A 138956-nucleotide genomic window follows, 5' to 3' on the forward strand; every position below is an offset into this window, starting at 1 on the left:
GAAGAGAAGCTTTAGATTAAAGTGAGAAGTAGGACACGAGTGCTGGCCGAGTGAGGTGGTAACAGGATAGTTGGGGGAGGACATGAGCTTAGGTATGAATCTTTGCCTTGCTACTTCTTCAGCCCAGTCCTCGGAGGATTTCACTCCCTCTGGAAGCAGCAATGGCTCGGGAAGAATGTTTTTGATTTTCTTCTCTCTAGGTTGGAGAAAAAGGAAATCCTTTTGATTCTTAACTTCTCCCAAGGCCAGAGCTGAGAACAAGCGAGGGGTGTGATGCTGGTTGTAGCTGCTCTGTCCCTAGACTGCAGGTTACTGGCTTCTGGGGCCTGGCACATCCTTCATGTGCTGTAGGAGCATCAGGCTGAGTGACAATCCCGGCAAGGCTTTCATCCTGGTGCATTGGGAGGAGAAAGAAAACACAGTGTCTCCCCCTCAAATATCCCTTACAATAGATGATCTGGTCGCAGCCCGGGCAGGAAAAGAAGATCCTGCTGCTTAAACAGGCTATTTTGTGACAACTGCTGTGCATCAACAATGGCTGGAGGGCAGAGGCAGTCACAAATGGATCCATCAGCGTTTTGGGGTCCCAAAATAACATGGCCCTGAAGGAGCTGGCTGCAGCTCTTGGCAAGGCAGTGAGCCCAGGAAGCCATGACTCTCCCTGTAGGTCAGGCCATTTCATTTTCACCCACGGCAGGACAGCAGTGTCCTCAGTGTCCACTTCACCCTCCAGCCTGGCATCACGAGCCATCTCACCTTTCTGCCCCCAAGAAACAGCAAAGCAGGTTAATAAGGCTGCAGATTTCCCTTAGTTGTCTGCTGGTGCTGGAAGGGCAGATGAATGAAGGAGCTGTGGAGAGTGAGGAACACCATAAAATCCTGGAGCAAACAGCACACTTTGGCATTGCTCAGCCACACACCCCAGGGAAAGAGAGTGATGCTCCCTAACCTGCAATGCCCCATAACTCCAACGCCACCTCTGCACAGGGGCAGATTCGGATGGTGGGACACTGTGGGGCAATTTCTCCCTGGGATGAGGGGGTAAGCTGTGCTGAAAGGCTCCTGCGGCAATAGGCGGCTGCAGCTGCAGGCTTCCTGCCAGCAGCTGTGCCCGGAGTGAGATCTGGAGGCCGATCTTGCAGCCAAGACAGCGCCATTCATCAACACTCAATAAACAAAAGTGCCTTGCTGTTTTATCTGGGAGGTAAGCGTGCAGGGCATGAGATTGCTTTCCCTTGTGCCCTCTGTGCTGAGCGTGGGAGCCTGCATTGGCCACCAAAGGAGCCAGGGCACTGCTGCTGTGGGACACGGTGCGCACAGGTGGGCAGGAACGGGGGGGCTGCTGGGTGTCAGGCAGCCCTGAGGCCGGACCCCCCACAGGTGCTAGGCATGGCGAGATGCTGGTGCTTACTAGAGGTTGCCAGCCCTGTGAGGTGTGTTGCAGGAGCTGGGCCATTTTGCGAGCCAGCTTATGACACATTACCCATTAGTGGTCCAAGGTCAACCCTGCGGCTCTAAAAGTCACTTACAAAGGGAAAAAAAATCTACTTTTATGCCTTCTTGGCTTCTTGATGATCAATGATGGAAGCCTGAAAGCTTTTTGCTTGTTTTTTTTCAGAGACTAACATTGCTGAGCCTTGATTTCCCTGCTTTTGTTGGAGAAAAGTGGCTGGAGAGTTTGCTGGTGGGAACTGAGGAACACTTGTGTGCCTTGAGCATCAGGGACTTTCCTCCTGCTATTTGTTAGGCAGTTGAATCAAATAGCTACTAAGAACGTCTGCAGCCTCCTTCCACGGAGCAATGGCCAGAGGGGACAGACAGTCCATGTATACTGGTTCACCTGCATGGTCTTGCAGCCTTGAGCTTTTGGGGACAACAGAGCCAGGCTTGGGGTAGAGCTGTCCCCTTCCTGCACCCCCTTCACTCTCCAGCTGCATCCATGTCCCCTCTCACTTCTGTAATGCCAAGTGTCCGCACAGAAAACGAAACCAGACCTGCTGGGTCAGTGGTTTCTGGGTGATTCCTGGCGTTCCAGCCGATGGCCAGCTGTGAATCTGTTCACATTCGTTCATTCATACCATTTGGCTGTACTCAGCAGTCAGATGCTGGTTGTCTCCCCTATTACCTCTGTGCCATTACCTTTGGCAACCCATCCTGTGGTTCCAATGGAGAACAAGATCAGGCTCAGTTAATACTGATTTTTCCAGAAAACTATGTTGACTGGTGCTAATTATATGTTACTGCCTCTTCAATCTTTATCAGTTAAATTGTCTACCAGCGCTCTGATAGTCACGTCCAGGATGGCCACGGGGCCAAGGGAGCAGTGACCAAGCCACCCGATTTGACTTTTTTTAAGCATTGGTTTAATACCCACACTAATCAGGTGGGGATTTCACTGGCACTCCATGATTTATTAAACAGAAAGCAATGCAAATGGGGAAGGAAGCTGAAAAACATGATCTTGAAAAAGCCTCTTTCTTTGCCAGCAGACCGAACTTGACCCATGTCCTTGGCAGGGCTAAACCAGCCCACAGCCTCTCTGGCAGCCGGGCTGAAAGCAGCGCAGGATTTTTGAGACTCATTCAGGAGAAGCTTTGTGACAAGCTGAGCACAAACCTGGTACAATGCTCCCATGCGTGCCCTGATGACAACAATATTGCCTCGTACAGGAGGTCCTGAGCTCTGCTCTTCACCTTGTTATCAGATGCAGACATTGCTGCTTTTGAAGCTCCACTTTGTACCAAGTGGTTTTAAATCTCTCTTGTGTCTGTCAGAAGAAAAATTTTATGTCCGAGAACAGAAAAAACCTTGACAACCTGGCACTCGCTGAACGCGAACTTTCTTCCTCTGCTTTTTTTTTATCGCCTCTCTTAAAGGCTGCCAGAAGAAATTGTTCCTTTGCACCATGCAGGTTACAAAGAGCGGTTGTTTTTATGCAGCAGAACCAAAAATAAACGGATGATTGCAGTCCTCTTAAAACTCAGTGCAAAGCCGGAGAGCGTTAACCTCTTTTTTGCCAGGGGATGGTACTGTCCTACCAGCACATCTATGGGATGGCACGTTACGATAAATGATAAAATCTATCCCCCTCAAACGCTGAGTTCAGTTCAGCTTTTGTCTGAGTTGGTACAGTGCAGTGAAACCCACCAAAGCCTTTGCAAAACAGGGCAGAGTGGGGACTCGCCACCACAAAGGAAGGGGGCGGGAAGAAGTTTTGCAGCTGGGGAGTGGGAAGGGGTGACTGCAGCTCCCCCGTGCTGGTTCTCTGTTCCCCAAACTGGAGGAGCCCCGTGTCAGTGCCCACCAGCACTTTTCCAAGGACGTGCTGGAGACAAGGCTGTGGGGTTGGACAGACTATGCCAGCGGCTCCCTGCCCACAGCACTTACATTTTGCTCCTGTGATGGATGCCCATCCAATACACACCAGAAAAATGGCCATGGTGCACAAGTCTCCTTCCTTGGTCAGACACCACCTTTCTGGAGTGAGCTTTGTCACCTCCTGTGCTGCATCTTCTCATGCTTTGCCCAGCCCAGGTTGAAAACTGCATAAGCTGCTCTCTTTTTCACCTACATCCAACTCATCAGTGTTGGCTTCTGATGCTTCACCAACCTCTGGTTTACATCTTCTCACCTTGGGTTACAGGTCCCTGACTCTGACAAAAAGCTCCTCTTGTTTTCAGGTGTGTGCACAACTCTGATGCTTCTGGGCTGTTCATCATGACTCTGTGTAATTGTCGCTTCTCCCGTGTACACAATGTCCTCGTTAGCCTGACATGCTCCCCCATCTTTGTAGCTGCTCTTCTCTGATCATCTCCGGTTCATTGTACAGGTTGCGTATTCGTGCTCTGCTGGCTCCCATGACCCTTTGGTGCAGAGCTGGTAGCCCCACGCTCACTGCGTCTGTTATAGTGTAGGGCCTGGTGCACGTGAGTGGTGAGGGACGCGCTTGTAGGTGCATCCCCCTGGAGATCTTTCCCTTTTTCCTTGGCGGTGTCACACCTGTGGGCGTCATCCCAGGAGGCAGAGATCCGCCTGGCTATTGCTGTCCTCCTCGCCTTCTTCCTTCATTTCCAAAGCCCCCTGAAACGGTCTCCGTCGATGTTTTTGTGCAAGGACTCAGGCCCCGTTACACTCCTGAAACCACGAGGGAGCCTATTAAACCCGAAAGGGATGCCTGTCTGTGGCTGGAGGCTTTCCAGCGGGGCAGCAGGCGGCACAGCACGGTGACCCAACCGACCACAACCGGCTTGGTCTTTATACTGAAGGGTCTTTATTTAGAAGGGAATGGCAGATTTATTATTTTTCCCCCCATTTTCCCTTGTCCCGTCGTTCCGCCCCTGTGCCGCCTCGCTAGGTGGCTCAAGATGGCTGACGGTGGGGTGAGGCAGAGCGCACCTCGCCCGCGGCGGGGCGGGGGGTGGATGCTGACGGCGGGGAGGGCAGGGCTCCGGGCACGGCAGGACACCCCCTGCCCCCCGTGGCTCTCGTCGCCGGGGGACGCTGCGCCCCGCGGAGGGCCCAGCCCGGGGGAGGCCGCGGCGAGGCGCGCCCGCCCCGGCCCGCATTGCCATGGCGACGCGGCGGCCGCCCCGGCGGGGAGGGCCCGGCGGCGGCGGCGGCTTTTCCTGCGCCGAGCGCGGCCAGAGGGGGCAGAGCTGAGCCGGGCCGGGCCGCGCCGAGGAGCTCTGCACCCCGTGCCGCACCGGCCTCCGGCCCCGGCGGGAGCCCGCCGCCGCCCCGGACCGGTAAGTGCAGGCGCGACCCCTCCCCGGCCCTCGGGAGGCGCCGCCGGGGGACCCGGCACCCCTCCTGCCTCCGGGCTGCGGCTCGCCTCCCCCGGCCTGGCCTCTGCTCCGCCGGCCCCTACGTCTCTCGCCCCGGCCCATCACCTCAGGGGTGTGCCGGGCCCCCTTCCTGCACTCCGGGTCTCTGGGGGGCCGGCCCCTCACCCCGGGGGCTGCGGGCTCCCCTGGCCCCCCCGTGCTTCCCTCACCCCGCCGGCTGCGGGCTCTTCTGCTCCCCCATGTACCCCCCTCGCCCCGGGGGGTGCAGGCTCCCCTGGTCCCCCACTTTCCCCTCCTCACCCCAGGGGCTGTAGGCCCTCCCGGTCCCCCACCTGCTCCCCTCACCCTGGGAAGTGCCGGTCCCCCCAACCACTCCTCTCCTCCCAGCGGGTGGGGATTCCTCTGTCCGGATTTGGGGCCGGAGGCGCAGGTGTCCATGTGTCACAGCCGAGCCGGGGGGAGATCGCCCCGTGCTCCCCGTGGTGCTGGGGTTGCCCTTGCTGGGCGTTGGGGGCTGTAGCAGCGTTGCCCTTCCTCTCCCCGCCTGTGACGGGGAAATTGCGGGTGACACGTGTGTGGTCTCAGCCGTGCCCTTTAGTGCTCCGGAGCTGCTGCGTTTTATATTGAAAGTGATTTGCACGTTTCTTTGGGGCCTCTGATTTCTGGGGTGATTTGTAGGATTGTAGCCTCTGGCCGCCCCGGTCGCAGGGCAGGGTCCTGCATCTAAGCCCCTCCGAGCTCCTTCCAGGCTCTCCTAAGCCAGATCTGCGCCTCTTCGAGACAGGTCAAGGTTATTGTGCTCTTCCTCCCGTGGATGTGGAATGTGGAAATGTGGATAGGCTGTGGGGTTTCCTCAAGGTCACCCTGGGAATTGGACCCCAAGCATCCTCTCACTGCTCCCTCTTGAGCTGCCGGACTCCTGCTGGGTGAGGGCACAGTTGTGGAAATCGGATTTTCCAGTGCCCCGGGCCTCTCTCCTGCAGAGCTTCTGAGCTTTTAGTTTCTACACCTTGCCAGGCTGTCAGAGTAAGAAACATCAGAGCAGGATCCCAGCTATATTTATTTGGCCTAGTATCTTTTCAATATTAGCTGTTTACAGTTAAAGACTTGGGTGTTTTTACCATAGCATGTTCATCTCCAGGAGTGTCACTGCCGTTAGCATCTGACCTCTCGTGGTGTGGCTGCTGCTGTTGGGATTGTCTCTGCAGTGATTTTGATCACTGCAAGTCACTGTGGCTTTGCCTCTCAAGAACTCGCTTCTTGGCAATGGCAAGCAAAAGGCAATCAGACTAGAGTGGTACTCGGCTGATAACGATGTATCGTGTGGGACTCAAATGGTGGTTGTCTTCTTGTCCTCAGCTTGTGTTTTGCTTTCCAGGCCATTATAAATAAAGGTATAGATGAGGTCTAATAGGAGGAGTTTCTCTAACCTCTTCACTAGAAAATAAACACCAGTATTTAATGAGGATTTACCCCTTTGAATGTCTTGCCTGTAGGATTTTTAACTGTGCGCTACTGCTTCTTCTTGTCATTCACACAGGTACAATTTTTCTCCTGGTGCTGTGCCCTGGGGCTCATTTGCTCACTGAGTGCCCATCATAGTAAGGAGCGCTATGTTTTGAGGGCGATGGTGATCGGTGGCAGAGATGGATGGCCGAGTTGGAACAGGGAGAGAATCTGTGTCGTAAATTGGAGCCTGGCACCGCTCTAAGGAAAGTCTGCAGTCTTGTTTGATGCCCAGCAATCTTGTTAATGCCTTGCTAAGATGCCAGAGCCCTAGAAGATCCTCCTGCTGCCCTTTTAAGAAGGGGTAGTGTGCTGTATTAAGTTACTAGGAGGTAGAAATCACTGACAACCTGTCAGGGCCATTTGCTCCCCTTTTCCTGCCAAGATTTAAATGAGTGGGCAAGACAGGGGGAAATATCTACCTGGCTGGCCAAGGTGACAGCAACATCTACACGTGGAAGCAGCCCCCCTGCTCGCTTGTGCGTCACATTTTGTGTTGTAGGTCTCTAGCAGGGCAAAGGTGCGATGGAGAGAAGGGGCCGAGACACAGTGGCTGGGGTTTGGTGTGCCTCGAAGCCTGGGAGCTGTGAGGATTTGGAGCTGTGCTCTGATGATGAGGGGGTTATAATGGGGAAAGTCTCGCTTAGGAGCTGTAAGCATTTCATGTGCCTGTACAGTTGTTCTTGTGTAACTGTTGTCATGTTGAGAATTGTGAAATAGTAGGAGGGGGAGATTTTCTGGAGTAGGGCAGCAGCGTTTTTAGGTGGGAAAATGTTCTGCTGTATTTAGCTAGAGTAAAACACATCTAGATCCAGCATCCCTGACTGGCGGCCCAGTTTTGCACATTCCCCTAAGAACAACTTTTCCATGAGGGATGAAGCCCGATCTAGGGAACACCCTTATTGCAGCATATGTGATGACCGGCTGTGAAAATAGTTCATTATCTCTGGCACTCTGAGTTTTATGTGAATAATCTGCAGCCAGGAGGCTGTAAGAGGAGTGATTGATGAGTTGCTCCTTCTCCCTTGGCAAGGAGCACCTAGGTGTGGTGTAGGGCTGCGTGGTCTCCATCTCCTGCCCTCCAAAGGGGTGGGCTTTGGGTTTGCTGCTGGGCTGGGGGGTTCTTGTTTTACAGATGTTGGCAAACCTCTGGATTCTCTTTCACCACACTGTGGCCATAAAACACTCTTGGAGAGCAATTGCCAAATTCACAGTAGTTGCTGGAAGGTAGTATGTCCTTGTGAAATTTGGGAGGTGAAAGGCTTGTGTGGCGAGAAGAAGAGTTTAGCCTTGTTGAATGTAGCCGCAGAGGGACTCGTGTCCCACGATACTGTCTCACAACACATCTGCCTTGTTCTAGCACGACGCTTTCTTTTGTCACTTAATCCTTGGGCTCACTTGGGGGCAGGAAACTGCAAATGTTTTGCACTGCCAACTTTCCAGTGCCAGCAAGATGCCCTGTGCAGGGTGTATCTCCTAATGGGCTGTTTCTGTCTGCCTAAAATCATGTTGTGCTGCGAGAATGACATAGAAGAACTTTGAACTAGGCCCTAAGGGGGAAGAAAAAGGAGTGGAAAAATGCAAAATATTTTTGTTTGGTTGTTAGGAGATCCTGTGCTGAGGAGATGATGTGTAACTAAACCAGGTTTGGAATGTCTGGGACAAATGAGTTTCCTTGTGATCCTGAATGCAGCAGTTCATGTGTATTATGGTAGGATGCTAATGTCCTATGAAGGGAGTTTCTGCAGTTTCCCCTTTTCTAGGCTGCTTCAGAACAGAAAGCCACTTCTAAGTCTGCATCATTCCTGGCTGTCCTTTTTCAGAGTGTTTTTCCCTGTTCTTTTTTTGTTTGTTTTGTTTTGTTTTTTCCCCAGAATGAAGGTGTTGGCAGGTCAGCAGTGTCTCAGAGCTGTGCGCCTTGGCATTTGACTGGAGGCAGAATTTGCTTTTCACCAGCTGAGGCTGGGCCATCATGTGGGAGCCCTCGAGCTACAGGAAGAGCCTGGGCACACAGCCTCTTTAGCCTGTCACTTACCAGTTTGTTAATGTCCCGTTAGGCTTCCTGTTGGACAAGTGCCTGCACTGCTCCTTCAACAGCAGCAGTGCAGGATGAGGAAGGATCTGGCCGGTCGCAGCATCCTGCCTTGTGCTACTGCAGGTACATAAGGACTGATTATTATTCCTTTTACAGCTGTATGTGCGTTCACCTAAATCCTTAACCATGTTTTCAGGAAATGCAAAAGCTTGCTTTGATGTCCGTGTTTGTACGTTCAGGCTTTCTTAGTAGTACCCAAACATCTGCCCTACCAGAAAGTTAGGAGAGTTGGAATTATCAATTAGTTATCATGGCAAACCAGCTCTGGATGCTGCCTGTGTGAACTAGTGCATTGTTTTTATTTTTTACTCTTGAACATACCATACACACTGAGTATGTTTCGTTGTGCATTTCTCATAAATGGCTGCATGGACTCTAGCCTTGCTGGAGCTGGTTGCCTTTTCTGTCTGCAGTGAGACAGCAGGACGTGACTGCAAGCACAGTCACATCTGCTGAAGAGGTGCCTGAGGTCTAACAGGACAGTGTGTTTCAGCTTCCCTGGTGCCGTGGTTTGATTAAGCCTTCCTTCTTCTGCAAGGCTGAATCTTCTGGCCTGTGCCTGATTGGACTGGGGACTGTCATTTGGCCGTATCCAGCTAACAGCAACATAGGGTTGCTGGACCTAATGTCGTGTTGCTCCAGCTAATCCTAACAGCAGATAAATAATTTTTTCCTGTCCTCTTCTGTTTGCTTTCCAGCACAAAGATAGCGGGAAGGAGGAGGTGGATTGAGCTGTCCAATGCAAAACTGGGTGTTGCTTTAACCTTGCAATATTGATGGCTGGGTAGTTCCAGTTGTTATGAAGATAAAGTAACAGGGGGTACAAAAGCTTTAGAAAACAAGGCAAAACCCCAGACAAACCCAATGAAAAGACTTGTCACTTTGGGTGGTTTGGATTTCTGTCTGGCAGTTTCCTCTTGAACATCTGCAAATATAATAGTTTTGAGTACTTGCTGTCTGAGGAGGGCTGCCCACATGGAGATTGTTTGCCTGGGGAAGGGAAGGGCACTAGGGCAGCAATGCTTATTCTGTGTCAGGAGAAATGTGATGGGATACCGTTTATTTAATTTGTGGGGTCTCTGTTGATCTTGATTTAGTGCAGCTTGTGGTGAGCTGCTCACAGGAATGCAGTCATGTTTATTTTGTTAAACCTTTTCATAACCGGTTCTTGTTCTCGTTTTGTGGGTGGGTGGCTACGCTTTGTCAAACCTGCCTGTGCCCTGCTCCTTTCTTTGGTGCTGATGCTGGTGTGTGGCTTATCAGGAGAGCTGTCTGGACTTTTTTTCTTTCCTGGGTCTGCAGCATTATCCAGAGGCCAGAAGGAGAGAGCTTGATTTTCATCCTGAGTTTCCCAGAATGGCATGAATTTGAGCAGCTGGAGATGACAGAAGTCCCATCAAAGACTGTGCCTGCCCCACCTGGTCTTTGGCTCCATGGCTGGGGCTCATGCTCTTGATTTAAAGACTGTCTCAGCTATGAGGAGCTTCATGGACAAAGTGGGGAGAGGGAAGGAGAAGGAAAACTTCCCCTCTTATACATGACTGTGGTGCTGCTGCACTGAGTGACTAACTGTCTTGGAGGAGGTGTTTGGGAAGAGAGAAGATGTGTGCTTTTCTTTTTTAATAAGAGCACAAAGTTATGGGACTTTCAGCAAGTCATTTTAGTAGGAAAGAGATGCTGTGCAGATGAGCTCTTAGTTTGGATCAAGCCAAAAGCCAGTCCAGTAGCCGTGATCCTTCATTTCTGAATTCAGCTGCAGCTTCCAGTGAATCCTTTTTGCTTCAACAAGGGGCTGTGCTGTGTGACGTGAAAGCTCCTAGCCAGGGCGAGCACTGGCTTTGCTCGGATAAACGCATGGAAGGAGGCGGTAGCATGTGGTGTGCTTAGGCTGGACCAGCGCATCTGTCATTTCTGATGCTGCTGAGTACTGTGTCCTTGTCACTGCGGTGTCTGACCCCTTACTGCCTTTACTGGGTGTGCTGCCTACGCGCCTCGGCAGAGGAGACAAGGGCAGTTCCCTGTTGCCTGCCGGGTAGGGTGGGATGGAAACACCTTCTCCAAGGCCACGTGCAGACTGGGAGCTTGTTTGGTGCCCTGTTCAGTGCTGTGCTCTTTGCTCTGTGGCAGGGATTTATAAAGAAAGAAAAAAGAAGGAAGCGTGTTTTAGGGACAGGATGTGTCAGGGGCTAACTGTGAATTCGGGTACTGCTTTCTCCTTTGCCACAGATTCAGAGCATGACCTTGGATAAGCAGTAAAATGTCTGTCTCTGACCCTGTCCCCTACCATCAAATAGGGACAGCAGCACTTGCAGGGTTTTGCCACTTGTACGCAATAGCTGCTGCAGAAGGTATGATCCGATGTAGTAAATGGTCTCTCCTTCTGGGTGTTTCATTTTCCTCTTTCATTTTGTGTTGGCCTTCTTGAGGATGGGGGGTAGCTTCCTTTTCCATGCCCTGGGTAAGCTGAGCTGAGCTCTTCTCTGTAGGGCAACAAGAGCACTTGTTGGTTCATCTCATCCTTTGGGAGCAGCTGTTGTTTATGGAGGCTATTTTCTAAGGGTATTAGTTCTTTTAAAGAACATGAAACACGTTGTGTTGGCTGACCCCCTGAACTGTCCTGCTCACTTTGTTAGCATGTGTGCTGACCTGAACAGCTATTGTCTTTTTGAAGCCCCCCTTTTTTTTTTTTTCCCTGAAACTTTACAATGAATACTCATTGCTGCTCTGCTCTGGTTCTTCAAAACTAATGGAGAGCTTGAAGGAAATAGCTTGGATACTGGAGCGATAAGCGCTACAGAAATGCCGGACGCTACATAAACGACTAAACTCAGCCCCCGGTCCTTCCTGAAAGAGGGATGATTTGCAGAAGTACTTCAACAGATGGTCTGAATTTGGCTTTGGAAAGGGGAGAAGAAATGCCAGGCCGGTGCTGAGCTGTGTGTGGGCGCGTGCCCGAGAGCACCGCGCCGTGTGCTGCCTGCCAGCGCGCTCCTGGGGAGGCTGAGCAGGCTGCTCCCGCGGCCTCTACGTGCTCGGCAGGCATCTGCACACGCTGACTCAGCCTCTGCGGCTTTGCCAGGTCCCTGAGGTGGAGTGAGCTCCCGCTACCCCTGCGGTGAGGTTCGGCTATGCCCCCTTGCTGTGCTGTTCTGGTGGAGGTGGGCCGTGGCCAGTGTGCAGGGGCGCAGGGTCAGCTCGTGGGAGAGGGGCCGCGGAGCTGCCGTGCAGCATTGCTTGGCACGCGGATGAGATAGTGGGAAGGCTGCAGTGTGATCTGACACCAGGTTGTCTCTTGCACTAGTGCGGTTACCTGGACCTGTGGCAGTGCAAACTGAGGTGGTCTAGAGCTGGAAGCAAACAGATCAGCCGTGGCAAAGGGCATGTGCTGTTTGGACACACCTGTGCATATATGTGAGCTGACAAATTTGCTGGTAGCCTGAAAGGACATGGGATGGGAGAGGGTTTACATGTCACGGTCAGGGACCCTGATGAACTCTGGCAGAGCTGGCTGCTGTGGCCAACCTCCCCTTTTCCTCTCCCCTGATGAGGTGTTACTGCTCTTGCAGGGAAAGAAGAACATGGTTCCCCCAGGTGGTACCAGACCTGGGGACCTGACACCAACCGTGGCAGCAGCAGAGAGCTGTGCCACCTCGTGTGGGCTCTGCCGTGGGGCAGGCAGGTTCCCTTGTCAGTAGCCACAGCTGGTTCTGATGGGGATCGTGGATAGGAGCCCAGAAGTCCTTGTCCGAGGACCTCTGGAGCAGAGCAGTGTGTCTGGTTCTTGCATTGCCAAACCGTTGTTAGTCTCCCAACTCAACGTGCCTGTCGCGCTGCTTGCTGGCGTGACAATTCGTTGTGTCTAATGCTATTTGCCATTCCTGCCATGCACTCTTTGGCAAGACAGTGTTGGCTGGTAGTTAGGGCAGGTGTGCTTCAGGGGTGGACTTTTTTTTTTGGAAACTTTCTGAAAACAGGTCTAATTCTTAAGCAATGCAAGATGAATTGCTTTACTGAGGATGCTTAATGTGTCAGGTAAATTCTTGTGGATATATCTGGCAGGTAGCAGCATTGCACTGCGCATGTGGAGTAGCCAGGTAAGACATTTAATATCCAGAGAATGACTTTATCTGTTTGACTTATTTCACTTTTTTCATCTCACTCTTTTTCCTTTCTTGTGTTACCCATCTCCTTCTGCTCTGTTTAGGTGGGCAGGACTGCTCGTGTTTTCATTTGTCTGTAGCCTCCTAAATATATTGACTTCCTGCTGGGAATGCCTTGCAGCCTGCTGATTCACAGCACTCTGGGTGAGGGAGCTGGTGGATGGATTATGCCACGGACTCCCAAGCTGTCAGGCGGTGGTTGCAGTCCCCTTGACAATTCCTCACCTTGTCACAGAGTGCGTATGAGTTTCCCTGAAGGAGCTGCTAACCTCTTTAGGAGCAACATGACCCATGTGGGGCTGCTGACGTGCTGTGATCTGAACAGCTTTGGTGTAAGCAAACAGCTGAGGTGGGAGGAGAGAATGTGACGCAGGAGCGGAGCAGGTATGTTCATGTACCCCCACAGCAAAGGGACTGGCAGCAGCAGTGTCCTGTATTCCTGTGGCTGAGAGGCAAGGAATATTGATTAACATGACATTTAACTGGCATTTCTACTAGTGTACTGGGAGCATTAGTCAAATTCTGCCTTCAGGGGTGGGAAGTAATGAGATAAGCTTCCTTCCTTGGAAAGGTCTCTACCTGCTGTTGCAAAGTGTTTGGGAGGCTGGGACATGTCCTTTTGTTATCCTGTCTACTCTCCATGTCTGGTCTCTTGTACAAAAGGCACCTGAAATACAGTCTTGGCTCTAGTGAGCAGCTGAGCATGCAGCCTGTACACCAGTGTTTGCATGCTTACATGGTGGCTCCTGCTCGATGCTTCTCTGTCACCTTGCCTTAGGTGGAGCCCAGCTCCTAACTCCAGAGAGTGACACAGGAGGGTTTACGTCCTTTCAGACCCTGGAGTCCTGTTTCGTTAACTTACGATATTTTGGTGTTGGCACCCATGTTGTTAGCTGGCTCTCTCGGGACACTGTGGCTTTGCTACAGGTGCAGGGTGTGGGGCTTGCTGGACGCATTGCTGTTCTAGCCAGGCTCATGCAGTCCCCCTTCGGGACTCTGAGTGACAGCTGTCAGTTGATGTATATCCCCATAGGGCTCTGGATTTCTAGTTCTTTTAAATCATTGTGTTCAGGGCCCAGAAGCCCTTATCTCCCAGGCTTCCCTGGAGGGATTCTTGTACTATTTTATTCTTGTTTATTGCTTTTTTTCCAATGCCCACAGCAGTCAGCCTGGCTGACTGCTGAGGGGGGCAGCTCTGCTTCTCACTCCTGCCTCTCTTTGTGCTGGCACAAGCATTTGTGTGTTCATAGCTATGCATTGACCTGTGAATAGGCCTAATCTGAAATGAGTTCCTCTGGTTGCTGGGGGAAGGAAGAGCTCCCTCCTTTTTGGCAGTAGCCTGAAGTTACGCTGGACTAGTTGTTGAGTAACCACAGCCTCTGCTGGGAAAGAGAATCACGTGGCTTGAGAGATGCATATTCCAGGGACTAAACATCCCTCATATGGTTTCCTTCATGAAAACATTTTCATCTTCTCTGCCAACCCACTCAAGTCAAGACTGCACCGAGGCTGTACTGGTGCCTCTTTGTGCAGGACAAACTGCCATTGTACTACCCTTCCGCAGCCCTGGGTCTCGCCTGGTGCCTGATGGTAGATTGTCTCTTTGAGGGGGAGAGTCAGCATCATGTCTTTAAAACACCCTGCAATTCACATGGCATAGTCCTTGCTGCCAGAGAAAGGTGGTCGCTTTTCAGGCCTCCTGGGGATGGCCCTGTGTACAGCTATATGCATGCGGTGTAGGAAGAAGTGGGAACAGAGGGGGAAAAACCCCACGCCTTTGCCTTGCTCTGCTCTGGCACAGTCCCCTAGTGTTCACAGGAACAAGCACACGCTTCAGAAAGCGCTCAGTGAGCACGTGTCCTTGGAGATGTAAAGAAATACAACCGACTTCCTCTCTTCTTCCTCTTCCTCTCCCTCCCTTGCATGCCAGGAGGTGGTGGCAGTGCCTAGCAGACACCCTTAGTGTGAGCACAGCTGACGCCAAGGAAGGCTCCTCTCCAGAGGTGGCAGAGGTGAGGGACCTGGTTACCCTTGGGCTGGAGAGATGGGAGGCTCCTCTCTGAGCGTATCTGAACCTTGCTGGGATCGTGTGTCTCTCCTTCCTGCTGTCCTTTTGCTTCTCCCTGCCACAGTCTGTCCCTTCCTCTTCCCATCTCTGAAGGCTCTGTTCCTGTTGTGACACATGGTCCCGCCCGCCTGCTCCCATTGCCAGGTAGGTTTAGGGAGCCGGCTGGGATTGCCTAACTTGGTCAAGCTCACACTGCAGCTTCCGCGTGCTGCCTGTCCAGCCGAGCTGACCCCGTCTGACTTGGGGACGTGGAGGAGACAGGGCCGCGGGAGGAGCGGCGCGTGGCAGGACGCTGCGTGACTTGCAGCCTCTGGTGCAGCTCCGTGGCTGGAGGCTGCTGGTGGCACGTGGTCCCTGTGGGAAAGGGGCTGCCTGCAGGGTCCCAGGCTCACAGTCCCAAAGCAACAGGGTGTCACCCCAAGGCTTGCGATGTGCTCTGGGCCACGGAGGTGGGAAGGGACAAGCCAGGTGGCCCTTTGGAGAGGGGATCCCGTGTCTATTGTTGCACCAAGGGCTGGGTGAAGGAGCAAGGCTTTCTGCACGTTAACCGGGCAGCTGAGCTGAGCGAGCCGTAGGGTGCAAGCTGCAAAGCTCCTGTGCTGCTCCAAAAGCCATGTCAAAGCAAGTACTTTCCGCTCTCACACAGCTATTATGAAAGAGCCTGGGTTTGCTGCGCCCTTCTCTCCCTTTGCCCTCAGGGCATGCTGGGCTTGTTTGAATTAATGTAATTAGCACATGCCTTATTAGCTCACTAAGGCACAAAGAACTCATGTATATTTGTAGCCAGGTTAAGGAGCCCCTATTAATTTAATAACCGTGTCCTCCTCAGTGCATGGCAACAGTTAATGGCTGGTGGTGACTCAAGATTAGCCAGTATGGAGGGAATTTGGGCAAGGTGTATATGCGTGCGGTTCTCTTTTATTGTGTTGTGTTTTTATTAACGAGCAGAGCTGTGAAGGGAATTAGCAGCAGGCGCAGTAGACGCAAGGAAGCTTTCAGTGCAGATTTGCTAAACAGCCAGCCCTGGATATTTCCTACGTTCTGCCCTGTCTGTAGAAAAGGATCTATAGAATGAATCAGCATGATAAGACAGAGTGGGAGGCAGAAATACACAGAAATAAACTTCAGCAACCTGCGCTTGAACTCTGCTCCAGTCAGGTTATGAACTAGGTACTGAGAGTAATTTTGTTTTGTTGTCTGCCCTACTTCCCCTCAGTGAATCCTGGGGCAGAGGAAGTGGCTGGTGTATTCTGGCGCTGCTCATAACTGAGTCTGCGAAAGGATGAGGTTCTTGTGAAAGGACAAAAAATAGTCGCAAGCCATTTCATTCTCTGCAGTGCTATGGTCCTCAGTCCCTTTCGCTGGTCTGGGTCTTGCCACACACAGAGCTTAGCTAGGTCCTGTGGGATGCTGCCGGGATGCTTGCCACCAGGTTTGGGTTTTTTTGTTTTTTTCAGAAGATGCAGGTTATGGGGGTGAATGCCAGTTTGTGCTCCACCACCCTGGAATGATGCAGCCTGTGAGTCCAGGACAGTGGTGTGTGTCTCTGTGCCTGTAGTCCTGCATGTGGGATAGTAAGGTCCTGGACTGCTTCTAAAACTAGTGAGTTAAGCATTTTTGGGGCTCTTTTCAGCTAAGATCACTACGCATGCAAAGGAGGCTTCCTGCATTTCTTCTCTTCCTCCCCTTCCTGCAATAATCACAGGTCATGCTCTTTGCGGTGAGCATGAGCTCAAAGGAGGAACAGGAAGAGTGGAGCTGGAAAGCAGCTGATGTGCTTTCACAGTTTTGGTCAGGTTTTCTGCAAGGAGCTGTTGGGGTGAGATGCAGGTATCCTGCCTGGTCCCTCTCCCTCTTTTTACTTTTCTCATTTGCTGTTTCTCCCCCGTGCCAAGTAAGTTTGGGCTGTCAAGGCCTAAACTGTTCCTGGTCATCATGAGCTTGTGCAGGAGCATCATTGAGAAGATGAGGTTGTTAGAGGCAGATGGGCAAGGAAACCCCATGAAATTGGACAGAAGTGTGTATGTCCTTGAAATAATGTGCCCTCTTACTGAAGCTGTCAGGGGACCAAGGCTCCAGCAGAGACGATGAGCTCTTCTGGCTTGCATCTGCTGAGGACCTGGCCCTCTTGGGAGGCATGGTAGGAAAATAAAAGTCTCTGTGAGATCTTTGTGGAGTGTCAGGGGATGCACACAAGTCTGTCTGCAGCAGGTTGGAGCAGATAGATTTATTTCTCCTTCCTTAGAACCTGTTCCTGGGAGATCCCAATGCTTGGATGAAAGTACTGCAAATGGTTAGTGGAGTGAGGAGCTTTGATAGTATATGTTGTACTGGTGGTATGGAGGTACCCATGTGCAGCTCCTGATCAGTGCACCACAGGGAAAAAAATAATAAAAGATGAAGAAGTCTGCAGGAAGATAAATGGTTGCTGGAGTACCTCAGATGCTGGCCGGAGGTGGTGGGGTTTTTTTTAATTTTATTTTTGCTGTTTCAGGGGCAGGAAGGGATGCTGCTTGGCTTGGTGGGTAGGAGGCTTTCTGTGCAGGATCAGAGCTGCCCGCTGGCTCAGAGCTGTGGGCTGCTTGGCACACACTGAGACAGGGGGCATTTTCCAGGCCAGCTTTTTTAGCCAGTGAGGATTATTTTTCCTCTCTCTCTCTTTTCTCTCTGTCTGTTCACTGGCTTGGATGAGTTTGGAGAAGGAAGGAGCAGCCTTGACATGGTAGAGTTTAACCCAACGGCTTCACTGATCTTCCCTCGCGCTGCGCTCTGGGAGAAGCCATGTGTCAGAGCCGGCTCAGCAGGCCCCTTGCTGGCTGCTGGGCTGGAAGGGATGGAGCTTGATTTATAGCCCTGGAGTAGCTGAAGTTGAGGCTATTTCTGCCATGCGGCTTGTTCAACATCTGCCTGAAGGAACACAATGTAGGGGAAACAAACTTGGATTTGTGGATTGTTTTTCTTTCTTCTCAAAAGGAGAAGAGTTTGGATTCCCCCCTGCCCCTTTCAAGGAGAAAAAGCCTTTTCTAGGACAGCATGCAGTGTTCTGAGGAAAACCATACTCATCTTGTGACATGAAGGTGGTGGTCATCCATAACAGTCAGTCCTTGGTACAGCTGCCACCAAGCTCTCTGACTTGTGGGCCATCATCAGGGTCCTGGAGGCCTTGAATTGCATCGCATTCATCCTGCGTGCCCCATGCTAGCTCCGAGGCAGGAGGGCCAGCTCTCATCAGGGGGTCCGCAGTGGGCACAGCACTGACCTGTGCCGTCAGTCCTTCCCCTCTGCATCCTCGGGTTTGACCGCAGCGAGTCAGCACCATCCCAGGAGGATGCACTTCAAGGCATCTAACAGGAACAGCTCTGGGGGTGTTTATGTGTTGCTCTGATGAGGTACTGATGCAATTTGGCCTGAAAAGATGCTTATTCCTCCCAGCAGGGCCACTGGTGACCCTTTCTTTCAGAGGAGATCAGTCTGCTGAGAGCCAGGAGCTCTGGTTTTGTTGCTGGTGGGGAATGAATGGTCCCTTTCACACCCCAGAACCTCAGCTCAGCACTCTGCCTCATTCCTACTGAGTGAGCTAGAATCCAGCCTTCACTTTCCCTTGGGCTTCTTGGTTGGTTGTTTTTAATTACTGCTTTGTACATGGTGATTATTTTAAACTGGGAGAGGGGAACCTTTTTTCTACTCTGCCAGTCTCTTGGCAGAGCACCCAAGTGAGGGATTTGCACCATTTCGTTTCTCAGTGGTAGGTCTTTCCAGATCAAAGGGTTGGTCTGTCTTCAGCATCAGCTGGCTCTGCATTTTCTTGACCACCACAGATTATTGAAGAGGAAATGCTGTATATAAGTTCTTATTTGTTTTCCCAGCTCTGTCACCCATCTGCCAGACTCTCACTTCGCAGCAAAGCTGTCCTCTTTCTCCAGACATGTCCTCTTTCTGCATGTCTCTGAAGCTGTAATTTCATAAAAACTGGTATGGAGAAATGATCCGGAGGAAGGTGGGTTTAAAAATAGAATCACCCCAGTCTAATGTGTGACTACGTGATTTTTCAAGTGGGACTTGGAAAGGGGCATCACTGGCAATAAGCACCCACTTACGTCATCCAAAGATGTCCAGGCTGCAAGGTTGCTTGTACACGAGCGTGATCATGTGCGGGCAATTTTACTCTCTGTCCGTTAGCTTGTACTTCCACTGTTGACTCTTCAGCTGCAAAATAACGTAGGCCATTGTAAACTTAATTTAAATAATAATTTTCTCTAGAAGTTGCCACACATATATATATAGTTCAGTGTGTTTGCATATGGATTAGTTGTTCTGTAGCTCCTTTTTACAGATCCCTTTGAATTGGGCGACATCGGGCTTAACCGGGCAGTTTTCGTACTCTGGGCCCCCCCTGAACCCCCCCCCTGAGCATCAGCCCCGAGCTGCTTCCCCCCCACCCCGGACCTGGAGGTTCCCGGCAACGAATCAGGAGAGGAGGGGGCGTAGCCGGAGGCACCGCGGGCGATTTAAACACACCACCCCCTGTTGATTGGGTGATAAAAAGCCTCCTGGAGGGCAGGGACTAGTCCCTGGCCAGAGGGGAGAGGGAGACTCAGCTGTGACTGGGTGTGTCCCAGGGCGGGAGAGGCCGCAGCAGTTTGCAGCTCGTTGGGGAGGGCGCTGACTCCCTCCCAGTGCACAAGGCGAGGAAGGTGCCAAGGAGCTGTGAACCAGGGGTGTCACCAACAGGTATTTCCCAGCTCAGTGGAAGAACAATGGTATCTACCCGGCGGAAGAAGACCAAAATGGATGTGGGAACCCAGACAGAGCTCCCACGGAAGGAGGTGATGGTGCAGGTCGCGGGCTGCAGGGAATGCTACAGCGTCTCTGTGGTGTCAGGGGGCTGTGTGTGCTGTGAGCAAGTAGATGATCTGCTCGGCCGAGCGGCACAGCTGCAAAGCCAGGTTGAAAGGCTTCAAGCCGAAGTAGAAAGGCTTAGGAGCATTGGGGAGGCTGAAATGGAGATAGACTGGTGGAGCCAGGCTCTGCCTTCCCTGCAACAAAAATGGGAGCACCTGCCGGAGAGCTCCCAGGATCGAGGGACCCCTGTACTCTGCCCCTCTCAGGTGGAAAACAATAACCTAGAGGAGAGGAGTGAGTGGAGGCAAGTCTATGGCCGTGGCAAAAGGTGAGTGCCCTCCTTGCCTACCTTGCCTCCACAGGTGCCTCTGAGCAATAGATATGAAGCCCTAGTGGAATACAGCCGGTCCAATGGGGATGTGGTGGAGAGGCAACCTATATCAGAGGTCCCACCACAGTCAGAAAAACCTGACAGGCGTATAGCTACCTCCTCCACAAGGAAGAAGAGAAGAGTTTTAGTGGTTGGAGACTCCTTCCTAAAGGGATCTGAGGGCCCAATATGCAGAGCTGACCCCCATCACAGGGAGGTCTGCAGCCTGCCTGGAGCCCGAATCAGGGATATCACCAGGAAACTCCCCAACCTGGTGAAGGCCATAGACTACTACCCCCTGCTGATCTTCCAGACAGGTGGGGAAGAAGCTGCATCCCGTAGTCTGAGGGGGATGAAGAAGGACTACAAGACCCTAGGACGGTTGGTGAAAGAGTCTGGGGCACAAGTTGTTTTCTCCTCCCTCCTTCCATTTTCAGGTGATGACGTGGGATGGAATAGTAGGATTCTCTCTATTAATGCCTGGCTACGAGACTGGTGCTACAGGCAGGGCTTTGGGTTCTTTGATAATGGCTGGTTTTATAAGACACCAGGCGTGACGGTAATACATGGGAAAGGTTTATGTCGTAGGGGCAAAAGGGTTCTGGGACAGGAATTAGCAGGGCTCATTCGGAGAGCTTTAAACTAGATACGAAGGGGGATGGGGTAGTAGCTGGGCTTGCACCACTGGGGCAATGCTCTAGTGTTGAGGTAGACCAGGAGGCCTCCCATCCCCCTGGGGTGAAATCGGTGTGCTCAGCTCGCTCCCTGAAATGCCTGTACACCAATGCACGCAGCATGGGGAATAAACAGGAGGAGTTAGAAATCCGTGTTCGGTCGGGGGGCTATGATCTAGTGGCAATTACAGAGACTTGGTGGGACACCTCGCATGACTGGAATGTGGTCATGGATGGCTATGTCTTGTTCAGGAAAGACAGGCCACTAAGGAGAGGTGGTGGAGTTGCTCTTTATGTGAGTGAGCAGCTAGAATGTATTGAGTTCTGTCCAGGGGCGGATCAGGAGCGAGTTGAGAGTTTGTGGGTGCGAATTAAGGGGCAGGCTGGCAGGGGTGATACTGTTGTGGGTGTCTATTACAGGCCACCAGATCAGGATGAGGAGGGTGATGAGGCCTTCTACAGGCAGCTGAGAGGAGTCTCACAATTAGAGAGCCTGGTTGTCATGGGGGATTTCAACTACCCTGATATTTGCTGGGAGGCCTACTCAGCCAGCCATCCTCAGTCCAGGAGGTTCCTCCAGTGCATTGATGATAACTTTCTGATGCAAATGGTGGATGAACCAACTAGGAGAGGAGCGCTGCTGGATCTTATCCTTACTAACAAGGAGGGTCTGGTTGAAGAGGTGAAGGTTGAGGGCAGCCTTGGTTGTAGTGACCATGAGATGGTAGAGTTCAGGATTTCATGTGGCAGGAACAGACTATCTAGCAAAATCACAACCGTGGACTTCAGGAGGGCCAACTTTGGTCTTTTCAAGCAATTGCTAGGGGAAATCCCATGGGACAGGGTACTAGAAGGTAAGGGGGCCCAAGATAGCTGGTTAGCATTCAAGGACTGCTTCTTCCGAGCTCAAGATCAGAGCATCCCAACAGGTAGGAAGTCAAGGAAGGGTACCAGGAGACCTGCATGGTTAAACAGGGAACTGCTGGGCAAACTCAAGTGGAAGAAGAGGGTGTACAGATCATGGAAGGAGGGGCTGGCCACTTGGGAGGAATATAAGTCTGTTGTCAGAGGATGTCGGGAGGCAACTAGGAAAGCTAAGGCCTCTTTGGAATTAAACCTTGCAAGAGAGGTCAAGGACAACAGAAAGGGCTTCTTCAAATACATTGCAGGTAAAGCCAACACTAGAGGCAATGTAGGCCCACTGATGAATGAGGTGGGGGCCCTGGAGACAGAGGATAAAAAGAAGGCGGAGTTACTGAATGCCGCCTTTGCCTCTGTCTATACTGCTGGAGGCTGTCCTGAGGAGCCCCGGACCCCTGAGGCCCCAGAAGAAGTCAGGATAGAGGAGGAATCTGTCTTGGTAGATGAGGGCTGGGTCAGGGACCAATTAAGCACTCTGGACGTCCATAAATCCATGGGCCCTGATGGGATGCACCCGCGGGTGCTGAGGAAGCTGGCAGAAGTCATTGCTAGGCCACTCTCCATCATCTTTGCTAAGTCGTGGGCAACGGGAGAGGTGCCTGAGGGCTGGAGGAAAGCGAATGTCACTCCAGTCTTCAAAAAGGGCAAGAAGGAGGACCCGGGTAACTATAGACCGGTCAGCCTCACCTCCATCCCCGGAAAGGTGATGGAACAACTTGTTCTTGGTGCTGTCTCTAGGCACATCAAGGATAGGGGGATCATTAGGGGCACTCAGCATGGCTTCACCAAGGGGAAGTCATGCTTAACCAACTTGATAGCCTTTTATGAGGACGTAACCCGGTGGATAGATCATGATAAAGCTGTGGATGTGGTCTATCTCGATTTCAGTAAAGCATTTGACACGGTCTCCCACAGCATCCTCGCAGCTAAACTGAGGAAGTGTGGTCTGGATGATCAGGTAGTGAGGTGGATTGTGAACTGGCTGAAGGAAAGAAGCCAGAGAGTGGTGGTCAATGGGACAGAGTCCAGTTGGAGGCCTGTGTCTAGTGTAGTCCCTCAAGGGTCGGTACTGGGACCAGTTCTATTCAATATATTCATTAATGACTTGGATGAGGGATTAGAGTGCACTGTCAGCAAGTTCGCTGATGACACAAAACTGGGAGGAGTGGCTGACGCGCCGGAAGGCTGCGCAGCCATTCAGAGAGACCTGGACAGGCTGGAGAGTTGGGCGGGGAGAAATTTAATGAAATATAACAAGGGCAAGTGTAGAGTCCTGCATCTGGGCAAGAACAACCCCATGTACCAGTACAAGTTGGGGACAGACCTGTTGGAGAGCAGCGTAGGGGAAAGGGACCTGGGGGTCCTAGTGGACAGCAGGATGACCATGAGCCAGCAGTGTGCCCTTGTGGCCAAGAAGGCCAATGGCATCCTGGGGTGTATTAGAAGGGGTGTGGTTAGCAGGTCGAGAGAGGTTCTCCTCCCCCTCTACTCTGCCCTGGTGAGGCCACATCTGGAATATTGTGTCCAGTTCTGGACCCCTCAGTTCAAGAAGGACAGGGAACTGCTAGAGAGAGTCCAGCGCAGAGCCATGAAGATGATTAAGGGAGTGGAACATCTCCCTTATGAGGAGAGGCTGAGGGAGCTGGGTCTCTTTAGCTTGGAGAAGAGGAGACTGAGGGGTGACCTCATTAATGTTTATAAATATGTAAAGGGCAAGTGTCATGAGGATGGAGCCAGGCTCTTCTCAGTGACATCCATTGACAGGACAAGGGGCAGTGGGTGCAAGCTGGAACACAGGAGGTTCCACATAAATATGAGGAAAAACTTCTTTACGGTGAGGGTGACCGAACACTGGACCAGGCTGCCCAGAGAGGTTGTGGAGTCTCCTTCTCTGGAGACATTCAAAACCCGCCTGGACACGTTCGTGTGTGATATGGTCTAGATAATCCTGCTCCGGCAGGGGGATTGGACTAGATGATCTTTCGAGGTCCCTTCCAATCCCTAACATTCTGTGATTCTGTGGTGCAGGGACTTGCAGGTCTCTACAGACCAGAGGCTGGAGCCCACCAGTATTTTCAAGCAAAATGCTGGGCCTGAATTTCTGTTGTGGCCATGTTCTGGCCTTGTATCACCACATTAGTGAAGATTTTATGATAAGAGACACATGGAGAGGGTTTTTGGCCCTCTGGCTCCTACGCCTCTTGATCTGTGTTTCTGTGGAAGCCATGGAGAGCCAGGTCTGAGTTTGCCTTTGAGCATAAGTAGTTGTCCATAGTTCAGAGGCTTGTTACTTGTGTTGCAAGTGTTCAGAGGAATGAGAGGGGAGAAGGGTTGTAGCATGCTTGATGTGGCATTTGTGCAGAGCAGAGTGGCCAGGTCTCTTGAGACTCATCCACTAGACCCAATTGCCTTTTAGAGAACTCAGAGAAGGAGGCAGGTTGAGATGGGAAGAGCACCAACAGCTCCCATGGGTTTCCTTGCCTCCCCTCAGTCTTGTCAGGGGTGCTGTGAGCAGTTTTAGACCTGTTGTCTCTCTCTCCTGTGAGGGAAGGCACTGCAGTTACTGCCTTATGAGAGTGTTTTAATGTGTTGCCCTCCTATGGAGCAGGACTCTGCTATATGTTCTCAGTGAGATGACTGCACGCTCATTGGTCCTGCTCAAACCTTCACTCTTGTTCCTTCAGCTTGGCAGCCCTGATGTCTTGGACAGCAAGACTTGCCGTGTGGGCCCTGGGTGAGTCAATTCTCCTTCTAACAGCTGTCCTCACTCATCCTGTCTTGCAGTTCAACTGCAAAACCTCCAGGACAGGGACTGTGCTTGACTGAAGGTCTGTGCAGCCCCTAAAACAACAGATCCCAGATCTGCGTTGGGGCCTCTTGGTGTGCTGCAGTGCTGATACCCAAACCCAGCTTCAAGATGAGTGTCAGCTTTCTGGCTCTCGATCGGGGGCAGTTTCCCAAGACATGCAAAGTCAAAGGGTGTATCTAGCATTTGTTCCAGATAGGCGCAGGCTTGTTCCTCAAGTCTTTCTGTCTGACTTGAATGCAGATGGCTTGGCATTAAGCAGTTGCCCTTAGCAAACCTTTCTGCCCGGCCAAAGTGGGATGTGCTCTGGTAACTGGAGTGTGATCTGGTGTTAGGACCTATGAACTGGACTCTGTTTCCTGAGCTGTCCTGGAGTAGAGCTGAGGGACAGGAGACTCGTCTCTCAAGCCTGGAAGAGAGATTATGTTGATGCAAGGAAAGGCCTCCATGGGACTCCCCCTGTTAAGCAATAACGCAAACAGCTTCTGCACTAATCTAAGCAAGTCACTGATTGTGTGGCCTGGAGGAGCTCTCCAAGTCAGGAAGGCACTTCTCTTGCTGCTCACAGTGCCTTTTGGAGGCCTTTCTCCAAGCCTTAGCTCTCACAGAGGTAACGGAAGATGCTTGTTGTCGTGACTTACTGCTTAAGATTTCTCATCAAAGCAGGCAAAGTTTCATGATGCTGTACTGGGAGTTGGGGGTCAGCGCGTCACTTCCAGCAGGATGGAGAGCCCAGAGGGGAGAGCATGGGAAAACTGGGTATATTCCTCCTGCTCCTACTGCCCGGAGGCAGGAGGATCCCCACCTCCTTCCTTGTTCTTTTGTCTCCTTCCTTTCCAGTAATAACTTCTGTTCCACTCACTCGGATCCTTGCTTTGGAGTCAGCAGCTAGGTTGGCTTTTCCCAATGTGACTGAAGTCACGCAGACAGAGGGACTGTTGCTAGATGCAGTAAAGTGTCTGTCTGATGTCTTTGGTAACTCTTTTGCTTTGCATCAAGGTGGCCCCAATGACTGACGCCAGCAGGCACATCTGGGGGGAGGGAGAGAGAGAGCTGCCTCCAGCACACAGTGGGACTTTTGTCCCTGAGATGGGAGGGCTGGTTGGACCATCTCAAAAGACGCTCTTGAGTGCTGAGCCCTCTCCCGCCTTGGAGAGTGGTGGAGGTGGCTGTGTTTCCAAAGCCAGTCTCTGCTGTCTCTGTTTTGTCTTCTTGACTGCTGCTGTGTGAAGGTAAATGAGGTCTCTGAATTTCCTGTAATCTCAAATAAATCCTGGGCAAGAGGATAGTTGCAACACTGTGCATGCAGTATCAGAATGTAGGACATTGCTGTAGTCCCTGGGGCTTGCAGGATTGTCCCCTGTGACACTTCCACCATGGCCCTGTTGTGGCTCCTCTCCTATCGCAATGTTATGGGTAACTACACTAGTCCGAATGGGTAAAGGATGTGGTGGGCAAGTGCCTCTGCTAAGATGTTGGACTGCTTTTGCTCATGGCTTGTTTTTTCCTAAGCTGGAATGTTGTCATGGGAGCACAGTGTTCCTCAGATGGCCAGTTGTTATTGGAAATCCTGTCTGAAGGTAAAGGGCAAGTCAGCGACTGAGCCGGAATGAGAGCTCAGGAGCCTTTGCTGCTAATCTGGAGTTTTGGTCCTCTTTTTCTTCTCTGTGGGCATCCAGGTAAATCTATACTGCTACCACCTGTGTTTGCAAAGCCAAACGCCTCTATAACATGCCCTCAGCCTGGGGACGATCCTGCACTGCAGGGAATTGCCTATTTCTTTGTGGCATGAGGAAGATGTTTTGAGGTGTTCTTCTATCATTACAAGGTCTTGCAGCATGGAGAAGTTAAAACTCCCCAGACTGAGCCCAGTTTGCAAGGAGCGTGGAGGCCAGCTATGTGGGCAAAGTGTGCCTGCTGTTTTACAGGAGTGCCAGCCTGAGTGTTTTCACTGTGAACATGCTCTGGCAGTTTTGGCTGTAGATTGGAGGGCACCGGGGGACACCCATCCTGAGCAGCCAGTGGGAGTGAAGCTGCACAAGGCAGAGGAAGGGGCTGCAGGAGCTGAGGGCTCTTGTGGGGGGCTGTTGGGAAGGCGGAGTGAGCACCCTGTGTGCTGGGGCTCAGCATCCCCACTGTCCTGCAAGCTGAGTGGGTGCTGTGCCGCTGAGCCTGTCCCCACAGGGGTGCGAGCAGCCAATGGTGCAGGCAGGTGGTGTGGCACCTCCCCGCTGGGACTTTGGCCTTTTTTCACCTGATGCAAGGGGGGCACCTGCCCTGGGCTTGGCACTTTCAAAGCCCAGCGTCGTACGGGGACAGTCGGCTGCTGACCGCGAGGCAGGTGAGTTTGCGTCTGTGGCCCCGAGGCTTCTGCCTGGTGGCAGAACAGTATGAAGGGGCTGCGCTGTCCCGCTGTGCAGCCGGAGAGGTGACAGCCTGTGATGGTGGGGGAGTGCCCACCAGCGTGTTCGAGAGCAGCTTTGTTCTATTGAGGACTAATGCCCTGCCTGGTGCTGCAAGGAAATTCATGGCAGCTCCTGCTTTTGAGAGCCTAAGGGCAAGCAAGCAGCAGAGGTGAAACTGCCACCAATTCCCTCCATCCCCTCTATCCCAAAATGTCCTGAGTGGGCGAGAGCCAAGTCGACAGCTTCTCCCCAGGTGAGATTTCCTGGTGCCGACTCCGTTGTGTGCTTTGTGCCCAGCACACACCTAGAAAGCAGCTTCTCTAAGGAAATATTGGCAGTTCAGTTTGCACTCCTTAAACCTTATCCGTTGCGATGGCAGCTTTGCTTCAGCCGTTAGCAAAACTTGGCAGGGTGTTCTCACCTTCCAATGCGTTTGTGCTGTGAAGGAAAGCAGGATGCTGATCCCAGAGGGTTTCTCCTCTCCCAGCAGGTACTAGTTGCTGATCGCTACCCCCTGGCCCCCGCTTCTCTGACTGTGAGCAGTCGCATGGCCGTGTCCTCTAGACGCTGTGGATGCTGGCATGGCTTTGCTCCCTCCTCTCACTCTCTGAGCCCTCCTTCTTATGTCAGCTTCTCTGGCTGGGGCAGAGTTTGTCTGCTCTCAAGACAAATGGAAATATGTGGAAGGGAGTCTTGTCTTCCCCTTCTGCTGTTTATTTTCAAGTCAAGGTTGTAGTTTGAATGTTTGCTTTCAGTGACAGCTCCAGCATGTGCTGGCCTCCAGCTCTGTCTCATCCCTGCCTGACCGCTCTGCACAAATGTTTGTGCTGGCACAAAGCGGGGATGGGAACACATGTTCGGGTGTAGGCAGAGGACGGGATTGCTTCCTTCGGCCGCAGTGCCAGCTGACGTTGGCTAAAGGTCTTCTGTCAAAACGGCAGCCTGCGTGCGCTCAGATAAATCGGCACGTCCGTCAGTCTGCACCCAAGGCTGTGCTCGGCTGCAGAGCGGGGCTGCTGAGGAGGGGAGAGCCTGGAAATGGGGGGGCTGGCGGAAGGCAGAAGCAAAGAGCTGGCCTCTGGGGGGGCTGCTGCTGGCAGCAGTGGGAGAGTTGGTGGGCTGGGAGCCCACGGCTGGCTTAGAGGATGCCAGCGGTGGCTCTGGCAGCCTGGCAGACAGAGATAGGGACAAGAAGGAGGATGCAGAACTGTGGAGACCCCCCAGGGTCAGACTGTGGGCAGATCAGTGGCATCTGGGGGTAGAGGCGGCAAGCCACAGCCGTAGGGCAGGGTGGTGGCAATAAATGCAATGAGTGTGGTCAAAGAGTTGTGGGTAAGCTTAAGCTGTTCCTTCTGCCGTGATGTCTCAGCTTGTGGAGATGTTGGGTGCCTGTATCTCCATCCAAGCTTGCTGGCAGCACACCTGGCTTGGGATGAGACTGTGTGCTCCCCTCCATGCCCCAGGCTGGGCTGTGATTCTCTGGTAAGCACTTCTCCTTCAGGTGATAAGGCGAGAACCAAAGGTTTAAGAGTTCAGCCCCGTACCCCAGGCTGATCAGGAGTGCAGTAGGTCTGCAGTATGCAAAGGCTGGCTGTCCTGAAGAAAACCTTACCGTCTGGGTAGTGTAGGTGGATGAGTGTGTGTGGTGTGTGGCAAGGCAGGGGAGCAAATTAGCACCATTTTGCCAATGGCTGAGGCTGTGAGGACCAGTTACATCCAAAGCTGGCTAGGTTTGAATTGTGGTACCCCCAGTCCGGCTACTCTGTTGCTCTCTGGAGGTGGATTTTGGGAGCTGGGAAAAGGGAGAGGCTGGGTTGAGGAGGCTCCTGGGCTATCTACGTGCGGCAGTGTGAGCTTCAGGCCGTTTGCACTGCTTCTCTGCCTAGCACGGAGGCAATTCCCCATGCTGCGGTGTGCGTGTGGCTTTGAAACTAATTTGCTTGATCATTTTAATAAATGTAGAAGGGACATCCCGGTGTGCGAGTAATGGGGCATTAATCCATGCCTAGCTGTGTTAACAGCACTCTAGGAAGGAATTAATGCCACATAATTCATCGCCCATGCAGCTCTTGCACTCTTTATTACGGGATGTTTGTTTTCAGAACCCCCTTCCGTGAGGGCTGCTCAGCCTCTTAGGCTTTGAGGTGGGTCTCTGGCGACTCTCATTTCCCCTGCCCACTCACTACCAGTTTCCTCCCAGTTCCTCTGCTCCTCTTGCCATGCAGGTTCTCAGTTCCAGCAATGCTGTTGTCCGCCTGGCCATGACGTTTAACCATACAAAGATTCTCTGAGGCATCAGCACCTTTTTGGTGCTGCTGGCTTGTCTGCTGCCCCAATGCAGGTGCTGATCGGAGGTTTCCTGGGAAGATGCAAGCCCTGCTCCCTGACTCTGCTCCCATAGGAAGCCTTGGAGCTACACCCTTGCTTGGCTGCAGAAGCTTTACTTGCCTGCTTTTGTTTGCATTTTTTGGCTCCTGAGAGTAACATGTTCCTGGGAAGATATACTTAGGTCTTTACTTAATATCTTTCCTTCCTAGGTTAAATGTATAATGTTGTTCTGGATTTGTTTTTTTAAGTATTCTATAAAATTACTGTCATTCTCCTCCCAGCCTGTGTTTTTCCTCCTCTCAGACTGCAGCAGCTATTTTCCTACCCTGGGAGGGACTGGATTCTGGCTCTGCCTAGGAACAACCTGGCCAGGGTGGTGGAGGCTTCGTTATTCACCGTCTTTTAAGGGACTCGGCGAGTTCTGTAGGTTACAGCAAAGTGCTCAGATAGAGTTTGCAATGACTTTGGGTTTGTTTTGCAAATGGTCATTCGCTGAAGCTCTGTTTAAACAAACAGAGCTCAAATAAGCTTTCCACTTCAGTGCATTAAAATCCCTTAATGCATTAAAATCCCCTGGCCATGGACATTCAGGCCTCCACTGTGCCAGGTGCTGTATAAACAGTTATCAAGTGCTGGTGTCTGCTGTAAAATGATCACATCGTTCGCTTCCCCTCGCTCGTCAGCGAGTTGAGTAGCTTTTGTTAGGGGAGATGATACTGGTCCTGGCATTTGCTGGCTGTACAGCCAGCATCAAGGAAACCTGTAACTTTGCCTGGTTTTAAACCCAGGAAGATTGTTTTTACCCCTTCCTGCTGTGCAGCTGCAGCAGGAGCATCTGTTCCCTGGTGGGAAGCAGCAGCAATTTTCCATCTGGGTCAGACAGCTGGGGAGGGCTCTGCAGTTACCGGGCAGGTGGAGAGCTGAAGCCAAAAGTCAAAAGAAAAAAAGGGAGGAGAGAGCTAAACCCAGCTGTCCCAAGTCCCTCTTGATGCGGTAGCATCTTCTCCCGCCCCCATCACGCTACTTGTGTCAGCAGGTAAGAAACAGCCCTGTGATACCTTTGTGTGTCCATCTCGGTCTCTCACTCTTTTGGCTACATGTCAGTGGTGGATATTAGCAGCCTTGCTGTCTTCTCTTGCATTGTCCTTTGTGATGGGTGCCTGGCCTCCTGGATGGCCCTCTGCAGGGAAGGGTGCAGCGGAGGCAACAAGGGGGGAGTTTGCCAGGGTTTGGAGTGAGGTGTCAAGACCACTCGGTGCATGTGTTTTGTCAGGGCTGCTGCCACAATAAACACAAATATGCTATTGAGGGTGTAGAGGTTATCAAGTGAGTTTTCATGGTTCAGGGCTTTTTTATACCAGGGTTACAGGCTTTCAGCAACTGGTCTCCCTATATTTTTATATTTTGGTCTTATTCTGGTTAAATTGATAGAGAATTAGATTGACTTGAAACAAACTGCTTTTGTGGACATGCATATGAAAGCACACGCAGCGAAAGGTGTAAGCGATTTTCACTTGGAAAGTGCAGACTTAGCTGTTCTGGAAATTTTTAAGGTCTGCTTCCATGGATTAGTCAAGATCAGGTAAACTGTCTGAAGAGGGGTCACGGAAGGGATGGAAGGTGTAATAGTGTAATGTAGTGTGTGAGGTTCGTGTACAGTGTTTTGGAGAGGAGCCCCTTTCCTTAGCGAGCTCCATGTGCTGATCTCTCATGGCTTTGGCTGAATGTGGGACTCCAGAAAAGGCAGTTTTAGTCTCATGTCGTCCAAGTGTGGAACCGTGGAAATGCTTTCATGCTGACCTGTCCTTGGCACTTGATGTAACAGGGAGGGGAGCAGGTCAATGCTGAACTGTGTGTAGCCTCACACCCTCTCCTTCCTGTACCTGTTTGCACCATCACCATCTCTTTACACTTTCAGGGACCTTTTATTCTCAGGAATGCCTCTGGCCCTCAGGCAGTGTCTCCAGAGCAGAAGTGTCAGCCTGAAAGCCACCTTGTTGGATGTGAGATTCTTGTTTGGCTTAGGAAATCTGCAATTAAGGGGCAAATTTCATTCCAGAGGCAAAGGGCAAAGATACCTCCTCCGCTTCTGGTTCGCCACCCAGGTGGCAGCTGGAAGAGGAGAGGGAGGAGAGTGGCTGAGTGCTGCTGAGATGCCTGATGCACCTGAGGGCACCTGATTCTCAGGTTGGAGGTGAGGAGGAGACAAGGACACCTCCAGAAAGCTGAAGGTTGTGGCTGCTTCTAAAATTCTCTCCGGTGTCCAGATTTCTTTGTGTGATAACTTCTACCAGCTCTCGTTAAACAGTAGCAATTAGCAGTCTTAGAACCGTTTCCTGCAGACTTGGAGCTTCAGTGCTGTGCCAGTAGGCACTGAGCTGAAAGGAGTGGTCCAAAGGGCAAAGTCACATCAATAGCTTGGGGAGGGAGAGGCACTACTTAAAAGATAATGTTGGCACAAGACTGAGCACGGGCTGTCCATTTGGGCTGGGAAATAGAGGAAGGACTGTAACCACTGGAGGAGCAGGTTTTTGAAGACTGTCCTTTAGAAACAGCACGTATGTGTTGGAGGGAAGTGCTGATGGAGGGTCTTGCGATGGCATGTGATTGTCTTGGGGTGGCTGGGTGGACCTGCAGAGGGTTGGAGGTCCACGTAGTGTGGTGTGAAACGTTCCCTGGAGTTTGAGAGAGCTGTGATGGATACCACTGTCCTGGATGCTGGGCAGAGCTTGTGCACTGCCTGGCTGCTGCCCATCCTCGCGTGCTGCTGGAGCCTGATGACTCTGGCAGCTCTTCCCTCCATATATGCTTGTATATTTATATACACACACATTTATAAGGCTCCCTCTGGAGCTGTCTCGTCTCTGGGGAGACCAGGTACTCCCTTAAGTCACTTGTTCCTCAGCTGGCCTCACCCTGCAGCCTGCCCAGTAGGACCTGAGCTTCAGGAAGAGCGTAAGTGTCTCAACTTTGTCTCCTTGGTGTCTTTCTCTCCTTTCCCAGGAAGAAATTGAAGTGAAAAAGGAGTGGCTGAAAAAGAAATTAAGGAACGGTTTGAAGGAACAGATTCAGTTCTTAACAAGATCAAGTTTGAATTAAATGGCTGATAAACAGATCAGGTAACTTTTTAAAAAGTTTTCGAGTTGTTGCTTGTGCTTTAGATTTTTATTTTAAAGTCTTTCAAACTTAATCCCTTTTGTGATACAGGAGGTTGGAGGAAATCACCTGATCATCTCTTCTGGCCTTAAACAGTTCCAATTCCTTCTCTGCTTCTCTCTTACCTGCTTTTTTTCAGCCTTCTTTTATTTTCTGCCTTTACCATGTTGTTACATCTCTGCTTTCTTCATTTTTTTTTTCTCACTGCCTTTTTCTTTCTGTCCTCTGCCTTTTATGCTTCATGAGTCTGTTCCTTTTTGCTTCCTCTTTCAAAGGTCAGCTTGACCTGCTGACTTCAGCTTGCTGACACTGAGGGAGGAAAGCCAGCTCCCATCCAGCCAAGGATGCAGTGCTTGTAATTACAAAGTCCACGTGGATGCAGCCTTGTGCCCTTCTTCTAAAGCCAGTCAATGCTTGAGTGATTGCAGGAACATGAAGTATGAACAATAATTAGTGACACTTAAGTGCAGAGCAGGAACTTAAGAGCATTAGTCCTGGCATGTGCAAAGGCTGGGTTTGAGTCCTTCCTGGAGATGAATTGGGATGCTTTTTCTGGAAAGACACAGTTGTACCCTTAGCTTCCTAAGAGCTGTGTCAGATGGATCTGCAGAGTCCTGCACGTGGGTTTAACTTTCTGCTGCTTGTGAAGTTGCCTCGGATAAATGACTCCTACATGCTGTGGGATTCCTGTGGGGTTTTTTGTGGTCCTCTTCTAACATCTACTTTTCCAGCTTACCGGCTCTGGACAGGAGGGGTCAGTGGATGAATGAAACCTGGTGACAAAGGGCCAGGACTTGGCAATGCCTGAATATTACAGGCAAGAGGGCTGCCCCTTCTTCGCATTTGCCATGATTAGGATATCTTCCTGCATGCCTGCCTTCTGCGAATGAAAACAGTCCTGAGCTGCGCTGATAACAAGACAGCATTGTGGAGTGTTTATGTGCCTAGATTTGCCTGTCATTAGTTACCCAATTTGGAGAGCACTTGGCAGTCTTATACCCATGAAGGGCATGCTGAGATTCACCTCCATGGAGCCTGACGGGTGTACATCCCTGATAGCCTCAGCAGAGCAAAAGGACCAGACATCCGTGGCCATTTAAAGCTCGGTGTTTTGAAGGAAGAGGAGACATGTCCTGCAAGATCTCCCCAGCCCCAGCGATGTGCTCTTGGCAGTGTGAACAGGAGCTTGCTGGCTACAGGGACTAGTTAAAAGGGCTGAGGAGGAGCACTAGGAGAACTGGGATGCCTTTCTATCCCTTCTCGTGTTAAACTGAGCAAATGGCTTTATTTGTATGCTAGCCTGTGTTGTCCTCATTTCACTAAGCCCTGTGTACCTATGTAGTGAGAGGCAGTAGCTGTGCAGAATCGAAATAGGACGCAGAGACCAAGCACAGTGGATTATCATCCCATGGGAGAGCAGAGAGCACTGAGGTGAAAAGTGGGATGACTTAGTCACAAGGGAAAAAGCTTTTGATTCAGGTGCAGTGCCCTCTGTCTCAGATTCTTCTCTGTGCCACAAATCCCTCACCTCTCCTGCTTAGGTCATCTCTCCCATCTGTGTGACACAAGTCTGCAGCGGTCACAGGCGGCCAAGCCAAAGAGAGCTGTTTAAGCTTGGAGGATCTACCGAACCCCTCTTCCCTTGCAGCGTGCATCTGTCATCCCTTAGCAAGAAGAGATTGATACCAAAAGACTGAAATCCACAGCGGCGGTTTGCTGTAAGGTGAAATCAAAGGCATTGCATTTCTGCAGCAGTGCGTGTGGAACTTGATCTCAGCATCTTGCCAGATACTGCCACATAGTCTGTCTGTACTATTCTCCCTCCGCAGTGCATATGGGGGAACCTGGATGGTTGGATTCAGGTGCAAGGGGGGTGTTGAGCAAGGATTTCTCACCCACAAATAGAGTGAGAGGCTCTCTGCAGTCCATGTTGCCGCAATTTTTGGCTTGCCCAGGCACGTCAAACTATTCCCCTTTATTGCTGGGGTCTGTGCTGAAATTGGGGAATCTTTTGCACTTACAATGCCAGCAGGCAAGATGTCTGTATCTCACTCCCACCTGATATAAACCCTGTGATGATTTCACTGTTTGAACAGGTTGAGAGGCAAGTGTCTGCCTGCCCCAGGTATTTCAGGGACACTTAGAGAAGTGATGACAGTGTTGAGGCTGGAAAGGGGCACTGGTTGTGCCTTGCAGTCTGTGACCTGCCAGCAGTGACTTTGGAGCTGAATTTGGGGAGGCTGATGTGATCCTGTCTTGAAACACCTTCCTTCCCAATGGTGCCTGCATCTTGACACGCTTTTGTCTGGTCTCTAACCTTCTCTTTCAGTGTGACTATGGGTTAAATAAAGAGAGAGCCATGATGTGAAGCTTACTGTTTGATGTTTTCCCATGTCCTGAGAACAAGTTGAGCATAGGAGTCTGCAGGCAAATCTACTCCCTTCTTAGACATTGGTGCAAAGACCCCCGAGGCAACAGAGTCTTGAGCTGGTGAGATCTTGCAGTCTGGCCCTGTGCTGAGCTCATGCACTGATTTGGGCCTGCCTTCCTAACGTGCTGTGCTTGATTTAATCTTGGTCAGCACGGTATCATTTGGGGGTGTGGGCTGAGCTCAGGTCTGTCTGCCTGTCCTTGGCACCTCTTTTTCCAGCTGTGCCAGTCCTGGGGCTGCATGTGTGTGTTGTGTCAGTGCGGGTGTTGAGGAAGGAGCTCTGGCTGCAGGAGAGTGGAGGCTGAAAGGACTCTCCTGCAGTGTCAAGGTCATGGTTAGCACTTGTGGGCAAAGACTTTTATTTTTTTTCCACCCCTGTTTTCTCTGCTTCCCCCAGGGAGACCTCAAATTGAAACCCTGAGTCTCCATATCCTGCCTTTCCCTCGAGCCTGGAGCTGAGAGGCAGCTCCTTCGGCATGGCTGCTTATTGATCCTCTCTGCAATTGCCCCACGATGCATAGAGCACTCTGCAGTGCCGCTGGAGGGGGATGTGTTTGCAGAGCTTCACCCCACCATGCCATGGCCAGCCTCACTGCTGCTGCTTCCAGTGGGTAATGCAGTCTGTGCCCCCATCCAGAGCATCATGTCGGTGTCATGAAAGGCAGCGTGCCCGTTCCCCCCGTGGGAGGACTCAACCTCGCCGGCTCACCCAGCTGCAGTCGAGGACTGCTGTCAGCCGTCAGTTTAATATCCGACACATCCTGTGTTCAGGGAGCCATATCCTGTGCTGTATTGGAGGGAGCTGACTCAAACAGGCTTCCTTTGTCTCCGTGTGTAGTGGTTTATTGAGCATATAAGTGCTGGACATTTTTCGTAATTGAGTTTGCTGTGAACCCATGTTTAGCTGATCTGGCTTTCACTCAGTGCCACTTGCAAGAATTCTCTGTGGGAACACAAAGGTGAGCGGAAAAAGCCCTGCGTTTTGGAAGCACATGCAGCCATCCAGCTTTTGATTTCCTCAAGAGGTATGAGCTCACGTCTCTGCATCTGAGGCCATGCAGGCTGCCAGTCTGGTGGTTTCGCTGGGCTATTGGTTTGTGTGTGTTCCCCTCGCCCCAGGCGGTGGGTCTGGAAATGATTTCCTGGAGCTGTAGACGTCTGCTCCTTTGCTGCCAGCTGGGTGCTTCTGCTGAGCTTGTTCCCACATGATGGTAACAGCTGACGTGTCACGAACCTCTCATTAGATGCGTATCTGATTGCGGTGCTGAAAAGCATTTGCTGGTAAACCTGCTGGCTTGGATGCCATCAGGCCCTAACTGAAGTGTGTCCACGTGGTAGACGGTCCAGTACTCTGTCTTTTCTCCTCTAGGGATAACAGAAACCTTTTGGACCTGGGGAACAGGGTTTTTCCTTGCTCTTAGCGATGTGTGGCTTAGCTGTTTGGCTCCATTCCACTCATCAGTAGTTTGTCCTGATGCTAGGTGCTGCCTTCCCCTCCTCCCCTGTATGTACAGCAAGGGCCAAGCTTTGCCTTGAGGCAGAGCTCCCTTCGTGCTGGTGGGGGACAGGCTTGTCTCACAGCAATATGTTAACTCTGGTCATGCAAAATGCTCCATTTGTTCCTCTTTCCCTCTCCTGACGTTATCCCAGTGCTAAGACATCTGTTTCTCTGCATCTCGTCCCCTTACAGTTTACCTGCCAAGCTGATCAATGGAGGGATAGCTGGGCTGATCGGGGTCACCTGTGTATTTCCCATTGACCTGGCAAAAACTCGCCTGCAGAACCAGCAGAATGGCCAGCGGATGTACACCAGCATGTGAGTACCACCCACATGGGCAGCATCCTGGGGCTTTTGGCAGGGAGTCCTTGCGCTTTATTACCTCTTTAGGTGGATTCAGCATTTCTAGGAACTCTGCTGTCCCCAGGAAAGCCAGGAGACCATCTTGAACCAAGCTGTGCTAGAGCAGATAAAGCAAACAAAGCAGCTATTCAGGCTGCTGAGCCCAGCAGGCAAGATCTCTGCAGAGGGCGCATCTGTTTGCATCCATTGCTTGGGAGCAGTGTGTTCGCTGCTGTCAGTGCTCAGGACCAAAACACAAGGAGCCCTTTTCGATTCTCTGCTGGGCCACCATCAGGTGCATGAGGGAATTTCTACCTCTCTTCTGTTTCCGTGGCTCTCATATTGCAGGTTACTATCCCTTCATTTGCTCTGTCAGTTTTAAAAAGAGGAAGCAGTCACCCATTCCCAATCTAGAGCACTGCATGCAGACCTTTTAAGGGATCACAGGTTGACACATGCTGTGGTTACCCCAGCAGTCCTCTGTCCAAAAAAATCAAGTGTTGCAAGCTGTAGGAGAAGAAGGTATGAGTATATCCAGCCCACCAAATTCACCTAGGGCTGTGTATCAGCTGTGGGAATGTGCACCACACTCATCACAAGTTGCTTTATCCTAGGAACCAGAGTCAGGCCTTAGTTTTCCAAAAGTACTGGTGTCGTTGAGGGGGGGAGATAGGAGAAAGGTGCCCCAAGATTTCTGGGGCTTGCAAATGTGTTGGGGGGCTGCTCCCAAGAATGAGATGGGTACGTGCAAGTATGTGAAAGATGGGGTCCCAAAAGATGTGGGGAGTCCCAGCAGAGAAGGGAAACTCATTGCCACAACTGGCAGCAATGCAGGATGGGCTTTTCACAAGTAACATGGGGTACCCTAGAACGGTCTTGACCCAAGAAGGACCATAAAGCCCTCAAGGGAACTCTGTATTTCCTTCTCTCCCACCTCAGCACTACTACAGAGCAGAGATGAAGTTTACTCCTTGTGTTGCCAAATCTTAGAAATGTATTCTTATTTTCATCAGCGACACTTTCCTTATTACTACTTAAAAGAGCCTTTTGTTCCTTAATTATGTATGCATGCATGCCTGTGCACCTCTCCCTTCCCCTATGGGTATGGCAAGTACCTGTCCCTTCCCAAAGACCCCAACGCAACCTTCAGCCATCACCCAGGCTTCGTGCAGTCGTGGTCCAGAGAGGGAAAAACTGCCAGGGGATCTGCGCTGCCTTCCTGAACTGCACCTCTGGATTTGTTAGGTGTGTGTCTGTGCCTTCAAAAGGCTTTGAGCATTCCGGTGCTCTGCACAGTTTTCCCATTTGCAGTAAATGTAGTTGAAACAAAGAAGGCGACAGTTTTCCCTTTGGAGTGAACCTCCACAGCACCCTGCCATGCTCTCCCCAGGGCAAGAGCCTGAGTGCTCGCTGCCTGCAGTGGGACCCGATGTGTTAAAAGTAAGCGCTTTAATCTGTGTGGGAGGTCACAGATGACTGAGCGTTCAGGTCATCTAGTGTTTGTATGCCTTGTGTTGAATTTCACGGAGTAAGTCAAGCAAGTCAGCATTAGGGATTTTGGCCCCCTTTATTTCCCTTCCAGAGCTGAATTTAAAAACATGCGCATGAGGATCTGCTTGTTAGAGCATCTCACGTGCATTTGCCACAGGGGATCCTGGATAAACAGCCCTTGCAGTGACACTTTTCCCTTTTGTGTTTCTAGAAAGCAGACAGTGCGTGCGGGCTGAGCTGAGGGTTTCAAAGCCCCTGTGAATTAGGGGCTGAACTTGGACTCAGGCCTGAACAATGGTGCATTCAGTGGCTGATGCTCTTCCCTTCTCGGCTCAGGGTTTTGCTGACAGATTGTAAATGAAAACCACTCCAAGAGATCTGTTTTGTTTTTCTCTGCTCTCACCCACCTTTGAGCTCCTGTGGTTTCTCTCTCTCCATTTTGTTCGCAGGTCTGACTGCCTCATTAAAACAATCCGGTCAGAAGGCTACTTTGGCATGTACAGAGGTAAGTAAAGCTCAGTCAGGCACGGGGCAGCTTTTGCGTTGAAAGCACTGGTGCATAAGTGGGAGGAAAAGCCCATAATCTCTGGCTTATAAAGCAAGAACCGAGCAATACCTTAAGATGTTGAAAGGTGCAGCTGTTTTCTGAAAACTCCTCCACGCCAGGTCTCTGCTCAGCTCTCCACCGTTGAGGGCTTGAGTCCTTCCCGTGGCTGTTTTGGTGTTAAACCTTACTGTTTGCTGAAGTTCATCTTTACTAGCAGTTTAAGTGAAGCTGCTGGACTTTGTTTCAGGACTGTATGTGTGTGTTTCCCAGCTTGGGCACGGCAACTTCTGTCAGAGGGGCAGCAGCAAACTGCCTGAAGTGTCTCGCTCTGTGGTTGATGATTGAATTTATGTCCAAGCCCACCACCAATATGGTTAGACCTGCTGTCCCATATACTTGGTAGCTTGTCTCCAAAACTAGCTGTCTCTCAAGCATCCCCGAGTGCTTTGTTCAAGTGTTAAGACAAGCTGGAATTAAAAAAAAATTAAAAATAACCTGCCTCCAGAAAAAACTCCCTTGGGGTGGAAAGAAAATCAGAGGCTGGCTCATGGTGGAGGTTCAGCTGTTTGGTCGTCATGTGCTAACCTGCTAGAAATCTCCTGGCTCCTTGGCTTAGGCTGTCTGTTGCAGCAGTGAGTTCCTCAGTTGACATTATACCTTTTCTAGTTTAAACATAAAATCCTTGAAAGTTCTTAAAGATTTTGAGGAGAGAGGAACAGCAGGGCAAATTCTGACTTTACTCATAGCAGAGGAAAATGTGGAATACTTTCTTGGCTTTCAGCACAGTCCAGCTGGCTTGGTTGACACTGAACTCTGGCTCATTTTATGTACTGGTATTCAGTTGCCTGAATCTGCAATTTTTGTCTCTGAGGCATTCAGATAGCATTCTTTGTGGCTCTCATTCACTGATAAAGACTGATTAAAGTACTGCTTTGATTAAGTGAGTCCTTGCTCTTTGTTTTTTCAAGCAGGAGTCCGGAGGTGCTGACACCTTGCTTTTGGCAGCAGTAGCGTCTCTTGCCACTTCTTCCGTAGCTCCTAAGGAAACACAGACGCTGTGGCCAGTTGTCCTGTGAGCAGGCACTGGCTGTTGAGGCAGCGTCTCTTGCCCAATGTGCTGGTGGGCGTTTCGGGGGAGTGGGGTGGATGCCGGGGATGGATTGGCTGCTTCATGCCAGCTTTCCTGGGAGCAGGTAACAAGACAAATAACACCGAGGAACCCTGGCAAGCTCCATCTTCAATGCTAGTAGTGACGCGTTCCCCCTTGATTTTTCCCAGAAGCTGGCTGCTTCTGTGTTCCTGGCCAGGAACGGAGCCTGCATTAACTTTGGCGGTAAATATGCAGTGGCAGGCTGCTTGCTGGGGAGCAGAAGGAAGAAGCTGTTCCTGGAAACTTACAGGGGAGACTGTAGGACCCATCAGGGCTTTTGGAAGAGACATCTCAGCCCTGTAAGGTGTAGGGTGGTGGAGGGGATGTGCATCTCCAGGCCACTTTTCACTCCCAAGCAGAAATCTCAAAGGGTGCAGAGGGTTTTGCATAGCTCTTGCTTTTCCCAGCCATAATGAGTCTAGTCAGCTTGGTCCATGTCCCACTAACTTTGTACCCCTCTGTTCAGGGAGCTGATAGTGGCTTCAATTTACTTGTCACCTCTGACTATTAAATGGGGAGCTGGGTATGGAGCTATTTTATGAATAGCTCCAGCTCCCTCCAGAAATTCATAGATATTTCGGCATGGCCAGGGTACAAAGGTGAGTCCTCCAAGTACTCATGGTCTCTGTGCCTCAGTTCTGGGAGCTGACGTTAGCAACCCTTCCCTCCCTCTCGGGGAGAGGATGGGCGGGTAAAATATATCCAAGATTCGTGAAGAATGTGAGTATTTTTCTGGGAAGAAGGTAAAGAGATGGCTCAGCCTTGCAGACAAGGGAAGGTGGAAATCAGATAGTGGGATTGGTTCCTGCTCCCTCCATCTGTCTCAGTTTCCCAGCAGAAGTTGCTATATGACTCACAAGTTCTTATTTTCAGCCTTTAAGCTGAAATTGGGAGGAATATCTGTTAATGTGCTAAAGTGGCAGCTGCTGTGCCCCATGGAGGAGTCACAAGTGCATCAGTCATCCCTGCAGGGGACTTGGCCTCTGTCAGAGGACAGCAAGGGTCTGCTTGGGCGCAGCCATTCCCACTGTGTGACTTCAGGTGTCCTTCATGTGTGAATCAAAGCTCCTCAGTGCAGACAGGAGAGAGGCTTGAGCTTGTAGGATGCTTTTCTGTAAATCATCTCTTAAGAGTGCGTGTGGGCAGACAGTCCTTGCTCTATATGAGTTGCCCATAGTGAATTGGGTGATGTATAAGGCAATCCCAACATTTCTCTCAAGTTCTTATCCAGAAGTTACAAAGATTCTTGGGTTTATTTGGGGGAGGAAGAAGAGGAGGATTTTTATTCATGTTTTTTCCATAACATCTAGGTAGCAGCAGTGCCTCAAAGCTGGATGGTACTGTCTAGCCCTGTCTGTGCTCAAGGGATGACGGTGTGCTGCCTTCAGACATGATGACAAGCAAATGAATCCATGGTGCCTGTGGGCTCCTGGGCCATTTGGGCACCAGTGGAATGGGACCTTGGAGAGGTCTTTCAGCTCCCTGCTACAGTCCATCCAGAAGCCTCCTATAGATCCCAGGATGCATCCTGGAAAGTCCCACTGCTGTTTACAGACCAGCCATTTACCCTAGCTGGTGGGAGCCAAAGACCTAGATCAGGCTGGTGAAATGCCCTTCGTTGTTGATGGTGTTTGGAGGGTAGCTGCAGTTTAGCTGCAGTGGTGTGGCAGCCTTCCCTGGCCTCTGCTAATAGCACCTGCCACATGCACCAGTGCCGCACTGGGGATGACTCAATCCCCCTGTTATGTAGGTTGCTGGTGGTATATAAGGGCTTCTATGAGAAATGGGTTTTAATAACAAAACCCAAGGCGTAGTGAGAAGAGGGCACTTACAAGTTCAGTTGGCAAACAACTGGTTTTGCCTCTCTTTGATTTCACTCTTTGCAGTGCTCCCGTACTTCTTTTCAAAATACTTTCTATTTTTAATGTTTGCAATTTATTTTTGCATTCTGTTTGTCTGTCCTTGCTTCTGGTGCATGTAGCGTTGCCTATAAGCCAAGGTTAGCTTTAATTAGAGAAATAGTCATGGGCATTGCTAGAATTGAAGAGCTATGAGATTTTGTAAAAAGGTAGAAAATGCCGTGGGAGGCATACAGGCAGCAGCTGAAGTATTTCATTTCTCCTCCTCCAGTGAATTGAAGCTGTTACAGATTATTGAGGACAGGGATTATCTATTCTCTGCTAAGCAGCTTTACTGAAAATACCAAAGATGTAGGAGAAAACCCAGGTTCATTAACTTTTCTCCATATATTTTGTGTTTTTACCCTCTACTTTATTTGCAATGGAAGGAGAAATTGCTGTGAAAGCCTCTTGGCTCTTGGAGGAGGTCAGCACGTGAAAGCATACCTCTCACCTTTCTTGCTTGATGATTTGGAGTTTTTCTTTCAATGAACGCTTTGCACTGGTGTTAGAGTAGGAGGTTTATTCTTTTTTCTTTCCTTGTTTTTCCAAGGAAATGGTTATTCATGCTGCATGTCAGTAATGTACAGGTGTTTTACTTTGTAGCCTTTAGGAGTGGGGTTGAAGTTGTCTTCAACTTGGGCATTTGAGGAAATACTTCACGGGTAGCCACTTCCACTTAAAAATCAGGCTGTGTGGATTTGCTTTGCAGATCCTGATATGATTGACATTAAAAGGTGGAGGTAGAGCATGAGGGGATGTCTGTGTGGCTCCTCATCACATGAAAGAGCCGTGGCAGGGGAACATGATGTGTAGGAAGCACATCAAACTGAAGCAGCGCAATCACTGGTACATTTAAAAGTTTGCAAAAACCCAGGAGAGTGAGAGGGCTGCCCTGCTCCCTGGCTAGTTAATTTGGCTCCCGTAGAAGATGATGGCATTTGTTGGATGTCATGGCCATTGTGGAATGAATGCATTGGCTTAGCTTGCTGCGAGGCAGTGTTATTCTGTATTTTCTGCAAATCTGAACATGGCAGTCGGAAGCGGGGAAAGTGTGTTGGGCTGCCCAGCCCTGCCCAGGAAAGGCTGTCTGTTTTCTTGCTGCAATTTCCTGCATGGTGGAGATGCATCCTTTGAGCAGAGGATGTGGAGCCAAGGATTCCCGTGTCCTGGTCCCAGTTGTACTGGCCCCAGAAGTCCGAGTTGCGACTTTGTTTCTTAATCTGAGGAAAGTCCCTGTAAACCTATGTCTTTCCATGTCCAATTTAGGAGTTCTTTAATAATCTTTGGAAGGAGGGGAGTCCATCCGGAGGAACAGAGGATTCAGCTGCCTTTCTTTAGTTGTGTTGAGCCCTTATATCTCCTGTCAATTTGTGTTCAAACCTCCTGAAAATGAACCCCGCCAGGTCTTCAGAGCCTAGTGGGAGTGCAGGCTTCTCTGTCTGCTTCTCTTTGGAGAACAGAGCTTTGGGACAAGTTGTTTAAATCTCTACAGCAAGCATAAATGCAAAAGGTATACCCTAGTATTTGTGTTTGTCCTTGCAAAGGTGTTCGTAGGCCATTAGCAAGTCTCAAAGCTCCTTCAGAGGGCTTGGAGCTCAGTATGCTTCAGTGCAGGCAGGGAGAGCTTGCGGTCATCCACTGGAGCACTTTTTGTGCCATAAGATTTAAAGGGAGGAGAATATTCTGGAGCATTAATCTAATGGTGCAAACCCCAGTATGTTCAGAAGGGACTGGCCCTCCCCACACCCCATTTTCCCCAGGGCAGCTTGAAAGCTGCCTCCCAGCCACTGTTTGCACTAATGCTGGTGTCCATGGCCATGCAGACCTTTCATTGTGGCAGACACAATACAGGGATTTGCTGTTTATTACTCCTGACAAAAGGGCACTCCAGTGGGTGGGGGAGAGCCAAAGCTTGTTTACACCCCAGGTCCCCCAGCAAGCCTTGCTGTGGTGCTTGGAGGGGAATTTCTGCACACTGCAGCTTGTGGTAGACAAAAAGCCACTTCAATGGTGGCTGTTCTGAGGGTGACACCCAGTGGTGATGTACAAGGGAAGCCACTTAACTCCAGGAGTTGGTCTAGAGCTGGCTGACTTCTGTGCAGATGAGCCAGTTGACTTCAACCAGCCTCCAGGTCTTTCAATGGCTCTGCTTTTTCTGGGCTGCCTGGTAAGCAAGCTGCTCTGCTTTTGGTGATGGTGGGGCAGGGACACTAGCAAGAAGGTGGGGTGGGGGGCTTTTGCTTCTCAGCATGACAAAATATTTGCAAAGGAGTTGGGACTAGTTATTAATCCAACTTGTACTCCTTTCTTGAAGGTCTGATCTACATGCTTCTGGATTCATAGGAATGCATCCTTGGATGAGAGAAGAGGATGCATGTATGCATGGTGGGAGGTAGTAGTGAAGCTAAAGAAATTACAAAAAAACATACTGCAAATGGAATCGAAACACAGGGGATGTTTTCAAAAACCCAAGGTGTTGGGAGGCAGAAATCCTATTAATCTCCAGTGGTGTTTTGTGTTTCTAAACCCCTTTGGTCCATTGGGAACTGTCCTTCATCAGTCCTTGGTTTTGAGCAGTAGTTACAATGCATAAAGATCCAGTTAACGGTTCCTTTATTCTCATTCTTCAATGGCCTTTTCCTCTTTTCCTTCCCCAGGGGCTGCAGTCAACCTGACTCTAGTGACACCAGAAAAGGCTATCAAACTGGCAGCCAATGACTTCTTCCGGCATCACCTCTCCAAAGATGGGTGAGCAGAGGGTGCAGACCTTTCGCGTTCAACTTAAAAGACACCAGCTCTTGGGACAAGTCCGATGAGATGTCAGGGCAAAGGTGGAATAGGGTGACGTGATGACTGGAATAAGAGTTGACCTTGAACAGCTCAGCTGGTGATTACATTTGGGCTAAGGACGTAATGTCTAAAATGGGAAGTGAAAAGCACTCCACTGGATGACTGCTTTTTATTCAAGCTTCTAAAGATAGTCCCAGATCTAAGCCAAGGTTAGCAGATCCAGAATTTGTAGGCAAAATATTTGAGAGGAACCCAATGGCGCTGATCAGTGCTCAAACAGCTGCTGGGAGGACCCTTGTCCGCAGCATCCTATTGGATGCTGTTATGCTCCTTCTGGCTTGAACAGATGGTGAGTCAAGTTCTGTAGACCCCAAACTTAGCATCTGTCCTGTCCTTTTGTAGCTTGAAAATAGCTTTAGAGGGGTGGTGAATCTGAATTGACAAAGGGAACTTGCATCATTGCCTAGCAGCTGACCTTTAAATAAATGCTGAAGGAATAGAATTATCTGTTCAGCTTACAAGTGGAGGTTGGTTCATGTGAATTAAATGTAAGTAAAAGATGCTAGCTGAGCAGTTGAGAGAGGCTGGACCCTGAATACTTAGTGCTGTTTTCACCAAGATATTTCCCTTGCATTTTGGAGAACACTTGTGTCTCCCTTCAGACCGAGACCTTTCTCCAGAGACAGGCAGTGAAGGGCACTGTCTCCAGTCCTCAGTGACAGTAGTTAGAAAGCAGCCTGCTTGGGATATGATCCTGACTCTTCCCATCAGTAGTGATGGAGTGGAGCCTCACTGAAAATGCAATGCTCTGCCACGATTACTTGGTTTAACAACTTCCCATAACGTACCACGTCAGTCTCGGCTGCTGCAGATCACTCAACAAATTCAGTGGAGATTGTGGACTGACTCAGGTTGAGGATCTAGTTTTTTCATGTACCTATTTTTTTTGTTCTGGAGGCTTTTAAAGTAGCAGCTAACATAACGTCTGCGTGACTCATCGGCTCGCAGCTGTTTGTGATTTTCTGTCTCTTCAAATAGTGTCTCTTCTGTGCTCTGCTCAGACAGTGGGAGGTAATGATGTCCTCATTGCTCCTCGCTTCTACCAAGTGCTGGGTGTGATTCCTGCAGCAGACAACACGGCAGGCCCTGGCATACTGTGGTAGACAGGAGCACGGCTAGCTCTTTGCTACTAAGCCTACGAAGTGAAGGCTTAGTAGGTTGCAGAGGGAAGAGGAAAGGGTGCCAAGCTGTCACGCCTTGTACCACCACTGAGAGTGTGGCCAACGGAAGAAATCAGACCAGCATTGCAACATATTTGGTGTTCTGTGAGAGCAATCACGGCTGTGATGTTTTAGCCATTAAAACATTACATGCCTGTCAGTAAATGTCCTGCAGCCTGAGAGGTAAAGACTTCCTCATGGGACAAATCTGTGTGTCTGCCTCTCAGTGCTGAGGCAGGCTTTGAGCAGGTGTTTGGATAAGTGGGATGCAGCTGTTCCCACAAGCAGCTGAGGTCTTCCCCAGACCTCTTCCAGTTTGACTTCTGGGTTCCTGGCTGATCCACACATGACGTGGATGATGTGCTGTGCTTGATTCACAGTAAAGGAGCTAGAGAGTTTTGCCAAGAGTAAGACACCCTGTTCTTCTAAAACATATGCACTGGTGGGGCTGGCACCACAGTGACCTGGAGCAGGAGCATGATATCACTCAGATAGTGGGGAGCCTTTGTGTCTGGACACAAAGCATTTTTAACTCCTTCAGAGAAAAGAAAGGTTGGGCCACCGTTAGGTGACAAGAGCTAGGCAGCATGTGGAGCTGGGGTCAGTCATCTCATTCAGCCACCATGGGGGGCTTGGATGAATGAAATCTGGTCAGCTCTGCTCGTGAGGATAGCCAGCATGAGCTGGACAGAGAGGCAGAGCCTTGATACTGCTGTGATAGATGGTTTCAAGTGTTTCTAACTAGAAATGTCTCTCCACAATGTGATGGGAAAGAAAATGCCTTGCAGGTTGGCTGTGACTGGTATAGGCTATGAACCTGGGATCTAGCTGGAAGGTCTGGTGCATGCTGTGACCTTGCTTAGTGCATGGGGAGCAGGGGATGATGGAAAAGTCATGACATTACCAGTGAGGATAAGGACCCTTAGAAACTGCAGGGCAGCTGCTTATCGTGGGGTCCTTTTCCTTCAGAAATCCTGGGCCTGGGGATGGAGTATGTAACCTGCTGGAGCGGTTGTGCCTGGCCATGCTGCAGTCATTGCGTGCCGCCTTGCCTTTGGCAGTTCACAGGATCTGTTCCCATGTGTAGCACGTGGCAAATAGGAGTGATGGCGAGGGGCCATTTCATTGAATCACGAAGCTGTGTGTCCCCCAAGGGTTTGCCTTAACTCTTCATCCCTCTTTCCAAGCTGTTTGCAGTCTGCAGGTTTCTCCTTTGAGATGCTTCTGTCCCCTCCTTCCCAGTTGTCTTTGTAAGACAGAGCAGGATTAGCAGTGCTGGAATCCAGACGCCTCCGCTACCCAGGGCAAAACAGGGTACATACCTGCTAGCACATTGCAAGGCTGGGCCACCTATTTCACAACTCCAGTCCAAGCCTAGGTATGAACAACAAAATAGCCCAAGGTTAGAAAGGTGAAGGTTCAAGCTGCCTGGCATGTCAATGTGTTTTCATTTCTGGATATGTAATTGCAACAGTCAAGGTGTTATATGGTGTAAAGCACAGCTGAGGGAGTGGGCTCAGTGTAAGGCTGGGGGCTGTTTTTTCATGGTGAGCCACCAAGATCTTGGTTCAGCTCCACCAAAGTCCTTTTTGCACAAGCCAGACTATCTGCTATACATTCATAGTATTGCTGTGCTCTTAGGCCAGCATCCCAAAGGATACTCTGGTGCTTTTCTGACTCAGAGCTGCAAAAGTCTTCTAGACCTGTTTGACATTGAATGCCTTTGTTGCTAAGCTTCTAGCACTTGCCTTGCTTGAAATGTGTTGCATGAATTGGAGATCCTTGTCTGATAAAATGTGCATGTTCTATCAGTATTTGCTGATTAAAATATGCTGAGTGTGTCCTCCACATGCAAGTGGAAGAAGCATGTGCGGACCAGAAGAGAGTGTGGCAAATCCAGCATGACCCAAAATAGCTTCAAGTTACACAACAGCTTTTAGTGTGCATTGATTTTTTTTTTTTTTTTTATCTTTTGAAAAACTTAGTGTTGAAATGAACTTGCTTTTAAACTGCTAGGAAAAAACGTGGCATAAAGCCTGTTTTCAGAAGGCCAGACTGAAAACAACACCTGTGACGTAGGAAGTTCCTGGCTGCAAATTGCTGGAAGAATATTTTGGGAATGTATCACTGCAGGTTTGTGCTAGACTCCTTTTCCCTGGCCATGCTTTTGGATACTGCTGGAGGTAGAGTATTGGGGCAGCAGGACCTCGTGCCCTTGTTGGTGCACCCATCTCCCTGAGTCTGGAGATGTCTGTTCCTGCAGCCCTCTCCACCCTGGAACTAGCTTGGGGGGACACTCCTGCCCATACAATGCTCTTCTCCTTTTGGTGCAGGAAGGATGGGTGCTCACAGGCTAGGGGACTTGATTTCTGCTTCTTTGCCTGTTTCTATTTTGATGTCGAGACCATTACGACAGCCTACTGCTACAGCTTCTTGTTTCATGAGGAAACAAAACTATATTAGTCCTCCCAAGCTGTCCTGGTCATTTAGGAACAAGGGAGGCCTGAGTGAGTTGTGTGAGTGCTGGAAACCCCCTTGTTATGCCATGGAGGAAAGGAGGAAAACCAAGATACTGAAAAACCTGAAAGGCACCCCATGACCCTGATAGAGAAAGTCAATAAAGGTAAACATTGTCCTGTGATAGTTTTGGCTTGAGGGCCTCTGCAGTTCCCAGGAGAAGAAGTAGAAGAGGTGACCTACAGAAGAGTCTTCAGGCAGGTCCTTGTTCCTGTGGCACTCTGTGCTGGCTAGACCACATGGCTGGGGAAGGCAGGATGCAAGAGAGAGGGGAAACTTCCAACTTTCAGGCTGCTGGAAACAGATGGGATTTTTTTTTTCCTCTGGATTTCTGAAGCTGAATATGTTGAGAGACCCATAGTCTCACAGCTGCTTTTAAAATAGCAGCAGCTTCATTGTCCAGAGCAGAGGATGTGAGAAGAGGAGTCAGTAGGGCTAAGTGAAGCACTTGAGTGTGAAGCACTTGGGTATAAAGCTAAGAAAGCGATTTAAATCGGTAGTACACCAGCATGCACTTAAAGTACATTGTTGATTTTTGGGTGCTCAGTGTGTGAGACCTCTTTGATAGATGTAAGTGTTGCCTACTTTTTGTGTCCTCTTTGAATTGGAGTGTTAAACACTTCATAAAAACAGCCCCTTTAAAGTGTTCTCCAAGGTTTCATGTTTATCTCCAAAGTGTTGAATGCCAGATAGCTGTTGTGTTTGGCATGTGTTTGCCAGGTTTTGTTGTTCGTTTTTCAGGTTCTTGGTTAAACCCTCTGCCTTGGCTGTGGTAAAAAGTGCCTCATGGCTTCTTATAAAAGTGATTCCGTGCTCATAAAAACTCTCCAGTGCGGCTGAGTTTCCTGCTGCCCTTCTCCAAGGTGTGTTATTCCCTTACATCTCCTGTCCTCTTTAATCTTGACCTTCATTTTGTTTGCTGTTCTGGAGCAAAGGTTGGCAATCTGCTGACTTAGCAGCTCGGATTCCTTGGGAAGACTAGTGATGATTGCATTAATTGTGTCTTTGCTGATGCCAGCAAATTTTCTTCCTTTCTGCTTCCTCCTGCCTTGTAGCTTTGCTCAGGGAAGAGAAGTAGCCAACAGTAATCCTGAGACTAGCAAGGCGCTTTTCCATCTCTCCCATGCAGATGGGGAGACTGAAGCTTGTTCTCCGTTGCCTTCCCAGCTGATAAGTCTCCTCAGGGCTCCTTCCTTCATCTGCTCCTCTTTCAGGCTCTCCTAAAATACTCTGACCATCTCTTCTGTGGCATCTGTTTAAGTAGCCATTGCATGGCCTGGTTGATCCTTGAGCTGCAAAATGCTCATAGACAGGGTGTAAAGTGAGGCTCTTGATTTAGGAAGCAGGGATGCTAGTCCCAGTGCTGAGCTTCTGTGTCACATTGCACATGCTGTGCTTTGGTCTTTCTCTAGGCAGGTACCCTTGTGGGCCAAGGCAGCCTCTCCTGTGGTTATCCACTGGATGTCCAGACACTTCTTTAATGCAGATAACCCTCATCCAACCCACTGGGACTTGTAGGTGGGGGAATCCACCTCTTTCCCTAGAGAAAGAGCCAGTTAAGAGGTGATAATCTCACTGTGCCTATTCAGGGATAGCTATCTGGGGGAGGGTCTTTTATTTAGCACACAGAGGCTCAGGGAATTACAGTGGGTTGAAGTTGTAGTCATCAAAGGTCAGCCAGAAAGTAAATGCACTTTCAACTGTTAATCTAGAGGGAGCTAGAGATGGGCTGTTTAATCGCAGAATACGCCCATGAGAGGAGCATTGCCCTTGTCTCCATTCCAGGTGCATGTTCTTGGGACAAAACACGGGTTGTGTCCATGTTCAGCATGCCCAGACGTGTTGCCCTGTCCATTGTTCACTCCCACAGACCTTCGTATTAGAACAAAACACTCAGAATCTCCCACCAGGACAAACCTGATGTAATGGGTGCAGGCATAGTCGCCTTCCTCTTGAGTTAGCCAAACACACAACACAGAGCTTCTGCAGCCAAAGGTAGGTTGTACCATCTCGGGAGTAACATCTGCCAGAGCAACGTTTAATCTGGTGGTGAAAATTTGAGGTGGATCTGTCCCACATCAGTGCTTTGTTTTGCTTGTCTGAGGCATTTTTGAGCTGGCGTTAGAAGTGAGAGGGAGCTTGTAATGGGAACTTTCTTGCATTTACATTTTCCAGCATCATAGCTCCAGCTTTTCTGAAGTGCGGTTGCAATAGCATGTTATTCCCTCTTGGAAGATCAGGAGTTGGTTTAAAGGGACTGACTGGCAGTTTGTGTGCACATCCCTGTGTGGCTGTGGCAGACAGGTTGCCCTCCCTTTGAAGGACAACTGCTGTGTGTTCTCCTGGAGAAGAGGAGGCTCTGAGGTGACCTTATTGCAGTCTACAACTACCTGAAGGGAGGTTGTAGTGAAGTGGGAGTTGGCCTCTTCTCCTGGGCAACTAGTGATAGGACAAGAGGACACAGCCTCAAGCTTCGCCAGGGGAGGTTCAGGTTGGACATCAGGAAGAATTTCTTTTCAGAAAGGGTCATTAGACATTGGAATGGGCTGCCCAGGGAGGTGGTGGAGTCACCATCTCTGGATGTGTTTAAGAAAAGACTGGACATGGCACTTAGTGCCATGTTCTAGTTGACAGGGTGGTGTCAGGGCAACGGTTGGACTCGATGATCCCTGAGGTCTCTTCCAACCTGATTGATTCTGTGTGTTGGTCCCTTAATTCATATCAAAGACCCACTATTTAAATTATTTGAAAGCAGCTGACTCTATCTGGTTTGAAACTCCTTGGGAGCTTTCTACAATCTGTTGAGTTGACAGACCAGAGGCAGAGGCTATTTTATGAGTGAGGAAGATGATGTCCAAGCTGGGGACAGGAACCTCTTGGGTAGTGAATAGAAACATATGGCTTTGTATGGATGTTTCCTTAGGTCAAAGATTTCTTGTGTTTGGAAATCTTGTTGTCCTTACTCCAGAATGGCTGGTTTTGGTCCCTGCCTAAGCACAGTCAACTCCTACATGGTCAAGATTTTTCAGAAATTTGAAAGAAGTCCTGCTCTGCTCCCATGTGGGATCAATATACCAATGCTTTCAGGGATCCTAACTTTGGACTGATGTGTTGCTCTTGAAAAGCCCTCAATAAACCTCTAGTTCCTGCTTTTTGACTTTATTATTTTTCAGCTCTGGTTTGAAACTCTAATTTAGATTGAGCATTAATCTTCTCCCCTTCCCATTTGACACTGTTGATTTGTCCCTAATAATTGCGTGTCAGTTAAAAAAGTAGAATGACTGATTTCTACCAGTGCAGAATTTGGGGCTATTGTGTATGTGTTATATTTAACACCCTCTTGGTGTGATAAAAGATGGTTTCTACGTTTGTAGGACCAGATCCTTGCTGCTATTGCAGCTTTTGAAGTTAGTTGAGATGTGCCAGTTTTTAAACCACGGAGGATAAGGCCTGTGGTGCCTTAAATATTTAAACCCCTTTGTCATCTAGAGATGAATCGTTTTCAAACGCCTTTTGTGTGCAGACTGATGAGGTTTTGCAAAGGGATTTTGACCCCTGTATGGCCAATTCTAAACCTCCTGACAAAAGATTTGCTTATCTTAGGCTATTTTTTTTCTTGGACTCCCCCCAGTTCCCAGGATATGCAAACCAAAAGCTGAAAGCCCTTGTTCTAGATGCTTTTGATGTACCGGTTTGACATCTCTAAAATACACCCACGCACATAAATCCTTCGCTGGGTCATGCTGGCGTAGTTCCATGGAGTTCAATCAGGCTAACTTTTGTTGGCTGGGATAATGGTCCACAGATGAACACGTAGGGCAAATCTTCCTGATCTTTTGAACTGGGTATCAAAGCAGTTGCCCTGGATGAAAACCAGGAGACATATACTCCGGGGACGCTCCAGGGCTCTTAGTAAAGTGGGAGATGCTCTGCTGTGCTGTAGAGGAGGACTGGCAGCCAGCTCCTTTGGATGGTTTGCTTCCTCCCACAGTTGGGCTAGGGGTTGTGCAGCCTTGCTGCTGACTGTATTGAGCCTTGTAGAGACTGGTGCTATGCTTCAGGCCACCCAAGAGGCACAAGTTGGCCACCTCCAGGTGTCAGTGCCAGGGGGGACCTCTGGATTTGCACACCCTGATACCTGCATACCTTCAGGAAAGCTTGCTGTGCACACTTCAGCGCCCGTGTGGGTAACTCCATGGCAGGAATTGTTCTTTGCAGCTTCTCATCTATGGAGGAATTTGGAAAGGGGAGACTGTGAAATGTTCCTCCCTTCAGCCTCACAGGAGAGCTCTATATTTAGTTGCTGGTAATCTCCATTGTGGCTCTGTGCCTCTAATCCTCTGCTCCGATATCCTCCCTGGAGAAGATGAGAGGTGGAGAAATCGGCCAGGCTGACGTAGTGGGCCAGCAGGATTACTGCGCATCTCCCCTCCCTTTCCCATAGGGTTGGCATTGAAATTCCTTTGCTGACCGGCAGTGCCACAGCTGTGCTATGTGTGTGTGCATACGGAACCCCCAGTCAGGGAGCGTGGCTTGGTTTTGCAAGCGAATGGGGCATATCATTGTGGGACTGTTTTTGCCATAGTTTGGGGACTCGCCTTGAGTAGGTTAGATGAGATATTGCTGCAGGAGCAGAGCTGGGAGAAGTAAAAATAGTACTTGCGTTTAATACAGAAAAAAAGAGGAGGCTGTTTCCCTCTGGCTGTGTGATTTATATCTGCTTTTTTTTTCCCCTTCTAGAAAAGAGCAGATAGGAGGCACTTTTTTTTTTAAATTGAGTCAGTGTTTTCTGGTGCCAAGGGGTGAGATTTTTTACAGGGCAAAAACTTATCAGTTTCTGAAAATTGAGGCTTTCTGAGCATTTGCATCCTGAGTTCCTCTTTTTAGTCTCAGCTGGGCTGTTTCCTGGCTTTGGGATGGAGGGAGCTATGAAACGCTGCATTTTGTTAGGCAAGAACATGTCGCTCATAATCCCTGCTCTCTAGTGCAGGGGATGCACAAAGCTTCAGTGCTGGGGGTCCGTCCCATCCCTTGTCCCTCAGGCAGGACCAGTCTAGTGCAAAGGCTACTTTTTCAGGTTTGGAAAGGCTAGTGAGGTGAAGAAGCTCCTGACCACAAGGGAACGGCCTCCTTGACTCTCATGTTCACTGTTTATTTATTTTGCATTTGTGGGAGAACTCCAAAGCAGCAACTCGAATGTTTCCCCCCTTTGCTTCTTGCCCTGTGGTCTCTGTCTGTGGGGATGTTGACAGTGTTTAAAGGACTAGGCTGGCAGAAGGAAAGCTCCTAATCCTCCTTAATGCTCAGGTCCTCTGCTGCCCTCTGAAACAATACTCTTTCTGAAGGCTGTGCATTGACTGGGGGCAACGCTGGGCTGGCAGAGAGCTGCAGCTCTCTGTCTGGGGATGGAGACGGTTGTGGGCTCCCATCTGGGCTGTTCTGGCCTGGCTTGTGGCTTTTTCTGAATGTTCTGTTTCTGGGGCCAAAATGGGTCTTTTCCTCTAGATCAGGTGATGCTGGCAGAGATGCCAAGCCTGAACTGTCAAGCCTAGCGGGTTCCCCTGTCCCCCGGGCTGCCTCTTCTGTAATCCTCAGGGTCAGAGGTGTGCCTCGAGGCCCTGCACCCAGCTGCCCCAGTGTTACTCCAGGCCACCTCCTCCAACTGACTCTTTCTCTTTTTTTTCGGGCAGGAAAAAGCTGACACTGCTGAGGGAGATGCTGGCGGGCTGTGGCGCGGGTACCTGCCAGGTGATTGTCACCACCCCCATGGAGATGCTCAAAATCCAGCTGCAGGATGCGGGGCGAATTGGTACGTGGGCTTCTCTTCCCTGTGCTCTGAGCAGGCAGGGGGGAAAGGGCTGGGACTGGGCTGTCAAGGCAGAGGGGGAGGGAATGAGCGGAGAAAACCCTTTTCGTTCCCCCTGCTCTCCCAAGTCAGAGGTATCTCAGGCTGTAGCAGAAGTTTCTCCTCCTCTTCCCAGCTCATTTCCCGCACCCTTTGCTCACCTGGCTTCGCAGAGGCCCTTGCAGTTACAAAAGGTGATGGGTTTTTTTGCTCAAAGCAATAGGCTTGGCAAGTGAAACAGCAAATGCTGCTGGTGGATGGAGAGAGACAGGAGAGATGACTGGGTGGTCAGCTTGTGAGTGATTAAAACTTGTTAGTTATTGTGCACCCAAAAAGGATTAGCAAAGGATTAGCAGTGCTTTTCCTGTGGTGCTTCCTCCATCTCTGTGTTTTCTGATGTCTGTTCTCTCTCTTCTACACCCCTGTAGCACCTCCCTAACAGCTTCCCAGGGGGATGTGTCCTTTCCAAATGACTTGTCTCCCATCTTACTCTCTCTTTTTCTCCTCGTGACAAAAGCAGCAGTTGTCTTGGCTGAAACAGTAAATAAAATTCTCCCGGCATACTGGATTTGGAAGAGGTTTGGGGTCAGGCTCTCAGGGCTGTGGGCAGGAGCTGGCAGGAGAGAGCACAAGCCTTTTGGTTGAAACACTGGGAGGCGTTTCTGGTGAGAACAGAGCCCAGAGTCTGGCATGGAGACTCCAGGGGAAAGAGCTATTTGCTGTCGCCTTAATTTCTTCCAGAGGTCAGCCCAGGGTACAGCCTCATTCCCCAGGAGCCCTGCATGACACTGTTAGCTGCCGCGTTTGAGGCCTTCCTGGAAAATGGGCCAGTTTGTCCTTAAATCTCTCCTTTGATGTGGCATTCCTGAATAATCATGGATTTACTTTTTCTTTCCTCTCTTCGCTGTTTTTAATGCAGACCTTGTCCTCTTTGTGCATGTTATTTTAAAACATTTGAAGGAATTAAGCCATGGTTTGAGGGTTCAGAAGAGGTTTTTGCTGCTGTGAACAACCTGTTCTCTGTGTGTCAAGAGGCCTGTTGGTGTGCCGCTGGCAGCCAGAGGATTACCTACAGGTTGATGTGCTCTCCATCTTCTGGCCAAAGAGCAGAAATGCATCAGTTTGAAAAGGCTGGGAGAAACCAGGTTGCATTTATGAATGTGGCTGAGGAACTCCCTAGGTTAATGATTGCTTTCAAGGGAAGGAAGCAAAGAACAGAACTGTCGAACATCTCTTGTTTATGAATATCTTTAGTTTGTCCTACCGGGGGCTTAGGGATGTAGCTGGAAGCAGGTACTGTCATTTGCCTACTCACAGCAGCTCCTTTTCTCTGCACCGTGGAGGTCGTGTGTGACAGGCTGCTCCTGCCTAGGTAAAACCAGTCGGTAGGAGAGTGCAGTGGGCAGCGTTGTGGTGTGGCAGCAGCCAGCTCTGAGGCTGGGACAAGCTAAGTTGTGTCAGGCTCGGGGAGATGGGCAGATTGGGAGCAAAAGTTTGCAGGGCACCTGGCTGGCCTTAGTCTGCATGTTTTGCTGTACCTGGAGATCTGCTTCTTCCTCCTTGTCCTGTGGCACCAGGCAGCAAGAGACTGCTGTTGAGCATCTTGCAGACCTGTGCTCTCTCTCTGCTCCTTCCCAGCGGCACAGAAGAAGCTGATGGCGACGCAGGCCCAGCTCTCCTCTTCTGTGGCGGGGGCGGCAGAGCCGACAGTGGAAACACGCACCACAGCAACACAGATAACAAGGGAGCTGCTGCGGAGCAAAGGCATTGCGGGACTCTACAAGGGCCTGGGAGCCACGCTGCTAAGGTAGGATGGCATGAGCTCGAGCACAGGGCACCGGTGTTCCCAGTCTTGAACCTAAAGCACCAGCCATCCAGGGGATGAGCCTGCAAAGGGGGTGTTGGCTTCAGGGGGTGTGGGTTTGGTTTGGTTTGGTTTCCATGCACAGGTTTTGCACATTAAAGAAGGGAAGGTCAGGGAAGCGAGGGAGGCTGCCTTTTTCTTCCTGGAAGATTTAATTCTGCTGTTTTCTGTGGAAGGTTTTGTCTCCCCCATGGTCCATATTTTACCACTGTAGAGAAGTCCTCGTGAGCTAGCAAAGCAAAACTGTCAGCCTGAGTCTCCAGAGTGTGAACCGGGTTCTGGCCCATGGAGCATGTTGGGTGCCAGGACCCATGCCCGCTCTGACACTCTTTACCTATGCTTTCACAGTGACTCTCCTCTAGCTTTAACAAAGGCAGAGCTAAAGCAATGCCCAGTGGGATGGGGGACAGGATGCGAACCTCTTGTAATTAACAAAAGCGAACAAAATGATTGACCTCTGAATGTGCTGGGGTCTTCAGTTTGAGTGTTGAAAAATCAGGGGGAGGCCATTGACTCTGCAGGGCCGCATGCCTCTCATGGGCCTGTTGTCCTTTGTGCAGTCAGTTTTGCCCCTGCTGAGTTCAGTCAGAATTGCCCTTGCAATGGCAGAGCTGGGATGACTCTGTTGCACTCGTGGCTGTGCTGCCAACACGTGATGCTTGCAGCCCTTCCTTGGATGCTCAGTTTATTGGTGTCCTGCTCTGACTCCGCTCATTCTTGTTCTTCTTTCTTCCCTTTCCTCCCTCCCCACCACAGGGATGTCCCGTTCTCCATTGTTTACTTCCCACTGTTTGCAAACCTGAACAAGCTGGGCCAGAAAGACCCCAATGTCAAGGCTCCATTCTATGTGTCCTTCCTCTCTGGATGCGTGGCTGGCAGTACGGCAGCGGTGGCTGTCAATCCTTGCGATGGTGAGTCCCAAGTAGCCTGTGCTGGTGGCCTGACACCAAGGGACAGGAGTCAGAGGCCCACGAGTGGGCTAGGTGAGGAGGAGGATGACCGTGCCAGCCTCTTCGCAGCATGAGTGCACAGGGAGGTACAGGAGGGGAGCCCTGCTGTCTGAGCTGCCTCCAGCTCAGATGATGTTTCCTTCAGCTGAGCCACAGCTTACGCAAAGGTTTGCGGTACTCACTAGGTAAGTCAGGAACAGGGTGTCATTCATTTCAGTCATTCTTAACAGGAATGGCTGCAAACATGCCCTGAAAAGGCACGTTTCCATGTGGAGTGGTAGTATGCAGACCATTTACATGCATACGGTCATGGACAACCAGGGGGAGCCTCAGATCTGTGGCCTTTTCTCCTGCTCCACAGCATCTGCCTTAAATAGCACCTCAGTTTCTCTGCTGTGAAAAACACCAGAAAGTAACTCCTCTCTCCCCAACATTGCACATGCTCCAAGGTGTGAAGAAATGTAAGAGCAGCATCGTATATTTTAGATACTTCTTCCAGAAGGAGCTGAGTATTTGAAAATCAGTTCCCACTTTGCAGAAATATAAGTGAATTTAGAAGTGTCAGCCTTGGAAACCTTGGTTGCAGTGAGGAGAGGGGCTTGTTTTTTGGGTGGCTGTGGGGTTTTTTTTTTTATCCATTTGTAAAGGAATGGGTTTGTTTTCCCCTGTTTTGCTGATAAATATATGAAAATGGTCTGTGTTCTTGGTGATCTCGTTGTGACTGTGTTTCAAAGACATTACTCTCAGGGTGGCTTTTGCCTGCTTGAAGAGTATGCTACGTTCCCAGTGCTCACCAGTGTTACTTCTCTCTTTCTCCTCAGTGATCAAAACACGGCTGCAGTCCTTGCAGAGAGGAGTGAACGAGGACACCTACTCAGGAATCCTGGACTGCACCAGGTAAGACTCCTTGTGAAGCAGGCCACCACATCAGATGTACGGCATCTGCTGCTGCCCGTGGGCAGGCAGTCAGTGCAGCTTCTAGACCCAACCAGCAGGTTCTGTGTTTCAGGTTCCCTCTGAACCTGTGCTTTTATCTGTCTATATGGATAGATATATAGATATATGACCAGATATATACTGTTCATGTATATAGGTATATGAAAGAGAACTTCTTCCTATTTTGAGCAAGGTAAATGTAGCATTTATATTTAAATGCTTCTGTCCAAACCCCAACAGTCATAACACAGATTTTATTTCTGCAAAGGGAGGCAATGCTGTGGTTGTCTCTCCCAAGGCCTCGTTGTCTGAAAATCCTACAGCATTAAGTCTCGTATCCCTCCTGAGACCGCTCTGACCAGCAGCTGCAGGAGCGCTGTCTGAGGGGGCTGTCCCCAGCTGCACTCTCCTCTGACCCTTTGCTAAACCGTGGTCTGGCTGCTTCAAAACATGAAGGGAACTTCAAAACAGAAGCACTGTGCTTCTTGTATTGCTGTTGTAGCCAGTGTCTCTTACGTTGTGGCTGCGTCCCATGCTGAGGGTGGAGTAAACCCCAAATTTTGAACAGGAGGACATCTTGATGCAAGCACATCCAGACCCAAGCAGACACTCCTGCAGAGGCAGGGATGGGGCATGTTCCTGCATGGCCGTTCACAGAGCGCACGTGGATGAACTGCTGTGGAGGCAGTGCCAGGCAGCAGCACTTGCCTGGGTTTAGTCTCGAGGAAGGCAGAAAGGCAGGGCATGGCCAGAGGCTCTCCTGGAGCGGTGGAGGGGTGGGATAGACATTTACCTGTCTGTGCCATTTCTCCCCAGGAAGATCTGGCAGAAGGAAGGGCCCATGGCCTTCCTGAAAGGGGCATACTGCCGAGCCCTGGTCATTGCTCCTCTCTTCGGCATCGCACAAGTCGTCTACTTCATCGGCATCGCAGAGTTCCTGCTGGACATGCTCCCCAAGCACCGAGCCTAGCCCTGGTTACCTGCGTGTGCCCTCCTGCCCTCTGCAGCGCTGAGTTCACCCCTGTGTCCTTCATCCGTGTTGACTGATGTCAGAGCAACAGCACAAAGGGTTCGCACAGGGACGCCGAGGGGATGTGGTCTCCAGACAAGCAAACGCGGGGAGGGAGAGTCCCTTTTCTGTCTCAGTCTGGAACCTGCCCCCTCCCGCTCCTTCCACGGACAATACCTAATTATGCATTTTTTTTTCCCTTTCCTTTTTTTTTTTTTGTTTTTAAATTGTTATTCTTAAGGACAGTGGTAAGCACAGACTGGGCTTGCAGACCCAGAAGTCTCCTCCCAGCCTTGGGGAGGAACAGGGATGGGAAAGAAATAACCTGAACCCTCATCCACCCCAGTCCCCCTCTTTCTTCCTGCAGTTGCCAGCTATCTGAGGAGGAGCTGGAGGGGCAGCTGTGTCCCCTCAGCCCCTCCTTGGCTCTGCTGGCCTTGGGTCGAAAGAGGGCACTGTGCAAAGGGGGCTCATCTCATCGTCGATGGAGGCACAGCGGGGGAATGCTGAATCTGGCAAGTTCCTTGCCCTGGAAACCTTCACCCCTCCCTTCTCCCTTTAGATGTACGTCTTGGAGATTGGAGGAAGGGAAAGGGGATCGTTACTGTTGATTTCGTAATTATTTTTGTTTTAAAGCAAAGGGATGTCCCTCCTTACTAGGTGTCACAGGCACATCCAGGTGAGGTGCAGAGATGAGATGTCTGCTCTGTAGGGAACATGTCTGTGGGATCACACAAATGTCTGAAGGTGCTTCACTGCTTGGCTACAGGCAGGGGAGGGAGAGGAACTTGGGATCAAGTTATTTTTGTTTGGGGTTTTTTTGTTTGTTTGTTTTTTTAATGCAGGGGTTGTGGGGAGGGAAAACCAAACAAGAAACCACTTACATTCCTTCAGCGTGCCCACCTCTGGGGTGATGAAGTGGTGGCCACAGGTAGATTTAGCTGATTTATTAGATTAGCTTTTTTTTTCCAGCCTGGCCCCAGGTGTGTGAAAGGAGGCACCTGCTCTGCTTCTGCAGTGCCCAACCTCGGGGAGCCGTGCTAGAAACGCCGTGCCTGTGTGCTCACCTTGCAAGGTGAAACCACAAGGTCTGGTTGTGCTTTGATGTTTGACTTGGACGTGTTTGGAGCCAGCCGGTGTCGAAGAGGCAGAGGGTTCCCACACCCTGAGTGAGGAGCTGTTTGCGTGTACATGGTCATGGGGTCCAGTCCTCTGGATCACAAAATCTTGTCATCCTGCTCGCTTCTGGGGTGGTGATCGTTGTTGGGTGGCAGGGAGCAAATCCACACCTACAACCCTCTCTGTCAAAGGGATGCTGCCCCAGCTAACATCACGTGTCAGAGGACTTCCTAATTTAGTACTTTCTTGGGCTGTGTAATTAATTCTAGTTTAAATGATCTTAAGCGTGAGATCTACCACCCCAGCGTGATCTTCTCCATTATTTATTCCATTTGGTGCAATCCACCCGACTTTGGTGTTTAAATTAAACTGGCCAAATTCACTTTTCATTCCTACTTCTTTTCACTTTGCTCTCCAGGTGCTTGCTTGGTGTTTGTGTTTCAAATGTATATTTAAATTAATTTTAAAAAAGAAATCTCTGTTTTTAATGTTTGAAAGAAAACCACCTCTGTTTCAATGTTCTTGGCTTAGGTTTTTGCAAAACCCATATGGTGAGGGCCTTCTTCCTTGATGCATCCTTTTTCTCTTTGAAAAAGTTGTTCTGTGGCTGATTTGTTACTTGTCACTTTGCATATGTGAATAATTTTCTTTTTTTTTCTTTTATTCTTAATGACTTCTCCATGTATCTGGGAAGGAATCTGTGCAAAGATGATGATAGATATATCTGTGCTGTGTGTAGTGCTGTGATGCTGCTCTTGCTCTGGATTTCCCTTGGGTGGATTAAAAGAGAAAGATTCTTTTTTTTTTTTTTTTTTTTTTCTTTTAAGATGCCCCGTTCCTTGCTGCTTTGTGATTTACCAGGGAGGGTCCCCAAAAGAAACCTTGCCCATAGAAACCCCGCTACTTTTGCTTGCCCTTCGGCCTCCAAGGATTGCCCCCTGAAGCTGGGTGACTTACAGCTGCGGGGGGGGGTGTGTGGGGTGCAGGTTGGGATTGTGGGGTTACGTTTGGAGGAAAATTTGGTGCAAGGAAGGGCTGAGGTTCCAGGAAAGCTCTCCTTGTCCTTTTGGAGGCTCTGAAAAACCTCTTTGTAAAACTGACTCTTCCTCCTGAAATCTCCAGCTCTTCTTCCACCACGTTGGAGCTGATGACCTGAATGGGGCTTGTTTTTAGCTGCCTGGACATGTCCCTGAGTCAGGAGAACAGGAGGAGGTGGCAGGGGGTAGTGATTGTGTCCCCACAAGAGCCCCCCAGGCAGGCAGGCTGCTGCTGGCCAAAAAAATGAGTTTGAAATGGGAAAATTCCCATAAACTTCATTAATCACCGATTAACAGAAACCTTTAAGCACTGATTGCAGTATTGAGGCATAAAAGTAAATAAATACACTTAGTGCTCCCCTCCCTGCAAGTGCCACTTGTCCCCAAGGTAGGGGATGACATCTAGGATGGGGTCAACTCCTTGTGCGTCTACCTGATCCCTCTGGCATAGGGTTCTCCACTGACCCCAGGCCCTTTTCAGTCGTACCTTGTCCCCTGTTCGCCTGTCCCTTGCTCCTGCCCTGACCATGGCACTTGTGGCTCCAGTTTGTTTGGGGTTTGTGGTGTTCACTGCCCTTAAGTGCATTTTGGTGGAGGTGTGTACACCCCTGTCATGGGTTCAGGTGGGTGGGTCGGTTTTGGCTGGTGGAATTTCCTGGAATGCAATGAGGAAATTTCCCAAAGCCCTGGGGGGAAATTCCTACAAAGCAAAAGGGAAATTTCCTGGAAACTAATAGGGGATCGTGGCAAGCAAAGGGAAGCCATCCTAGAAAGCTACAGTAAAATATCCTGGAAAACAAAGGGGAAATTTACTGCAAGACAATGTAGGAATTTCCTTGAGAGCACTAGGGGGAATTCCTCGAAAGCAAAGGGGGAAGTATTCTGGAAATTTGTAGAAAGCAATGGGGGAACTTCCTAGAAGGCCATAGGGGAGATAGCCTAGAAATCAAAGGAGGAAAATTCCTAGAAAGCAAGGAGGAAATTTCCTCAAATACCAGGGAAATTCCTGAAAAGCAAAAACTACCTTTCTTAAGAAAGTAACAGTGATATTTCCTAGAGGGGAGGTTTCCAAGAAAGCAAAGGAGGAATTAGTGGAAATCAAAATTTCCTGGACAGGAAGAATGAGATTTCTTGGGAAATAATTTCTTGCTTCCCAGGGACCAACAGGCATGGGGAAATTTCCCAGGAAGCAAGGGAGGAATGTCCTGGAAAGCAATGGGAGGGAAATATCCTGCAAAGTAACAGGGAAATTGCCTGGAAAGTGATAGGGGGATTTGTTAAGAAGGAAGGGGGAAATTTCCTGGAAAACAAAGGGCAATGTCCTGCAAAACTATGCAGGAATTCCTAGTAAGCAGTAGGGAGAAGTTCCTGGAACGAAGGGGAAATATCCTCGAAAGCAAGAAGTGTAGGGGGAAAGAGGCCAAAATCCTGTGCTTCAGCCCCGCTGACCACCGCTCTCGTCCTTGGGGGTTTTTTGGTTGGTTTTACTGCTCCCCGCAGAGCTCAGATGGGCTCAAGGAAGAGCGACAAGGATGAGCGCTTGGGCCACACCTCACCTGTCTGATACCGTGGTTATTTGCTAGTTTTCTTCTAATTTAATGCAAAAATCTACATGACATGCACTGTGATGGTCTGAGGCACAGGGTGACCATTTTCTATCACGGGTGGCTGTGCCTGGGACTGGTGTTACTGGAAACCAGCTGCAGCCCTGGCCAGGCGCCGCTTCCCCTTTCTGGGATGGGGGAACGTGTGCACTGGCCACCAGGACCCCGCTCCCACCTCTGCCTTGCTTTTGGGGCCTGGCGTGGCCGGCGGGGACCACCGCGGGGTTCATCCCTTTGCCAGGGCGGTGCCAGCCCTGAAACATGTATGGGGGGCTGATGCATGACCCTGGGGTTGATTTTCTTGCTTTTTTTCCCTTCTCTTTTTGCATAAAACTGTGGTGCTGCCTCGCCGGACAGCAGTGATGCCCGTTCACCATCCCGAGCCGTCCCCAGAGCCCACGGAGGCAGCTACGAGGCACAGAAACAGTGTGCCAGCAGCTCCAGGGCCCTCTCTGGCTGCGGCCGAGGGCAGTTGGGTGCTCCAACACCCACCTCTGCGGGTGTTCAACCTGAGAAGCCGGGAGCAGGCGGGGTGCCGGGAGCAGGCAGGGTGCCGGCAGGCCCACGGGAGCGCCCGCCCCGGCTTTACGGGAAAAGGGAGCACCAGGAAAAGCGGCTCCTGGGTGCGGGGAGCACGGGCAGCACCCGCTGCCCTCCTGGGTTTTGCTTTTGTTTTTTAATTTTCTTTATAGCATGCTCATAGCATGGAAACCAAGGCAGCCTGAAAGAAGGAGGATTGAAATAAGTATAATAACTCACTACCTAAACAAGGCCCGGGATTTTCCGGCCCCGGGGCCGAGCCCTGCGTGCCTGGGCTGCGCCGCCCGTGCGCCCCGGAAAGCCCCGCGGCGGCGGGTGCAGCTGCTCTCGGGCCCAGCCCGCGCCTTTCGGGGCGGCCCCGCCGCCCTTGGCCCTTCGCAAACCCGCGCGGTTTGGGTTCGGGGTGCAGCCCGCTCGCACCAGCGCCTTCGGGGCCGCCACCGCCCGTGGGGAGCCGTCCCGGCGCGGGGTCACGGGCGTTCGGCCCCCCAGCGCGGGGCCTGATCCTGCCCCGCACCCGCCGAGCTGCGCCCCGCGCCGGGGCCGGGCACGGTTCAAATCCGGATTTTTAGGGTTTTTTGAAAAATTATTATTAATTTGGGGAGGGGGTCGCGCAGGGCTCTGCAGCCAGCATCCCCCGGGGGGCGGCCCAGGCTGGGGCCAGAGCATCCCCCGGGGGCATCACTGGGACCCTTCAGTGCCTGTGACCCCCCTCCCCCCTCCCCGCGGCGGCGCCGGCGGCACTTTCACTTTCGGAGGGGTCACGTGGTTTCCAGGAAACCCGGCGCGGGTGGAAGGGGCGGATAAAAGGGCCGGGCGGGAGGTGGCCGCGCCCCGAGCCCAGGTCGCCCCGGGACCTGCAGCACCGGGGACCCCGCGGCACCATGGCAGCGCTGCAGAGCGAGGGGTAAGCAGCACCCCCCGGCCCTCCCCGCGCCGCCGTCCCCCGGCGGCCCCGGTGTCCCCCCCCGCGGCGGCCCCGGTGTCCCCCCCCGCGGCGGCCCCGGTGTCCCCCGGTGACGGCCCCACGCCCGCAGGGAGGCCCAGAAGCTGCGGTTCGGGCCGTGGCTGGTGAGCGCCATCAGCAGCGGGAGCTACCAGGGGCTGTGCTGGACCGACCAAGACCGCGGGGCCTTCCGCGTCCCCTGGAAGCACAATGCCAGGAAGGACATCACCAGCAGCGACCTGGAGATCTTCAAGGTGGGTGGGATAGGAGCTGACCGGGGCGAGCTCGAGGTCTTCAGGGTTGGTAGGGTGGGGTTGACCAGCAATGAACTCAAGTTCTTCAAGGTGGGTGGGTTGGAGGTGACCAGCAGCGATCTCGAGGTCTTTCAAAGTGGGTGGGATGAGGGAATCACCAGCAGCAACCTTGAGGTCTTCAAGGTGGGTAGGATGGGGTTGACTAGCAGTGACCTCAAGGTCTTCAAGGTGGGTGGGATGGGGGAACTGGGGAGGGAGACCAGGCATCCCTGAAACCTCCATGCTCATGGAGCCAGGGTCCCCATGTTCACCTCCCCACACACACCCCCCTCCAGGCCTGGGCAAAGGCGAGTGGGCGGTATCAGGGGAGTCCTGAGAACCCGGCCAAGTGGAAGACCAACTTCCGCTGTGCCCTGACGAGCACCCGCATGTTCAGGCTGCTGGAGGACCACTCCAAGTGTGGTGACGACCCGCACAAAGTCTTTGCCATCGCCCCAGGTGAGCCTGTCCCCATGGGGGGCTGTGTTGGGGATGGGGGTAGGGCAGGCGATCTCAGGGCGCCCCTCTCATGCCGCTTTCCTTCCAGCCACCCTCTGGAATGGCAAAGAGGGAGATTTCGGCAGCTCTGACCCTGCAGTAGACCAGCAGCCACTGCACCAGCAGCCGCAGGTGGGCACGGTGGGGGGGGAGGGGGGTGTGGTCCCCACTCTTGCTGCTCAGGCATTGCACACCCATGTCATTGGGGTGCTTCTGAGCTCCTGCTCAGCCTAAATGCAGGGCAGGGGGAGGCTGGTTTCCCCCCATCCACAGTGATAAGACCCCATCCCACTTCCCTTCGCAGCTGGAGCTCGACCCCCAAGACGTGGCCTCAGTAATGGCACCCCCAGGTAGGTGCTGGTCCCCCAGTTTTTTGGGGGGGCACCCCAGTAGGCTCAGCTGGGGCTGGTTTTGAGGTTGTGAGACCTTCCATGTGCTGTGCCCCCTCTCAGGCAGCACCGACCCCGCACAGCCCCCAGTGCTGGACGACCTGGAGGTGCTGCAGTGGGTGCTGCAGCAGTGCGACATCTCCCCCCGCAACCTTGGCTCCCCGACCCCATCCTGGGTGCCTGCAGGTGAGACCAGCCCCACTCGCAGGGTGGGTGACACCATGGGTGGGTGACCTCAGCCCCTTCCCACTGGTGATTCCTCTGCAGGGGATGCCCCACATCAGGACATCCTGCTCCAGCCTCACCCAGACCCCAGCCAAAACAACTGCATCCCCCCGCTGGCATTTCAGCAATGGGTGCCCGTGGCGGAGCAGCCCCCCTTGTGCACCTACAGCCCCCCGGATCCCATGCTGCTGGGGGAGCAAGGTGGGTGCTGTGGGGCAGGGTCCAGCCCTGGGTGTGGGAATGCTGTAGTGGGGTGGGAAGAGGCCGGGGTGCTGCCAAGTGCACCCCATGCCAAAGCAACCCCCCACCACACTGCACGATGCCAACGCGATGCCAATGCTGCCCGTCACCCGCCGCAGGGGCCGTGCCACTGCCGTGCCACCCACCGGAGGTCCCGGTCCCCGTGCCGTCCCCAGGGGAGGCGAAGCTCTTTGCTCCTGCTCCCAGACCTGTGCCACCGCCAGCGCCGCCGGAGGATAACACAGGTGAGGGCTATTAATTATTAATAGATATAAATAATTATTGTAATTATTAGTAAGAAATAGTATATACAATTATTAATAGTTATTAGTGCTCACGGTGCGTTTTGGGGAGGGGAGCCTTTGGGTTTGGGGACTGCAGCTGCTGACTACTGCCCGGTGCAGATGGCATCATCCCCATCCTGGACGTCAGCATCTACTACCGGGGGAAGCTCTTCCACCAGGAGGAGGTGGGGGGCAGCCAGTGCCTGCTGGCGTACCAGCCCTCGGACCCGGCGGTGGCCCTGCGCCCCGGGCGCCTGGTGCGCTTCCCCAGCCCCGCCGAGCTGCCCGACAGCAAGCAGCGGCGTTTCACGGAGGAGCTGCTGGGCGGCGCGGGCCTGCAGCTGGAGCAACGCGCCCGCAAGCTCTTCGCCACCCGCCTGAAGAAGTGCAAGGTCTTCTGGGCCCTCTCCCAGCAGCTCGAGGGCGTCAGGGACCCCCCACCCAACCTGCTCTGCCGGGACCAGGAAACTCCCATCTTTGACTTCAATGAGTTTTGCACAGGTGGGCAGGGGTGTCGTCTGGTCCCCATCCCCCCTCCCCTAAAGCCTGGTGTTGGGGCTTGTGGGAGCCAGCTCCAGGATGTCACAAGCATCTGAACCCTCCCAGCCCCTCCATGTTCCCTGGGCTCACCCCAAAATTGAGTCCTGTCTCCCCTTGCAGAGCTGAGGGACTTCCGCAATGGCCAAAGGCAGCGGTCCCCTGACTTCACCATCTACCTCTGCTTTGGGCAGTCCTTCTCCCAGGCCAAGCCCAAGGAGTCCAAGCTCATCCTGGTCAAGGTGCAGGGGCCAACACCCACCACCCCACTGCTGCCTAGGGAGGGGGAGACTTTTGGGGGTGATGGGGGTCTGTGTGCCTGAGGAGGGGGAGCCTCAGGGTCCAGGGGAGATGGGGGGGTCTGAGTACCTGGGGAAGGGGGACCTCAGGGTGGGGGAGAGATGGGCGTCTGGGTGACCAAGGAGGGGAACCACCAGGGTCCAGGGGAGATGGGGGTCTGGGTGCCTGAGAAGGGGGACCCTCAGGGGCTGGGGGTAATGTGGTCTTGAGTGCTTGAGGAGGGAGACCCTTGGGGGCTGAGGGAAATGGATGTCTGAGCTCCCAGGGAGGGGGACCCTTGGGGTCCAGGGGAGATGGGGGTTCCTCAGGGGCTGGGGTGGGGCACCCTCAGGGGCCAGGGGAGATGAGTGGGTGCCCAAGGAGGGAGACTCTGAGTGTCTGGGAACATGGGGATCTGGGTACCCAAGAAGGGGATACCTTGGGGGCTGGGAGACATGGGGGAACTGAGTGTTGGGGTGGGGACCCTTGGAGACCAGGGGAGATGGGGGATCTGGGTGCCCAAGGAGTGGGACCCTCAGAGGCTTGGGAACAGGGTGGGGCTGGGTGCCCAGGGAGGAGAACCCTTTGGGAGCCAGGGAAATATGGGGGGGGGGTGGTGGCACGGGAAGATGCATGGGGAGGAGATCCTTGGAGGCCAGGAGTCCAGGGAGGGCCACCCTAAACAGGGGGCAGCTGCCTGGGTCAGGGGACTCTCAGGGGCTGGGCAGGAATGGGTGGGAGGCAGCTGCCCAGGGATGGGGACCCACAGGGGCTGGGGAGATATGGGGTGCCCTGCACACCTCCTTCCTCCACTCCAGGAGGACAAGGCCGTGCAGGGCGTTGCAGCCACATCAGGCAGCTGCCCCTAACCCTGCTCCTAACCCTGACGGTTTTGCTGCCGCAGCTGGTGCCCAAGTTCTGCGAATACTGGTACGAGCAGGTGCTGCGGGAGGGAGCCTCCTCCCTTGACAGCCACACCGTCAGCCTGCAGCTCTCCGACTCCTTCAGCCTCTTCGAGCTCATCGAACAGTACAACATGCAGATGGACTGAACCCCCTACCCCCCCCACTCCCTGTGGCCCCCCGGGATGGGAACCAGCCGGCAGGCGACCACCAGGCATCAGGGGCCATGCAAACCGGCATCCCCCAGGAACACTGTGGTGGGATGCCTATGGTGGGGACCTTTCCTCCTCCACTCCCCCCACCCCAAGGACAGCTTCACCAGCTGGTCCCGGAGCCGACACGTTGCTTTTCCCCTCTGTCAGCTGCTAATGTGTGGTTTTGTGGAGTGTGGTCATTTACAGATTTATTTTCTTAAGTTTTCTAAGTTTAAATATACACGTATAGAAAGGTGCTTCCTGCTTGCTGATGTTGCCCGGACGTCGGCCCCCGCTACCAGTCCGAGACGGTCACCCCCTGCCCCTATTCCCCAAAACCATGGGGGTCCGTGGCCAGCCTTGTCCCAGCAAAGCCTTTGCTGGCAGCAGGCTCATACTGGAGCGCTTGTCAGCGCCTTCTCCCCCTTCCATTTGCGTAGATGAGGTGACTTCCCATGCATGAAGGGATGCATTTATTGATGCATTTATTTCCATGCATTAAGGCGGCAAACATGACTTGCAAGCAAGGAGTGCTGAGGACAGCTTGGCTTTGGCTAAACAAAAATAAGTCTTCTTTCTTTGGCGAGCACCTCCCGCTGTTCCAGAGTTACTCACTTGAGATGTTCTGGAAAAAATCAGGCAGTAAACTAACATGAAGCACCCAGAGCTCCGCCCTAAGGTGCAGAGGTGGTGGGCTCTCGGGGAGGAGCGTGGTAACCAGAGCACTGCCCAAAGATGGGGGTGTCCCCTCCCTGGGCTGGAAGCAGCTGCACCCCCTCATTTCAGGAGTGAGGGGAGAGGACAAGCCTGGCCATCAGTGTTGGACCCTGGGCAAGGGCAGGTGGCAGCCTCCTTACCTGTCGATTGACGTGGATGCTGCTGGGCCCAAAGGTGGTGGTCCCGTAGCTTGTCACATAGTAGTAAGCAGAGGGTTGTGCCAGGGGCTCCTCCAGCTGCCTGGGCACTGTAGTGGTGGAGGGACACCATCAGCACCTCAGCTCCATGAAAACCTCAGCCCTCCTACCCCCCCTGAGCCCCGTTGTGGCACAAACCCAGGACCATTGGGCTCACCTTTCGGCAGGAGCAGCTCTGCCCCAAAGCGGTGCCCGCATGTCCCACAGGTTTTAACGTCTTCATTCGTCCTGTGGAGGAAAAAGCCCCAAGAAGAAGAAGGAGCAGGAGCTGCCCTCAGCACTTCCCATGGAAGACAACATCCAGGCAATGGGAGGCTCCCTCTTACCATTCCAACCTGAGGTCCCACCATCGGTGGGACAGCTGCTGTCTTCCCAGGTGCCTGAGCACCTTCAGCTCTTCATGAAACGAGGGACATTTGGGCACGTGGCTAGAGTGGACATTATGTGCCTGAGCCCCAGAGTCTCAATTTTTTCACCTTTCTTTCCATGCTCGTCTTTCCCACACAAGTAAACGCTAACAACACGTGGGATGTGGGCTGCTATGGTCAGGAGAAGAGCTACATAGTGACTGGCGAGTTTCGCAACTAATTTCACATGGCTTTTAGAAGCTGACCAGTGCCACCAGCATTGCAGTAGCAACCACCCAGCTCCAGCCCTCAGCTTGGAGGGGTGCAGCGTGTACGTACATGGCATTTGTGCCATCCGTGTCCGGCCAGATGAGCTCCGCAGGACAGCCGGGCGTTCGGCAGGGTGTTTTCACACACACGTGCAGCCCCGGCCACTCCTCGGCGAGCTTCTGGACGATCAACACAACTGCCATGAGGAAGTCCCAGGCAAACTGGAAACCTTCCAGGCAAAAAGAGAACATCATCTTGCTTACTCACAGGCACCCAACCACAGCAGCCCAGGAGCTGCTGTGGTCATGCACGCATCGCTTCCAGCCTGCCAGACCACAGCTAGAACAGTTGGACCAGCTCTGTTCTCAAGTTAACCAAGGCCCATCAGTCTTCAAAGGAAATTTAAAGATAAGTTAAAAGAGCTCCCCAACTCGGATGGCCCTTTTGCTTATCACTTGGAGACCCATCCTGAGACTGTCCTCTGCTGGGACCTTATGGGGAAGGATGACCCATTTGCTCCATAAGACTGAAAACTTGACTTTCCACTTTCATGTGATTCCTTGAGTGGAATCCTGACCAGGTTGCATGGAGAAAGGGGAAATCTTTAATTGAACTGCTGGTGGACCCTGGCCAGACTAGGACATGTGGCGGGGGGGGCTTCTGGGACACTCTACCCAGAGGGGTGGAGGTGGCAGGGGGGAGCTATGGAGAGACATGTGGTTGGGAGTCATGAAATACAGATCAGGGATCCTTACCTGTCCTTCCTGCTGGCTTTCTGCACCGGAGCTCCAGGTAGCTGTAGGCCCTCTGGTTATTCTCTTTAATCAGCAGAGGTTTGCCATTGCATATGAGCAGGCAGGTCGCCTTGGCCACCCAGTGCGTGGAGTAGAAGGAGCAAGCTTTCACCAGGAACCTGCAAGGAGGTTGCCCATGGCTTTCACCATCCTCCTCCCTGCTTATCTCTAACATGGGGAGAAAGTGTGGCACCAGGTGGACTTGAAAAATATGAACCCAGTTTCAGTAGAAACAGAGGCAGACACCAAATGAGGACCGTGCCCTACTGAAAGCTCAAGCAGCAGGAGCAGTCTCTTAAGCCAAGAGCTGCTTCCAGAGTTGGCCATCAGATAAAACTCTGGACACAAGTCAAGAACCCCACAAGGACAGGAGACCTTGCAGAAACTGGAACAGTCTCAGCGCCCATAGAAACTGGACCATCCTCAGGTTGGACTAGGAGACCTCTGACTACCTGGATGGGCACAGACTAGCCAAAAACCAACCCAGATGGAAGGTGAACCAGAAGAAGTATGGTCCTTGCTGACATCCAGGCAACTAACATCGAAATGGTTCACCCAGGGCTCCACACGTCTGTGGCAGAGACAAGAAGCCGTCCCGGTCTCCTGAGTCCTGCCCTTATGCCTCAGCTGATACAGTCTCAACAGCCAAGGCCTTGCTGACAGTCATACTGGCGCTGCACCGAGCAAACCCCAAACTCTGCAACCTCATGGAGGGCTGGAAACCACTGCTTACCTCTGGAAGAAACCCTCAGGTATTTCGGGTGAGAAGTAGGCACGGATGTGGAGGTCCTCGGGATGATCTCCTCCCCACACCTCAGAGACCTCTTCGGTCTGGTTCAGATAGGTTGGGAACAAGTACCAGGACTCGCCTTGGCCCTGCGTTGTCTCCCACGGCTTCCCAGGCACAAACTCACTGGCCTGTGGGTTGAGAGCTTTGGCATGCCTCACCTCCAAGCAGAGCTCAAAGTGCTGCAGGAGGCTGAAGAGCTTCCCTCTCCCTCTGTGGGGCCTGTGTCCCATGATTTCCTCAAAGACGTCCCGCATCCCTTCCGAACAGAGCTGGTGCTTCACCAAGGCACGCACAGCCCGGTGGCACAGCATTGCCTTTGACTTGAAGGTCCACACCCAGTTGGACCTGTCTCTGATGGTGGCATGTTCCCCGATCAGTGTGTCCACAGAGATGCTCTCGAGCTGCTGGACTAGGCGGTACCTCACAAGGAGCTGGATGGGAAGAGAACGAGAGAAGAGGTGGCAATGAGAGGAGCCCTGCAAAGCTGCAGAGAAGACAGTCCTGATCCCCATGCTCACCTTGAACATAGTTATTAGGAAAGTAGGCTGGAGAAAAACGGTGCTTTCCATGTGCTCGATTTCCTCGTACCACACAACAAGCCCGATGCGATGGAGGTACCGCAAGATGTCCTGGAGAAGCTCTCTGCCCAGGCTGGCCAGGTGCTCGCACTGGGAGAGTTTGCTGAGCAGGTACTGGAGGTCCATCATGCCTAGAGGAAGACATGGGAGCTCAGCATGCATCTCAGGCACCAGCATTCCAATGCAGATGCTTTAGAGAGCCAACAAACACCAGCAGCACCCAACGTCACCCATGCCACCCCTGGGGAAGCTGGGACCAGCGTGATGCTCAGTGGCTGTGGCCCAAAATGCTTTGCCCATCCTCAGCTGTCCCACTGCCATGTTGCAGCTCCCACAGTCTTGCCTTGCCTCAATGGTGCCAACAGCCTGCCAGGACCTCAATGAAGCATCTAAAAATGAGGCTAATACTGGTTTTTTTCATTGTTTGAGAGAGCAGGTTTGTTTCCAGTCAGAAAACCTCAGACTGCCAGTTAAACCCCAGATTGCCATTTAGTCATGCAGCACGACAGGCAAAAAAACCTGGCTTATCTCCACAAAAGAAAAGCATTTGCTCCTCATCCTCGAATCCTACAGTGGCCAGGGGAGCCATAGATGACACCAGGCACTGGTGGTGTTCATACCTGCTTTACATACATAAGTGAGGAGCTGTGGCTGCCTGCTAGTCCTGCTAAGTCACAGGAGACATGGAGAAGGGGCTAGGGAGGGTAGGTGCCATTAAATAGTTGGTGGGGCATAGGTTTGGAAACCACACAGAAACATTAAAGCTGTGGAGCTCCTTCCTGCAATATTTTTTAATTGCTTATACAGGGCAAAGGGGAGAAAGAACATTACTGGAAAGAAACAAACCAGACAACATGGCCAGCTCAGGGTACCTCCAGCCACAGGTTGGTAGATGTTGGCAGAGCCTCCTGGTGAAGACACACTTGGCCTTTTCTTGTGCTTTTCCCTAGGCACCTGCCTTGGGGGCACATGCTCGTAATGACAGAGCTAGGTAGTAGCAATTAATGCTCCAGCAATAACACTGCAAGGTCTTCAGCAGTGACCCCACCACCATGGGAGTGGGGCCAGAAGGTGCAGCAAGCACTGGAAAGCCTGTCCCAGCTGCAGGACAGAAGGTCCTCCCAGGAAGGTGCGGTGGGCTTGATGGACCACTCACCATGGTCTGCCATCTCCTCGCTCTGTGCAATATCTACGATGGCAGCTTCCACCTGCCTGTAGACGGGCGGCAGCACCCGGATGACCTCGGGGAAGAGCTCCTCATTCTTCACGTGCTCCAGAATAGCGGCCTCAAGCTTTTTGATATCATGGTGATCCATGCAGTTGACAGCAACTAAGTTCAAGATCTGAAGAGAGAAAGCACACAGTTGCCAAAAGCACATCCAGAGGAGTCTTTTAGCCTGTGAGGTAAAGGAGGGACCTAATGCCAAGGAGGTCACCAAGGATGGGACACACCACTGGCTCAGCTTCAGAGGGCACTTCATTCACACCTTTGCTCTGTAGCAGTTCCTGGAAGATCACCTGGGGATAGTAAATGCCCCCTCACACTCCTCCCCAGCACCTGCTACAAGCCACAGGAGGAGATGCCCATCACTGAGCGGTGACAAGGACCCAGCAGGTCACAGCCAGGGGTTACGACATCCACCCCAGCCCTGGGGAGCGGCTGCAGTACCAGCCCGATACATTAGCACCAGGTCACCATCACCAGTAGCACACCGGGCTGCCAGAGACAATAGGGTGACCACAGACAGCAAGGAACCATAATAATCTCAGCCCTACGGTTAACGTGCAGCTCTCCATCTCCTTCAGCCTTTCCCACTGGTCCACATAAAACTCAGGCTCCTCGCTGCCCTCCAGGTTGCTGATGAAGTGAGCGAGGTTGCTTCTTCTCTCCACGAGCATGGCCATGATCTTGGCCATGATGTCACGCCTCTTCTCCTCCACCTCCTCCTCCCGGCAGCAGTCCACATGGGTTCCCACGGGAAGCACCACTGAGTTTGGGACTCGCATGGACAGGTTGTTGATCCAGAAACCGACGAGCTCCTTGAATGTCTTGTCATTAGTTTGGTACCTGGGAAGGGAGAGAAAGAAAATCCCAAATTCATGTCTAACCCTCTGGATGTCCAGCCAGTTTCCACCAGCACAGGCCTGACCATATATCCTGTGCTGTCCCAGGGGCTTACTGGAGAAGAGCTCAGATCTCCTAAGCTGTCATGGGCTGTATCCAAGCTCATCCTTAAGCTAAGTCAGTTAAAGCTATGGGGTGTAGCAGAGTCCCGCCCTGCTGTGGATGGGAGCATCCCTCTGTACCACAAAGTCCAAGCCTGATGCTCCATCCACATTCAGGGAGCACCACAAGATACAGGAGGGCTTGTAGAGGTATTTCCAAGGCAGAAAGCAAAGCTATTTAGACATGGATCAATTGGCACATAAGGAGTTAGTGCTCATCTAACCCCTCAAAACAGGACTTTGGTAAGGTGATGAAAGATCTAGTGGCTTAATGAAAAGAGTGATCTGCTGCAAAAAGGGGGAGAGGGAGAGCTAGCTACTCCAGTGGTGAGAAGACCAGGCATCAAGGTCCAATGGAAATGGTGTGAACCTGGGCAGGGGAAAGCTTCCCCAGCTCATTTTTTCTTCTCCCAATCCACTTTGAATCCAAATCAGCTCAGCACTTACATGTGGAGATTGATGACAAGGATGACAAGTGCCTGTGGGGTGATGAACACGTGGTGAGTCATGTAGTACTCCAGCTGGCCAGCGAAGTCCCAGAACAGAAACATGAAGTCCTCAATCTGGAACTCGCTGATCTCTATCCCAACCGTTCGCTCTTCCTTGGGCACCAGTTTGGTTTGCCCTTGCTTTAGGCTTCTGCAGATGGTGGACTTCCCTGCCAGCGAGGCCCCCAGGAACATGGTCTTGACCCTCTTGTCCTCCTGCCCTGAACAGTGTTGAAGCTGGTTGAAGTAATTCCGGATCTGCTGGATGCCACCAGCACACACTTCACTGGGTGGCTCTCGGAGGGGGTTCCCATTGGCCTTGAACATTTTCAGGGATTGCCCCTTGAAGAGCTCCTTGGGGAGCTGGCGAAGGGCATTATTCTGCACATGGAGCTCCTGTAAGTGTACCAGCTGCAGGACAGGCTGGGGGAAGGTCCGGAACAGGTTGTTGGAGATGTTGAGGTACTGGAGGCTGCCTCGACAAGCTGCCAGGTCCCTGGGGAGGGCACTGAGACGGTTGTTGTTCAGCCGTAAGTGTTTAAGCCTGGGGAGATGGCAGAAAACCCCCTCTGGTATGACCCGGATTTGGTTCTGATTCAGCTCAAGTTTTTCTAAACAGACCAGGCTCTGGATTTCATTGGGAAAGTCCACAATCTCATTCTTAGACAGTATCAGCTTCTTCAGGTTGCAAAGCTTAGAAATGCCAGTGATGCTCCTGAGCTTGTTCCTGTCGAGGTCAAGGCTCTCCAGCACGGGGTTGCTCAGGACTGCTGGAGGCAGCACGCGCAGCCTCTGGGTAGAGAGAGTCACTTCACGCAAACCATCCTCCTGCTCCCGACCTGGATGCATGGGACATGGAAGGTGGTTAAGAGAGACTTTCACCCTTTGGGCTGCAGACCATTTTTTCCCTTGAGCTCTGCATGTCTTTGGGATCATTTCAGCCAGCAAGGAAAAGCAGAGGTAAAACACAGGAGCTGGTTGAATAGTGCAACCACAGATGCTGCTTGAGCAGCTCCTGTGTCCTCTCAAGAGAGGAACGAAAGCCAAGGCACAAGGATCTTGGCTGGGCCTGAAGACACAGGAAGAAACGATGCCCACCAGACCTGTAGCCCAAGCATCACATTAACAGCTTTGCTCTCATTAAAGCACTGTGAGAGCTCCAGCAGCAGATGCAGCTACACGAAACCAGCAGGTTTCTAATCCCAGCAGTGGGCTGACAGGGCAGAGACGATGTCAGGAGGAGAACTGCTCTCCAAAGAACTTGCCCAGCCCACCCTCAGCTCTTGACCACAGCTAAGGAGATGCGTTGAGGCCAGGGCCAGCGAGCTCAGACACTTCCTCTCTCACATCCTCCCCCCGCTCCAGATGCACGCTGCATCAGAGATGTTCCCAGCCCCAGGAGACCGGGGGAATAACACAGGGACAGTGAGATCCCCCACAGGACAGGGCACACGAGAAGGGACTCGGTGATGGCCAGGAACATCCCCAAAAGGAAGGTGTTTAGAGCAGAGAGGTTTGCAGGCGAGAAGAGTGCCGGGGGGGGGGGTGTGGGATGGGGATCACACAATACTAGAACAAAACATGGTCAGATTTGTTTTCCTCTCCCTCCTTTCACTTCCTCACGAGATGACGCCGAGTGCATCATCAGTTCTCAGCATCACCACCTAAACCTAGGATGTGCAATGAGCCCAGCAGGAAAGCAAGCTTCCACCCTCTCCCAAACACCCGGTCTCTCCTCTGGTGCCATCAGACAAGCCAAAGGGCTCCCACCACCGCTCTGAACCAGAGCGGCAAAGAGCCGGGGCAGCTACTCACAGGCTCTGGGCTGGGTCATGGCCCTGCAGCGTGGCACCAGCTGGATCCTCCTCGTTGTTCGTCCTCCCCCTTTCGTTTCCTCCTCTTGTTTTGCTCCCCGCCTCCCCAAGCTCTGCCCAGGAACCCCACCCTCTCTTTCTCCATCCATCCTCAGAGCAGCTCCCAACAACCCAAGCACCTCTGGCCAGATACCAGGGCCATGGCTATGTCCCAAAATCAGCTCTGGAGGTCACCTACAGACAAAGATGAGTAGCTCCCGAGTCAACTTCTTACATCAGCATCCCTGCCTTTGCTGAAGGAGCTTTTGGCATTACCACTGTTGCAGAGGAGGGAAAAGACACTAACAAGAGATAGTGCTACCACCAAGCTACTGCACCTGTCGAATAAATAAGATCTCTTCCCTTAAGTAAGTGGCAGCATCTGATCCAAGAGGGTCAACCAGGAAAAAAAAAAAAAGACTGCAAGTAGTATACACAGTATACTAGAAAAACTGTTTTCTAGAACACGCTGTTAAAGGCATTTTTAGGTATGTTTCTCATTGCCTCTCCCAAGGGGCAGCTTACAGTTTGACGGATTTCTTTTTAACAGCAGACGGAATGAAAGAAACAGTGTTCTTGTTCACATAACTTCAGGGCAAAGCACGTGCAGGAGGTGCAGTTTTCAGCTTCATTGCTCCTCCAGGCAACGGCAGGCACCGAGGTAATTGAAATTTAACAGTCCTTACAGTACGTGCACTCCCACTATATCTTGCAAGAGGCTGTTATCTTTACTGCTAATTCAAAGCAAACACCAACCGAGAATTTAAAGCAGTGAATCAGTCTGAGGAACAAAACACATTGATGTTGTCTTCCTAGTCAACAGTGGAGTTGCTTCTCGTCTTTCTTTTTCACACCACCCACCCTTTCTCACTCATGCAGGCAGATTATTCTAGCATTGTTCCTCTGATACATCCAAAGGTGTCCAATTTCCAGCCTAAGTGTATTCACAACTAGATCACGTTCTCTCGTTCTTGTGCCAACAGGGCCATAAAAGTTTCTGAACTGTTGTCAAGAAATCTATCAGCAGTGTTTGCATTTACAACCCCACACCCATCTGCTAGGTATATATTCTAGCTACAAGTTTAGCTTTAAAACTTAAAGTTTCTCTTCCAGCTATTCTTTTGCAGTCTTAGTGAGCCTCTGTTCCAAAATCTTCAAAGCAGCCCAAAGTTATCCATCCCTTATACTGCACCCTCCAGGCTACGCTCTCATACAGGAAGCAAACAGAGCCAAGGAAGATCAACTCCAAAACGCTCAGGGCTCATCCATAAACGCTTGTGTAGGATGGTGAATGATGGCAGTGAAGTGTTTTGCCAGTCCAGAGAGTACTGATATATGGGCTTGTTTTGTTTAAATAAAATAAAGTCCCCAAACCACCAACTTGGAACCACAGCCAAAATAACAGTAAGCACACAAAAATTTTACGATCAAAACAAGAGTTCACTGAAAAGTCAGTAATGGCAGCAAGGGATCAAAGGTTTGTGAGTTTTCCTACGCTCACCAGGAAAAAAAAAATAAAAGCCGCAGCAGGTATTTGCTTTATAAAAAGCATCCCAGAGAGCCCAACTGTTTTCTCTTTGAAGACAAGCAGCAAGACTATCCTCGAAGAGGGCAGTTTCCAAGTTGCACTCTAAGAGGTTAGGAAAGCTCTCACATAAGATGTGTTGCTGCCATCTGGTCCAACAGGCCACGTACATTCAGTTCCCGTTGAAGGGAAAGCCAGTTTCTAAGTTGTAAGTTACTGGTTTTCTCTTCAGCCTCCCCGTTAAATGTCTTCTCCTAACATGGTTACATGGGGAATGCTGCTTTTTGTCAGGTTCAAGGGTGCTGAATATATTTGTAAGTGACTGTATTTCAGATGACCGCTTAAAAGATTGGTTGCTCTGCAGTACATGAGGACAAGGAGTGCTTTTAAAGAAAGCAAGATGAAGTCAGGATGTGTGCTGGACTCCTTTGCTTCTTGACAGGAAAACCCGTCCTCCTCCAGAAAAGGAGGAACGATTACTTAGCCAACTCCAATCCTCTCTGGAAACACAATATTCCTTCCTTACGCAAGAGCCAAGTGTGCAGGTTTATACAGAGTAGCCAGGACAAGAGGCAGCGATAAGACAAAGAAATGACACCTGCTATAGGACTAAAACCCTTCAAAATAACTTTATAAATTCTGTCACATTTCTGCTTTGTACATTAGTTCAACCGTATTCCTTGAGCTTGTTACTGAAAATTCACAATGCTTGCTTTCTGTTTCGTTTTTTCCCGAAAGGCAGACACAAAACCAGCCATCAGTGCATTATTTACAGAAGTGCAACAGTCTCCCACCCCGAAATTAAACTTTTTGCTAACAAGATACTTCCAACAGAACGTAGATAAACACCACTGCTTGAGCAGTGTTTCTGAAGTCAGTTTATAAAGATTAGCTCATTTCTGCAATCCCCAAATGACAGAGCGAGTAAAGCTTCGCCCACCATCGAACGGGCTAAAAATACAACATTTCAAGTATTAAATTAGGAGTTTCTAAAGACAATCCATATTCCGATAAATAAACACAAGGGAAACAGTATACAGCTCTCAATATACTGTATATGAAAAGTGGTGTCCAATTTCAAACTTTTAGCAAGACAGGTGCACAGCCCAAAAATGTGATCAAAGTTACCCTGAAAACTGCAGCAATCCGGGAGTCCCAAACATTAATCTCTTCTGTGTTTCCCCTCGAATTACTCTGCTGGTCTGAGGCGTTTGATTGTTATTTAGTTCTACATCTGTAGGTAATAAAAAAAAAACAACCCCCAAGTTCATTCCCATATGGAAACAATTCAAAAGAAGGTTCCGCAGGTAAGTCCTATTATCATCTGCACTTTATTTTCAATGAGATGCAGCTGCGGATCTGTTATTCCCTCTGGCATAGCGTTCGCAGCCAGAGAAGTTCAGTCCAAGTCATGCTGGCTGTGGCTTGCTCTCAGTTTTCCACTTCACGTGGATCTTCACCATCAGATTTCTTATGTTTCCTCATGTGTTTGTATTTTTCCACGTATGCCTTCACCAGATTAGCTACCTTCATAGGGTTGATCTCTCCACTTTTGCTGTGGCAGATCTACAAGAGATTAGAAAAGGCATTTGGTCAATTAACAGTATTACAGCAGTTCAGGCTGACAAGAGAAATGATAGAGAAGCCCTAAGCTTCCCAGGGGAACTGATTCCTGCATAGGCCCTCAAGTCTCATAGCAGGATACATAAAGCAGAAAACTCCACAAGGATAAGAGTAATATTTTACTTCAAGCATTCCAAAAATGGCTCAGGGCTTACCTACCGAGCACCAACTGAATGCAGAAGCATCTCTGAAAGTAGAATTATTCATTAGGCTTTTCCATCCAGCCAGTTTTACACAATACATGGTAACCAAGGAAGTGCTGATCTCCCATTTTTCTGATGATTTTGAGGAAGCAATGCTCAGATTAAAAGAACCTGGCAGTTTTGAGGGCCCATTTTGAGGTATGGGACAAAGAGAATGCACCCTACAAAGAACTTTATCAGTGTTCAGAGAGGAGTTCACAGTGAATTCAGTAGCGATTGGTGTTGCTCAGCTCTCCTACAAACTACACGAGATTCGTATGGGTCACGCAGAAGACGTGAAATTGCAGCCGTTATCTCAGGAATTTTGATTTATGATGGAATTTCTCCATGATAGCAAGAATGCAGAGCAGGGACAGAATACCATTCTCTGGGGTATCATTTAACTGCCCTGACCACAAGAGCATTACTTGCTCTCACAAGACAACATTTACCTGCTGATCAGGTCTTTTTTAGCCATGATCTGGTCAGTACTAAGACTTGAGACAAGTCAACATCAGCCAAATTACAAGGCCCTCTTCCAAAGTTCAGGGACACCACAGATGCTCAAGGAATTAATGCACAAAGTATTTTCTCACTTTACCAGAAACAGCTTGACGATTCTGGCCGAAGTTTTTAATGAGAGAGACTTGACCATTATCACCCAAGGCACGTACCACGTAACATTTCAGCTCAGGCAGCTTAAGCTTAGCAATGTTCTGGACCACTGAAAACACCGTTTTCTGAAAGGAAAAGTCTGACAGCTCTTGTCAATGGCACCACTCAGTCCTGCTGAAAGCAACTACTGCTTCACCACAAGACTGCAGAGTATGAGCCAGAGTCCAAAGATATGCTATTCAGTTAGGGCATGTAGTTGCTGAAGCTGGCAAGTGCAATCCAAAGTACTGCAACTTACTCAACGATCTGCACAGCTCCTCTTCACTTCATTTCACTATCACCTTACCTTTTGCACTGCTTTTCGAAGAATGTTCTTGTACTCCTCCTTTGTAATCTCCCTCTTCTGGTAAAAAGGTTTAATAGCAAGTTTCACTTCTTCCACAGCCCTTTCCTGCATGTGAAGCTTCTTCATGTACTGCACAGCAAAGAGAAGTTCATTACCTTGTGCTATCTTGGGAATGGTTTCTGAATCTATTTTTCTTAGAAATGCTCTTAACAGTGAAAATACTCATTTCACAATTTCAACGACCCACACAAGACCTAGCCTCAAAGTGACTTCCTTTACTGTAAATCGCAGTCTTGAAACAAATACCAGTTCATGTTATGAGGAACCCTTGCTTTGTGTAACATTTATTCTATGTGTTTTAAGCAAGCGACTACAACGTCCACTTATTAATTTTGGTCTCCTCCTTCCCTTCCAACAGCTCTGAAGTAAACATACATCCATCAAAAGGCATCAGATTCTAAAAGCAGCAAGTCACTGCTGTGAATATAAAGCTTCAGGCAGCTCTAAAGGCATTCTGAAAATTGCAGAGTTGCCTATAAATTATGGGTTACAGATGACATCAGAACATATTCTATCAAAACAAGTTCATAAAAACTGCTGCTCGTAAATGGAGGTTCGGTGGGAAAAGTATCTTACTGTTTCGTGGTAGAAAGTAAAATAATTGACTAAGAATTTTTTGTGTTAACATCCACTGCGCTTACAGCAGATGGTCTGTACAGCAAACCCAAAACTCAGCAGCAAGGGACTAGCACTACAAAATCTCCAAAGTATTTTACTGTCGTGCATTTTCAGTGCTGATAAGCAGCAAGATACAGTCCTACCTCTCCATAGGACTGTTATGAGAATTGACATTAACTTCATAGCTGGAGGGGAAAGGAAAAAACCAGGTGTTCAGAGAAATCTGGACATTCTGGCTTCTGGAAAATCCCTTCCAAACATTCATGCAAGAAAGTTTCAGAACTTTAAGAATGTATTTTAGACGCTTTAAACTCTGTGTCTTATTGCGATGAAGCAGTAGAACGTGGAACCATCAAATGGAGTAAATCCCAAAAGAATTCAAAGAAGGGATTGCCTGCTGCTCCTGGGTTAGCATGGTCAGTCACCAAAAACAACTTTTCCCAACTTATTTGGGAAAATAAGTTAAAAAAACCCAAACTTTAATGAGCTGTTTATTTGAACTTCTAAAGCTACGCATTTGCTATTTGATAGCATTCACTCACTTCCTCGTTTTTCATTTTATCCACTGGAGGTTTGGGCGCTTTGATCTTTTCTTCTGCGTTCCCAACAGATGCAGCTTGGATTCCTGGTTCAGATGCAGTAGCCAGGCTGCCCGGCTCCGGAGTCAGGCTCTGTCCTGCCATGCAGCCAAGCGCTGGAAGACTACCCTGCATGATAAACTGAACAGTGGGCTGGCTGACGGGGGCATAGGGGGGAAGGCTTGAGGGCAGAGGTGGCGTCAAAGGTATATTTTGACAGTACACCTGTGAAACAGATATCATTTTGTAAGTGCTTGTACTTACAAGAGAGAGCATCAGATAAGCATTTTCAGAGCACCTTTTATCCACTCAAACAGGCCAGTAATTACTAGTTTAAATCAGGAAGGCTAACATCCCAGCCCTCAACTAGGTCTCTGTGCACCAGGAGCTAGCACCAGCCCCACTCACCTTTTAACTGGTGGACAGCACAGACTGATGGCACAGACCAATGCCAGCAGGCCAGTTTTTACAGCCTGATTACAGTCAGCTCACAGCTTCTCAAACAGCACCATCTTTACACAAGTTACTGCTGAAAACAGAAGCTGCATGTAGAGAGCAGAATTAAAAGAAAGTGTGCTGCTTCAACTATAAGGACCACCTGAGAGATTAAATGATTAGAGGATTGCTGAGGTGTATGGGCTTTATGAAATGTACCACACGCAGAGGAAGGCAAACTCTGCCATGAGAGGACAGTGTTGCACAACGAGGGCACAGATGAGGTGGGATGCCTTCCATGACACTTGGGTGCTGGAATAGGAACCAACCTGAGAGGAATCTAGATCAGGAAACATAGGCTCAGGAATCATATAATTGGTTGGAGGAGGCTCATTTAACTGCACCTGATTTAACGTCTGGTTCAAGTCCTCTGCTTTCCAGGCCCCTTCTTTTACTCGCTGAAGTTTGTAAAACGGCATCCCTAGGTTCCCCAAGAGAATGAAAAGAAAATATTTAACAACAAAATAAACCTAATGGGTCAAAGATTCAAAGCCAATTATATTTTTAAAAAATTAAAATAAAAAGGATCTAACAACAAAGCTAGGTATAAAAGGATTTTGTTTCACAGTCATCAACATGTTAAAGCTTCTGATAATACCACCCCCTTGAGCAATTGCTCCTTACTAGGTTTCCATGAGAGTAACCAACAAGAACGACACAAGCAACTCTGTCACACACACAGCACAGGGTCCCAAGCCAAACTGTTTCTAGCAGCTTTGGCTTAGCAGAGCTCACAGCAGCGAGCTACAGAGGTTTGTCACGCTCCTCTGTTCCGAGAAATATTTATAAGTTCTGAAGGCAAAACAACCATTCTAGTTAACTGCAGAAAGAGTGGAACACAGGCTGCCAGTTCAGAGATCTGGTTGCAATACGCACTTCACGGCCAAACAAGCTGCCGCTGGTTAGCTGAGCTGTGCTGACAGCGTGCCCTCTCTCATTCATTAATACAACTCACCTCATGATTTCAACAAGTGCAAAATGCCAGCTCTCAGGGTTGGAAACCACAGGATCACCCCAGCTCAGATGACAGAGCTGTTACACTACAACCAGGTTTAGCCAGGCACCGAAACCCTAAGCCTTATACAGCCTGCTGCAACTGCTGTTTGTTTTCCAAATGAGAGACTTACTTGGAGCTTTTTCAGCAGACAATGTGCCACTTTCTTCCCCTTGAAGATTCCAGGTAACTCTTTTCACTGGTGCTTTTGATTTCAACGCAGGACCCTGAGGTATTACCTCCAGTTCAGGCTTACTGAAATTACTGGTTTTCTCATTCGACACAAGGCACTCATCTTTAACCTCCTTCACACAATCTGTTATTTTGCTTTTGGATGAGCTTTGAATTGGTGCAGCCTCAGTCAGAGCGTGCATGATAACTTCCTTCTTTGGGGGTGGTTCCATCAGAGATGGACATAATGCAGTATTTTCTATTTTAACTGTAATCTCAAGGTTTGTATTGCTACAGCTACCAAGCACTGCTGGATCACTACTAGTCATTAATTCTGTTTCAGCAAAAGAACCCACGTTGCCAACTGGAACACTGATGTTTGTGATCTCTGTCACAGGGAATGCAGTTTCACTGTTCACTTCCTGACAGATGGGCTCTACCTTTACAGTTTCTTGGGCCTCTCTCAGTTGAACTGGGGTCTCAGCCTGTATTTCCTCAAGTTTCACATTTGGTTGGATGGTTATGGAAAGCTCTTCCAGAACTAGCTCCTCCTTTGGCTCTTGTTTGAAGGAATGGGGTTGCTCCAGACACCTGGACACATTTTCAACTGGAGGCTTTTGATCCTTTTCTGGTGGGGGCAGAAGCGAGGTCTCTTTTGATCTGTGTTTTCTTTCTTTGGAACGTGATCTTGATCGTGGTCTTTTTTCCTTTGATTTGCTACTTTTGTGCTCCCGAGATCGAGATGCAGACCGAGACCGAGACCTCCACTTTCTCCTCTCCCGAGACCTGGATCTCGATCTCTTTCTGTCCCTTGACCTCAAGCTACTATCTTTATCATACCTCTCATAGCTTTTGTCTCTCCTGTGTTTCCGCCTTTTAGTCCTCTCAATGCTATTCGATCGGGAACGTTCCCTCCGTCTTGACCTTGATCGTGACCGTCTTTTCTTTTTCCTATTTTCATAAAACTCAGAAGCACTTCCAGGACTACCAGAACGTGACCTAGATTTCCTTCTCTCCCTAGACCAAGAAGTTTTTGCCTTTTTATCCTTAGTTTTATCCTTCATTTTCTTTTTTTTAGATCGTTCGTGACTGCTAGAACGGTCAGTAGAAGACTTCCTGCTCTTGTGTTTCAATGTGTGTGTTTTGCTATGCTCTTCTCCACCTGACCAAGAGGTAGATCTGGAGCGTCGGTCCCTTGGGTGTGCTCTATCCCTAGACCCTGATCGGGATCTCTTATGCTCTTTGACAAGTGCCTTTTTCCTTTTCATCTTCTTGCTTTGGGAGCTGGAGTTCGAACAGGATCTGGAACGCGATCGCCTCTCTGTTTGTTCTACCTTTTGGACTTTCTGCTGCCCATCATTCTTTGAGGGACTGTCTGGTTCTAGTTTCACATTAATATTAGGTCTAATCAATTCTTCAGCATTAAAGAATACATTAGGGCCCTCTCTGCTTTCCTCCTTTAAACACTCTGCATTAGAAATTTGCTTAACAGCAGATGAAGTGCAAGGACTGCTTAGAAAGTCTTCCTCATCCATATTGTCTCGTTCCTCTGTATCAGAGATCTGTTCTACAATCCTGCTTTCTACCGTCACGTCATCATGAGACTCTGCGTTACTAGATGGTACATCAGAGTCAGCCCCAGATCCAAATATATTTTTTACCATGTAAGGGGTGAAACGACGGACAGTTTGAAATGTTTGAACTTTGGGATTTTCAATGGAAATAGTCCTGGTAATATTCGTTAGCGTGATCCCTGAGCCAAGCCTTTCAGGACTGCTGCTTGCTGAACTCGAGTCCGATCCTGTTGGCTCAAAGGGATCATATATTTCACTTTTGACCTGCTTTTTCTTAACTGAGAAAAGAGGTGAAGGACTCTCTTTCTGCTGCACTTTGTCGTCCACAGGGCGGAAGGTGTTACAAAATCCTGGGTTAGACAGTCTGCTGGGATGCCCTGCGTTTCCAGGAATGTTGATTTTAAAACTCTCAAAAGAGCTTGGGCCTTTGCTCCTTGAAGTGCCCAGTAGCGATGAACTGCTATACACGCCTGTACTGGTAGAAAAAGACACCCCACTTGTACGTGTTTGTTGTTGAGACTCCTTGGCATTTGATTTCCGACTTTCCACCTTGCTACCCTTTCCTGGCTGATTAGTGCTCTCTTTGCCAGTCAGCTGGGTTATACAGGAGCTGGGGATGTCACAGCTTTGGCTTCCTGCAGGTTCTGGCTCCACCTGCTTGCTGCTGGTTTCCTTTTTAATCTTTGGTATCCTGGGAAGCTCAAAGATGTCAATTCTCTTGGGAGGTGGTTTTAATGGCTGCCTCACAGTTACAGCCTTTGAGCCAGAATTCAAGTTACAGCTCAGGGGCTTCGAAGATGAGTCAGTGGGTGCAAAGTTTTTAGAGTTTCCATTAAATCTGGGCATTTCATCTAACTTGGAGTCACGCCTGCTCAGAGTAGCTATATTCTGGCTCTGAACAGACCTGGGTGTCATTGAATATTCTGATTTCACAGTTGCCTTTTCTGACATAGTCTGTGCAGGGTTTGCTGCAGGCTCAGTCCTGCTCAGTGAGGGTGAAGGCAATGAAAACAAGCTTGAGGAGGATGGTCTGGTGTGACTACTCAGCCCCGAGGAAACTGAAGGTCCAGAAATGGAGCTGCCTGCTGTGGTCCCTGAGTGCACTGTACTCGGTTGGGTGTTATGTCCTGAACCATCATCCACTCTTGAGTCATTCGCTGATTTTCTATGAAGTGGAGCTATGGCATACAAGCAAACAATTAAGCTTTTCAGTATGTATCTGGACATTTTCCCCCAACATTAAAAGAAGTAATGAGCTAATCATTTTAGATTCCATTTTTGTTTGCAGGCATTCCACATAGTAATAAAGCAGTCGAATAGTTCTTTTGATCAGATGCTCAAGGTTTAACACCAGACAACTGAATCTTTGAGGTAAACACTAATGTTTAGGAAATAAATTATTCTGTTCTGTAGATATCACCAGATTCATGTTTATTATCCTGTAGTCGCTGATTGATAAAAATGACTATAACAGAGGATGTTACAGGTACTTATTTTAAGAATAAAGCTCTAAGTTGCAATTTGAAGAGATTCTTTCCAAATAATGCCATGCCAAGGAAAGACACAGCTGAAGATGCTAGCATGTATTCTACAGCTCTACTCAGTGAAGTGGGAGTTGGCCTCTTCTCCTGGGCAACTAGTGATAGGACAAGAGGACACAGCCTCAAGCTTCGCCAGGGAAGGTTCAGGTTGGACATTAGGAAGAATTTCTTTTCAGAAAGGGTTATTAGACATTGGAATGGGCTGCCCAGGGAGGTGGTGGAGTCACCATCTCTGGATGTGTTTAAGAAAAGACTGGACATGGCACTTAGTGCCATGGTCTAGTTGACAGGGTGGTGTCAGGGCAACGGTTGGACTCGATGATCCCTGAGGTCTCTTCCAACCTGGTTGATTCTGTGATTCTGTGATTCTACTTTTGCAAAGAAACATCTTGCCAAAGTCCTCATCACTGCTTTTCAAGCCTAAGTACAGTTCACAGGCATGGCAGCAACGCATGACAAATGCCAGAAGAATTGGGTACTAAAATATCTCTGCTCTATCTAGTCCTCCATTTTCATAACAAAGCATGAAACTACAGTGCAGTACTTTTGAAAGAAAACTAGCTATTAAAACTAAAATCCTCCAGTAACATCTCAGCTCTGCAATTAAAACAGAGACAAGTAACACTATTTCAGAGCATACGTAAGAATCTTATTAGATTAATTACTGCTGGCAACTACTGAATCTATCCTACATATTCAAACGCTCAATAAGACTATCCCTATGTGTGAAGCTACGCAGCCTGATTAGGACCAGGGCAGACATGAATGAAACAAAGAGGCTAACTGCACTATGAAGCGCCAAACCCTTACCTGCCTTCTTCGCCGTCAGCGAGCCATCTCTGTTGATGACCACATCCGAACTACTCATCATAAGAAAGCTCTGTCCAGACAGGATACTTCCCAACAGATCAGGCACAGGTGCAGCTTCTGCTTCTTGATCAGGACTCAAGGCACGTACACTGCTTCTGCATGTTTCAGAGGGGTTATATTTCCTTTACTCTTACAGCACTTGTTCTATATACACACATTACATTAAAAAGAAACCAAAATCAAGGGCATAAACAGAGGTCAGCCAGGGAAGTTCACCTGTAGTTTTGGCTTCACTAGAGTCATTCAGCCCCCACCTCCCTTTGACAAACTGAAGGTGAAGGTCTTACTTACTTCCCACAGGAACACCACAGGATAGGAAAGCATGTAATCATATCAGAGACCTGTGGTAAGCAAATGCTTTTAATCTTATTTAAGAGTGGTGCTCACTGTGTTGTGTATCAAGATTAAGTTTCCAGTGTATTTAAGATGCATTTTTGAAGCGTAAACCATTGTTCAGCACTTCAGAGACATTTCCATCCCAGCTGTCTCTCTTCCCCCCACCAAATCACGATCACAAATGTATTCCTCAGGCCTACACTGCTATCTAAAAAAACAGATGCAGCTTGAACCAGTGTTTAGCACCAGTCAGAATACACATAGGTGCCTACTGGTAGGGTAGCTAAGAGCATGGCATGGGAGGAATTACACTGAAAAACAACAGCAATGCTCCCACACACTGGACAACAAAAACACTCCCCTTTATGCATTATTCAATCTTATGAAAATGGTTTAACTATAAGTTCTCTGTTCTTCAAACATGGACTGAGAAGGTTTGAGTGTTTTTGGTGTTGGGCTGTTGCTTTTTTGTTTTTCTTTCTTTGCTTTTGTGTTGGTGGGATTTTGGGGTTTGTTTTGCTCAGGTTTAAAAAAAAAAAAAAAAACGAACAACTTCAAAAGGGATCAACAGACCCAGCTCTTTGAGGGAGCCACATTTCATTTCTGTATGACAAAAAGCAAGCTTTCCAAACGTAATGTACACCAAAAACCTGTAATACCATACAACAGAAAGACAAAATGGGAATGCTAAAAGAATTGGCCACCCAGGCCAGACCAGGGAACTCACTGTAGTTCAGGCAGATCAAGCCTTTAGAAGCTATCAATTTCAGCTGAGCAGTTTTACCTTCTAAACAATGTGCTACTCAAATAACTCAGAGGACACTGAAAGCTTCCTGAAAGGCTTCCTTCAGGACTGAGATGGGAAAGGTAGAGAAACATTCCAAGTTATCATAGAAATACACTATGTTAATCCTGAGAAACCAACCTTCGCCGTAAATCAGACGCATTACAGGATGGCCGTGTAAACCTCTCACACTTTTAATCATTTAAACTGAGCTCCCTCAGCCTTGCAGTTTTCTATGAGTCGGTTGGTACTTGCCTCAGTCATTTTCCCCATTCCATTTCTTCTCATCATGCTCCTGCTCCCTGTGTTCTAGCCCTCTGCACTGCGTCCTACACCCCAGTCCTGAAAACCCACTGTGGCTGCCAGTGGGAGAACCCAGCAACATTCCCTGGCCCTGGCAGGCACTGGGCACACAATTTGCACACACACAGACATCTGTCAGACAGCAAAGCAACTGCTAAATTGCAGGATCAAACAAAGAGTTTTCTCTTAATTTTCTGAGCTCCAACAAATGGCAGAGGAATTAGGTGAGGTGGGTCCATCCCTCCTCTCCTCCTCTGGATGTGCAATTAGCTTGCCTGACCCTCTCAAATAAGCAAGCAGTTTTTTTAAAGGTTAATGAGACTGGGATTTAAAACATACTAAAGAGGTTACTAAACAATCCCAAAACAGAAAGCAAAAAGGCAGATTAGGGTGGAAATACCAATGTGAAATTTCACCGCAATAGTTAGAGCTATTACGAAAGAGTAAGTGTGTGTTCTTCAACATAAAAAAGAATTCTTGCATACAATGCTGTGGTTGTTTATCTACGCATGTGCAGGCATGCGCGCACACACTCACACTTTCAAAATACTCAGGGTAAGAAAGAGTTAAACCAGGATGATCCCCCAGTTTGCTCTTTCATTAGGGTGATTAGACAATTAAGAAAAATAAAACAAAACAAATAACTTGATGGATTTTTACCTGGGAAGTCCCACAGAAATAGGTCTAGCTACAGGATGGTGAGACCTCAGTGCTGACTGGGAGAGAACTCTCCTTTTGGCACTCACTGGTGAATCTGGATTTGCTGGAACCTCTTCATTACTGTGGGTAAAGCACACGCACACAAACCCTGAAATTGTATGCATGTTTTTCATGCCAAATAGATGAAGTAGGTAATACTTCTAAGACCGATATGGTTAGAGAACATCATTTGTTTTATTATGATCCATCAAAAAAAGATTTGCGTAATATACTTATTTTCTGTGGCTACATAAATAGAACAGCGTAACTCAGCCAACAGAGATTCAAATGTAGATTTTAATTTTTAAAATATTAAATGGGTAATTTCCTTTTATGAAAGGATCAGAAAGACTTAATCAGTGGAAAATTAAATTTCACCAACAATAATTTCAGATGCCCCCTCTCCAAAACCCAAAGCTTAAGAGTGACACAAACTGTGGCATAGCAAGATTCCTCCTGAATTTAAAGTGTCTGAAAAAGTGAAGATTGGAAAAGGAGAAACATGGAGAATTCCACAGGTTCATTTAATTCTATGTGAAGTCACTGTTTGTCCAAAGCTGTCTCCAGATGAGAGATCTACACTCTGCAAAAAGCCACATGTACAAACAACCTGACACTTCTGAAATTATCAGGTCCCTGATCATAATCCAGAGATATCTTACCTCTCATAAGGATCCAACTCATATGGATCTCCAAACACAGACAGAGAAGCTGCACCGATATCTGCTCTCATCAGACCAAGCGAGGGCTCCGTTGGTTTGTACACGGAAGGAATTGAGGCCCCACGCACAGGTTTACTAAGACCAAGAGTTCTTGCAATACGGGAGCGACTAGTAACCTCATTTTTCACCTGCACAGACAAAGAGATTGGGTTATTTGTAGTAAAGGCAGGTACGTACCCTGGGTTTAAAGCCCCAAATTCTTCACTTAGGCTAAGTACAATCATCAGATTACTACCATCTGTAGCAGAAGTGGTGTGCATTTATTGTCTGTATTTGTTTTAAAGCATTTATTAAACTTCTAACTAGGGCCTATATGTCACTTCATACAGAGACTGCACGTATCAGATTTAAGTGACCAGATAAGTTTCGAAAATCTTTAATAATGTCATTCAAAATTGTCAATTCCTTAACAGAGGCTGGAGGGACAGTTCTGGCTGTAGCATATAAACTATTTAAGGTAGCTGAGGACAAAAGTCAAGCTGGTGCATAGTATTCAGTATAGTTCACGTGAGAACATTATCCACAACTGAAAGGGATTCTGAGAGCCCTTACGGCTGATTAACTGGGTTTGCAACAACACAGACACAAACATCCATAGCTTATTCAAAAGAACAGGTGGTGGGAATTTTAACTGAGCTTGCATCAGTACCAGGTAAACACTACAGCTGAATGGCAAGGCATAACACAAAGCCTGCAGGACATGCTTTACAGTGTGATCCCTGCAGTTCAGGTAAAAGAATCTGTCAGCAAACCCAGCAGGCCTGCCTGGAAGTTGCAATTCTTTTCCACGTACAGCACCTTTCTGAAGTACACTGGACACATCCTGCACATACTCTCAACAGAAAAAAAGTTATCTGCTACCATTATAAGACAGTATTTTTTCCATTGAATCCCATATTGCAGTGCTTTTACAGATGGCTGAAAAATGGCAGATACTGACACTGGCAGAAACTCACATGTGATCTTACTCTCTTCTTTTTCCCCCTTCTCTTCTTTATCAGACGCTTGTGTCTCTTCAGCTGTGTCCCTGAACTCTTCTTCCCAGCGGATTTTCTTTTTTTGCCTCCTACTTTCTTCCTCCTACCTGATGTGACAAAAGACAACCAAATATCCGGCTAAGTGCTGGCACTGCATTTTACCCTGTACTCCCCTTTTCATTTCCCCATGGCATGCAAAGCGGCTCAAAGAGACCTAGAGTGTGCTGCAACAGTATAAAACAGCAGCAAAGCACAAAAAGTGAAATCATTAGGATTTATTTAAAAGCAACCTTCAAGACACTTCTGGGCAGAGGTGGTATGGGGAAAGAAGAAAATGCATGTGGTATACACCCACAGATGCACAGGTGTGGCAGCATACAGCTGATCTAGAGTATTTTGTATGATTCAGGCTTATCTTCCCAAAGCTTTTATTCTTGAAGATGGGAACAGCAGAAAGTGTCCAATGCCCTTACCTGTTTTTCTTTTCTGCCTAGTAGGAGCCCGCGGTGTAAGAGGACGCTGGTAGACGGCTGTGTTTAGGCCTGCTACAACTGCCTCAATTGTTTCATCCAGAAGAGAGGACATGAGGTACCTTGGCACGTGCTGCATGGGGGATTAGAAGTTACATCTAAAGGTCAGCAACAAGTTAGTTATAAAAGCATTTGCTGAAAAATGAATTTGAGATTTGAATGAGAAGCACTTGTGTCACCACACTGACAGTTAAGCAATTACGACACCTTTCTCACCTATTGACTGTCATATTAAGGAGAACATGACCTTGCTCTTCAGCCTCCCTCAGTATCACAGATCATGGCTAGCCAAACTCTGACTCTTTAAATGAGATCAATCCCCGAGATTGACATTTCCTCAATGAAAGAGTTCACTTAAGAACTTTCCCAAATCCAACTAACTCTGGTTCATCATGCAGGGAAGCACAATGAGCAGACTGAAAAGCCAACACAGTACAGGTCCCTTGTCTTAAACCCCTCATTCTTTAGGTCAGATTTACCTAACGCTGTGAAACATGCCCAGAGGCAGCATCTCAAACACACACTTCAGGGAAGTAACTCGCTGAAGTGGCAGGTGTGAGTCCCCCTTCAGAGCATCACTTCATTGCAACAAGCAGAGGCTGCTCCTACAAGGTTCAAAATCCTCTTCCTCTCTATACCCAAGGGTCAACCACATTTAAACAACACATTTGGAGCGTATGGATTCTGAACCACCAGCCTCAGAATGTGAACTCAAAGCCTCCTTGCTGGGCAAACATAGCACAGGATTGTTCCTTCCTTTGTTTGGAAAGATGTTCAGAGCAGGTTTCTCTCAATAGCTATGTTAAGTTGGCCACGCCCACACCAACCATATTCCTAAAATGTCAGAGAGTCATAGAATCATAGAATTGTTTGGGTTGGAAGGGACCTTTAGAGATCACCTAGTCCAACCCCCCTGCCATGGGCAGGGACACCTTCCCTACCCCCTCTCCTTTCTTCAAGCAACTACAATGCATCAAGAATTGATAAAGTTTCATATGAGCATAGCAGAAGAAAAGATCCCTCTGATGTTACAGATTATTCACTGTGCTTACCTTCTACCAGAGCATATGCATCAGATCCTTGTACATTTACAAAACGTGTATGTGGCACAAACACTAGAGAAGAATGGCTTTAGAGTATTTTGCAGTGGCAAAGAAGCTTCAAACTGCAAAATGCTTGAAAACAGAATACGCCAACAGAAATATATGCTTCAATTCATCTTACTATGGAAGTAATTTCACCAGGCTTCTCTGTTAGTGTCACTAATGCATGCTCCAAACTATTTTACAGAGTTATTTTTATTAGAACACCGTTGTGTTAAGTATCGTGGGTGCCAATAAATACTACATAAGGTTCTCTGATTTGGAGGAGAACAGGATGGAGTAAGGAAAGCCCTGAACATTAGCCTGAACTTATTTATTTTGCTAGAAGGACGTACAATAGTGTGTCTAGTTAACCACCACTAGCTTAGGCACCTACAGAACAACAGATGAATTACAAGACAAACTGCCTCCCTGAATACTAAAGCTTTACAAAGATCTGAAATCAGCATCTCTCTATGCTGTGAGGACAACAGCTTACACACTCCTTAACCAGTGGAATTAAGCTTCGGTCAACACAAGGTACAAGCTAGAGTAAGATGCACTTTTATTCAGAGACAAAGGGAATAAGTAATAGTGCCTTTCTAGGTATAGTTTATAATCTCCACAGATGGAGAAGTGGAGCTGGGAATGGCTTCTTGAACGGTAAGTGTTGGGCTCCCAGGTTTATGCTACTATGCAATGGTAAAGTCCCCAGGCACCACCTCTCTCATCTGCAGGAGACAGCTACACACTATTTCTTAAAACAACAGGTAGGGAAATAAAGAAAAGCATGAGCAGTTACTTTGCACAGCCTTTCACTTCCAACAACACTCTTCTACAGTTATTTTTTTAACATATAGCCCTGACACCTCAGATGTAACTGCTTAGCAATAATGCATCAAATCATTCATCAACTTTTTCTTTTTTACTAATTCTTCTAAAGTTGAAATTAAAAGGCCTGGGTCTGGAGATAGAGGGGTCGGCAGCCAAATAAGATGACCTCCACCACGGAGGACAATTAATTTGAGGACTGCTAAAGCACTCTGGGAAGTCCTTAAATCAAGGGAAAAAAAAACACAACAAAAACTTAAGGCAAGCTAGATCTTCGTTCATGGCACCTATTTCAAACTGTACGTACTGCTGTAATCAGATCATTTGGTATTTGCCAAAATTTTCTCTCCCCCCACTTACAATGATTTTGATGAGAAATTTAAAAGGTAAACTCCGGGGAGCTAATTAACAGTAGACTGTTCTTCCCAACCAGTAGGAAGGTAAGATAATGGAAAACCTCCACTTTTTCCCCCCCCGATTCTGGCATTTTGTTTTGCTTCCCTTAAGCCTGTCTTTATTTACCTTTATTTCTTCTGCCTGAAGTTACAGAATAGAAGGTGTAGCTCATGAAGTTGAGGCACTTCACAATCTCAAGTGCATCTCCTTCTTCTTCCTCACCTGACCTTTAAAACTGGATTACAAGAGAAAGCTTAATCTGCCAGACCTCCTACCTCCAACTCAAGTCTTTTCCCAGTCTGCACTTCACACTCCAAGGAGAGCCTTTATAGCAGACCCAACCTGAAATCCACAGCCAACTGACTGACTTGAAGAAATACTTAGCTTTATCCACTCTTCCCTTCTCCCTCTTTTCTACATTTTCCTATCTTTAGAAAAAACCTGACTTAATACAATCAAAACCAAAATGGCATGTTATTGTCAGATGAAACCAAGTTTATTTTCAGAGAATCACAGAGTAATTCACGCTGGACGTGATCTCAGGGCGTCCCTCAGAAGGGTCTGACTTTTCTGTTCACTGGTCAACACTGAATTCAAATCAGGTTGGTTAGGCCTTTCTTCAGGCTTGAAAGCCACCAAAGACAGAGATTGCAAAAACCGTCCAAGCAACCTATTCCCATGATTGACCATCCCCAGAGGAAAAACAATTTTCTTTATGTCAAGTCAGATCTTCCCCTTCCTTTCAAAAGTTGTAGAATTTCACACGTTTCTACCAAATTCAACAGCAGCATTAATGAAGAACCAATTAACATATCACTAGTCCCATGGAGGTTATTTACAGGCTCTGCTTCCACACTAAGTCACCATATCCTCCTGGGCTTGTTATATTTATGCAAGTGACAGGCAGAGCCTGGCTAAAGCCAGAGGGCAAAGCAGGCAAGAGATCCTCAAGTTTGAAAGTTCTCTCTTTGCAGCATACTAATTGTTATCTAAAGGATCGTAATTATCCCAGCCAACAGAAACATTCAGGAACATCTCAGCTGCAGTCATCTTCAGTAAACAGTTCCATGAGTAAAGGATTTGAGGAACCTTCAGTTTGGGATACTTTCTTGCATAGATTCTCTGGTACCTGTTAATGTGGTTATCTGGGTTTTTTGCCTCTTCAATAAGAAGCTGATTTTCACAAACATAGAAACCTTAAAGATACTAAATTTTTCTCTTCAGTTTGGCTGAAGGTGGCCAACAGGTTCTATTGCTATGGGAAAGAGGGTAGGAGGACAAACAAGCAAACACACAAATGTCAAATAAACATGCCCCGTCTCCACAAAAAAAGCATGCAAAAAAACCCAGAAGTGGTGCACAAACTGTGCATTAACAGCCACTAGGAATAAAAATACAATTTTGCTCACAGCTGAGGTGATAAAAACGCAAATTAAGAGAGGAAGCTACCGCAGATTTCAAAATAGTGAGTCTTGGTCATGTGCTGCACTCAATCTGCACATGTTCTATGTCTCAGTTTAAAAGAACTCCACAACTACTAACCATTGTGCTACGGACAGTCAACACAGACAGCTAAGCTACTTAAGGGGGGACTTATTTCAACTATTCCACAAGGTTCTTCCAGAGACTCATTAGCAGATACTCCTAAATACCTGAATTTGTTGCGCTGTTGTTATCCTGTTTCTGTTGACTGTTGCCCTAACTCGTTCGCTCTGCCGAGTTCTGGCTATAGCTCGGGTTCGGACGTGAGGGCGTAGCCTACTGGTGGTAGGAATAACATCCGCCATGAGGGCAGCAACCTCTTCTTCACTGACATGATCTGTATCTTGAAAGAAAAGATGCCCAGGTCACTTGTCTTTCTACAGGTGAAAGCATTTCAAGAATTTTGGACAAAAAAAAAAAAATAATCAGTATTTCCTTTCTTAAACCAATCACCTCCAAAGGCAGACATTATCCTCTCAAAAGGAAATGTGCACAGACACCACTGCTTCAGACTGTTACACAGAAAGACGGCTTTCTAGGTAACAGGAATTGTTGCTACCTTGGCAATCTGAGGTCAGGATAGTAATAAATTCTTTCCAATGTAATACAATGCAGTCGCACTAAGGTGCTGGGCTTGCCTCAAGCAGCTCCACAAGTTGTAACTGCAGATGAGAATCTTAATAAACAAGATCCTCTTATCAGTCAAGAGTTCAAGTCAGCTCTTCAGGTTCAAGAGAAAATGCCTATCAAAACAATTACTTCAAACAGATAAAACCAGGGGTTAAACATCACTTCAAAACAGCACATGCTTCACGTCATCTAAGTCAGGAGAAAAATATTTACTTTGACTGGATACCACAAACCCCTTACCAGCAGCAGCACTGACACCCATGGGGGCACAGGCTGGACAGAACCATTCATCTACAGGGACTTCACTCAGAGGTGGATTAAGGCATTCCATGTGATACCTTGAGAAAAGAAAATAAGAGTAAAATAAAAATCAAACAATGTGCTCCTTACCGAGGGAAGAGAGCCTTTTACCTCTATCCACACGCTACATCAGGCAGACACATTTTCTTAAACTTGTAACCATGGTCTATGCATCTGCTTCTACCAATCTCAAAAGAAATTCTGCTACTTGATAGTTATATAAGGGTCTTCAATTCTAGACAGTATTTTGATCACTTCAGGCTCAAAAAAATCAGAAAAGTGAATGTTTTTCCCTCACTGTGTGATGTATCACTTGCCATTTGAACCCAAACTGAAAAAAATGTGCAGAGCCAAAACTGACAGTGGCAAAGGGAAAGGAAAGAAGTACCAAGGTGCTGGAGAAACAGGCAATCAGGAAACAACATCAGTTTCCTGCAAACCAACATGGTATTAACGTCACTGGTACTTATGAACATTTTATTTTGCATAACTAGACACAGGTCAACTGCAATGCCTTGTTACGTTGAATAAATGCAGCGCATCCCACATATACCTGGCATAATTAAGACAAGTGGTGATAAGGATTTCTGTGTAACTGCACAAGCTAGGTTGCAGAGCATCAGTCAGTCACTGGCTTCATACAGCTGCTCGCAGGACTAGAGACTAACGATACTGACTTCCAAACACCATCCGACTGAGAACAGTCCTTGTCCTTATCGAATCTCAAAGTGAAAGAAGAGAGCATGATGCTCCCTTAGGTTGGCCTTTTGAAAAGTTCTCTACCCAACAGGCTGAGCAGCCAGACTGAACAGTCTTGTCAACTATTCACAGAGAAGCTACTCAGGAAAGTCTTTCAACATTACCCAACCTGGGCTCTAATTTGTTCAATTCCATTTTCAGCAATTAAAACCCAGCCAAAGTGACATGTGCTAGTAGCAGAGAACTTTTGAAGCAACTCATGTTCAAGTTACACTGCTAAAAAGAATTAAAACAGATTTCCCAAGTAAATGAGATGCTTCCCATGAAAACGAACTGCTTAGACCAAGTTCCCTAGGCAAGGAACACAGGGAGACCACAGCCTTTAAGTAAAAAGTTTCAGTTTCAAATCAGCAACATTTCTATGACCAACTTTGTTCTTTTTCTAAAAGGGGAAACTCTACTGTTATTTCTGATGTAGTACAGTGTGTAACTCTGAAATAAGGAAAGGAAAAGGTGTGAAGCTCTCTGATTCACCTTCCCACGCCAGAATTCACTGCCTGATAACACATCTCAGTGCCTGGCCACAGAGTAAGGAAAGGGAAGGAACATCCATCTGATGCTCTAATCCCATTTTATAGCAATACAAGAAAACCACAGAGAGGCTACAGCTGTTAATCCACCTTACACCCATCACCGCAACTTCAGATTGGGTCTTTCAAATCTGTTCCCAACCACGTTGTGATAAACTCAATTCGCAGCTAAACTGTCAAAACCGCCAATATTATGTTTATACTAAAATATATTCATTATCAATACAAAATGGAATATCACATCCTTCTTGCACGAAAGAGTACACCTTAGCAGATAAGATTTCACACTCTTTCAGAGACTTAAGAAGACTGAGTTTAAAAATCATGTTTGCAATAAATCATTACTTTAAAATTAGAGTAACAAAGTATTTTCCTTCTCTGGGAAAGGAAAGTTTGGTCTCCAACTGCCAGCTACCAGGAATGAGATCATTTCCCCAAAGTACTATTCTGACAAGTAATATTGTTAGGTTCAGGCCAAAGTCATAACAAAAGCACTTGTAGAAAGAACTCCATTACATACTTTTCAAATTATCTCTGAGAGTTCTGAAGTCACGTTATGACCCACTTGACAAGGAAAGACTTTCAGCCCTAGAACTTTGGTCAGTGGAGAACCTACTGCAACAGCTATCTAGAGTCCCCTGGATAGGGAAAGAACCTCATCACACAAAATCATCATAACAAAACTCAATGCCAGATGTTATGCAAGGATAAGGTGATACTTGTTTTACAAAAAAACTCTAAGCAAATTTATTTTACTCACACTCCTCTCAGGTTCATTTACTTGTACTCTTGTACCCACCCACTCACAAGGACAAAGACTCTGTGTGCCCAAGTGGTCTGGCCAGGATTATTTGGGTGCAACGCAGAGGGCAAGAGACACTGGCCATCAAGTCCTCAACGTATCTCTTGGGCTCTGTGACTGGCAGTGAAGAACTGATTTTGGACTTCTTTCTTGTACCTTTAAGGAATGACTGAATGCTTTTGGGGACCTTCTGCCTCATTATTTTGTCTCAGTCCTAACGAACAATAAGAAAAGTGAGATCCATGAAGTTAAGGAATTTTGGTCATGGAGGTAGCCCTGTTCTTCATCTTCTTGACACCTATCTCTACATCTCCTCTTGCTATTTGGTAACCTGAATGAAGTCACACATTAATGTATCACTCCATTAACGCAATTAACCCTTCTCCTACTGTTTTTTCAAGTGTCTAGACATTCACGCTTTTGTATTCATACCAATCTAAATGCTACTGTTACACAGTTCAGAAAGTTAGGTCGTCACATTCCAACAAGTCTTACCTGAAAATGGTTTCAATGGAAATGATTACTTAAACCCTAACTTAAATTCGTAATAGCATTATACCACACAGTTCAAACATTGTGGAAAGCCACATCTAGCTAAAAGCAATGGAAAGACAGGATGAGTCCATTTGCTTTAGAATTTTTGGCAAAAATAACTGATGAAGTTTTCAGTCCCGTGTCAGGTCAGACAGAGAATGTAGAGGAACAAAACTAGGATTTGAAGCAAGCTATTCTACATTTTTCTAGAGTTAATCTCAGCCATGGAGAGCTCGTAAAGACTGCAAGTTCTTTCTTCAGGAAGTGCTTCCAGAAGTGCTAACTCTAGAAGTCAAGCATTTATAAAGAACTTATTTTTGGAAAAGAAGATAAAAATCAAAAACTGTATCAGACTTGGGGAAAAAGAAAATTAAGAAAACAGACGAACTACTGAGAGACCACAAAGAAAAATCTGAAGCAATGCCTTGAGTTCAGACAAAGCATGTGAAAGTTCAGAAGGAACTGAAAGACATGACTTCAGATAAGACCTATGAAACACTGGTTTTGGTTAAGTGTTTCAATCTCAGTGTTCTGATGACATGCTTAACAATATTTAGCGTTACTGATTTTGTCTCTTCTCCAGAAGGTGAATCGGTGTATATGGACACTACAGAACACAAAGACAAAACTAGACTTACCAGATGTCTAGTTAGCTTGCTACAAGTTGTTTTTGAAAGATTATTTTACATATTCATTGCAAGCATCTTTGTTCAATGAATAACTTTTGACATCATCAAACCGACAATGCTGCAAGACTGATTAAACAGTATAGGAGCTTTAAATTCTAGCAGAAGACTGTAGGCCCAAAGTTGTGTTCAAGTATCTTGATGCCTCTACTTAAACACTTATTTATCAAACAAGTAGGGGGAAAAAAATATGTTAGGCAGAGACAGAAGTAAGCAAGAGTAAAGGAATTATTTAATAGCTGTGGCTATAAAGAAAAAGACCTCAAAATTGCACGAAACCGTGAATCTTAAGCACTTCTCTCACACAGCACTGATGCCCAGTCAGTTGGGACAAGTCATGCACCCTCTTAAGTAGACATAAAGGATACATGTTTTTTACCCTCCATACACCCAGACGTTGCATGGATGAGCACAAACATTTTCATCACTTGAAGGTATGGTCACTTGTTTCAGTGGTCTGCAGCACTGATGTGTGCAGGACTCTCCACACGTATGGTGCTACATGACCAGAAAAGGATCCATCACATCATGGGGATGTCTGTGCTATAAGCACATGGATACAAGCCTGGCCACATGACGAGCCTGAAGAGCGCAGCAAGGGGCAGCCTACAGACCAGATAGCGCCTGTGGACCAAACAGTGGCCAGCCCTGCAGTGCCATCTGCAATCATGCAAGTGCTACTTTCATTTCAACATTTCTTACCCTGCATCACAGCCATCACACAGCAGCAGGCGATCCTCGCGGTCACTTCTGCCACACACCTCACAGAAGGTTGGATCATCCTCTCCATCACTACCCTGAGTTTTCGTGTTCTCAACAGGAATCTAAGTAAAAGAGGGATTCACATTTTATGCAGAACGTGGCACTTTTTAAAATCCATTGTCACATTAACAGTACCTGCAGCAAGATCTAAAAGTGAATGAATCAAAATGGCTGTTATGTACCAGAACCTTCATTTAGTTCATCCAACACATCTAGGCCATGATCAAATGCTTGAAAACATCTACTGAACTTGTCTACTGTCAGACACCAACAACTATGGAAAACCGCATTTTAAGAACAGGTGAAACCAAAATTCCCAAATAAGGTCAAAAGTAGTCAAACAAAGAAAAAAAAAACAAAAGAGAGCAAGCTTTTTTTTTCCCCCTAAACATGTGATTCAAATGTTATTTCGCACTTCTGTTAAAATGCAAACACTTAATAATAAACCATCAGTTTATGAAAACACAGCATCAAACTCCTAAAAGTCCCCTGAAAACCAACATGTTTCTGATATTAACAAAGACCAGCTCTTCAATATTCTTTTGTGAGAGACTGCTAGCGTACTCAACCTGTGTCTTTAAAAGCTCTGCTATTGCATTGTGTGTCTCTCCACTTACAAACCCAACTGCTACACAGTATAGCTGGTAGCAAGACATAAGGAAGAGACCATGTATAACCTAGGTTATTCCCATTCATATTGTAACAGCACTTGCAGTATGCAGGGCATTTTTCCCACGTGGACAGGCTTATCAATGCAGAACAGCTTAAGAGTCAAATGTCCATTATGCAAAAGAGGCAGTTATGAAAACCACCCTTTGTGCCATCAGAAACGATGCCACACTTCAATCCACACACAATACTGCAGGAAATGTGGTCAAGGAGAAAGAAAAATTGTAACAGTTCCTTAAAAGGCAATCTCAAAATAAGAAAGAAATAACTCATCCAGACACCAAATATCAGATAAACACGCTAGAAGTGTAAACCTTTGAATAGCTATTTTGTGGCAATTGGCCTTGTTGTTTGCTACCGTAGAAAACTTACCTTTTTTAAGATTTTACCACCAAAACGTGCCTGAATGCTAATATGGTTAAAGAGGATTCGATCCACTGGACAGGAGTTTGCGTTCTAGAAAGAAAAAAAAAAAATTCCCCATACAGTTAATAAGCACATCTCTTCATTCAATTTTTAAAAAGGAAATCTTCAATTATTAGTGTAATAAATATTAAATTAATGTAATCATTTTAACACCTATTGGTCTCAACGTTTTAAGTACTTAAATCTGACTTATCTGGTTTACAAACAACCTATTGCATCAGAGAAAACATGCATTTTTAGAAAAACTTTTATTATACCTAAGTCAGTTAATTACTATTCAATTGCCAAAGCAACATCAAAGTTCTTCCAAACATTGCCGTGAAATAGTGCTCATGTTTTAGAGCATTTTCCTTCTTTTGAACGAATGAGCAACTGGAAATGGCTTACAAATATATTCAGTAAGAGTGATTTAATTACCACTGGTACTGCTGCATGCACAGTAAGTTTTGTTGTAATTTTCACCCCGGATTATGATTATGGGAGCTACACAGTTAGGTGGCAAGGAACTCTGACTGAAAACTTAATTCAGAGCAAACTGCTGATTTAGTCAGTATTCTTTTATATCTTTTCTATCTTTAAATGTTCACTGTCACAACAGACAACAACAATCCAACGGCCACAACACAGAATTTAACAAGAGATAGACAGATATACAGATAAATATATACATACACATAGAGAAAACCAGTATTACTGGTGTCTTGACTTGAAAAAAAGAATTTTAGATACCTAGAAACACACTTGCTTAAGACATTACAGCTTTCAGAGAACATAACACATCAGAATAGGCACAAGAACAACAGATTCACACTTCACAAACATGAATCCTGCCCAATAGAGCAGTAACCCACGTCTGCGTAAAAAAGCTTAAGAAAGCAAATATAAATATTACAGTGTTTTGTTCTCATTACAGCAGAACAGCATGATCAGACAGGAGAGAGCAGAGCACACCAGAAGGCCACAGGACATCAGGGACAAAACAGCTCACCTTAGACCACTCCACAATGCAGTCCAAGCAGAAGTAATGGGAACAGTTCTCAGGTGTTCCAACAGCCTGATCCCTAAACGTGTTGAGGCAAATGGGGCAGTTTTCGCCATCCTCATCAGAGGAGACACTCGCTCCGTTTACGTGTGGCTCTAATTTCAGAGAATCAGTCATTCCCCCCACAGTGGCCTCAGTTTCTTCCTCCTGTTCCTCTTCTTCATCATTGTCTTCGCAATCTTAAAAAATCAGAGATGAAAAACAACTCTCATGCTGCGGGGCTTCAGCAGCGAGGGCAGAGGGGGTGGGCATGATGGGGTACCAGTTCACAGAAAATTCCAATAAGCTTATTTTATGGGGCTGCAAGGGAGAATCACAGCCTCCCCAGCCTGAGGCAGTCATTTTTGCTGTTTTCTTTTTTCCTAAATCCCTTCACTAAAAAGCAATTGATTACTCTGATGAAAAATAAAAGCCAGATAACGTGACTAGTCTTGCAAGAGATTAAAAGGACAGACAGCAGAAAAACAACAGATTATCAAAACAACAAGAGAGTAGGGTATGTCAGGCTACCACTGAACACTGAAGTTAAAAACTGAAGTTATAATAAAGTTATCATGTATCTAATTATGATTTTGAGAGTCAAGGGATCTGGGTGCCTAGCTGGAGAATGCTTAAAAAGCTTGGTTTTGAGTAAAATTAAACACTCAGCACACATTGTTGAAAGGTGTTTGTATTTTTAGTACAAAATAGAGAGATACCTGTTAGTCTTCCCCTAAAATCTGTGAACTAAGTTGACATTTTCAAGAAGCAGTGAAAAGTTACCTAAAAAACTCTCACTTATTTTGTTGTGGGTTTTTTTTGTTTTTTTTTTTTTAAGGGGGGGGCAGCTGCTGTTGGTTTTTTTTTTTGGAGTTTTTTTGTTTGGTTGTTTTTTTTTTTAATAATGAAAATGGGTCCCTTGTCTTTTGTCTTTTCTATTGAATTCTCCTGTCTGGGCAAAGCAGAGAATACTCTAAATGATGGACTAATAAAGCTTTTTAGCACCTGGCATCAACTTTTTAGTCTGTGTTCAAATCAGTCTAACTAGTAACTTGGAAAACTGTGCTTCTGCCTTCCCAAGAAGCTTTAAGATGTGATAAAAACCTGTTTTTGTCTATCCAAATAATAATTTGAATGTAGCAGTTTCAGAAACACATGCATCTACAGAGTACATTTCCAGTAAAACAGAGTACGTTTTCAGTAAAATTAACAAATCCAAGTAACATCCACACTCGTTGTTCAAAGAAAAATTAGTTGTCTTCCCTCCTCCCTAGGCTTAACAGCAACAGTAATTTATTTCCAAAACTCCCCGTCACAACATTCACTTTAGAGCCCCATGCCAAAGCAAACAAACAAACATGCTTTTCATAAGTGAAAAAACAGCATGAGCCATTGCTGCAATTTTGACTTTTTTTTCCTACTCATGCTGAGGCACAGTTCACTCCTACTGACTCTAACTACACCACTTTGGCTAGCAGACAGTTTTCAAACATACAAACGTTTTAAAAACTCCGGAATTGGGGAATATTACTTGTTTGTTACTGCAGGATTTGGGCATCGGCCTGACACAACAGCATCTGTCGATTTACATTTCATGGTTAATTTCTGGATGAAAAGCTTTCATGCCACTCTTCCTCCAACTATTAAAAAAACACCTGTTAATGCACATTAGCAGACCTACCTCCTAATTCTTCATCTTCACTTTCTTCCTTGTCCTCCTCCCCTCCCTCTTCCTCAGTGTCATCTTCTTCCTCCTCACTTCCGGGATCATCTTCTGAATCACAGCTATTTCCACCATTGCTTTCTTAAAAAGAAAAGAGAAGAAGAGAGGAAATACCTATTTGATGCAGACAGACAGGCAGAATAGTGAAGGACACACGAGAACTCCTGCTCAGGATGTTATATATGAAGTGAAAACCCAGATTTCCTCAGTGGTATCAAAGCAGCCTGTTCTGAGAAACTCAAGGGAAGGATGCCAGCAGTCCGAGGTACAGAATTTAGGAAGCAAACAAAAAAAATTCTCATGGAAAATGAAATAAATGGTCACAAATATATCTTTTACTTCTCGTTGGAGGTTAAACCAATAGGTTCTCCAGCCTAGAACTAGAAATGTGCACATGCAAAGAGGCTTCATTTACCTGTTTCACTGAGGAGTGCAAGACACTGTCTTTTACCCTTGCCTACTGCAGCATTCTTGTTTATCAGTTCATCCTGGCTGTCATCATCCATGGCAGGACATCGGGAATCTGCTCCCTGCAAGAAGGCACACTTCAGTGAGGCAGTGCACCACCTACGCAAGCAGAGCAGGCGTCGGCCCAGCAAAGAACATCCAACGCATCTGCGGAGACATTAATGGTAGAAGGGACATCGCTCTACAGCAAAGGCTCCCCACACCATCAGTTGGTTTTCCCAGTTTCAAGTCAGAAGTGGCTACAGGTAAGCAGTTATTGCTATGTGGAGTTTCACATCCCTACTGAGCTAGATGAAACCAGCTGCTTGTGAAACTCGGTTCAGGTGAAAGATTCAGCTTTACCTTGGGCTCCTGGGTGACAGAAAAAGGTATAACCAGAACTCCCCACTGAGAACAGGAATAGAAAACCTGCAAAACACCAAAACCATCCTGTGGACTAGCAATAAAATGCAAAACTGAAATGGACCAGAGGCCGTTTGAACGAGGCCTAACAGGATGACAACATGTGTTTCAAATCTAAATACTCCATCTTGCTCGACTGAAAAGAAACAAGAAGGAAGATTACTTATTTTAGGTCTTTTAAAAAAAAAGCCTTTTCACAGCTCTGTCACAAAATAGAGAAGTCTCAGACCTCACAACCATTATTCCACAGAAAGGAGGAGACTTGATTTGGTGCATATTAATGCAATCACATTAATTGCTATGCATTAGCACAGACTTGCAATAAAACTGACAGATACTGAGAGATGTCTCATGATCCAAATTCATTATGACAATCAAACCAGAGCTTTTAATATACAACGCTACAAAACATTAAGAAAGACAGATCCCTGCAAGCTTCTATAAGCAAGTCATGGAAAAATATAATTAACTGACACTTCTAAAGCTAGATGTCATATCTCAATACAAAAAAAAAAATTGGGTTCTTCTACAAGTGTGGCAGAGGAGTTTCAATCGGGTGCTCCTCTTGCAGCCTCCCTGCTCTGCATTACATATCTTGCACGTTAAGAGAATTTTTGGAACAAAACATTATGTTTTATTCAAGTGCTCTTGATGCATATCTTTACTTGCACACTCCCTTTTTGAGCCACATAGCACAGCTCTGCACTTAAAGAGCTTTAAAAATGTAGGCTTCGCTAAACCAGACTAAACTGCAAATAGAGTCTTCAATGCTCAGGGAAAAAAAAAAGCTAAAAAGAAAAAAGATCGAGCTTCAACACAACCAAGTTCTTGGTAAAGATTTCTCCTCACTTCAGTAAGAACCTTGCCTAAATAGAGGTTTAACAGCCACGAATGTAGCTAGAAGTTTAACAGGATAATTGTGTTTAAAAACAATTTATGTTGGCTGAAAACATGCAGACTCATCAAAAGCCAGTCACTCCACGATGCAACTGAAAAAAAATAGGAAGAAACACTAGGAATTTTTCAAGTTTCAGCAGTGCGTATGTATGAATTATTCAAACTGAAACTCAATTATATAATATCCTCCCAAAAGCCAAGTTAGCTACAGCAACGCAAAATTCATAGCGACGTTACAGCCAGGACGCATAAGGGCAGAGACTGAGAGCACCAGTCCCCCAGCAGGGCAGCAGCAGGCATATTTGTTATGCATGTAGCAGGAATTCACATAGGGTATGTAGATTTTATGCGGAACCTCTGCCTGCATGGCTTCCCCATCAGCAGGTTGTAGGAACAGAGCGGGTTCCTGCCACGTCCAGCCAGCTACGGCACTCCCGAGCCGCTGGGCATGACGGAGGCCAACCAAAGCCACCGCGGGGGTAAAACCGTGGATAAGCCTCCACTTCGCTACCACAATGACCTTCCCTCCCCTGCTCCCTAGTTCTCCTTAAAGCAAAGCAACAAGCACAGTGAGGAAAGGATCTTTTTATTTTTAAAAGTGATTCCACAAACCACAGTCCTGACCAACATATACTTAACTACACTTCCAAACAGCATGCATTTCTTCAGTGCTGTGGAATAAAACCACTACCCACGTTATTTTTGCCCCGCTACCCCACTGAAAGATATCCTTTAAGCACAGAGGCAAACAAATCAGCACTTGTGACTTGACAATCTAAACTGACGTATTTATGCTGCAAATGCAAGCTTGCACTTTGCTCGGACGCAAGACGCAGAGTTAAGGAAAATCTGGTATCACAGCAAACAAGTCTTCAAATTTTGTCAGTAAAAAAAAGTCTGTTTTGTGGATAGTTAGGAATAGACAATGAGAAACTAAGCGAGATGAAGTGAATTTGAGATTTTAAGCACATCACAAATCTTACTTTACAAACAACCTTTTCCAAACTGGGCAGTTGCTCTTAAGAAAAAAGAAGGAAACCAAAGTTGACTACACACCTAATATGAGAGCTTGTTCTCCTATTTTTTAAGAACAATAAGCAGCATTTTCAAGTGTTTTTTTCTTATGGGAGACATTTCAAACAAATTACCACAGTGAAACACAACCACATTCATGATACACTTCAGAGAGCTCACCCACCTGTACAAAAGCCCAGCTTTCGTTCCAGCACTTACCACATCAGAATTTTTCTAACCCCCCTGAGCTGAAGCCAGCAGATACAAAATAGATAGGAAGCATTTTTATTATTATTATGTAAACCAAAAGGTTTGGTTAAGAAGGAGATTGTAGTCATTCCTCTGAGGCAAACCTTAACCACGCACTTCTGTAACATAAAAGCCCAGACTGCTAAAAAGCAACCGGTTATCCCCGAAGGCCATTCGACTGAGGCAACTACAGCTGCTTTCAGTTCTGGGGGCGCCAAGGACCTGCTCTCACTGCTGTACCCAACTGCTCGCTGCTTGCCCGCTTGGAAAATCCCACGGTGTGCAGCAGTCTGCACGCAGCCCTTCAGCAGCGGAGGCTCTTGCATCCACCAACCCTCTCTTCTGCATCGCACTTTGAAGACTCTATTCAGAGTAATTTAGGATGCGTCCCCAGCTGGCAGCTCAAAAACACAGATGCAGAGTAACCTGGCCAGAGATCCCCTGTCTTTGGACTCAATATCTCTAACACAAGGCGTCACCGCTTACAACAAAACCCATTTCAATTCCCTGGGTAGGTGCATCATCCGCGCATTCGCAGTCTGCACACAGCACATCCAGTATTTTAATTACAGGTTGCACACTAGGACTGCTAAAGGCAGACACCGTGCTCCTCCTTAACATCCCCGTTTTCAAATTCTCATTTACAAGAAACATACAATATTTTAATAAAAGATTAAACAGCAAAAACAATGAGTGCATGGCAGGTGCTCAATCCCTCTACATGCGCCCGCGCTTTTCCCCAGCCCCATGTTCCCTTCACAAAGGCACAACCTCACGAGGGCCAAGTTGGGTTTGCACCCAGCGCTGTGCTCCTACTGCAGCACGGGCTCTGCTGCGGTATAAATCGTAAGCCTGGGCTTTGCTGTTAAGACAGATTACATTTTTTACATTGAGCTGCCTCAAGTCATTTTAATTGTACAATCAAATAGCAATTACAAATAGTTTATTCAAGCTGTATTAGCAACGGGGTTTTCTGTTGGCTTTAAGAACAGAGAATACTAAGCATTTCCTCCAGAACAAGTGTTTATCAAACGAGCACTTCAGTAAACATCTAGTTTTTTGAACTAAGATCCTTATGCATTACCACAAATCAGTATTTTAATGTACTTTGAGTATGTTCCAGCTAGAAGGCAAGTGTAGGTTTCTAACTATCAGAGGAGCCACGGTCTGCAAAACACGCTCAAGCGCCATCACATTCTGACACGAAGCTGATGGAGCCAACTACAACAGCTGGCGACTCTTCAGTCACACGCATCTTCCTTTCTGGCACCAACCGATCTCCTCCATCTCAACTTCTTACAGCAGTTTCTAGTTTTTAGAAACAGAAGAGCTGCTAGACAAGGCACTTATTTTAATCTTCTGGGGTAACATTCAGGATTATACACTGGCAAAGAAAACAAGTCAGCTGGATTTTCTCATGGGGTGGTTTTGAATGCTGATCTAATCTCATGGGAAATTATTGAGCAGTCATGTTCCAAAGAGCACTTATAACTAAATTTAAGTTTTCTAAATACTCAAACACACGAGCTTTCAGTTCTCATTGGCACATCTGCTTTATTTGTTGGTTTATTGTTTTGTTTTGTTTTTTTCCAAATCAACCAAACAATTCAGTTCCCTTTGGAAAACCAACGTCACACATCAGAAAGCATTTGGCTGTGCTTCCAGCTTCATATGCTACATTGAAAGAAATGAAGATAAGTTGTAAAAATCATGGTTGCAGCCAGTTGGAAAAGATCTGGATATGGTGTGACTGGTGTCTGCTACCACCACATTCCAAAGGTAAAACTAAGAGGAACTAGGTAGGGAAAGTATTCAGATTAACAAGAGACTCCTACAGCCTAGAGCCACGCAGTGCCAATCCAGCATGCGCCGGGAGCTTTTAAAAAGTCCTCTAAATCTAAATTTAGATCCCACTTTCCCCTGTTTAAGTTACAAAAAGATTAACTCTTAAATACCACTATCAGAACTGCCCATGCAACGATTTAAATAATGGAAGTGCCTACGGTCCTAACAGATAAGGCACAGAAAATTAATCCTGGCGTAGCTAAGGAAGCACTTATCTTTCCCCCATCCTGGCCCTGCCCTAAATTTAGCCACCCTAAATTCCAGGACCAAAACTGTCGACCAAAGCTTCCCCAGGAGTTGACACTGAACTCTTCGGGGAGTTTGTAATGCAAACAAAGCAACACACAGGCTTTGCAAAGGCACTTCTGAAGTGCAGCATCTAACCTAGAGGAGCAGCTGGGCATTTTGTACCTCTGTATTCAAAGCAGCAGCCAGGCTCTATTCAATTGCCAGCCTGCAATTCCCTGAAGCCACTGGCTCCCTTTCCAGCTGTGAATCAAACACTCTCCAACGCTGCACATCCTTCTCTTTCTTAACAGGCTTTTTTTTGTTGGGAACAGTCACCCTTACTGGTGAGCCCTCTTTCAGCATCAGTCTTTCATACCATTCCCACATTTAACTACAGCTTTCCCTGCTGTTCACAGGCATGGCTGAGAAAACAAAAAAAAAAACCAAAAAAAACCCACAACAACCAAAAAAACCCAACCAACCAAACAAACAAAACCCCCCGCACTTTTATGATTTTTTTTTTTGGTGCATAGCCATAATAAAAGGTACCAAGACCTACTGACCTTCAAGAAAGGAAATAACACCGCGAACACCTCTGCAACACACCAGCAACGCATCCATGCGACAACCAGGAGGAAAACCAGTAACTAAAACTACAAAAAGCACACCCACCCCACTGTTACTGAACACGGGGCGTCCCACGAAGGGCCCCAGTTACACAGCTTTAAAACCTATCAGCAAGCACAGGTAAAGTTTTTAAGCCTAAACATGCTTTTGCGATAAGCTAACGCGCATTTAAAAAATGCTTACACGAAACCCTCATTTCTACTTGTTAGCCGAGAAGCCACTGGCTCCCCTGCAGAAGGCTGAAACGACTTGTAACTTCTTCAAATGCGCTCGCGCGCGCACCACAAACACCGCGGGGGGGCCGAAACGTTTGGGTTTATTTAGTAAATCTTCTGAGCAGCAGCGAAGGAAGCTGCCTGCTCCCTCGCCCCGCCATCGCTCCCCAGCACGGGCCCGCCGCCGCGCAGGTCCTCCCCGCGCAGAGAGACGCCGTCGCCGCCTGCTCGGCCACTTCATACCCCGCGGGATCGCCTCCAGGAGAAACGCGGCTCCGGACAGCCCGGGGAACACCCCCGGGAGGAGGCCGGGCCGGGGGCAGCCCCCCCGCCGCGGCGCCGCTCAGCCGCGTCTTCCGACAGCCACCAGGCAGCTGCCGCCAGCGATTACTCAGACAATAAATCAATAAATAAGTACAAACAAATTAAATAAATATAAACGATCCCGAGCGCGGCGGGGCAGTTTCCCTCCGGAGCTGGCAGCTCGCCGCAGCGGGGGACGGCCGCTCCGCGCAACTCCGGCCCGCGGCCCAGCGCCACCACCATCCTCCCCCCGGCCCAAGCAGGCCCCAGCCGCCTCCCCCCGGCCCAAGCAGGCCCCAGCCGCCGCTCCCGTCCCCGGGCACTCACGCGAGGAGAAGGCCCCAGCGCTTACATAACCGAACCGGGCCGGGCCGGCCTAACGGCTTGCGCGGCCGGAAGCCCCCTCGCCCCGAAAGTGTTATGGGTACACTTCCGGGTCACGACGGTGCCGGTGCCAGCAGGCGCGGCCGCAGGACTGAACCACTGCGCGCGCGGGCGGCGGGGGAGGTGGGAAGGAGCGAGGAGGCGGGGTGAACCATTCGGGGGAGGGGGGAGAAGGGCCACGGGGCCGAACCATTGGAGGAGGGGTGCGCCGGGCTGTACTACCGCGGAGCCGCAGGCGGGCCGCACCGCCCTGAGGGGCGGGAGCTCAGGCCCCCCGGCGGCGGGGGGCGGCTCCCGGTGCCCCACAGAAGCAGGGCTGAGGGGGGCTCGCCGCCCCTTCGGCCGGTGTCCCCAAGCCGGGGGGGGCGCAAAGCCCACCGAGCCGCGCGGGTGTCGGGGCTGCGGGGCGCTGGGCCGCGCGGCTGTCCCCGCCGCGCCCCGCCCGGCCGCCACACCCCCGGCGGCGGGGCGCGCCCCGGGCGGCGGGGCTGCAGGCCGGCAGCTGCTGGCCCCACACAGCCCCCGGGGCCGGCCGGCAGTGGGGGCTTTCCCAGCCCCCGCGGCGGGGCGGCCGGGGCCCGGCGCACGCTGCTCCCCGCCTCGGCGAGTGTGCGGTCCGTGCGGGCACGGGCCCGTCCTAAACAGCGCTCCGAGGCGACGCAGGTCGCGGCTCGTCTTTTTTTTCCCCTCGAACGCCGCGTGTCTGGTCCCAGCCCAATGTTCCCGTTCCTGCGGGTGAGCGCCCGCACGTAGCGCAGGAAGGGATGGTTCCCCCCTCGCCCTGTTCCCTCAGCTGTGGGTTTCTGCCCAAGCCTGGGCTGCGCGCCGGGAAGGGGAGCACAGCCCTCGCTCCGCTCGCAGAAGGACGTGACCGAGAGTTAACGTGCGTGTCCTCATACACACTCGGGTCATTGTCAGGAATCAGACGGGGGCCAGGGGAGAGAAAACAAGGTCCTTTTCCTGAAAACACAGAGCGGAGCAAAACCTGCGCCAGCCTCGCTGCTGCCTGCCCGCTCGGGGCTTCGGGAGAGGGGCAAAGTGGGGCGGGTGCGGGTGAAAACCCTGCGCACGCCGCAGCCAGCACACACAAAGCGCCTCGTGTTTGAAAACACAAGATCTGCACTGTTAAGGGGCAACTTGTTAAATGCACATTAATTGATAACGGCGTTTGCTGTCCCTTGGGGGTAGGATGGGGGCATGTTCCCCCTTCTGGCTTCCTCCCCAAGCCTGCGGGCAGGCCGGTGGCTGACGGGCAGGCCGTGGTGCTTACCCTCCATCAGTGGACACAGTTCCCTGTCACAGCACATCATGGCTCTGGCAGTGCCGCACCGCCATGGGGACTGAAAGCCAGCTGGAAACAAAGGGAAGAGCTGCAGGGCTGGGGTAAGCGGGGGCTCTCCTCGGGGCAGCACTGGCCATGTCAGCAGGAAATCTCATCCCAGAGATTAAGGGCTGAGCCACGAGCTCGTTCGGAGCTGGAGCGGGAGCAGGGGCCGAGGGCACACAGCACCCACAGTGTTGCTGCAAAGCCCCCAGGCCCGCAGCTTTGCCAGGGCAACGACAGACCATCCTCTGAGCCCGGGGTGGGTCTCACCATTCGTTAAAGGACACCAAAGATGGCACCTCTGGAGCAAGCGCCTGTTGCGCCCTTCACTTGGGCTGCAGGCAAGCGTCTTGCCCGCCGCAGCACCGCCGCCCCCCACCCCTCTCGGCTGGCGCCCCTCCAACCCCGCTCCACGCCCGACGGTTTAATGCAGCACCCAGGGAGGTCCGAGCAATGTGCAGGGGTTGACTGTGCAGGCAGCCAGCTGTGCAAGCACCGCTTCGCAACACACTCCTTCCCTGTGTGCTCACAGTCAGGGGAAGAAGGATCTGTTTGTTTATAAATAAAACCTGATATGTAAGGCACCGCCTGGAAGAAGAGGCGAGGGGCTCGGCGGAGCACAGCAGCCAGCGACACGCGTGCCCGTGCCCTGTGGAGCTGCCCGGCAGAAGCAGCTATGCCAGCAGGGAGGTATCGGGGCAGTACCCAGGCACTTTACTCCGCACAAAATACCTATTTCTGAACAAAGCAAGTATTTTCCATGGCCATGCCTTGCTTTTTGTGTTGGCTCACCCTGGAGGGCACGGGGGCCGGCATGCTCCCCAGCCCCTTTCGCTCCGATGTGGGCGCAGGCCCTGTGCTGGGGAAGATGTAAAATACGTGACTTTTTCCCTACAGCTGCTGGGTGAAAACAAAGAAACCCCACACAGCACGCACACAAGATGACTACAGAGGCTGTCATTGTGCGGGTTGTCACGCAGGAGAGGGGCTGTCCCCCTGTCCCCCCCCTCCGCCACCGGCAACGGGAGAGCAGAGCCACGGATGACTGGTAAGCGCTCCAGCAAAACACATAGGGAAATCCTTTCAGTGGGGAATCGCCACCAGCTGACAGGGAGCCCGTGCTGGGTTTTGTTTCCAAATCTTTCACCACACCTTGCAGGAGGAGCACCAGATTGCTAAACACCCGACAGAGCCACGACAGCTGAAGTTTACACAAGGGATGCAGAGCTCGCGTCTTTTGCTAGACAGCGTGCGTTATCAGTTCAGCAGGGATGTCGTGTCTGGCTGCTGTTTGGTCAGTGACCACGTTTGCACCCAAAGTGTTTTTTCCCTCAACATCAGCAGTATGGATGAAGCGGGGTCCCACCAAACGTGCCCGCTCCCTCAGACACGCTCTGGTTTCTGGTCTGTCTGAAGAACGTGTGTGGCTTGTGGCAGACGGGAGCCAGGCTGTCGGCCCGATGCCTGACTCTCTGTGTGTCTCCAAGCGAGGCTCTTCACCTCCGCGGGACAGTGCTACACCCGTCCATAAAGCGCTGTCTTTGGTGCTTAGCGAATCCTCACTGAGGCGCCCTAAAAATTTCCAGCGTTTCAACCGTTTGCTTGGCTGACGGCTTGTAGGTTGATGGGCGACAGCGAGCTCTCCCAATGTGAAGGTGTGTGCTGTGACACTGAGAACGTCCAGGCGGCCTTCAACCGCCCCTGCTTTTTTGGGGGAAAGGAAGTTACTGGAAGAAGGCTCCCGTGGGGCGTCCGCGCCCTCACCCCTCGAGGCCATTGCCCCGGGGCGCCGTGGGGCCTTCGCGGCTGAGGGACCCCTGTAGCACTCACCGGTGTGAGGGGCCATCTGCACCCCGCAGCGCTGCGAGGGGCACACCGGGTTCCCACACCCCCAACCCGGCGGGGAACAACGGAAAAAATAGTTTAAAAATTAACGTAACAACGTAATATTTAATACGAGGGCGCGAAAGGCGGCACCGAGGGGGGGACGGCCGGCGGCACCCGGCACCCCGCCGTTCCCGCCCGCGGCGCGCGCGGCGGCGGTTGGGCGGCGCGCGCCAAGGTCCCCCCCCCCGCCCCGCCGCGCGCCGCCTACGTGCGCCCCGACACTGCCCTGATGGCACGGCCCCGGCGGACCGTACCATGGGCCGGGCTGCGGCGGGGGCGGGAAGGGGACGGAGGGGAAGGGCGTGGGGGCAACGGGGCTTCGGCGGGGAAGGGGGCTCCCCGCGGGCGGCGGCGGGGTACGGGGGTGCCGCTGGCGGCCGCCAGCGTCAGGCGAGGCGGCGAGGGCGGGGAGGGGGGTCGGCGGGGCGGGGTGAGCAGGAGGCGGGCGGCGGTTCAACAGGTACAAATGGTTCCTCCCCGCAACAGCGACGTGCAGAAGCGAACGCGCCGCGCCCGCCGCTGTCACTGGCGGGGGGAGCTGGGGGGGGGGCCGCCCCGCCCGCCTTGCCCCTCCCCGCCCCGCCCTGCCGCCGCTGCCGGCGGGCGGTGACGGAGCCGCCATTGGGGCGCTGCTGCGCGGGGGCGGGGCCGGCGGGCGGGCGGGCGGCGTCGCTATTGGCGCGGGCGGCGGGGTGGGCGGGGCGGGGGGCAGCGGCGCGCGGCGTGGGCCGGGCTGGGGCAGTGCGAGAAGTTGGCGGCGGCGGCGGCGGCGGCGGCGGGGGGAGCGCGGAGCGGCAGGAGCGCAGGTGAGCGGCGGCCGTGGCGGGAGGAGACCCCCCACCCCGGGAACGGCGGGGCGCCGCCGACCCCGCGGCGGCACGAGGGAGCCTGTCCCGGGGGGCGGGTGCGCGGCGCTGTGGCTCTCCGTGCCGGGACGCGCCGCGGAGCTCGGGCACGGCGCAACCCCCCCCCGGCCCATCCTTGGCGCTGCCCGGTGTCTCCTGTGCTGCAGGTGGGCCCCGCCGCCCCCCGTCACCCTCCAGGAGCAGGTGAGCCACTGACTAACGCACATTGTGCTCTCGGCGACTCCACTGTGCGTGTGACAGCGGCTAACCTGCTCCTCGGACATCGCTGTGCGGCCGCCTCGCCTCGCCTCCACGGACCCACGCCTCGACGCCTGCGCCCCCTCCCCGCCACCCAGGTGACGGGCTCCGGCATGCAAAGGAGTCACCCCCCGTCCAGTGCCACTGTTCTGCCTCCAGCAGCTGCCCACCCTTGGCCCGGCGGGCCCCCGACGTGCAGTCAGCAGTGCCCTGCAATTAGCTGCCTTGCAATTAGTCACGCTGCACGGTGGAGCGTGAAAAGGTTTAACGCTTCTTGCAGCGGGGCTTGGTGTGTCCGGCGGGAGCAGAGATGAGGGGAGCGGGCCGTGGCGACGCGCGGGCGCAAAGAGTTGGTAGTAAAGTTGCACAGGAGGGATGGGGTGCCCCCCTCTCTCTTCCCCTGCTCTTCTCCGAGGTAAATAAGTGCTAGTGGACTCCGTACCAAGTTAAAGAGACGCTTCATCCCAGCTGGTGACGTCTTGATACCCAGTCAGTGACTAACTGAACTGCTATTGCCAAGGGTGTGTTAACAGAATAAACTGTGCCTGCTATTGCCCTGGATGAGTCACCTTTAAAGAGAGACTCTCTAGTCTGTTAAATGAAAAGCAGGAACGAGCCTTGCTTTCCTCTTTCGTTGCCGTGTTGTTTCCCATCCCACCCCGCACCTTTGCTCGCTGCTTTCCGCTTCTTGTGCCGGGGTTCTCTCGGCCCCCCAGCCCTGGCTGGGCGCTGGCAGAGCTGCCTTACACAATCATGCTGCGATGTCGCACAGGGGACTCCGACTTCGTGGCCGCGAGGAGTAGGAAGGCGAGCCGGGCAGGGACTCCTCCAGCCGCCCAGGGTGGCTGTCACTAGGAACGGAGGAAGTGACGAAGCAGATTGCTTCTCCTACAAAGTTCTCCTTTGTGATTTTTGGGCCGGTGAAGAAGCTGAGTAGTTGAAAAGTGTCTTTTCTGAAGCGCAGCGCAGCTTTATCAGCAGCTTAAGCTCATGATAACCAGCTAGGATTCCCCACAGCCAGCTGAGGTTCCCCGAAAGGGCTCAGGTATTCTCCGTCTTGCTTGGGCTGCTCATGGGTAGCCCTGGACCCTTGTAAAGGCTTGATCTGAAGGAATTGGCAGCGGTCTGGTCAGGAAGTAGTTAATTGCACGGAAGGCAGAGCAAGGTCCACTGCACAGATAGAGTCTCTCATGGAGAAATTTTGCCTGTCCCCATCTCTCCTGCCTGCACTCATTTGTAGTTTCTCTCTCCGGGTCCCAGAGGAGCATCTGCTCTTCTGCAAGAAAAATTGGCTCCCTCTGTGCCCCGTGCAGACTGGGTGAGTCCAGGGTGCTCAGACATGCTGTAAAGAGAGCAAGAACGCCTGGATTTACCAGAGCTGCTTTCATGTTTGTTCAGAAGCCAGCAGGGCCTTTTTTGATGGGGGGGGGTGACACAAGTTTGCAGCTTTCTCAGCCCCAGAGGCTTTCCTCCTGCCTAGCTGCCCCTACAATGTCTTCCCACTGCTGGACCCGAGCAGGTGAGAGCACGGTGTAGCCATGTGGAGAGCAGGGAGACGGGGAAACCTGGTGCAAAATACACCGGTGTATGAGTGTGTCTGCGAGCTGAAACCGAAGCCCTGCAGTCCCCTACGACCCGATTTCACAGGTGACCGCACATGTAACAAACCTGTATCTGAAAATGAAAGTGGTTTGTTTCTCTTTGAAGAAATAGCCCTGCGTTTGGGACTCTGCTACCCGACGATGACTAACCCCCGGAGATGCCACTGGCAGAAGCAGCTCCGCGGGTCGCCTGGCAAGACTTATCCCATTCCCATGAGCAGCACTGTGGAATGAATGCTTCCAACTTCCCGCTACCTATGGACCCATCCTGTTCAGCTCCAATAAGCAAAGGCAAGGGGTTGAAGTGAAGTTTGTTTGTTGTTTTTTTGGTTGTTTTTTTTTTTTTTTTGTGTGTGTCTCTGTCCAGTAAGCGGGGGGTATACAGCTCAATTCCTGCTTTTAACATTCTTGTGGCATGATTCAAAACTAACCTGCTGTGCTGTCACCTGAAGTCTTCAATAAATAGCGCAAAACCAGTGTTTGGGTGCTTATTACTGTAATCCAGGGTGCTAGACCAACTGAAGAGGAAGGCTGTGCCTTCTCAGTGACGTGTCTGATGTGCATTGCATGCCCCGTGCCTCTTATCTCTTATTTTGCCTCTGCAGCCAGTGAAGGTGGCTTGAAAAGGCAAGTGGAAGGGTGCGACCTGGTTGTCCCTCAAGCAGAAACTCCAGCATCAGTGCCTTCACCCCTGCCCTAGCCCAGCAGCCCCAGAGTGCTCCTGAGCGATGAGAAAATACATCAGGGCTAAGATGCCCCTTAATTTCATGTGTTTCAGTAGCTAAGAGATTCGTAAGGTGATACTTACCCTGGTAACAAGAGTAGTCACATGCTAAAAGCTCTGTCTCAGAACTGATGCTGTAAGATTTTTGGGGAGAGGCAGGGGTGTGCCCTACAGGAGGGGAAGATGCTCAGTGTCAGGCCCATTAAGATGAAGGGACTCTGTGCTACTCAGAGATTTTGTTCTCTTGTTTCAGTGCTTCGCAGAGGGAAGCCAGCAGGCCTAATCCTTCAAGCACCAGCTAGGGAACGCTTACCGTATTGTGTCTATAATGTGTGCCAGTGGCAGGTCCTATGTGGTGAGCCTTGCCGAAGGAGCAAGCTGGCCTGTGAGGAATAGAAGGAGTATACAAATTGTTTAAGAGGAAGTCAGTTTTAGTTAAATGCAAGCAGGGACTTATATAATACGTCCTTTAAAGAAAAAAAAAAAAAAAAAGATTTCTGCTGGCAGGAGGTTCCGTTGGGAGAGAAACTTGCTCATCCATAAACAAGAAAATTTCCCGGCCTCCTCTAGTGCTTTATGATTTTTTTTTTTTTTCAGGGCAAGGTAGAATGTGCTCAGTCTTTGCCCTGAGACAGAGAAAGGAAAACCATCACAGGGAGAGCAGACAACGCTCCGTGCATGGACATGCATGCCAGTTCAAACAGTTTCCCTTCTCCATCTGCAGTGGACTCGCCTTGTAGGATCTGCACACCCAGGAGCAAGGAGCAGAGCATCTGTACACCACTCGGGGAGCAAAGCCAACAGTCATTTTCTCCTCCAGTCATTCACACCTTTCCTTATGTAACTGGTGCTGAAGCGTGTGCTTTAAAAGCTGCTTGCCAAGTCCAGGGGCTGCGAGGCAGCACAAATGCTTCTAGCAATTTTGGGGGGGCGGGGGAAAACCCAAACCCGAATCCTGATGAACTCGTACAAATACACTGTGAACTGGAGGTATGTCAAGTGTCTGCAGCTCTGCTGTCCTTGAGAGACCATCCTGGCCTGGGGCAGTGCTGGTGCCCTGACCATCATCTGCAGCAGGTGCCCAGCCTAATGAACCGACACAGCCCAGGGTAGATGGGTGAGGAGTGGGGAGCCATTTTTCTTATGCAATATTTAAAAAAAAAAAAAAAAAAAAAAAAAAAAAAAAAAATCGGGTTGTGCAGAGAGAAGAGCTCCAGGGAGGCTGGAGGTGCCTGAATTACTCTCCTGAATGGTGCCTTGTGCTGACAGAGCCTGCAAGGAGCTTGCAGATTTATTTTATTTTTTTTAAAAAAAAAGATGCTGGGACTGTTCGCCAGTGAAAAACAGGTATATCCTCTGCTTCGTGATTTTTGGGTGGCACTGGAGCTGGCGGTGAGAAGCATCCAAGGAGGGAGAAGCCTTGAAGCCCGTTCCTGCCCGCCCCAGGGAAGGAAGAAGCTGCCCCGCAGCGCACAAGGGACATGGGGACACGGACTCCCTGCTCACCCAGGCGCAGCATCCTCAAGCCACCCCATATGCTTGGATCCCTGCCTTGCCTGTGAGCCAGTTGTTCCCTCTCCAGTACGCGCCGTACGCTGGGTTTGTTTTTTAAGGGAAAAACCAGCAATTTATTTGCTTTGTTTTAATCTCATAACAATGAGTAATTCCTTCCTACCGCTCTGTAGTGGCCTAGAAAAGGACAGCACCATCTCCACTGTAGCAAGAAGGCTTCTCCCAGGGCATAAAATTTTAATTAGGACCAATCACGCAGCCTTGAAATGGGAATTGCGAGCAGCAAAAAAGTCAAACCATCAATAAAATATTCAATGGCAGAAATGTATTATTGACACAGCCTTTAGAGCAGATAAAAGCAGAAAGGCACGGGAGCCAGAGCGGGTACCAAGCCTCGCTGGGTTAAAGAACGCGCGGGGACCTGGACGCTCGCAGTGCCATTGCATGCCCCCCGTGCCAGGAGGAATATAGGTCACGGCAGGTGGGGAGTTTCCTAAGGTAATAAATGAGTTTGATCAATGCCTCTCCCTCCACTGTGGTGTGCACCACGGCATGGGAGAGGCGTTAATCAAACTCATTTATTACCTTACGAAACACTGCTACCTTTGCAGCAGCTGGGTGATGGTTTATAGGACACAAAATGAAAACAATGTGCAAAATGCCACAGCCTTGAGCTGAAGAAAAGAGAGTTAGCTCCTGGCCACAGTGCTCTCCCTCATCCCATGCCTGAGTCTCAGACCTCGGCAGGGGCCATGTCTGGGTTGTGCTGTCCCCCATCCCATGCAGCAGGTCCAAATCCTGCATCCTGGCCAAGGAACATCAGCTGCAAGGACAAAATCTGCTATGATATATATTTTTTTAAACCTGTACTTTTTTTCCCCCAGGAAAGACTGGTGCTGGTTTGGCCTGTCACATCATGGCTGAACAGAAATAACCTGCAAAAATAATAACCAAATAATACATAAGCAGAAGCGCAGGGCAAAAATCTCATGCAAAATCAGAGATTCAAATTAATTTTCTGCCTCATTTTTCCTGGCGATGACCCTTTTCTCTTTATTCCCATTTATTTTGCAGAAGGCAAAGCTACAAATGAAGCCCCAAAACCGAAAGATCCAGTTTTTAACGCGCAGAGGTCACTTTTTCAGGGCATGGAGGACTTCACCTAACATGCCAAAATCTGGCCATGTTCAAGGCAAGCGGGTTTTCTAAACCCGCTTCTCGGGTGTTTTTCCCCACAGCAGCACTGAAGTGCTCCTTACCACCTCCATCACCCTCTGCTTCTCTTCCTAGTGAGCTGGAATCTCATTTTAAAGGCAAGATAGTCCAAAAAACAAGTGCAAGAAGCCCAAAAAAGCAAGCAAGCAGGGGAGAAACTCTTCGATGCAGCTGCATGGAGCAAACGTTATTTTTAACTCATTTTTCCCAAGATACATGATTTAAGGAGAGGGGGAAAAACTCCCAAAAAAACCAAAACAAAACAAAAAAATACTGATTCAAAAAAGGCAACTCTGAAATTGCATCTCCCCACTGCAGCAGCTCTCCAGTCGTAACCAGAGGCGCAGCTGCACCAGTGCTCTCCCAGCAATGCCAACTCTAATCCTTCAGTATCACTTAACCAACCTGCTGAGCTGCGGTGGCATCTCGAAAATCGGCTTTGAGAGGGGCATGTCCCTGGGTACCAGAGCCCAGCAGAGCCTCAGGGAGATGCTGATGGAGAGCGAGAGCCGACGTGCTCACTTGGGGTTATCCAGGTGCAGATGGAGGGGCTTGAAGGCGAATGGGAGGTTACCCACTTACCGGGTAGTGGGTACAGTGGGTACAGTTCCTTACCCGCTCCTATCTGCAGCCGAGCGCCATCCCCTTTGCCTCCTGTCCTAAAACGCTCCGAGCTGCTGCTGCGCATTATTAAAATGCTGCCACGTTTCATCCCAGAGACGGCCGGCTCTCACCGGAGACAAGTTTCATCCGCTGGTTGTAAAGCACTTTGTGATTTTAAAAAAAAAAAAAAAAGAAAAGAAAAAAAAAAAAGCAGCATGTCCATAAGATGCATTTGGTCATAAAATACTTACAACTTTAATTCGGCAAATGGAAAGAGATGGCTTGGAAACAAAAAGAGGTGGTTGTGGGGCACATAAACTGCTCGGACATGCCCGTAGGACACCAGACCAGGAACCAGCAGGGACAGCTTGCCCTCAGCCACAACAGCACACTCGCTCGCTTTGCTCAAATCCTTTCCCAAAGTTTTATTGAAAATTGAAACTGTGGCACACAGGATTACATTGTACGGGGAAAGTGGGGTTTTACGGTGAACACTGTGCCCGAGTCACATTTTTTGCATATGACGCGTTGGAAACAGGCTCGGGGACCTCCTGGACAAACCCATCCCCTCCCCAAACCGCTTTGGTTTCTCAATTAAAATACAAGGCGACCTGCTAGGACAGATGAACAAAAACCAAGAGTAACTACTGGCCATCAAGTAAAAAAATCAGTGAAATGTCACCAAGAGTGTTTCAGTCCTGCTCCCCACCCATGCCACCGCCCGGGAAGGGCTCATTCTGTGATTTTTTTACTTTAAAAACAAGTTGAAGAATTAAGTGGATTTAAGAAAAACAAGCCCCTGCTGTGCGTTCCCTGCTCCCTTGAAGCCTGGTCCATGACCCCATGGAAAAGAGGGTTTCTGCTACAGGTTTCTTACAATAATAAAAAAAGAGGGGGGCAGAAATTTGTCTTAAAGCTGCTCTTGTGCCTCCCCTGCAGCCAGTGAAGAGGCTTGAAGTTTGTCAGGGCCCCACTTGCTGCAGCGAGATGCTGTAAAACCCATTAACTTGCTCCATCCAGGCGAGCTTCCAGGCAGGTCTCCACCGCAGCTTTGCTCCCCTAGTCAAAGGAGCAAGGACTTTTCCGAATGCACGATGGGTCTTTTGAGGAGGCAATGTGGAACAGGAGCACCGCTGGTTTCTGCTGAATATAGAAAGCACTTTAAAAAAATAGAAGGAGGAGGTTGCTTCCATCCGCAAGAGAAGAGAGTTGCTTTGTGTCGTTGGTCTCTGGTTTTATTTTAGAGTCTGTAAAAATACTCTGTCTGGCTGTCCACATCCATTCACAATATAAAGCAGTAAAAATATATATATATATTATGGTTTATTTATACAGTTACACTTGCAAGGCAACCGATCCTCTGCTGTCCCGGCCCTTCTACCTCCAGATGCTCTGCCTGGTTGATATGACTGCAAGACAAGACAAAAAAAACCTGAGTGACCCCATCATGGTGGGCGAGCGCTCGTGAAAAGAAAAGGGGAACGGAAAACAGGACGTATGCGAGCACAATGCCCGGACTGGGAGATGGACATGCAGACACCGCAGGATCGGGTGAGACGGGGATGGACGTTTCAAGCCGTGAAGAGATTGGCAGTAAGGTTTTGCTGAGGGGATGGTGGTGTGGGTGGGAATGGGATGCCAGGATACAGGCAGCATCGCACGGCGGGCAGGGACATCACAGCTTGCCTTCGCTGCACCCGAAAACGTGGTGCAAGGCAGAAAAAGGGTCACGGGAGGTGGAAAGGGTTTTGGGGTGAACTGGTCCCCAAGATGGAGCAAAAGTGACTCCTGTAAAAGACGGGAGCCAAATCCTCCCTGTCTTAACCGTAGCAAGGTCTTAGCCCTGGGGGATGCGGGGTGGCAGGAGAGGGGTTGAGGAGCATCCTCCGCAGCTCCCGGCAGGGCAGAGAGCCGGACCGCCAGCATGTGAGCCCCTGGCAGCAGAGCGGAGGCTGCCGGGGTGTGAGCTTTGCTCTTCCTAATGGCATCTATAAATAGCTCCGGCCTCCCGCTCCCAGCACACGCTCGCTCTCTGCAGCCCATTTTGGGCAGCAAAAGCCTCTCCCCGCTTCCCAGGCATCCTCCCCAGCCCGGCTCGCGCTCCCGGGGGCCCGCCGGGACGTACGCACCCTCGGGGTTCAGGCTGGACACCAGGGGCTCCGGCAGGGCCCTGGGATGGCTGAGGAGCTGCTTGGGGCTGGCCCGGGGAGGCGAGTCGGCACCGGCGGTGGGAGGAAAACCTATGGGATGGGGAAGAACTCTCAGGAAGGGCTCGTGCCTCCTGCGCTCACCAGGCATGGCTGCTGCAGTGCAGCCACGTCACACTCTCCGGGTGCTCCAGAGGACAAACGACCGGGTCCCTGTTTTCCCCTGTCCCCTTCCACAAGGGCCCCCCGCCACCTCCTCTCGTCCCTGCGAGGATGCGGACGTGGCCCTGGGCACCACGCTTGCCCTTCCCTTGCCCAACACAGAGATCGTTGGTGGCTGGAGCCCGTCCCCACCAGCCCACAGCCCCCGGGGCTGACGCTGCCCCTTGGCCACCTGGTTTTTGCTGCCACCACCATGGTGGCATGCAGCAATGCTGCGAAGGAAAGCTCCCTGTGGCTGCCCCAGCCCCAAATGCAGCAACACAGGATCTGACCTCTGAGCATGGCTACGAGCAGCCCCGAGGCTTCAGTGGGGAGGGAGGAAAGAGCCCCAGGGCTGGCAAACCTCAGAGTCTGCCCGGGGTGGCGAGCGACCACCGTGACAGCACCGACACCCTGTCCCTGCTTCCTAAACTCAGTGCCCAGGGCAGAACTGGCCAGCTTTGGGGCCGACCCCCTTGGAGGGGGAGGCAGGGAGCGGGCAGGGGTCCCGCGGAGCAGCACCCGCGGCCGAGCCGGCGGCAGCATGCTGACCTCCGTTTCTCCGGCAGGCTGGCAGCTCGCGCGGGCTCGGCTCCGGCTGGGCGTCCTCCTCGGACCTGGCCTGCAGGACGGTCACCGTGGCCCCCGTCTGCTGAATAAACTGCTGCAAATTACACTGCCTCAGCTCCTTATTTAACTCCTCCAGCTCTTGGGTCTGGGCCTGCAAAACACACACCGAGGCGGGGGGGACAGGGTGAGCCGCATGTCCCCCCCCATGCCCCAAAACCAGCTGGCATACCCCCTGCGGGGCTGCTCCCCCAGCTGGGGCAGAGGGGACCTCAGGGGTACCGCGGCTCGGCCGCCCCTCTCCGAGGGCCTGCGGGAAGGGAGATGCCTGGGTGGTGGGGACAAGGAAGGTGTTTTTGGGATCAGCCCTGCTTTGCTGTGTCTCCACAAGAGGGTGTGAGCAGCCGTCAAACAGCGGCCGCCGTGGTGCTGGGAGACGCCTGACGCCAAAGAGATGCTCAAGTCGAAATGCTGAAAGCATGGCTGCCCTGGGGAAGGGCAGCTACCACTGCCTGGCTGGGCAAAAGCTTCTCTCTTTTGCTCCACCGGAGGGGAATTGGTGGGCAGAGGGTGGGCATCATGCAGCACCTGGATGCCCCGATGCTGGGCAGGGCCAGGACAGGTGAGCCAGAGGGCATCACGGCTCAGCCCCATGGCTGCCATCTCCACACTGTGCAGCCCCCTGCGATGAGCCCAAGCCCCTGCACAGCTTGCATAATCAAAAGGCTTCATGCACAGGCACCATGGGGACCTACACTATCCCCCTCCATGACTCCTTTATCCGAGATGACATCGACCCTTGCACCAACACCACCGACCCCGCACATGGACCATTTGCTCCAGCACCATCGTCCATGCCGGAGCGGGGTGATGTTGTGCTCCCCGTGCACTAGCCACCAGGAACCCCAGCGCACACGCAGCTTGCAGATAGAGCGATGGGTGCGGGACTCTGTGCCAGCCAGGTAAGAATGGTGTTATCCACTCAACAGCGGTCACTGCTGCTGAGCCACCTCTGTGCACCCAGCCCCATGCTCGCCGGCCAAGTAGGGCAGGATCAACCCCACTCAACCTATCAGCCCCATGCCGCTGGAAAGCTGGTCCCATCCCATCCCCTCCCAAAGGTTCCACCACCCCATGGGGCTGCTCAACCCAGTCCTATCTACCTGCAGGTTCCTTTCAGCTTCCTCCAGGGCCTTCTCCACACTGGCCAGGTTGCTCTCCAGCTGAGTGCTTTGCTTGACCTTGGCCTCCAGGTCCCTTTTCATCTTGGCGGCCATGTCCTCCAGCTCTGTGGGGCTGGGCACAGGGGTCTCTTTCCCCCTCTTGGCCCTCTCGGCCATCTCCCACTGGATCTCCTCCTGTAGGGCTTCGGTCCGGGCACTCAGCTCGTAGATCCTCTGGGTGTACTCCTCCAGGCTGGCCCGCAGGCTTCTAACCCGCTCCTGCCGCTCCCGCTCACACTCCTTCTCCAGCCGGAGCTCGCTCTGCCAAAATTCCTCCTCATCCAGCTCTGTGTCGTTCCTCCGCACCAGGTGCTCCAGGTAGAGGATCTCATCCTCCTGGCTAGTCAGCCGGCTGCGCTCCCAGAGCCGTAGGTCTGTCTCCAGGGTGTCCCCATGGGCCTCCAAGGAATGCAGCTGCTCCTGCTGCCGCAGCACCCTCCTAAACAGCTCCTCCTTGGTGGGTTGGACAACGCCACCTCCCTCCAAGTCCATCCCTTCCCGTGCTTGGTGCCTCCAGCGGCTCACAGTGAATGGGTCGCTGGAGCCTGTAGGACCCAAGTTGAAGGTCATGGATTTCTTTGGCTCCCGGGAACGGGGTGCATCGGTGCCGGCGGGCCTGGGCTTGATAGGCAAGCTGGCCCGGATGAACGTCCTCTCAGGGGCTTGGGGAGTGCCCTCTGAAGAGGGCCGTTCGGCCACGCTGGGGCCCGTCCGCCGCAGGACGAACTGCACGTCGTTGGCATACTGCCCACACTTGGCCAGCGACTCCAAGGGGCACTCCAGTGGCAGCAGCTGCCGCTCCTTTTCCCGCAGCTTCTGCACCAGCACGTAGCGGCCCGTCTGACCTGCCAGGAGAAGGTGAGCACGTCAGATGGGGAAGGCTGTGACCAGCAGTGGTGTGCCAAGGCTGCTGCCCCATGGGCAGTGGCTGCTGACATCCCCACCACCCCAGAGCAGGACCCCCATCCACCCATGGTCTCCTCTTCCCAGGAAGCACCTGCAGATGGGGCATCCCCTTGGCAGATGCCTCCAGCTGCAAAGAGGCAACCCCCCAGCAGATGGAGATGGCTCACCAATGGCCCGCGCCAAGGCAATGACCACTTCTTGGCAGGTGGTTTGCTCAGAGACACCGCAGACAACCCTCTGGATCCCGTCCACCCAGACCTTCAGCTCCATCCCCACAGCTGCCAGGCCTCAGGTGCACCGGGTCATCTCAGGACAGGCTGTCTGTGGGGAGAAAAGAAACCAGGTGTCCATCCAAAGCCACTAAGAAGGAATATGAGCGCTTTAAGAGCAGCATCATTAAACCATCTTTAACGCCAGCATCTCATAAGGTGCATCCTAGACCAAACAGTTGCTCGCTGCCGCCCCCCATCCATCTCTGTGGTTCTCCCTTCGCATGGGTTGCATTTTTGTTGATATTATTAAAACACTAATGTTCATCTGCAAAAAAAAAAAAAAAAAAAAATCAAAAAACCCACACCACGAAAAACTACTTTTTTTTTTTTTTAACTCATGTCTGGGTAGTGGATCCAAATCTTCCTGTGGTGGGAAATGATGGGATTTGTGTGCCTGCTTGGTGCCCAGAAGAATATGCCCAGGTTATTTATGCTGTGAGTGCAGAATTTTAATGGGTTTGCTGGACTTTCACTGTGATTTCTCTGACAATTTGGCAGCACAACACCAGGGGATTTTCCAAACAATATTGGAAAAGGCAGAGAAACCGCCGGCTGCCCACCCTTGCAACAGGATATTGAGAGAAGGTGCAGTTAATGCACATTTTAATCTATTTACCTCCATCTCAATTTATCAGAGAGGGATTAAGAAATTAAAACGAAGCCTCTTTCTGCACAAAAATGTGACCAAAGGTGGGGTGGGGGGGGGGAGCCAGGCACAAACACCCGCAGCGAAGCCTGGGCTCCCAGGGGGTTCTCTGCCCAACACCAGGGCCCAGGCAGACTCCCACCTAGCAGTTACTTCTCCTGTGTTAAAATAACACCCATTAGCCGGAGCACACCCAACTCCTGCCTCTTCCAGCAGCTCAACAACTGCGACAGTCTTAAAAAAAAAAAAAAAAAAAAAAATCTACGCACAAGCTGTAAAGAACTCAAATATTTGAACTTACAGTGTTTTCAAACAGTGTGCAAATACGTATCTTTTTCCCCTAAAACACTGTTTTTTCTAGCATCAGGCTTGTCTGAAAGCCCCGAGTGGAGGAACATATGTAGGAAACTTCCAGGCTCTCCATCCAGAAGGTCCCAAACTGCTTTCCCAGTCTAACCCGGCTGGTCACAGCCTCTCCTCCCTCAGCTCCAGCTCTCCCAAGTTTGCAGCCAGGCTGCAAGAAAGCTTGACCTCAGGTTAAACACCACTTCTTGCTTATTTTTTGTTGCCTGCTTGAGTAATCAAAGGGAGGGGTCGAAGGGTCCCGCCTCTGGCGATGACGGGTTTTAGCCACGGTGGGAGAAAGGCAAGGAGAAACTGGGGAAGAGAGGTCCAGGCAAGGCTGTTCCCCGCGGGTGTGGGTCCCGTCGGTGCCACCCCCCTGCCCACCTCGGAAACGTGGGCAAGGAGCAGACGCTGCAAATACCTCTGCGCTGAGCTCATGTTTGCCTTGGCTGGGTGGCCGGGGAAAACCAGTGGGGGTGAAGGGCACCTTGGGCTCGGCCAACCTCCCTGTGAGCCCAAAACCACTAAAATTTGCAAGGTTTAGCCCAATTTCCTTTCAAAGCTGGGTTTTGGCACTGCTCCTCCCACCCTGTGCATTCAAGGCTGCAACCAGCCCCCAGCACAGAGCAAAGTCCAGGCACCACCGCGGTACCACCCAGCTCGCCCCAAAGCCACCGTCCTCCCCCGCCGCGGCACCCTAATGCCGAATTTGGGGTGGCAACGCATCCCGGGGAGCACTGCCCCCACGCTGGCCAGGCACCTGGCTAGCACTGAACCCAGCTTCCCCTGCCCCGACCCCGCTGCGGGGCCAGGAGCTTAAAAATAAATAAGAAAAAATAACCCAGCCAGTTGAGTAGCGTCGCACAGCCTCACCTTGCCCCAAGAAATCCAGCGGTCGCCGAACGCTGCCGAGTGCGGGAGCAGGATGGCCGCAGGCACACCAGTCGCGGGCACCTGCTTGGGTTCAAACCCAGCACCCACCTCCGGCCCCGCCTCGGCCGGCCGCCCCAGCAATCATTTACCAGCAGCCAGCACACGGCACACCACCACCAAGAAGCTGGGAGCGGCAGCAGCCACATTTCCCCCCGATATGGGGGAAAATCCCCCAAAAAGCAGCCAGCGCATCCCTCCCTGCCGCATGTCTCCCTGCCCCATCCCCCAGCACCCCAAAATCCAATCGTTTTTATTATTATTTCCTTAAATCCTTGCAAGCACAGGGGGTTCCTGTTAACCAATTGCTCACCGTAACCCCTGGGTTTTTGGGGGTCGCCATCCCCAACCTGCTGCCAGATACGAGATGTTATCTGCTCCCGTGCAAGGGGGTGGTAAATAAGGCTGGAGGTTGCCCCCTCCTCTGCCTGCCCTCCTTGCCCTTTTCCCAGGGCAGGATCAGCTCCCCCAGGCCACTCAAAACCAGCCTGGCTGCCCCTCTTCCCCCAAAACCCTGAGGTCATGGAGGAGCCGATGGGATGAAGGCAGCTCATCCTCATCTGTGGGGACCAGCGATGCTCCTTGCACCCCCCAGTCCCTGCTGGGGGTGGACATCACAACCCTCACGCAACACCTCGTCCCCAATATCCCACCGTGCCGGCATCACCCTGGTTCAAAAAAACCCACCCTAAAAGCCACCAGGCAACAAACCCCAAAACCTCCACCATGCCCCCACCTCTCTACCATCACTCCTAAAAAATCAGTAGCTGGGGAGTGGTCTGTTTGCCTCACTTGCAAATATGATCCCCTTCTCCCCAAGCTTTGCTGGGGGAAGAAGTGCTTCTCGGCAGGAGGCTGGTTTCCAGCTGCCTCTGCTTGTGTTCGTCCTAGGAGGCCACTTTGATCGTGAACCAGAAGTGTGGGCAGCTGCCAGGCCCTGGCCGGTGCCCCCAAAACAGCACAGGGAAGCGAGCAGGTGGCTGCAGGTGCCAGGACGGGTGACGGCCACTCCTCAAAGTCTCTCTCATTTTATTCTTATTCCACCCCTACCCCCCCTGCTATGGATTTCTAAATCATTTTTATGGGAAGCAGATTAACAAAGTGACTAATTTTCTGCTCCCTTCCCCATGCGACGGATCCTAAAATTGAGGGTAGGGATGATTCATACCATGACTTACTGAGAGTTGGAATTTCAAATGCTGATACTAAAAAAAAAATTTTTTTTTAAAAATTAACAATCTAGAACTTGCAGCTTTATTTTGCCTCCTGGCGCTGCCGTCTCCCAGCCTCCCCAAAGCTGTCGGGCTAAAAGAAGGAGATGAAGGAGAATTTCTGCATGTGCAGGAGGATGAATCCCTGATGGCTGCTGGGACTTGCAAGGGTTCACTGATCTCCCTGGACCTGAAATAATACACGGCCAGCCAAGAAAATTGGTCAGTCACCCTCCTTACAGAAGCGAGGACCGCCACTGATTTGCAGGGACCCCCTCATGTCCCCCACAGGGACTCTCAGAAGCTGAGACAGCACCTTCCAGACAAGGACTGCAAACACTTTGCAAGTGCCTTTCTCCCACATTTTGCCACACACAAGAAAAAAAAATACCCAGTTAGAAAAAACCCGCCAATTTTGCACCCAACAGCAAGGTCAGCTGCAACCCAAATCCCAAAGCATCCCAAACGCCTCTACCAGAGCTCCTAACAAGCACCGTCTGGGACGAGCATGAAGGTTTTGAGCTGAGCATCCTGCCAGTGCCAAGGTTTCACCCATTTTGGGGGTTTCCTCACCTCCCTCACTATGTCTGCCCCTGGCAGAAAGCTGGTCTGGGGCCAGGCAGGCAGGAGAGCAGCGGCACAGGGAAAACTTCCCAGCAAGCCTAATTAAAAGTGCAAAAAGCCAGAAGACTAGCCTTTCAGGTCAGGGTTTGGGCTGGGGGTAGGGTTATAAAGCCTCATAATTAATAAAGATGATTTGTACTTAAGAGCAGGCTGTGATGAGCCCACCATCCAAGAAGGACCAAGGTGTCCACAGGGACCAGCAACTCTGCATCCCTTTGGATGCACTGTGGGCGGATGCTGGGGTACTCTTGGTCATTTTATTCCGGCTTTGAACCTGACCCTCTTGCTCCTCTCCCACCCAATGCCGGGGGGATGCTCATCCCAGCTGCATGCGGACACACAAGTGAAAAAAAACCACCCAAACATGAGTAAACAGCAAGCGGTGAGGGGACAGGAGTGGCCCTGTGCCGCCATCCTGCACGCCGGAGCGCTTGCAGGCTGTCCGTGACTCACCGCTCCGGATCAGCTGCTGCACTGACGCATCCAGCAGCTATTTAATGCTTCCTGAGGTCCCTCCCTGCCCGAAGCACCTGGCCCAGCTCCTGGGCACCAAAGCGAAGAGATGGTACTTGTCCATGTGCTCTGGTAGAACAGATGCCTCCCCATTACTCAGGTGTGTAGAGGTGACCCAACACGGAGAAGATACATGGGGAACTAAAGCCTCCTGATGACGCTCACCCTGCAGCAAGTTGGAGGGGACAGGCCGTGGTCCAGGCTCCCCTCCAGCCCATTGACAGTGTCCTCCTGCCTTGGATGCCTCTTTTGGAAGGGCATCATCTGCCCTCGGCTGGGGTGTTGCAGAAATAGAGCAGCTCTGCTAGGCTTTCCATGCCATGTCCATCCCAGGCCAGAAGGTGACACCGCAGTCAAAGGTTGAGGCTGTGGCCAAGGGTTGACGCTGCTGGTAGGTCCAATGCTGGGTGGAGATCAGCCATGGCAAGGCTTGACCCCGTGGCACTTCCAGGACTGGCAGTTCCCATGCTGGGTGGAGATGATCAGACATAGCAAGGCTTGACACTGTGGGTCTTCTTGGGCTGGCAGGTCCCATCCTGGGCGGAGATGATCATCCATGGCTCTGAACAAGCTGTTTGGGCTGCAGACTCTGGCAACAACTGATGGTCACTGCCACTGCAGCAGGGAGCACGAGGCAAAGCCCTCCCTGCAGCCACATGGTGCAGGACCTTTCCACGATGCCGTGCTTGTCCCGAGGATGCTGTCCCTGGGATCCTGAAGGGACATAATCTCCTGGCTTGGTGCAAAGCAGCCAAGAGGGCACCTGCCAAAGAGGTCATCATCCTCTCCTGAAGCATGGGAGCCATCAGGGTGCAGGCAGGACACAGGCGCAGGGCTCCAGCCCGGGGCAGCAAATGGGTTACTTCATCCCAGCGCAAAGAGCTGACAGGGGTTAAACAAGCTCAAGAGGTGACAAACGAGTCCTACCAGAGCGGTCACAGCTCAGAGAGGCAGCTCTTCATCCTTCCACCATCACAGGGAGGGTGTGCAAGTGTTACTCACCCCCCAGGGCTATTGAGGCCACCGGCTCTTACGCAAGGTGGTCGCAAGCACCCAGAAGCAAGGAAGCAGCAGGCATGGGGCTATAATTTACACCTGAGCAGCTTATTTAGGGGTGGCCATAATAGTCCCCACATCCTTGGTCCACCCATCATGCCCCATCCAGCTCCCTGCTCTGCCATGGCATGCCTGACAGCAAGCCCTAAAAATCAGCAAGTTACTGAAATCAGTGATTTTGAAACCACGTGAGGGCTTTGTGGACTCCACTTTTCTAACCTCCTTCAGCTGGAGCAACCCCAGATGGGGACAGGGATAACCACTGCAAATGTATCCTGAAGGTGCAGCCTTACCAGAGATGTGCGGATGGATCCCAGCCCACATGCACCTCTGGGCTCTGTCATGCTTCGACAGCAAGCGGCTTCTGCTGGGGGCATCTTACGATGCATGACACACACTTGGCATCTGCAGAAGTTACATCCATGTTTCAAAGGCTTTTTGCACCCAAAGAAGATCGAAGGGCCAAGACCAAGAAAACTAAGTCCCACGGCACTTGCATCACTCGAGCTGAAGAATCCCTTTAGCCTGAAGCCACAGGCCACCGCCGAAGTCCCCCGGCACCCCAAGGGGGATGTCCCCCACGCATTAGGATCTTGCAGGAACTGCCCAAAGAGACAGATGCCTGGAGAGCCACAAGCACCACACCAGCAACCCCCCATTAAGAGCAAAGTAGAGGCTTGGAGATTTTCTGCTCCACTTCCTTCCCAAAATTACAGACACACACTAACATACCCAGGGTGTACTGGCAAGGCTGGTTGATGCTGAGCGGGGTGGGAAGAGCCAGAGACAAACCCTGCCCAGGGCTGTGATGCAGGATCAGCCTCAGGGTGACAGCCTTTGGCAGGGATTTAGGGGAGGAAGGCTCACGCCCTGGCCGATGCGGAAGAAGCTCACCACATCCCAGCTCCACCTGCAAGGATTTCTCTCACTGTTTCTTTCACCCAAGCTTTTGGGTCTGCTACAGCACCGGACCCACACAAAGGCTTCAGAAACAGCACTGGGAAGGAGCGGGGGAACTTTTTTTCCTCCCTCATAAACAAGCCAAGGTTTGTGGCCATGGCAGGCCAGCATCGAGAGCCGTGTTGAAACATCAGGGATCACCAGCAGCAATGACATTTCAGGGGTGTTTAGAGCCAGTCCACCCTGCACATGAGCAACCAACTGAAAGCTCATTATAATTTAAAAGCAGCAAAAAAAAAAAAAAAATCCCTCCACCTACTGCACACACTCACGTTACAGCGTTTCAGCCTGGAAGGGGAAGGATCATCTTCCTCACCTTAACGCATCGTATTTCTCCCTTGCAGCACTAATGGTTACCGTCCATGGGGGGAGAAGAGCTGTCAAGGCTGGTAGTAAAGTCTGCCGTAAAGATGAAGGTTTGCAAGGGAAACATTAGCAGCACCTGCCGTTGCTGTAACCATCACCATCAAACCCAGACGTGCAAGTGAAGAGCAACTTCATGAAAGCAGCTGAGAGTAAATTCATAGTTTCTTCTCAAGGGGGCAAAGCAAAATTAGCAACAATGTGGAGATGAGAGGTGAAAGAGGAAAGGCTCTTGCACTGCCCACACTCCCCTTCTCTTGTGCAATTGAACCCGCCCAGACGCCGAGCCCAGGAGGGGCTGGGGAAGCATCTGGGTGTCCAGCTCCCAGCACAGGGGCAAGGCTGGGTCTAGGTACCTTTGGGCTCTAGGCTGACCTAGATCAGCCTTGAGGATTTGAGGGTTGGACTTGAAAACCTCGCAAGGTTGAGTCTGCCTCCCAATTATTCTCTAAAACTATTGCTTTTATCTTCAATACAAAAAAATATGGTGCTTGCTCTTCAGCTATCAAGGCACTGCTGTACTTGTAGCCACTGCCCAGCTGCGAGCCCCAGCGCAGCAGCTCCGGGATGCCCAAATGCCCGTCGTCTTCAGGGGATGACTCACAATCCAGCTCTTAAAAGCCAGGCTCTAAGGGGTGTTTGCCAGACCACGCACATGCAAACACAACCCCAGCACGCATCTGCCACCAGGTCCAGCATCTCCACCACGTTCATCTTCCACAGCAGTCATCAGTGAAAGCACAATGCAATTTGTGAATATTCATCTGTTATTACGCACAGACCATTCCCCAAGTCAGAAAACAGTTTATATTTCTCGTCACGCAGGACACAGGAGGAATGCTGCAAATCTGGAGATGCAAGAGCCTGTTCAAGCCTTGGAAATACTCTGAAGTACCCAAAGTACCTGCTTTCTCCTCCCCAGCCAAAGAGGAGGAGAAGTGTTTTAATTTCCTCCAAATTTCCATTTTCCCCCCCCTCAAGGGCGAGACCAAAATGAGGAAAATCCAACCAATGAGCTATTTCTCCCAATGCCTCCAGAAGAGCCAGAAACGACCCTCAAAATGCAGCTTCCTCGTGATGCTCGCCCGGTCCAGCCCAGAGGATGAGATGCACCTTGGCCACCTACACAGCAAGTGGAAACAGGCACTGAGCTGCTGCTCTCTGCATCTCATCTCAAAGTGATCAAGGATTTCATTTCCATAGGATTACAGGAAAATTCAGGCTCTGCACCTCTCCTCTGAGTAGGACCAGGGACATGAAAAAGCCAAATGACCTACAAATATTCTCCCCCCAACCTGCCTTCCAGCCTCCTTCAGAAGAGCTGGCATCAGCCACCAGCAATCCTCTTTCCACTCCAAATCTCATCCTAGGGTAGAGGGTAATTAACAAATTAGCAAATGCAAAACCGAGGATAAACCTTCCAGATTTTATTTTTGATTTCCAGAATAACTCGCAGTTTCCTACCCTGCTTCGCAAAGCGGCCACACACCAAGGGCACGCTGCTGGGTCTCCGGAGGAGAGGATGCACTGATGAATATGCAGGTGCATGCTGCCACAGATATTTATTTATAACTTTGTAGGATTAAAAAGGCCTTTAATGACCATTTGCCAAGAGCTTAAATCGCTCCTTTCTCTCACACACAGACAGACGCAGAGTCAAATAAACAAGAGACCCAGAATTAATCCACGCTGAAACCTTTGATATGACACTTGGGTATTTTAGAAGGCCCTGCTCTCATGCTACCTTGCACATGATTAATTAGGTGGAGGTGCTATCAATCCCCACCTGAACCCACCCAGAGATAATAAGCTCTTTAAAGCACCGAAATGGAGACATATCTCTGGAGAGGCAACTCAATCCCCTATCTGGCACTAAAACGCAAGGGGCCATCCGTCAGGGACTGCAAGTCACCGTCCTTCAACAAGCGATGGAGCTCACGGCTTCATGACCAACTTTAATCCCTGAAACCGCGTTGCTGGGAGGCAGCGAACCTCTGGCTGAATGCCGGTTTTGATGCCGGCAAAGGGCTCCATCTCCTGCTCCACGTGTAGGTGTCCTCCTTCCAAATGCTGAGGGTCAGGGGCTCTGCCAGCACTCGGTGATACCAAAGGACAAAGATGGGATGGGAACCGGTGCTGGGGACTGCACCGGCCCTCCCGCCTGCACGGAGAGGGAGATGCAATAAAAATACCTTGTTTTTTTCAGAAACATTTAGGAGCTTAACCCTCTTGCAACTCATGCTCACCTGGGGTTGCTTTGAGGAAACTCAGCCTTTTGAACCACCTACCCCAACTTCTTTATACTCCCAGCAGGTCATTAAAAAGCCAAACGAATTCAAAGAGGACAGCACCAAGTCCAACATCACAGCCTAGGCAATCCTCAAACTCTGTTAAAACACTCCAAAAGTTACTTGAGGCGAAGTAGATTTGAGGGACAACTAGTCCTTGACGTGCAACATCTCAAAGATGCAAAGTGATGTAGTTTCTAGCGCATCCACTCCTGGCTCCCAGGGATATTTCCCTGCCACACAGAGAGCAAACGTCCTTTCACAACATAAGATGTTGAATTTCTAAGAATTTCAAAAGACTAGAAAGAGCAATAGAAAAGGACTTTTTTTTTTTTTTAAAAAAAAAGAAAACAAACCCTACAAGAATCCTTTCTGTGGTACAAATCCCTGTGCAGATACAGCTTTTTTCGCCACCGATGGTGGGGCAGGTGGGAATACCTTGGACCAGGTATGACGTGGTACAACCTGGTGCCCAGCCTGGGTTAGCCCTGGGAAAGCCTTGCAGAGCCACCCTTTTGGGATGGGACCCTGAGGACTCGACAAGCTGCCCTGAGAAAGCCCCGTCCCAGAGGAATCATGGTGGGGAGGAGAGCAAGGAGATGCATCTTTGGAGCAAGCCGGGGAAACACCTGACCTTCTACAGGCACAAACCATTAAGCAAAGACCTGGGCATACTGGTCAAGATCCCAAGGAGACCACAAGCTGTTTACTGACAATTAATTAAGTTCAAGTTGTCCCTCAGAGAAGCAGGGGGGTATCACATTGCAGGAACCAGCCAGCACTGACCACAACATGCAAAGAGATAAAAGCCCATCACCTGGTCCACCCAGCCTTCCCACCACGAGTATGTTTGGCTCTCTGCAGAAAGGAGCGCTGCCACCTCCAAACATTGCCAGAACTTGGAAAAGAAAATAAATAAAAATCAGCAAGTGAAAACAGCGACCACAAAGCCTCCAAAAAAACCCAACCCAACTCATCTTTATTCTTATCTAGAGATGTCTGTGGTGTTCATCCAACCGCCTGCACACCACCAGCCGCCTCAGGGAAGCATCCAGAGGCAGAGACCAGTTCCCTGCTGTGCACTCCTGCCTCCCAGGGAAAGCAATATTCCCAGCAGGAATCATTAAACGAGCAAGAACCCTAAAAAATGCTCTTCCTGCTGTCCCTCAGCCAGGCAGCTTCACAACACCAGCTGGGTGCTCCCACCCCTTGCCAAGGGCTTTCCTGGGCTGGCAGGAAAAGCAGGGAGCAGAGGGGAGGCTGCCGCTCACCAGGCTTCTCTGCTGACCCAGCTACTCTCCTATAGGATGCTATAGGTGCCTCCAAAGTCCCTGTGCTCATGAGCATAGTGCTAGGTCTAACATCATGGGGGACCTCTGTGAGGGATGTTGGACCCCAAAACTCTGTTGAGAGCACTGCGGCATCCTATCACCAGTCCTCCCAGTTATGCAGGAGGCACCTGGGGGGACATGGGGAGGTTTGAGCATGTGGCTCTTAAGACCAAGAGCTCCAGCAGGTCCTGTGCTGCAGCAAGGTTCCGAAGCAGCAGAGGAAGCCTTCCCAAATTCAGGTAGTGCTCAACTGCCCCAAAGTTCCCAGCTCAGGGCTGATCCACCCATGTCTTCAGGTAAGAAGTGTTGTGGAGTCATTTCCCCGCGCCCCCCCCCCTTTTTTTTTTTGAAGCAACGAGTTATTCTAGATGACTAGCCCGGGGCAGCTTGGAAGCACCTCAGCCCTCAAGAAAGTGCTGACTCCAGTCCACAAAAAGCCAAATAATCAGCTGCTTTCAGAAGCTCATGAACTTAGCATATGAAAAATAGAAGGACATAAAATTGTTGGCAATCATTTACAATAATAGGATTTTGTTAAAAACCTTCCATAGAGACACGCTTACTCCTTAATTTGACTACACAGGTTTACAAGGGCATAGACAAGTTGGGACAGATGGAGGAACATCCCTTAAAAAGATGCTCTTAAAAACAACGCATGCACACAGAGGTAATACTTAAAACGTCCCTCAGGCTTTTATTTAAACTCGGACACAGAGCAACCCATCGTCAAGCAGCACCCGGATTTCTTTCTAGCTCACCACAGCACCTGACATTACACGACTCGAGGAAATACTCTGCTCAGAAGCCTTGGCGGGCACATCATGGCCTCCCAGCCAGGGAGGATCAACCCCTTGTCTGGATTTGGTCCCAAAGCATCACTCCCCCCCAGCACATGGGGGGACAGCAGAACATGGGCTTGGGGCACTTCCAAGCCACCACTGGAGGTTTTTCCCATAGCAGAAGACACAAATGGGAGAGAGCAGAGAGATATTGAAAAATACGGATGAGATGAACCAGTGGGGACCCTAGCACACATGCTTAGGCAATATTCCTCTGCAGCATGTGGCGACACGGAAGGCAACCACGACACATCTCCACTATGTATGTGGACAACACAGAGGTTGCCAGAGCAGACCAGCTCCCACGCAACCCCATTTTACATCCAGTCCCCAAAATACTTAAGCACAGGAGCTCCTCTGTTTCCCCAGGTGCAGTAAACCCCTGTATCTTCAGCAATTACACCACGCTACTTTTTTTGGTCAAGTCATATTTCAAAGAGCAGGGAAGGAAGCACCTGGGATGATTCAGACTGGCCATCACCACACCGCTTCGGCCAGCCGCCACCCGCTGCCAAAAGGTTTGGTCAAGCCTGGCAAGCTCCCCAGCACGCTCGCTGGGGCCTGTGGGTATCCAAAGCTGCCAAGCGCCTCAGCACAGCCATAACTCGCTTTTCTTAAGTGTAAGGAAAAAAAAGAATTTAAAATAAATCAGACTTAGTTCTTAAGTCGTTTTATTATCTCAGGGTCAGACTGTTGCTCAGGTCCTCCTGCTTCAAGCCCTGGGTAGAGCTAACTCCCATGTCTCTCTTGCACTCATTTGCAAACAGTTTTATTTTTTAGGGTAACTGGCATCCCCTTGCCAGGGAATTTCAGAGCGCAGGACCCCTGCGCCTGCAGTGCTCAACGCTGCGGGGTGCTGGGCACCCGCAGGCGCTGCAAGCCGCGCTCCCCAGCCTCACAGCCTTCTATGAAAAGGTAAAGAAAGGCTTTAGGAAGATGTATGCACGTGCAGGGAGCTTCTCGATTTCCACGCTATTTCTTTCATGAGGGTGTGGGGAAGGCAGCGGAGCTATGCTGATAGGGAGGCCAGGCGCCCTGCTCAGGCTCCCCTGGCAGATAACCGGGATGTGGGAGGATTCCTGGCATTCCAGCGGCACCAGCAGAAGGTAAGAGCATCCCCCCTACCCAAGCAGACACTGCCAGCACTGCCTGGTAAGGAAGGCAAGCAGTGCTCGGACACACTTCCCGCTCGTAACCACTGCAGATACAGCATGTGCACACACGTTTGCTCTCTTCTCCCTAATTCTCAATTCTTGCTGCATGAGGAGCACCACCCCACACAGCTACCCCGCGAGGTGAGCGGACTGGTGCGTGCAGCATCGCTGCCCCATCCTGGCCAGATCCAGTGCCCCACCATTTGACAGCTGAGCTCTGGTGTTCCTGCTGCCACACGTTCCCGAGGCCCGGCGCCTGCCCGGCAAGTCTCAGCAGAGCACCGAGCCAGGGCCTGCAAGCGTGCTGCTAGCACCAGCATCCCTGGGAGCCGGCCCTGGCTCACGGTGAGGAGCAGCCAAAGCTCCTGTCTTGCCTCTCTGGATCATTTCTCACCCGTTCCCACCTGCCTCTTCCTAGTTTCTCCTGAGATCAGCCATCCCAAGGGGAGTGCCACAGGCTGTGCTGGAGACAGCCGCTCTGTTTGAGCGAGAGGTGCATAGCCATGACCTCTTCCTCCGTACAATACGACCCTCAAACCCACATCTGGGTTTTCAACCTGCAATTGGGTTTTTAACATGCAATTACACAGCGCTGTCACAGGGCAGGGAAAAAACAGGGAGAGGAGTTTGTTCTCCCACTTGCAGCGGGT

At 50.0% G+C, this 138956-nt stretch overlaps 5 protein-coding genes and 1 long non-coding RNA gene across 8 annotated transcripts in view; 3 read left to right on the forward strand and 3 right to left on the reverse strand.

Annotated features, from left to right (window-relative positions):
- The first annotated feature begins 4657 nt into the window (after positions 1 to 4657).
- On the forward strand, positions 4658 to 60137 carry SLC25A22 (solute carrier family 25 member 22). 2 transcript variants are annotated; one of them, XM_068398758.1, is made up of 10 exons: positions 4658 to 4745; positions 31963 to 32078; positions 36237 to 36362; positions 38327 to 38382; positions 44133 to 44223; positions 53693 to 53811; positions 55486 to 55654; positions 56468 to 56622; positions 57483 to 57558; positions 58414 to 60137. In XM_068398758.1, the coding sequence occupies exons 2-10, from the start codon at positions 32059 to 32061 to the stop codon at positions 58565 to 58567; spliced, it is 966 nt and encodes a 321-aa protein (XP_068254859.1). In that variant the 5' UTR covers positions 4658 to 4745; positions 31963 to 32058; the 3' UTR covers positions 58568 to 60137. The 2 variants fall into 2 exon arrangements, with proteins under 2 accessions (XP_068254859.1, XP_068254860.1); XM_068398759.1 differs by lacking the exons at positions 4658 to 4745; positions 31963 to 32078; positions 36237 to 36362; positions 38327 to 38382; positions 44133 to 44223 and adding an exon at positions 48802 to 48865.
- A 3571-nt stretch (positions 60138 to 63708) lies between these two features.
- IRF7 (interferon regulatory factor 7) lies at positions 63709 to 67950 on the forward strand. The gene is made up of 11 exons (XM_068399127.1): positions 63709 to 63813; positions 63944 to 64106; positions 64442 to 64604; positions 64693 to 64775; positions 64948 to 64993; positions 65096 to 65218; positions 65300 to 65458; positions 65617 to 65742; positions 65902 to 66282; positions 66442 to 66560; positions 67502 to 67950. Exons 1-11 carry the CDS (start codon positions 63791 to 63793, stop codon positions 67646 to 67648), a joined length of 1533 nt encoding a protein of 510 aa, XP_068255228.1. The 5' UTR covers positions 63709 to 63790; the 3' UTR covers positions 67649 to 67950.
- Positions 67951 to 68475: 525 nt separating this feature from the next.
- Positions 68476 to 75934, reverse strand: LOC137663096 (malignant fibrous histiocytoma-amplified sequence 1 homolog). The gene is made up of 10 exons (XM_068399970.1): positions 75916 to 75934; positions 74060 to 74939; positions 73163 to 73454; positions 72543 to 72729; positions 71327 to 71517; positions 70752 to 71239; positions 69980 to 70137; positions 69294 to 69453; positions 68765 to 68835; positions 68476 to 68657 (listed from the first exon to the last, which is right to left on the reverse strand). Exons 1-10 carry the CDS (start codon positions 75932 to 75934, stop codon positions 68476 to 68478), a joined length of 2628 nt encoding a protein of 875 aa, XP_068256071.1.
- Positions 75935 to 78088: 2154 nt separating this feature from the next.
- On the reverse strand, positions 78089 to 110794 carry PHRF1 (PHD and ring finger domains 1). Of its 2 annotated transcripts, none has more exons than XM_068398972.1 (18): positions 110705 to 110794; positions 104545 to 104659; positions 104088 to 104210; positions 102374 to 102606; positions 101332 to 101415; positions 100231 to 100352; positions 96158 to 96255; positions 95458 to 95630; positions 91440 to 91569; positions 90946 to 91073; positions 89930 to 90117; positions 89229 to 89348; positions 87086 to 87240; positions 83123 to 85912; positions 82340 to 82416; positions 81465 to 81725; positions 80245 to 80373; positions 78089 to 79044 (listed from the first exon to the last, which is right to left on the reverse strand). In XM_068398972.1, the coding sequence occupies exons 2-18, from the start codon at positions 104633 to 104635 to the stop codon at positions 78910 to 78912; spliced, it is 5037 nt and encodes a 1678-aa protein (XP_068255073.1). In that variant the 5' UTR covers positions 104636 to 104659; positions 110705 to 110794; the 3' UTR covers positions 78089 to 78909. The 2 variants fall into 2 exon arrangements, with proteins under 2 accessions (XP_068255073.1, XP_068255072.1); XM_068398971.1 differs by having other exon boundaries at positions 82265 to 82416.
- Positions 110795 to 114703: 3909 nt separating this feature from the next.
- LOC137662477 (uncharacterized) lies at positions 114704 to 118416 on the forward strand. The gene is made up of 3 exons (XR_011048009.1): positions 114704 to 114778; positions 116783 to 116967; positions 117998 to 118416. It is a non-coding gene; the product is annotated as an uncharacterized lncRNA (long non-coding RNA).
- Positions 118417 to 122057: 3641 nt separating this feature from the next.
- LOC137663176 (ras association domain-containing protein 7-like) overlaps positions 122058 to 138956 on the reverse strand; it is a 17751-nt gene continuing 852 nt past the window's right edge. The window contains exons 2-6 of the mRNA XM_068400089.1: positions 125942 to 126095; positions 124809 to 125713; positions 123631 to 123799; positions 122556 to 122970; positions 122058 to 122139 (exon numbers count right to left, since the gene is read on the reverse strand). Of these exons, the coding sequence (XP_068256190.1) occupies positions 122058 to 122139; positions 122556 to 122970; positions 123631 to 123799; positions 124809 to 125713; positions 125942 to 126044 (1674 nt within the window). The 5' untranslated portion in view covers positions 126045 to 126095. The remainder of the gene's footprint in view (positions 122140 to 122555; positions 122971 to 123630; positions 123800 to 124808; positions 125714 to 125941; positions 126096 to 138956) is intronic.

Source organism: Nyctibius grandis, chromosome 4 (assembly GCF_013368605.1).
Source record: "Nyctibius grandis isolate bNycGra1 chromosome 4, bNycGra1.pri, whole genome shotgun sequence".
Lineage (NCBI taxonomy): Eukaryota > Metazoa > Chordata > Aves > Nyctibiiformes > Nyctibiidae > Nyctibius > Nyctibius grandis.

What these genes read in the sequence shown, in the direction of transcription:
- PHRF1 (XM_068398971.1), bottom strand. Translation starts at nt 104,635, where the DNA reads ATGGATGATGACAGCCAGGATGAACTGATAAACAAGAATGCTGCAGTA. An exon ending in CAACAGCGCAACAAATTCAG is followed by an intron (nt 91,570 to 95,457) that starts GTATTTAGGAGT and finishes TCCCCCATGCAG; the next exon opens with CACGTGCCAAGGTACCTCAT. An exon ending in TAGGCAGAAAAGAAAAACAG is followed by an intron (nt 91,074 to 91,439) that starts GTAAGGGCATTG and finishes TTGTCACATCAG; the next exon opens with GTAGGAGGAAGAAAGTAGGA.
- LOC137663096 (XM_068399970.1), bottom strand. An exon ending in CTTGTCATCAATCTCCACAT is followed by an intron (nt 73,455 to 74,059) that starts GTAAGTGCTGAG and finishes CTCCCTTCCCAG; the next exon opens with GTACCAAACTAATGACAAGA. An exon ending in TGGAGAGCTGCACGTTAACC is followed by an intron (nt 72,730 to 73,162) that starts GTAGGGCTGAGA and finishes TTCTCTCTTCAG; the next exon opens with ATCTTGAACTTAGTTGCTGT.
- IRF7 (XM_068399127.1), top strand. Translation starts at nt 63,791, where the DNA reads ATGGCAGCGCTGCAGAGCGAGGG. An exon ending in GCAGCGCTGCAGAGCGAGGG is followed by an intron (nt 63,814 to 63,943) that starts GTAAGCAGCACC and finishes CCACGCCCGCAG; the next exon opens with GGAGGCCCAGAAGCTGCGGT. An exon ending in CCCATCCTGGGTGCCTGCAG is followed by an intron (nt 65,219 to 65,299) that starts GTGAGACCAGCC and finishes ATTCCTCTGCAG; the next exon opens with GGGATGCCCCACATCAGGAC.
- SLC25A22 (XM_068398758.1), top strand. Translation starts at nt 32,059, where the DNA reads ATGGCTGATAAACAGATCAG. An exon ending in CTACTTTGGCATGTACAGAG is followed by an intron (nt 38,383 to 44,132) that starts GTAAGTAAAGCT and finishes TTCCTTCCCCAG; the next exon opens with GGGCTGCAGTCAACCTGACT. An exon ending in GGAATCCTGGACTGCACCAG is followed by an intron (nt 57,559 to 58,413) that starts GTAAGACTCCTT and finishes ATTTCTCCCCAG; the next exon opens with GAAGATCTGGCAGAAGGAAG.